The sequence below is a fragment of the Thermobia domestica genome, chromosome 13, assembly GCF_964235325.1.
Source record: "Thermobia domestica chromosome 13, izTheDome1.hap1.1, whole genome shotgun sequence".
Lineage (NCBI taxonomy): Eukaryota > Metazoa > Arthropoda > Insecta > Zygentoma > Lepismatidae > Thermobia > Thermobia domestica.
In genome coordinates, this window is record NC_137466.1 from 4,406,642 (window position 1) to 4,550,820 (window position 144,179).

At 35.3% G+C, this 144,179-nt stretch overlaps 2 protein-coding genes across 2 annotated transcripts; both read right to left on the bottom strand.

The window, feature by feature from the left end:
* Positions 1-4,424: 4,424 nt before the first annotated feature.
* On the bottom strand, positions 4,425-5,603 carry LOC145669093 (uncharacterized). The gene has a single exon (XM_081737442.1). The coding sequence runs from the start codon at positions 5,601-5,603 to the stop codon at positions 4,425-4,427; it is 1,179 nt and encodes a 392-aa protein (XP_081593568.1).
* A 9,844-nt stretch (positions 5,604-15,447) lies between these two features.
* On the bottom strand, positions 15,448-94,836 carry LOC145669094 (uncharacterized). The gene is made up of 3 exons (XM_081737443.1): positions 94,775-94,836; positions 65,647-65,944; positions 15,448-15,572 (listed from the first exon to the last, which is right to left on the bottom strand). The coding sequence occupies exons 2-3, from the start codon at positions 65,936-65,938 to the stop codon at positions 15,448-15,450; spliced, it is 417 nt and encodes a 138-aa protein (XP_081593569.1). The 5' UTR covers positions 65,939-65,944; positions 94,775-94,836.
* Between the last annotated feature and the right edge of the window lie 49,343 nt (positions 94,837-144,179).

Below are 144,179 nucleotides of genomic sequence, written 5' to 3' on the forward strand. Positions count from 1 at the left end.
CCATTGCAGTCTATAAAAAGTTTCAATTCAATAAACTCCAAGATTTTTGCGAAATATGTTCTTATCTTTCTCTACAACAATTTGATAGTTCACATAATTTTATTTCTTCCCAACATGTTAGTCTTCAGATTCAATTGAATTCCTCAAAAGCAATACGGAGCTATGGCTAACCTGGTGGTAGATTTGTCAACAATTTTGATAGTTCTCACTGTAGTTTTCCGTATTAATTTTAGGGTGCATATGCAAAGCATACTCTTTGTTAAAATTGTTTTGAACACTAAATAAGTGATAAGTAAGCACTTCAAAAGTTAGACCTGATATACATTGTACTTTATATATAGCTAAAGCTATTAAATACCAGCAAAATGAATGGTCTCAAGAACTTGAAGTTACAAAGTATGCTTGAACTGAAATCTTTGTTTCTAGTGGGTATGAAGAACTCCTCTTAACACCAGTGGATAAATAAAATGAAGGAAGACTTGAGTGTTGGGGAACGAATCAGAAACCATTACATCAGAGATGTGTATCCAATTATATATAAATCTATTTGAATAAGTACTTGTTCTTTGAGTGTACAACATACATGTTTGAGAAAACAGATAAATAGGATATATACTCCACTTTTTCGGTAAAAATAAATTACAATTTCATGAAACAAATATTCGGACATTGAAAGGACAAGGATAGAGGATGGTGTAGGAAACTTTATAATTTGCACACTTTACTATAAATATTATTAGGAATTAGATTTTTTTCTTTATTTGAACTTATCAGCATTTAAGGACATGTTAACTATGAAGGTCCCAGTATCTATCTATCGATAAAAAGTGTACTGTGCGGTGAACAATTTTAGCATTCGGAGATTTATCAAGTGAATATGAGAATTCGTATGTGTTTGTAGCAAAGGCAAAATAACTGGTTTGGGCAGCAACTGCAACATATATTCGCAACCTACACGATGTAATACCAACAAACACTGTCGTTCTCCTTAAACAAGTTATTATTACCATTTGATCTTGCCTATTGCGTTTGAAGAGTATTATTTTCAGGTATTGTTTGTTGAAGTTATCTGTGTACATACCTTTCTGCAATAGTAGAACAACTATAGCCTGCTGGTGACAACTCTGCTGAGTTTTACGCGGAAAATAGCGTGTGAATATATATTGTTTTGCAAGCAATGCCAAAAGCATACAGAAAAGGGAGTAATCCGCTGAGGCTTAAATGTAAGATGCTCAAAGTAGAAAAATGACTATTAGGATGGGATGACTGTGGACAAAGTAAGAAACTCAACATTGAAGAGACCTACGTATGGTCAAAATTAAGAAAATGATAAATAGGTGCAGCTTAGAATAATCAATGTTGGAAAATGAGAAATGCAAAGACTTCTTAAGTATAGGAGAATCTAGTAGACAGACAATATTAAAACCACTCCTTTAACTTTTAAATGTTTTATATTACACTATATGTGGGACAGTCTTTATTAAAACGAAAACAAATTAAAGTACAATATTACTGGTTCACCATGTAATAAGAATTCGTCCTGTGAGCACAAATACATTGAAACATAATTAAGTGAATACAGTGAACTGTTTTGAAAATCTGTGGAAGCAAAAATGAATGTGAATATTGTGTTGAAAAATATTTCATTGAATTTAGAAAAGCGATTTTAAAGTGAACATAATCATGAAAGAATGTAGGCTATGGACAACACAAAATAAAAACTGGAAGATTCACGGTCATACTTAGGGATGCGCACGAGACGAATCGAGACAGAATTTTCTTGACAAAATTCGAGTCGAGACACAGCTCTTCCAATAGAGAAGAATACATTTTTCGAGTCGAGACATTACTTTCAGAGCACATTTTCGAGACGAGACACCCTCAAGTCTTGTCTCGTGCGCATCCCTAGTCATACTTGTTCAAACCTATTTTAACTAGGTCTTCCAAACAAAAACAATAAAAGCTCCGGTGAAAGTTCTACAACAAAGTCAGTAAACTAAATAAATACGGATAAATCTAAGAAGGATAAATCTATGTTAAGAAAGGATAAATCTATGTGTGACTCTATTTCATGCACTATGGTAAAACGTCGTACTTTTTTACTTAAAAGACTATATTTTCAAAAAGTGTTTGAATAGAGGCATCATCTGTTTCTTCTTTTTTGTCAGTGCTGAAGATTAGAAGTTAAAATGTCTAACGAAACTAATAGCGAAGATGTGTGCCTCTGTTACTACAATATATTTTTTTTTTTTAGAGTGGTGGGTAGTAACAGTACTTTACTTATTGTTTTGGAAGGTGATGGACATCAATTTAAGTACAACATTTGTTAATTGGTAAAGAACTTGGAATCAATGGGTGTAAAGAAACGGCCACTAGAGGGTTTCGCCCTCTCTCTTGGCCAGGGGTGTGGGAGCATCAATTATTCTTTATTAAAATTATAGTTGGGTAAGGAGCTGTGAAACAATCATTGTTATTATACACTAACAAAAAATCAAAAAATAAAGATATTAAACAACAATAACATTAATAATATATCAATAATACCAAACTAGTAATGAAAGGTGCACATAGAAAAAGATAACAAAAGGTGCGGAAAAAAAAAACTGAAACTAATGAATAACGTAGAAAATGCATAAATGGATAAATGATGATGAGTGAGGTGCTCGTAACGCCACAACACAACATATAGATGTTAGTACAAACAAATGCAGATTAATCTTCTGTCCTGGGGCGTCTCAGGACTGATGAGAAACATGGGGTAAGCCCAGATTAGTGTTGTAGAGAGACAAGTGCTATGATGGAAAAAGATGCGGGAGATGTTGACGGATGAGTTGGTGACGGAAAAAGATGGCATGATGCTGATCTGCTGGAAGGGTGCGGATGTATATGGAAAGCAAAACGCTGAGTGGTGTATAGCAGTACTTAGATGGAGATTCTTCTTGTAAATCAGTAAATATGGTGTCAAGAAAGATATCTTTACGATCATGGAGACTGGTAGCTATGAACTTATGACGCAATTGTGCTATGTGTTGAACAAGCGGAGGAAAGGTAATTTTTTCATACAAGTCAGTATTATGATACGGAAGTTTGATCCTAAATGCAAGACGAATGGCATGTCTCTCTAGAATTTCAAGCCTATTGTAAAATTTCGGAGGCGCTGAACACCAGGCTATGTGTCCAAATGTAAGTATACTCCGCATAAATGCTTTGTATGTGTTAAGCAATAATTTGGAATTTAGACCCCAGGTCTGGCCAACCAGACGACGAAGAAGTTGTAAACGGTTCTTTGCTTTGATAGCAAGTTTCTGAAGGTGGGGTGTCCATCGCAACTGATTGTCAAAAATGATTCCTAAGTATGTGACAGTTTTTGCTGGCTGAAGAAAGTGATCTCCCACACGTATTTGTAATAAATTTGGATTTCTTCTAACTTTGCTGCGGCATTTAGGAGGTAAAATAACAAGTGATTGTGTTTTGTCTTCATTAACTGAAAGTCTCCATTTACTACACCAATTCAGAAAGCTAGTAATTGTTGTCTGTAAGTTTGTATTAATCTGCTGTATTGTGTTTCCCAGTGTAAGAAAAGCTGTATCATCAGCATATTGAAAGAGATAAGTGTTTGGTGATGGAGATGGTAAATCGGAAGCATAGAGTATGTACAAAAGAGGAGATAGACTAGAGCCTTGCGGTACTCCTGTGTATGGGAAGACTGGATGTGATAATGAGTTGTTTATGCTGACATAGGCTATTCGGTAGAGTAGAAAAGAAAATATGACTCGGAGGTATGTAACAGGAAGACCCAGTTTAAGAAGTTTATAAAATAATCCACAATGCCAAATTCGATCAAAAGCTTTTTCCAGATCCATTAAAACGAGACATGACGGAAGAGACTTATTATAATGATTGGTAATAATGGTAGTTAGACGAAGTAGTTGATCATTTATGCTATAATGAGGTCGAAATCCAGTTTGATGGAGAGGTAGAAGTTGTAGATCCATAATGTATGGGTGTAAACGAGATACGAGTATTTTTTCAAAGACTTTACCTAACGTGGAAGTTAACTGGATTGGACGATAGGACTGTACGGAATGCGATGGTTTGTTGGGTTTCAGAAACATACAGACTTTAGATACCTTCCACTCAAGAGGATAGAAACCAGTTCTAAGCATAAATGTATATATCGATGCTAGAAATATGAAAAAATTGACCGAACATTCCTTAAGTAATCTGTAAGTTATTTGGTCAAAGCCTGGGGCAGTACTACGTTTCCGCTTGATGATGGACTGTATCTCCGCGGAGGTGATTTCACGAGTCAAAGGATTATCCGCTTCCAAAGTGTGCTGGATGGAAGGTTGAAGTAATTGTGCAATTGCCTCTTCAGAAACTCTAGGGCTGAATTGATGTGTGCAAGGCGAAGGTGTAAATACTTACTGAAGATGGGTGGCTAAAGCGTCTGCTTTATCTTTATCTGTATCTAAAGATTGATTATCCTGTATGAGAGGATAAGATGAACTAACTGTCTGTCCAGTTAGAAGATGAAATTTCTTCCAGTATTTAGTGGGATGTGACTCTGTATTCAATTCATTGCATGCTTTGCTCCAGGTAAGCCGTTTATGAGCAACAATATAGTTATGAACTGTCCTTTGCCATCGTCTTGCTTGAGTCAAATACTCTGGATTCCGTGTTTGTTCGTATTTTCGAAAGTAAGTGCGAGACTTTTTGACGAGAGCCAAGTACTGCGGAGGTAGCATAGGTTGGTATGTTTTGCCTCGATATGTAGGTATGTTTTTGTTGGCGCTGCTGGTGATAGCTGTGCTAATGCTATGGACGGTATTATTAAGGTCGGTCTCTGATGTCGGTGGTACAAAGGAGGCAAGAGCAATATCTATATCAGTACGAAACTGATCCCAGTTCCCCTTGTCGTATAACATGATAGTTCTCATAGTTAATTCAGATAGTTGTTGTCTCTGATGGTTGATAACGACTTTCACCGGAAGATGGTCGCTGCCGATACAATCTAGTACATGTATGTTGCATTTATCGACCATAGAGGCAGTGCTAATAACAACATAGGGTGTAGTCTGACTGCTTGGTCGTGTATGTTTGGGCAATTGATGGACATGCCCATTTAAATTAAGAGTGACATGATCGAAAAACTCATCTTTATCACGGGCAGAGCGACTGTGAATATTAACGTCGGCTAATATAACAAGATGTTTAAAGTGATGAAACAAATAGGTGAAGAAGGCAAGAGGAATGATATGACCTGGTCGAACGTATATTGTAGCTACTGTTAATATAAGCTGCGGAACGTAAACTGTTGTCACTAGGTGTTCCGGTAACTGCATATGCTGCGGAACAGAGTTGCATCTATAAGTGAGTTTATTACGAACTCCAATTGCAACGCCACCTTGGGCTCGTACGTTATTGTCTGCGTAATCGCAGCGAAGAAATTGATATCGAGGAAATCGGACATAAGTAGCAGGTTTGAGTGCAGTCTCATTTAGTACAAATAAATCGATATTTTCCTCCAACAGTAACTGCTCAAATAATATTCGATGTTGCGCTAAAGAACGAATGTTCAGAAAAAGAAGTGTAAGAGCCATATTCATACACAAAATTACGGAGTTAAACTGCTGTGTCTCGTGGAGCAATATGGAAATGAACGTATGGTCCAGAATATGTAGCATATAAGTTAACTTGAAATATAGCGGAGGCTGCTGCTATAACATGGTCTAGTATAAGTTGACGTTGGAATGGGAAAATATTTTGTAATATGAGTGTTATGTAGCGGAGGAAGTTTTCCACAATAAGAGGAGAGGTGATAGACTGTGACAAAGACACGTTAGAATCTATGGTACGTAGCGGTACCGTCATCTCCGGGTGGTCAGGAGTTGGGTTCGGTTTGCCTTTACATTTATAACTATATGTTGGGTGCTTGTCACAAGAACAGGTCGAGCATAGAGGTGGTTTTCCCGTATTCGGACACTCTTTAGTATCATGGTTGCCAGCACAGTAGCCGCATTTTACGACATTTGGACACTTAGCCGTTATATGTTGGTTATACACCTGGCACTTTTCACATCTAATGGGAAGAGGGAGGCTTGTTCGGGATGGTTCCACCCTATGACGTTTCTTAAATATGTATGCGCCATCTTGTAACAAGGCATCGATGGAGGATTGAGAGGTAGTCAGGACTCTCACCATATATGTTGGACCGTTATTATTTCTGATACGAATACATTTGGTCACTTCAATTCCCTCTGCTTTTAGCTCCTCAAGCACCTCATCATCCGTTATTTCAGGTAAAACTCCGCGAATAACTACGGACATCATTGGTGTTCTCGAAGGTGGAGGAGTTTGCTTGATTTTGTCAGGAAGCTTAAACAGTTGTGCAGCTTTGCCAAAAATCTCGTAACTCGCCTTATTACGTAAAGTAATGCCAAAATTTTTGTCCTGAGATTTAATAATAACACCGCCCCTGGTGAAAACTATCTGTTGGATACTGGCCCTTGGAAGATATTTAATAATCTGATTAAAGATATGGCGGGTGTTACTGTACTTTGGGTCGAAGTTAGTAAGAAGAAAAGAATGCAATTTAGGACGAGCAAGAGTGGCTGCATATGACGGTTGTAATCCAGCAGTAGATGTGCTAGGATCCCCAGTGGTCGTCTGCATTGGTTCTGATTCTTCCGGCTTGCGAATGTAGGTAGGAGAACGAGATGTGGAACGCTTATCAGCCGACTCTAAACTGCCCTCCGAGAGCTGACGGGTACGTCGATTGGTTCGCGGATCGCGTTTGGCATCAACCACAGCTTTACTTGTGGGACCTTGAATTAATCCCGGTAGTTTATGCATGGTGCGATAAAAATATGCACCTCATAAAGTGATGTAAACAACACCCCGCTCAGATAGTGCTACAGGTAGCCCTAACAAAGCAAGAAAAGAGTTGGTCAAACTGTGATTACAAGCAATGACCTTCAAAATTTAAGATAAACCCTCCAGAAGATGAAGATCTTCTGTCAATCTCCTATGTAGGGTATCTGCGCTGATCTCACAAGTACGTTTGCAATACTTGATCACTGCGTAGCACAGTAACTAACTACAAGAGGAGCTAGGTTCGTAGTAAGTATAGTAAGTATGTACTACAATAACATTCACATAAGCATTTAATATTTAATAAACACGTTTCAAATGTGGGAATCTAAAAGAAGTTTGCTTTTTGGAGTGGATGTACAAGAGGGCAAAATAAACCATGACTGCATTCTGTTAGATAAAAATATATTGAAGATAAATATGATAAGTATTATTACGGATATAAACATACAAGATGAAATTTTGCATCAGTTTCAGTAGTTTCATGATTGTACTTTATGGAACAGTTCATAAAGATACATTTCTTAAACAATTGATAGAAATATTCTTGCAAAAAGATTTTACGTTAAGAACATTGTTCGTGAAAAGAAAGACTTTGAAATGTGTTCTTGATTTATAGAATCTTGCAATTGACAGAACTGTTTCATTGAATGATCTTGTCGGTGTTCTGTAGGTGTATTACAATAATTACAATGTAGTGCAATAATTTTAAACATTCCTTTGATAATGTTGCGGAGGAACTTGTAAATGCTGCAAAAAAGAACTGATAAACACCAATACAAAATTAAAGACTATGTACTCCCATGCGCAAAAAAAAATTGCGCGTATACTGTAACTCAAGATTTTTCGCATTTATTCAATTTTCCTTACATTTATGGGTAAAGTTCAGTTATTAGTATGTGGAGATAATAGAAAGCAATCCATCTAAGGAGATATTTCCAAAAAATATAATAAAATAATAAAAATATAAGCAAAAAACAAAATTATGCTCGGTTTTGTGTATACTGGCAATGATGATTTCTAGGGATTTTTTCAGTAGCAGATCACAATTGCGGAGGGAATTCAGTAGGGGAATCGAGGAGTTGGATCAACACAACAAATACACATTTCTGCATTTTATATTGCATGCATGTGAAAAAAAACTTTTTGCATTTTGTAAGGTAAGTATATAAAATCACGCTATGATATTAGTTTTTTAAAACTAATTGTTCGATCAAATTGAATTTTTTTGGTTCGTTTTATGTAGAAGCTCATAAGAACAATTACACTGTGAATTTAGAAAAATCGGTACGAGAATGGAAAGTTTTTCAAAAGATGCTGGGATAGTAGAACGAAAAAAAAACATTTATGATAGAGCGTCCATTCCTACCGTTACAGGATCGTGATGCTTGTTGCTGCGTATCATGGCAGTTACTACCGTCATATCGTCGTGATTTGAACAAGCTAACATCTGCAAACAAGATTTCAGACTTTAAGCAAAGATCATTGTCGTTATTTAATGTGACAGCATGCAAATGTCCTAAAATTTGGAACTGTACGTGTGATAAGATAGAAAATTTGTGTGAATGTTTAATTTCTATCAAGTGCAAGTGTGAAAAGTCTAAGAAGATACCTGCCCTTGAGTTACGATTTATCTATTTTCAAAGAAAGCGTGATTTGGGCAAAATTGGATCAATAGATCTTCAAGAAACGAAAAGGCTAACTTCAAGACTGAGAAGAAAGAGCTATAATCATAAACGTGTTTTTAATGATACGCCTTCGAGTTCATCAACCATTTTTGTAAACGACCCTACAGATTGTTTCATTTCAAGATTTCAACAAGACGATTCAGTCTCTTCCGAGTTCTGTGAAAGAGAAAATGATAAGTTCGTCCCAGATATCACTAGCAATACTCCGTCAGGATGGCAACTGAGAATAAAACTGAAGACAACGGCACTAAATAGTGGTAGGTTTTGTGTATCTGACCGTGCTACTACTGCAATTGCTTCCAGCGTTCTACAAGATATTGGAATGGTGAGATACACGGACTATTCTTACGTGGTCGATAAAAATAAAATACGGAGAAAGAAAAGTCATATCAGGAGATCTTTGCAGTGTAAAGCTGATACTTTGCTTCGTGGTCTATACTTTGGTGGGCGCAAAGATGATACCTTGGTACTTGAAGAACGTGATTCTAAGTTATTTCATAAAATTCAAACAGAGGAGCCCTACACTGTCATTCAAGAACCTGGGTCGACATATATTGGTTACGTTTCTCAATCAACGGGATCTTCTACTGATATTGCTTCCAACATTATTTCCTACTTAACTGAAGTTGACATTTCTTTGGACGAATTAGATGTTGTTGGCTGTAATTGTACTGTTACCAATACAAGATTGAGGGACGGTGTAATTCGGCAAATTGAACTTCACATAGGTAGACCGTTGCAGTGGGCTGTATGTCTTCTCCATTTTAATGAGTTGCTTCTTCGCCACTTATTCCAACACGTTGATGGGGAAAAAACAGGTCATAATTCTTTTAGTGGGTCGATCGGTCAACTGCTTAATGGCTGTAAAAGATTATCTGTAGTTGAATTTGAAAGAGTTGATTGCATAATCCATGAAGTAGACCGTCAAATTCTCAGCGAAGACCAGCAGTACCTTTTGGTTATTTGAAGATCAGTAAATGCAGGGGAATGTCCGAAAAATTTGTCCAATCGAGACCCTGACCCTACGTCGCACTCAAGATGGCTGACAACCGCAAACATAATTCTTTGGTTGTACATCAGTACTGAAAATCCCTCAGAAGGTCTTAAAGAATTTGTACTTTTTATATTGTGTTCGTACGTGCCTTTCTGGTTTAAAATCAAAACAAGCCATTATTTTTCAGATGGTTCGAAACATCTCTTTGAAGCAATTGCTACAACAAGATACGTCCCTGAAACTCTTCGTTCACTGGTAGAGCCTGTAATTGAGAAAACGCATTTTTTTGCTCATCCAGAAAACTTGCTCTTGGCTATGATAACGGACGAAGGGAAATATATTAGAGAACTTGCTCTTAGACGAATAATAAAGGCAAGAGAGGAAAAAACTAAAGGAAAGACAATGAGGAACTTTATACCACCCAAACTCCATTTTGATGCTTAAGATTATACTGAAATGATTGATTGGTCGACCTGCAAAGTATCTTCCCCTCCATTGTTGCGTCGAATCAGAGATGATGAAATCAGACTCCTTATACAGAGTAGCATGCTACCCGATTGGGAAATTGTAAGAAAATTCCCTTGTCACACACAAGCTGTCGAGGAACATGTAAAACTGGTAACAGAAACAGCTGGCAAAGTATGTGGTGCTTAGTCAAAAGATGGATATATCAGGGAAATTCTGCAATCCAGAGCTATTATGCCACACTTCAGCCAAAAATCTCATTTCAAAGTGAATCCTCATTGCTAAAACAAGTGAAAAAATTCACAAAAGTCAAGGAATAACTAAAAATATGTAAAACACTCCTGCATTGGGTGTTTGGTTGGGAAGGGTGTGGGTGGAACTCGAACTGCAGCCACCTCCTCGTGGTGGGTTCTGGGTCATTCCTGTTTACGAATGGGCGAAGAGCTGCAGATGAAATTATTTAACTTTAAAGTACAATTTAAAAATAAATAAAAAAAAGTTGCATGAACGGTTTTACAATGTTCATTTTTATTTTAAACCAGCCATTTAACTGAAATAATCCAAACTATGTTATACAAATGAAAAATGTTATTTTTTGGAAAATAATTTTCAGTTTTGTTGTGAATTTAAAAAAAATACAATAACTTTTTTTACAGTTTAATACAATTTATACTACAGAAAACAAATCATGGAATCGATTAACTATTATTTATTTATAAGAGAAAAGAAATTAAAAATCACAAGATTTTCGTCATTTTTGGTAAACTTTAACTGCGATGGGCGAAGGGAAGATGTTAACCGATGTCAATTTTTTTTCTTAATTTTTCTAATCATTACCAATGGCAACTTTTCCGCTCTATATAGACTTAAAAAAAAGGTTTTTACAGCCCACCCTACTATATATATATATATATATATATATCTATGTATGCCGGGTGATTCAAAAGAACTACGAGGCCTATATCGCAGCTAATACTGCAAGTAGAGCATTGAAACAAAAATTTCATTACCACATCGTATGTGTAGAATGCAACAAAAATAGTAGCGATACCAGTGGCGTCTCGTGAAGACTTCCAACGGGGGGGGGGCACTTAAAAATTTGCAATGGGAAATGGTTTAACTGTTGGAATCGTTCGAAAGGACGTTAAATATCATGCAAGTTTTAGAGAACAAACTTTGCCATATCCTTTCCCATTTAGCCGCTAGATGCGTTGTTGCAGACGTACGCGTAGCCGCTAGATGCGTATCTCACTACCCGTAACAGGCCTCTATCTCAGCTAATAATTCACATAGAGCCGTCAAACTAAAAATTCCATTACCAAATCGTACATGTAGAATAGAATAAAAATAGTAGTGACACCAGTGGTGAATCGTGAATATTCCCAACGGGGGTCATCTGCAAAATGTGACATGGAAACAGGGGTTGGTGGTGCCTCCATTGAAACAAGCGCACAATAGGAGAAACGTCGAGAGGATACACCCTGGCATATTTCTTCCTCGTTGGCAGCAACACGGTCGCATTACTAGTTGAAAATCAGATGGTGCGAGGGTGTTTTTGGCCAAGAGAATGAGGCATTCATGCTACAAAATAGGGATTCAGATCCAATTTCAAAATCTGGAGGAAGAATCATGATGTCCTTTGTATGGCGACGAATGCGATTAGATATAAACAATCTAAGATTTAGAACCTTCTGTGTGAATATAACTACATCTCATTCAGCACTTCATCCAAGATCGCTCCCACCAGCATCAAGAAGCTGTCACTACCAGATTTACATGTATATCATCAAGTACAGATTTGGCTGGGGGAGTCCCTTAATCCTCTTGATTGGGGCTGCGATTACAGGATGGAAAGTTAACATTGCTGTTAACTGACACTGAACCCTCTCTTATATATTTACTACGCATGTTACGCTTCACATGTAAGACAGGACGTGGTAAAGCATATGACTGTAGGAAGCAACTACGTCACTGCTCTTACTCACGTAAGAACTGCTACGGCACTGCATGTAAGAACAGTGCACAGATATTGGAAGCGGATGAATAGGATTACGAACAATTATTAATGCATTATTCTTAAAGTTTTATCTTATTTTCATTATTGATATCTGCTGTGGATTTTTTATTTTTTAATTTCTATTTCGTACATTACATGCATATGAAAATTTCTGGAGTAAGTTTATATTTTTGGGCTATTCATCCTATACATCTGAATTATATTACTTTGTAACTTTTATCTTATTTTCTTCTCATAATGCAGTAGTATATTGTATATGCAGCTTTCATTGAGTGTGGTATGTACACAAATAAAGATTTTTTCTCATATCTTCAATCAAAATTTGCCTAAAACTTCATTCTTCTGCCAGTAGTTGCAGCATTACTATTAGCACAAACACAGTTACATTTACACTTGCAAGAATCATAAAAGACCTACTATATGTACATAATGAGTAAAGTATATTAGAGGCCTGTTCAATGTCTCATTCGAAAGGACATACAATGGAGAACAACTTTTATAAGGGGTGCTGAGCCTGTAATTTTGTTACAAAGTCGCAATTACTCTGCTTGTTATTATATTTGTCGTAAATGACGACCAACGGCAGCCATATTCGATTTAACGACCTTCCAAACTAAATATTCTTGAGAACATTTTCAAGTTTGCTAAGAATATGCTCAGCATAACTTTCTTGCATGTTTTATTTCTATTGTAATTTGTTCAAGGTCACCTTTATCTTGAGAGGACTGTTTAGAGGTCACACAAACGGGGCGATCTTGAATGATATTCCTTCTCTCATGAAATACACGAATCGTACCTTCGTACGATAATAGGGATGACAAATCGATCATCAGAAAATACATCACGAAATCCATGAAAACATTATTGAGCAACGCATTCAAATTCCACCTGAATTTTGATCCACCCACGCTGTAAATCTTTCGAAATATAATGTTAAAACAATTCAACTTTTCCTATTGCTCTACTACACAGTTGCTTTCGATTAAATAACACGATGTCGTTGGCACTCGCCACTGTCAATCGTCTCCTATTACTATATCAGCTAACTAACTATTGTAGGAGCACTTCGGCAGGAGAAACTTTTGCATCTGCTTCTCGTTTAAACTATGTTAAATGAATATATTTAATCTCGATAGTCATGTTAAAAATTCCTTTTAAGGTGACTGTAAGATTCGTATCTTAATAAGTAGTAAAACTATTTTAGTTCCAGGCTCAAGAATGATACAGAGTACATTAGTGATATACGATTACTGTAATTTGAGAAAAGCGGAAGAAAACATGAGATTTATGGATGTTTCTCTTATACTCTGTAACTTAGGGTTGGAGTTTCATCTTCCAAGCTCGATTGAAGAGTGAAAATTAATATTTAATTTTTCAGATATAAGCTCGATATAGTTTTAGGCGTTTATTTTGTCAAAAGGAAAGAGCTATTTGCTTGATTACTTTGTTTTTAGATTTAATGGGCAATTGTTACACCACGAATTTCGTCCTTGTTTCAACAGATGAAATTAGTGCAGGAGATGTTAGCTCTGGAAACACATTGTTACATATAAAATCCTATAATTTGTCATATTGATGTAGGCCATTTGAGACAAACACAAGCAACATATAATGGCAACAAAGGCTTAAAGTGCATTTTGGTGAAGGAGTGTCAAGGATGAAAATTAAAAACATGATATATTTAATATGTATGCTTATGAAGCGTCTTTCGGAAGAAGCATCAAGTAAAGAGTGACTATCATATCATGCATTCGGTGCTGGGGACGGGAGTAAAGATTTTCATAAAGCGCCTTAGGCATTTAGTTAAATCATATTATTGCAATATGTATCAATCTCTCAAACACAGATTGTATGGCTCTTATTTATTTTACTATTTCAAGCTTAATATTAAGAAGGTTTTGAGTAATATGTATATCAAAATATGAAGTAACACATTACATGTTACCGTCGTATTTAAGAAGCGAATCCTGTTTTAATTTAACACTTACACTAACACATGGCATCCTTAAACGATACAGTTAATCAGTTATTGATTGCGCTAATTTTCAATGATGCATATGTTAACTATTACACTGTATCATTGTTTATTCTGAAACAAACAGCTCAAAACACAATTCTTATCATGTTTCTCTATTATCCAAAGACCGCCGCCTGTATACTGCTTTTGGTAAAGCAATACTCTCCTCAGCAATGAACTTACCTAAAAACTCAAGACCGTTAATTATGACCGTGCAATCGGAAGTATTTGAGTGATTTTAAACTGTTTTGATTTCATCCCTTTTTCTCTCTGAATCACATAAGTAGCATTATTATAACCGTAATATTTAGTAATTTTAGAACACTGTCGAATTTGTTTTTCATATTCCCATAACTACTTTGAATAACGTTTAGATTCACATACATGATAAATCAAATCAATATTTGTGTCCCATTTCAGAAGGAATATATATGCATTGTTCAGAACAACAATATACTTCTACCTTCCCCAGCAACCTTCAACGTTTGCCTTTCTCGAGATAATGTTTGACGAATTTTGCAAATGATTCCCATTCATCAGCTTACAGGCTGCAAATGTTTCGGAATTATAGCATTAACGGTGGAATGAAATGTTGTAACGTCGTTGATGTTATTGTTTGAGATGATATGATCTTACGTTTCTTGCATTGGAATATAACATCTATTTATGCACCACCTCTGGCACAAGCACATGACTCTGGTAATTATTATATACGATATTATGGGCTTCAACTACAGCATATGGGAATTTTCTCTCCATTTAACACAGCGTTGACTACTTCGTTTGCACTAGGGAAACATGGTTTCTTGTAAACAACTTATAATTATTGTCTTATAAATTTAACCAATATCAATAAATTCAGAAACGTAGTTTTCCCAAAAGGACATATTGATTGGGGCTATATTACCAGTCACACAAATGATAGCCCTTCTGTCTACAGGTTAAGTGAAAACATATCTAAACTATTCAAATTATTTCAAATTTTCGTTGGAGATATTGATAAAATACTGAAATATAATGTATTGCTTTAGTCGTAGAATTACATTTATAGTTAATAGTAAGATATTTTTTCTGCAGGTAAATTTTAACATATGATCTGAGAAACATTATCGTCAAATATTATTCATTGAAAAAGTATTCTTTGGTAATGTTAGGATATAGATAACCATTGTCTTTAATAATGAATGAATCGCATTAAAAGTTCATTATTTATTCCGGAATTAATAGTATGTTAATTCAGGAAGAGAATATTCGGAAGGCAATTATGAGTTTTGGGCTAGGTCAGATTACACATATTTAAAAAATTGATTTTCATTTATTTGCAACTTAACAAGACCAGAACAAATCTAAAGTTTAATAGTAAGGTAAGACAGTGGTACATCTTGGAGTTGCGTCAGAAATATCTGTGTTTCCTTATATTTCGCTCATTCATGTATCTTTTCCAATATAGGCAAACTTGCTTACCTCTCCATTTCATTATACAGGGCAGGGATCTTCTAGAACAAAGTCGCTCTTTCTCTGAAATCAAATATATAGAATAGGTTTAATCCTTTCTGCGCATTAAATATATCAACAATATTTTATCATACAAAAGGAAAAGAGCCAAAAAATTAGCGAAAGAGATAATTTGTTAAATACTCTATTAAAACCCGTTATTATACCTTTTAGCTAACGGTATTATACACAAAACCACAAGAAATCGTATATAGCATAGTGTCACGTAGCCTTTCAAGTAGAAATAATATAAGGTACTTATATGATTGGTCTGATTATTTGCTTTATAGGGTTTGCATAAAATGGAAATAATTTAGTAGTAGATCTATTTAGTTAGGATACGAAATATTTATATACCACGAAATGTTTGAATGAACAAGATATATGAAATTAATCACGTAAAAATAGTCATAAAATATATTGGAATGAAATATGTCAGTTCCACAGAAAAATTTTATAGGCTGTGAAATGAAAAGTTAATGAAAATATGATCAGACTTCAGAAATTACACCAAAATGCATAAAATAATAAAAGCGGTTTAAAGTAGATATTACAACATTAAGATGTTTAAAACTATATACACTTTGTTACTTGTACCTATTAAAAACATTGAAGAAACAGAAGGCGAAAAATGTTTGTCTCATATGAAAACACTGAGTTTGTAATTTATGAGTCATTAGTGTGCTTAGATTGCTACGTATTTATAAAATTAATATAGATAATAGTAACAAATAATATTAGTTCTAATCGTATGATAAATTTTTGAGGTATTAAATATATTTTTAATAATTTTCCCTTATCTAGTATTTTGTTTGAAAACCTAAGCCAATTGTAGTTAAAAAATTCCCAACAATATATGTCCACTTGTATCGGATCATTTTGATACATGGCTTCTACAGTTACATTTATGCTTTAACGTACACATTGAACGCTAAGATCCTGTGTTAACTGCGTATCGAAAATATTAAATAGTTTGTTTACTTAATCTATATTTGATCATTTTATAGATTATTTAGATCAAAATGTGCAATTCGCTATGGAATTTCCAGAATTCGAATGATCAGCCATAGAATTAAAATGTAATCAAATGATACATTTAACAAATGTATATAAGACAATAATTATGAATTGTACCATTGTTATCCTTTGGAATATCAGTGTATAATCTTGTTATTTTAATGGAAGCTAAACTCTAACGAAAAATATATGTAAGGAGGAGAAAACGAAAGTTGTTTATATACAAATGTTAGAAGGTAAAGTTTTAATGTTATACAATTACTGTCAAAAAAATAATTGATGTCTTTAAGACTTCAAAATGGGTATTTCGTTATAAAAGTAAATAATATAAATGCATATTTTATTTTACGTATTTTTATATCATAATTACTGGCTAATCCACAGGTCTTTCTTTTCGATTACAATAGTCAATAGTTTATAAATAATTGCTCTTAAACCTTATACATACGAGTATCATATGCGAGTAAATAGTTGAGATTGTTTCTCAGATCTCCTAAAATCTTATACTGCTGCATTTATAATAATAACTTATGAGGTACTGAAATTGACTATGTGTTTATCTTCTAATCTATACACTAGAGAGCCTTACAGAATTTTATGTCGCTACCACTTATGCATGCAAGAAAGATAATAGGACATAAAAGGGTTGTACACTATAATTTAATATCTGATATTCACCTATATACTAGACACAAATTATCGAGGATACCTACTACATTTTTAAAATTGTTTTATTATTTTTCACTACTTCAATAGTAAATAATAACACGGACCGTTTCCATGCTTTCAACCTACCTCCGCGACTTCTAAATATAACAAATGAAGCTAAGTATAACAAATAAATCTTTGGATACATATTTCCAAGCCAATCGCGAGTGGATAATACCAACAGCACTGGATCAAAAATGTCAATTTTCTCTCGATATTCATAAAACAACTTCTACAGGAGATGACATTAGATATTTTTAACATGGTGTAGGCACTAAAGTTGAACTCATTGGCAAATACGTGAAACATCATGAACATGAAAAACTGTATTATATTTTCTCTAGTGATTTATGTCTTTTTACGGTTAACTGTCTAATGCGCTGCAAGTGTCGATAAGTGAATGAAATAAATTTTTTATAGCTAGCTACTCTTTATCTATGTATGTCCCAAAAGCAAAGCATATCGCTTATTAATTTGTTACAAATTTGCTAAATTCCTAAAACCTACCGCTCTCGGTATAACAAATAACCCCTTTCGCACCCTCCTAGACGGTGATCACAAAACCAGACACTACCCTCACTCCAAAAAGCACAATCGTACAATTTCCATCCTATCTCTACCATCGCGTGTCCATTACGGACGAATAATTTAAATGACATCAGCAAGATTGCCAACCACTTGGTAGGTCTCCTTGTATCGGCTATGTCACAGAGGATACCATTAGGTACTCTCATGAATGGTAAACAAAGAAATGGAAAATTGGAGAAATGATAAAAGTTGAGGGAGAGAAAATAACAAATAGTAAATGCTTTAGTGGAAATGACAATAATAAGAAAAGTTAACAGTTTAAATATAATAGTATATAAGAAAGAAAGAGCAAGGTTCCAGCCTATGCTATTAAAAATGAAATATATAAACGAAGAACAATATAGTAGAAACAGTACTGTCATACCCAAACAAGTGACCAACCAACAAATACATTATATGTTTACGAAAGCCATACACCCGAAACTCATGATTTATTCACTAGGTACATAATACTTAATGGCCGACTTGAGTATACTAATTTACGCGTTGAAGAAAAACTTATTAACGTTGGACTGAACATTATTTTTTTCCAATGATATTATATACTCACTCTCCCTCCCATTAGTCGTTAAGCAAATATATATAGGTCTAATTATATTCAAGATTGTAAATACTACTTATTCACATTTTACAGTTTTAAATATTATTTCATCCATTTGTTCGGACAAGCCTTACGGGAAGTATTTCAGGCTGAAATTGATTTAGAGAGAAACACATGGTCTGTATATCAGAAACACCTCATAGTAATTTTGTTAATAGAAGGTATGAGTGGGGAATAATTAAAATAGTAGGTTATTAATTTGCGTACATCAACACGACTTGGAAGATGTGTCTGCATCTCGTAAAGTATTCATCTCCGCCTAGTGATATTTCTCTTTCAATGTTACTAACGAGAGGATTAACAAGAACGACGCATTCTTTTTTTTCATTGCAAACATTATTAGATTACATGGATTAGAAGTTAGAGTAAAAAATACAGTATATCCTGTGATTCAACATAATTAATTTCTTGCACACCCAGAAAACATTCCGTTGTGCATGTTATGTGAAAATCGTCGTTTTGTTTGATAACTTGCTTTTATACGTATTTTGAATGCTATAACAAAAGATCACGAACATATTGGGCTATTCAAAGTACCAAAACTTAACTTTCACGATGACTAATATATCGATTTGATCAACTACCAAGAAAACGACATTACTTCTTCTCCAATACTACACCGCTCGAACGTTCATAATATTATAAGTGTCGTAATGAACTGTCCACAAAAAATCTTGAATTTGAATCATATCCTTGCCACACTCAAGCAGTAGAGTGTTGTGTGAAATAAGTGACGGAAGTTTTTATATCTGTTTTTGGCTTAAATAGAAGAGATGGCTTCATTAAAGCAAGAGTCGATTCAATAATATCAATGGATTAGTTCGAAAAGAAAAAAAGAAAGACTTCAGGCAATAGGATTGTAAAAGAATTGCTGCTTGAGCACCAATGCATTGTGGTCAGTTTTAAAACATTTATGTAAAATTCTACATATTACGTATTAAAAGAGTAGTTATTAATGAAATGTATCTTATATTTAGTTTTCTTACCGCATCTCCTATCTACTTCCTAAAATTTAAAAAACAGATTTTGCTAAATACATTAATGTGTGTTAAAACATGGATTTAAATTTAAAAAAAATACAAAAGTAAATATTTTCTTTGTCTGAATAAAGCAAAACATTCCAGTCAATTCTATTCAAAATTCAATAATTTAATTTTTATAGGAAATTTGACATTGTTAACTACCGGTAAATTTCTATATATTTACATCTCTAACAACGATGAAAACTCATATTTTTTTTAAACAAAAGATTCCATTCATTAATAAAGCCGTAAGAAAGAAAGAGAAAAATGTTTTGGGTCAAATTGACCCGTCCGTGCTTCTAGTGCTATGTGTTAAAATACGCATTTAAACTAGAAGAAACAAAGAAAATAAATATTTTCTTTATTTCGAGGACGCAAGATCGAATTCTGTGAAAAAATGAAAATATTTTTGGTCATATAGAAATATATATAGAAATAAGAACATAGTATGCAGTAGTTTCACCCTGCAAATTCAAAAGTACGCTAATAATAATAATAATAATAATAATAATAATAATAATAATAATAATAATAATAATAATAATAATAATAATAATAATAATAATAATAATAATAACCTACATTATAAAATTGAAAGTGACTATGACTTATAGTCTCTTGAACTACTCGACCGATTTCGATCAAACATTCAACATTGATAATGTTCGGGCCTGGAAGTAGTTTTATTTATTCGTTTGGATGGTGTTAGTTACGGGAGACGAAAGATGGAAAAATATAAAAACTAAAGAAAACTTAATAAGTCTTGAATCAGACGACCAATCTGGTTGAAATTTTCAACATAGATTACGTTTGTGCATGGAATGCTTTTAATCATTTTACTTTGATGTTGGAATGAACGGAAGGGGAAGACGGGGAGATATACAAAAATCAATGTGAATAAAAATAAAAGTGGCTATGTGAATAAGTTAATAAGTGTTGAACCACCGGACAGATCTGCATCAAATTTTCAACATTGATGAAGTTCGAGCCTGGAGTGGTTTTCATCACATCACTTTGACGGCAAAACTTATTGGAGTGGAGGAGAGGGGAAAGATATATATAAAAAATAAAACTTAATAACTCAAACCACGGGACCTATCTCGATCAAATTTTTAACATAGATGAGGTTCGGGTCTGATATGGTTTTTGATTCACTTTGACGCTAGAACTTAGAGAAGGGGAATGGGAAAGGAAGATATATAAACATAAATAAAATTTAATAAGTCTTGAACCACCGTACCAATCCCGATAAAATTTTCAACCTAGCTGAAGGTCGAACCCGAGATGATTTTTCTCATATCATTTTGATGGTGTAACTAAAGGAAGGGGGAAGGATAGCAATATTTAAAAGAGAACGAAAAATGAACGATATTAGTATCCAATCTATAATTTTTGGTGTCGCTGAAATGAACAGTGACACATCTGATGCCGTTTAAATCCAAATTCAGCCCGCAACATGGGGGAGGGGGAGACATATAAAAATGATCCAAATAACCAATATCATTGTCGAATTTATAGTTTTCCGGGTAGCTGAGATGAACAATGACACTGAAGATGCCGTGCTTCGCAACATGGCAAGGGGAGGGGATATTTAAAACTCATCGAAAATGGTCGATATCAAAGAGCGCTTTAGTAATAGTAAAAAGTCACTGAATAACGGAGCATATTATTATTTTTTCTTAACTTACCCCAGCAAGGCAGCCAATTGATGCTAATAATAATAATAATAATAATAATAATAATAATAATAATAATAATAATAATAATAATAATAATAATAATATATTATTATTATTATTATTATTATTATTATTATTATTATTATTATTATTATTATTATTATTATTATTATTATTATTATTATTCGCGTACTTTTGCACTTGAACGGTGAAACTACTGCATGATATGTTTTTATTTCTGTATTTTTTCCTGGAATGGATGTTGTTTCCTTTATTAGTGGAAACTAATTTCTCTCTAAGTCGTCGAATAAATGAATTTCGTTGTGCACTTAGGTGCAAATAACCTTACAGGAAGAAGATTGATCGATCCAAGTATCAAGGTTAAAGTAAGTAATATGTGGCTTCTAGTTCCAGGAGGCATGATAGTGTTAGCTTACCGTTATACCCACTGTGTCGGCTCACGACCAATTTGGCACGCCATCCAGATCTTGGGACGTATTACCAGCCGACCGCCTCCAAAGTTCCCGGTGCAACATATGTTATTCCTTGATTTTCATTTTATCCCCCCACTAAACATTGCGTAGTGCTGTTTCTTGTTGCAAGCACTCTAGCCTATTTTCAGCGCTACACACCATTGTTGGATGCACGCACGTATCTTGATTTTTTGAAACGCACACGTCGAAACTTATATTCCCCGGAGAGGGACCGGCACTTTTTTGCCGGTTTTTAGAAGCGGTTTTGTAACAACTCACGTTCTTCTCTCACATCTCCGTTTTTTGTTGTTATTATTGTAATTTTTGTCATTATGTAATATAGTAAGCAGGTTTCAGGCTCCTTTTGTACTTAGTTATAAGTTGTTTATGTTTGGCTCACGCAGTTGAATTTCCAGTTTGTAGTTTCTGCAATGAAATAATAAAACTGATAGTGTAGCGGTAAGGTAAAGGAGTTATGATTAATAAAGCTATTCCCCATAGGTTCGAATCTTGTTCAAGCCAATGTTGCATTTCTTACAAAGTGATAGTGAAGAATCGATTTCTCATATTCGACATGCAATGCTTAAGAATGTGGAAGCAAACACCTTTATCAGACCATAGACTGAAAGTATTTGAGAACAAGATCCTGAGACGAATATTCGGACCTAAGAGGAACGGGAATGAGGTATGGCGGAAACTTCATAACAGGAAACTACATAATTTATATGGTTTACCCAACATTGTAAGGGTCGTCAAGTCTAGGAAGACTAGGTGGGAGGGTCATGTAGCTAGAATGGAAGAAAGTAGAAACGCTTTCAAAGTCTTGACTGGAAGACTAATTGAAAAAGATCAATTAGGAAGACCTAGGCGCAGATGGGAGGACAATATTAAGATGGATCTCGCAGAGATTGGAATACAAAGTAGAAACTGGTTGCATAGAAGTCAGTGGAGAGCTTTTGTGAACGCGGCATTGAACCCCCGAGGTCCATAGGCCATATAGTTAATTAGTTATAACAAGAATGAATGTTCAAAGTATCTAGCGCATTTAATTGCAAATAATTTATATGGTTGGACTATGAGTCAAAAATGAACTATAAACACTTTAAATGGATTAAACCTTACATAGATATAATGAACATTCCAGATGATTCTGAGGTAGGTTATATAGTAGAAGTTAATTTAAAATAACTGAAGTATCTACATAATAAACACTAAGATCTACCATTAGCTCCAGAAAACATGTTCCCACAAGGATGAGAACAATCATAATTATTAACCACACTTTATAACAAAGAAAACTACGTTATTCACTATAGAAATTTGAAACTGTATATATCATTTGCGATGACATTAAAGAAAGTTCACAGAGTATTAGAGTTGAATCAATTAGATTGGTTAAATAAATATATAGATTTGAATACTAATACGAAAACGAAAGCTAAGACTGATTTCGAGAAGGCCTTTACAAATTAATAAGTAATTGCTTATTCGGGAAGACAATAGAAAATATTAGAGAGAGACCATGTATTACCTTAGAATGTGATCCTACGAAGGTAGAAAAATTAATAGCAAAACCAAAGTTTGATTAGAGAAGAATATTTACTGAAGGTTTGTGTGCGATACGTATGAAGAAATAGAAACTAAATTCAATAAACCGATAAGACTTATATGTACGCTATTTTTCATTTTAATTGTGTGTGTTCGCTAATGCTGGTATACAGTCTAAAACTTCATTTCTTTTGTTACACAGCCATCTGTAAACTGATTTCTATGAAACAGAACTGTTTATCCAATCAAACGGATCAAAGGGAGCACTAGAATAAGATAACCCTCAAATGCATAACATGGGTCTCAGAGGAAGTGCATTAATTTGTCCATTTTTCAGATTTTCATGTTAAATGTCTCTGACATCTTTCAAGATATATTCAGGACTAGCGTCATACAAACAGTTTACTTAAATTGCCAGTAATAAGACATTTATTGATTGTTTTTCATTTATACCCCGTTATTACATAACATGGGTGTCAGAGGCCCGCTAAAGCTTTTATCCTAGTTTGTCTAGCATCATTCAAGGAAACATCGTGTTTTACTTTCTTAATTACATATTTTTCTGCTTTAGAGGTGAATGATATCTTAGAAGGGGAAGATCCTGTGGTTGTGGTGCACCGGTGTTACTGTCTGGAGAAGAGTACAGTAAGAATTTATCATGTTTTATATGTATTATTTTATGTCACTTTCAGTTCATGTATATTTGTGAGTCGATTTGAAACAATACGAAGGATAATATGGTTTGATAATAAAAGGACCGAGAACGAAAGAGTGAAAACAGATCGACTGGTTCCTTTGAGGTCGTTTCGACTCTTTTTCTTGAATTGGTGTAGAACAAAATACGTTCTGAGTGAATGCATGACTATTGAAGAACAGCTTACTCCTTGTAGAGGACGATGCCAATTCATTTAATACTGCTACATGCATAGTAAATCAGCCAAGTATGGATACCTGATACGATTTTGGTTTGATAAGAAAAATAGCTATGCATTAGACGGAATTATATACACGAGAGAGAAAGGCAAATAACCCCATAGCAAAAGATTTGGCCCAAAGAAACGTAGTTCTTGAGTTAGTAAAACACATCGAGAATTTAGGAAGAAATGTTTGAGAATTATTTTGTTGGAGCTATAAAATACAACAGTTGGAACTATAAAATACAAGAGTGAAGTTCTACCTATCATGAAAACAAACAAGGAAAGTCGTGATCAGTCGTCTTAATTCGACTTTTGTGACAATATGACAAGTGTAAGCTAACAATTGACTGCAAACGGCACAAATGCGTAGTTCCGCTCAGCACAACTCACAGAGACAAAAATAATATCCAGAGATTTAAAACAAACGGGAAATAATCATATATTACAATAACACGAAAGGAGCAGTGGATTGTCTGGACCAGATAACAAGTAACTACACCACAAAACGAAAACAAAAAATGGCCATATATTTTGTTTTTCAACATACTAGATGTAGCATGTGTAAATGCTTTCCTGATGTATGAGTCTCATTTGCATCTCTTTCCCAAGAATTCATCCAATAGAAAAATTTTCCTAAAAAAGCCGACAAAAAAATAATGTTACTCTACATGCAAGAAGGAAATAATAGTGCCCATATTCCGAAACCAGCAAGAACTGCACTGGAACTCTAAGGACTCAATTTCCTTGAGGACAGACTCGAACCACTTCCGGGAAAACGAAAGAGATGCTATAAGTGTCCAACAATTAGACAGAAAAGTAAAATGGTGTGTGTCGACTGCAAACGAACTGTATGTGGTGAACGCAGTTTAATTATGCGCAGTGAATACAAGCACTAATAGCTTAGCTTCAAAACGAACCATTTACTGGAGATATCACAATGAAAATTAAACAAGTTTTGTTGTATAAGTTAAGTGTAAAGGAACAGCAACACTTACCGCCGGTAGACTGTAATAAGTATGTTAACGCAAAAGTACTTTGTGTTATACTTATTAGAAAATTGTCAATTAAAATAGTTATATATAATACAGTTTGCAATATATATATATATATATAAAGAGAGAGAGAGAAATGCACGAAACCAAAAAATAGACATTTGACTTTTAGCTATGTTCAACTTTCTTCTAATTCTGAAATATAATAAAAATTATAGAATAAAAGGATATTTTTCGTTTATTTGAAATGCGGGCTTAAGATACCCATGTTATGCATTTGCGTAGGAAAAATTGGCCATACATTAGAGGGATTAACCTAATTAGGAGTTATAGGCACGATATATTTAGCTTTAATTGTAGAGCACTTTAACGTTGTATTCCTTCTGTGATAGTCAAAGCACTGTGGTGACGCGTATTGTACAAAATATAGGCAGTCATGGGTGGTGGAGATGATCTGGCGTATAACATACATTTACCCTCTACTTCTTGGACAATACGGAAGTTATAGTATAAATATTTAGAAAGCGACAAAATGTGGTGCTGGAATAAGATGGATAAATTGAAATGGATGGAGAGATTGCTCAAAAGAGATTGACGATGATGTTTTAAAACAGATAGGGGAGAAGATTACGCTTTTAGCTAGCAATCTTCATAGGAAAGCCATTACTGCATGCGATTTTATCCTTCATATGTCATTATAATGACAAATGGGAAAGAACCAAGGAGTAGGAAGACACAACTGGTCGACTAACTGAAAAGTAGACAAAAATAGTGGAGTTGAAAGATGAAGGTTAAGCTCGAGAAGCATGCAAGAAACATATCCAGTACACTGCTTTTTTAAAAATATTATTATTATCCAAACATAACTGTAAAATAATGAAATATGCAAAAAATCAGAATGAAATAATAATAATAATAATAATAATAATAATAATAATAATAATAATAATAAAAATAATAATAATAAAGCTTTTCTTTGGCATTCTATTTGCCGTGTGCTGGTTGACTACAAAGAGTACGCGGTGCTCAAATAGAGTGCACTTCAACAGATCGATGTAACCACGACTCAGTGAAACGCGATCTAGTGAAGGGAACCTATTCTTTTCTTATCGGCAATGTTGATTATTTCATTGAAATATGGTGTTTCAAATGCTAAGCCTACCTCCAGAAACAGAGTAAACATTTCGAAAACTAATTGGTGTTCTTTATGTTCCGAGCTTTCGTTATCCCGCAAATAGATATTAAGATACCATCGACACTCTGTATGTGTTTCATTTCTATACAACTGAATATGTTTGTGAAATTTATAAATGTTATCCATTCTTGAGTATTATTTTACATTGATGAGAATACACGTAAAGACATTGTAAATGCAGTTTTTAATATAAACCCTAATAAATATAATTATACAGCTTGAACTTGGTAACGTTCTACCGTTGAACTTCTACCATTAATTGGTTTTCTTATACGATATACCATAAAAGAATGTTTCTTGACATATATTAATGTCTGCAACGTATTAAAAAAAATACGTTTCTAGCTCTTGATACAAATTAACACCAATTTACGACATGAAAGAAATTACTTAAAATAGTAGTGCAAAGTGTGGTAGTAGCCAACCTTATACGGTAATTTGAAAGTAGTATTTTTGAAATCACTGTCACTAATAAAACAAGCTCCAATTTCTGATTTGTATATATATCGGGTGATTCCGTTAGTCCGTACCAGGCCTTTAAATCGAAAACGGTCCGAGATGTGTTCAAACTGAAAAACACGTATTCCATTAGTTGCAAAGGATAACATAGCGAAGTAAAAAGTTTCGTCGCAGGCTCCCTCGCAGGGTCTCAGACGGGGCCCAACTCAAAATTGTCAAATGGAAAGAGGGTTCAACTGGTACATCGCTTGAAAGCTCTTGTAAAAATAAAGAAGCTACAACAAGTCACGATTTTCTACGATCATCCTATGCAAAATGGCGGCAGGTCAAAATGTCATTAAAATTTGCATTGAAAACAATATGGCCAACCCTATAAATCTGAAGCAAGCAGCCAGACGGAAAACTGAAAAACAAGTGTTACACAATGTTCAAAGGACAACAGATCGAAGTAAAAAAATTGCCCCAAGATCCCCCGCAGGTTTCCAAACGGGGTCCAACTCAAATTTTCAAATGGAAAGAGGGGTCAAGTGGTATATCGCTTGAAAGCTCTTGTAAAAAGAAAGAAGCTAAAAGTCCCAATTCTCTACGACCACCCTATGCGAAATGGCGGTGGGTCAAAATGTCAGCAAAAGTTACATTGAAAACAATATGGTCACATATATAAATCTCAAACGGTCAGCCAGACGGAAGAACTGAAAAACAAGTGTCACATGAAGTTAAAAGAACAACAGATTGAAGTAAAAATTTTGCCCCAGGATACGCCGCAGGTTCCCAAACGGGGTCCAACTCCAAATTGTCAAATAGAAAGAGGGGTTTAGTGGAATCTCTTGAAAGCTCTTGTAAAAAGAAAGAAGCTAAAACAACTCCAGATTTTCTACGATCACCCTATGCGAAATGGCGGCGTGTCTAAATGTCATCAAAAGTTACATTGAAAACAATATGGCCACCCCTATAAATCTGAAGCGTCCAGCAAGACGGAAAAAACTGAAAAACAAGTTTGACATGAAGTTAAAAGGACAACAGATTGAAGTAAAAATTTTGCCCCAGGATACCCCGCAGGTTCCCAAACGGGGTCCAACTCTAAATTGTCAAATGGAAAGATGGGTCAAGTTGTATATCGATTGAAAGCTCTTGTAAAAAGAAAGAAGACACAACAAGTCCCGATTCTCTACGGTTACCCTATGCGAAATGGCGGCGGGTGAAAATTTCATCAAAAGTTACATTGAAAGCAATATGGCCACCCCTATAAATCTGAAACGGGCAGCCAGACTGAAAAACTGAAAAACAAGTGTATCAATATTTCAAAAGTACAAAATATCATTGTAACCAGTTCTAGCTATCCAGGCAGGGTCAACCTCCAAATTAGCAGTTGTTTGATTGTGCTGTAGGGAAGACCCTGAACATTTTGATGAGCTATATTTTCTTGGTAACATACGTTTGCCGGACACAATACTACAGAGACTGTCCAGTCCTCTTCCGTGACACTACTGAAAAATGTTGTCTTGTCTCGTCTCATAGTCAACACTGGTAACATACACAGTATGGAAATGGACACGTTAAGGTGGACAGGTAAGCATATTATATTGAAACGTCTAACGCTGTTCTAAGAATTAATTTACCATCGCATAACGTACAAAGGATATATCATACTTAGCTTGGAGACGGCTGCTGTTCGTTATGTAACAGATGTGCACTTCACACAGCACGTTTTACATCACGTTTTACCGAAATTGTCGTCCATGTACAGCAAGACAACTGTCCAGACGGCGATAATAATTATAGCCCACAGCTTGAAGCTCTGCCTCTCCTATGCTTCGAAATACGGTCATTATACGTTGGCTAATATCTTCTGGTGTAGTTGGTCTATTCGTGTAAACAAGCTCCTTGAGTCGACCCCAGAAATAATAGTCCATGCATGTAAGGTCTAGAGAGCGAGGACGGAAAGGAATATTGGACCCTCTTCCTAACCAACGGTGCGGAAATAAAGTATTTAATGCACCTCTGCATATACGAGCGGCATGTGCTGGACAACCATCCAATTGCATCTACATATTACGCCGCACATGAAATGGGATGTTTTCCAGCAGTTGCGGTAGATGTTCTGTCAAGAATTGATGGAACAGAGATGACGTTAGATTTCCATTAATAAACCAGGGCCCAATTACATGTGCTCCAATGTTACCACCCCACACATTAATGCACCAACGTCTTTTTCGGTCGATCTGTAGTGTCCAGTGCGGATTCTCCGCAGCCGAATAATGCACATTGTGTAAATTTACATGACTATCACTCGTAAATATTGCTTTGTCTGTCCATACCACGTACATACTGAGAAACGTTGGGTTTGTCCTCAATTTCTGATGGGCTCAATTACAAAACTGGATGCGCTTATCACGGTCGGCATGTGTTAGCACCTGGCACAAGTAGATATGATACGGGTGGCGTTTATGCTTCCACAGTATACAAAGTACACTTGTTTGACTAATTCCGCAACCCCGGGCAATATATCTTGAGGATGCATTGGGACGTACTTCTACAGCAGCCAAAACATCAATAAAACATCAGCCGACATCGTTGTCATCTACAATTGGAGATGGACAACTGTCATCTACAGTTGTCATCTACAACTGGATAACAACAGCTGAAGTTAAGTGTGGAAACATGAAATTCTGGCTAATAAATGCGTATTTCCAATACAGCTTAGAAACACGTGACTTCATAGACAAAATTCAAGAGATAATATGGCAGAGGAATAATACGGAAATATTAATCCTTGCCGATACAAATGCAAAATCAAACTTATGGGGTGCCCCGGAAACAGATGATAGAGGAGAAATAGTTGAAGATTTTGTAATGCAAAACGGACTTGTAATCTCAAACATAGGAAACAGACCAACTTTTGTAGGGAATAGAGGCAGCTCTCATATTGATGTGACATGCGGAACATTTGAAATAACAAGTAGGATTGAAAATTGGCAGATTGGAGATAAACTCACTCTCAGCGACCACGAAATAATACTATTTGATATGAAAATTGAAAAAACTTGAAAAGAACAAAACAAATTTAATATAGCTAAGACAAATTGGATTACTTTCAAAAACAAATCAAATCTACCCCAAATAAATGAAGATGAAAACTTAACCGAAATAATCAACGAAATTGAACAAGCAACAAAAAAGGTTTAAAAGAGGCTACTCCGGAAAGTGAAGAAAGAAAAGTATAATAATACTTTTGGACACCTAAACTACAAAGATTAAAAACACTTGCAACGTCAGCCCGGTAAAGTTATCGAGCAACTTACATACCCAATACTAAAGGAAAGAAGATTAGAAAAATATAGAAACGCAAAGAATAAATATAAGGAAGCAATATTAGAGGCTAAGAAAAGAAGTTGGGATCTGTACCTAAAGAAAAATATTGAAATAGATCCATGGGCTGTTCCATACAAACTTATAACACAAAAATAAACCCATTAGTATTAAATACAGTCAAGCAATTAGATGGATCATACACCTCAAACAGAGAAGAAACTCTAAAAGTTTTAGCGAACAAATTTTTTCCCAGATATGAAAACAATAACGACACAGAAAGAAACACAGTGCTAAGAAACAAAATGGGTGAACAACATACAGGAACTGTACCAGAATCGGACAAAGTCACTAACGAAGAAATAGAAAAGATCCTTAGAAAACTTAAAAACAAGAAATCTCCGGGTGTAGACGGCATCAAAAACGAAATACACAAGAAGACTAAAGATTTATGGGTCCCCTATCTAACGAAGCTTTTCAACCTACTAATAAAGAAACAAGAAATTCCAGAGCCGTGGAAAGCATCAACATTAATTATTCTCTCAAAGGCACCAGAAAGGGATCCATCCGAAGTAAACTCATATAGACCTATATGCTTATTAAAAAATATATCAAAAATTTTTGAAAGAGTAATAGAGAATTCAAAAATACAGAAACGTAACTGAAGACAAACTACAATTTGGATTCAGAGCAGGAAAATCAACAGAAGACGCCATAAATACTCTTCTAGATGCTATCAAAGAAAATATATACGAAAAGAGATATGTATTAGCGCTCTTCATTGACATCGAAGGAGCATTTGATAATTTATGGTTTCCATCCTTGATTGAAAATGTAAAAAAAACTGGAAATTCCAGAATACTTACTGAATTTGATAAGAAACTATCTAGAAAACAGAAAAATAATAATACCCAATGAAGAGGGCGACATAGTAATTAAAACAGAGAAAGGATGCCCGCAAGGATCAATATTAGGACCCGTACTATGGGACATAGAATTACAACCATGCTTGGAAAAAATAAACAAAAAGCAAGAATTCGATAAAATAGTGGCATTCGCCGATGACGTCGTAATAACAACATCAGGAAACAGCCGAAGGGAATTAGAAGAAAAAGTTAAAAAGATAACAGAAACACTTGAAGAATGGAGTATGGAGAGTAAATTACGGATATCGTCAAAGAAAACCAAATATCTAATTTTCGGCACAAAACTACAAAGAAATCCGACTATAAAATTAAATGGAGTAGGAGTAGAACGAGTGCAAAGCAAAATATACCTTGGCATAATGCTAGACGATAGACTAAAATTTGATGAACATTTGAAATATATAGTAAAAAGGGGAAACAGTGTAGCGAATAAATTGACCACTATTGCAAGAAACAGATACAGGTTACCATTAAAAGTACTAAGACTATACCAAGAAACTATTTTGTCAGCTACCATGGCGTACGCATCCAGCGTTTGGATTGATAGACTATTAAGAAATAAGACCTACAGAAATCAAATCAATAGACCAGAAAGAAACCTATTAATCAGAATGTCTGGAGCTTTTAACACTACTTCGCATAGCGCACTCTGTATAATCCTTGGTATCCAACCAATGAACTATGTGTTATTGCAAAGGGCAACTAATTACTGGTTAAGAAAAGAAGAGAAAAGGAAAATTAGAGAATTTTTTAACAGGGATCTAAAAGACGAGAAAGAAATTAATGACAACATAATACAACTATGGGATAAAGAATGGCAGGAATACAGTGGAGCGCAACGATTGCATAGAATCTTTCCTAGCATCGTCGACAGACTAAAAATAAATCACTTAAATCCAACATATGGATTGGTTCATTATCTATCAGGCCATGGACCATACGAACAACACCTCCACAGAATCAAGTTAAGACCCAGCCCAATGTGTGAATGCGGAGAAGAAGGAACTCCTGAGCACCATGTCATATGGTGTCCATTATTAGAAGAAAGTTTAGAACTAATAACTCAAATAAGAGAAAAACCGCTGAAAGAAATAATACAAGTAGAGGAAGACTGCAAAAAATGGAAAATTTGGCAAATGAATACTCCGAACTAAGACAAAAAACTTACAGAAGAAGAACAGAAGGATGAGTGCAAGTGGAAGAATGTGTGAAAAAGTCCTCGGACCGGAGAAAGGACTCCTGGAACCCAAGCACTGGATTACCGTGCTTTCGCCGAGGACCAGAATGCGTGAAGCACCTCCAGCCTCTCGGTTTGGAAAGGAACTCCGGTGCAAGAGTGAATGTTGCGTGAGTGCATGAGTAGAGGTGAAGCGAGGATAGTGTCTCAGAGATAAAACATAGAAAAACTCTCGCCAATAGGACGGCCCATCCCGGGCGTGCCGTCCGAAGGATAAAACGGACCAGGGCCTGCACTAAGTGCTCTGAGTAGGCCCTGGACCTCAAGCCAGCACAAATGGGTAGAAACTGGCATTGATACGCAACTGACAACACTAAAGCATCAAAGCAAAAGTAACAGGAAACGCTTATATAGAAGCATAAGAAAATTAAAAGTTTTTGAAAATGTGAAAATTTAGATAAAAGTAAGTGTAGTGTGTGTGTGTTTCATAGTGTAAATACTAGTTGGTGAAGGTTAGTGATTTCATCAAAAGCAGTCAGTGTTAATATCCGTAGTGAGTGTAGTGTAGTGTTGATGCAGGATAGTGAAAAGAGGTAAAATTAACAGGGGAAAAGCCGGTGTAAATAGTGCAAATGTGAAATAGAACACACAGGAGAGAAATGCAGGCAGAAACCAGAGAAACCAAACATACAGAGTGAAAACCTGAAGAAAAGAAGAAAGAAGAAGATGACCAATAGATAAACACCAAAACACAAAACATACGACATACAAAACAACACACACGTAACAAACTCAAACTCAATAAAACAAAAAACACACAAAATCTCACAAAACTAGAAATGAGAGTAGAGTTAAGCAAATATTAAGTTTAGTTATTTCTTTTTTTCTTTTTTTGTTTGTTTGATTCATCTTTTATTTTTTGTCCAATCCCTTGTTTTGATTTCACGTCCTTTTTTCCTTCCCTTTCCTTCTTCAAAATTATGAAATAAATAAACCCAAAAGAGAAATCATTCGCAATGATGATACTTCGCCGGTTTTGAATGCTCAAGGCACCGGCTGACAGTAACGCGGCTGAGCGAATGAAAAAAAAATGGAGCATGTTTGTGACCCCCATATTGAATAAGTACGCGCCCTGTTTGTTTAAGATGATTTGGTAACCGTCGAAGTACATTATTGGAAATTGGTTGTCGCTGTTGGAACCTTGTGTTATAAATTCGGGCTGCAGCTCTATAGTTTTGCCTACATTCCCCTAACACCATTAACATGTCAAAAGCATCCCCGTTCGTATGTGGCATTGTTCCAATACAACGCTATCTTTAGCCGACACTGCACTAACACACGATATTAGGGTTGTACGTGCCACCTTCTACAATGAACGGGAAGCCTTCTGACACACACACACACACACACACACACAGAAACACCTTAATTCGTAGCCCGTATTACTTTTGCACAGCACAAGTACTTCACTAAAATTCGTACTAACGACCCTTCAGCAAAGCATGCTCAACTTACTGTAGAATAACTGTGTTCCATCCCAATCCTGTTGCAGTAATCGTTATCAAAGATGTGTATGTTTATTCATTTTGGTATTTCATTTGAAGTTGTACGTTTCATGACATTCATGTTTCATGAATTTCACTTTTACACGACGCATAGGGAAGAAAAGGGCAGGTAAGGACAGGGCTGCAACCTTGCGTCAATCCCATTATTCGCCTGTTGTTACTGAGGAACACTGAGCTTAAGATAGGTATACAGTAGAGACCTACATGGGCCGGGCTTGGGCGGTCCGACTCTGTTATTTATTTGGGCCGGGCTGACACTGATTTCTCTGCAGGTCGGGTCGAGCAGGGGCCGATTAATTGCAATTCTTTAATAATTATTGACTTTCGTTAAATGATAATTAGAAGAAAGGCAAACATTGAAGAAGTGTGCCCTTGAAAAATGTTACAAAATGAAACTTTTAAAATTTATTGGGACCAGGCCGGGCTTGGACCAAGAATTTTAAAAAAAACTTATTGGGCCGGGCCGGGCTCGGGCCAAAAATCTCCAAAACTTTTCGGACCAGGGCTGGGCAGGTCCTAGGTACATTCGGGCTGGATTGGGCTCGGGCCAAAAAATTCGGCCCGTGCAGGTCTCTAGTATACAGACGAACCAGGCTGTGAGATCATTCAAACCTACGTCGGGAATTGGGGGGAAAATGCATTCTCGAACGGAAATAACACAATAACGCGGAAAATTTCGCAACGTGACACTCGGGGATTGGCAAGATTTATACGTCATTGGATAGCACACGGCAAGTCCATAATACATATCTACTTATACCGCCGTTTTGGGTTCTGGGCTGAATGCGGGCAAATTGTGCAAAACATTTCCCAGGGGAATGTTCAGTATAATTGCTGTACCCTGGAGAAGTTATGGTGTGCATCATGGAAACAAATCATCGCGTAGTGCACACAACCCAAATATTTCGTCCGTTGCACTAGCTAGTCGGGAGGATACAGTGTTCAATTTCATTGATCCCATAGTGTCGGAGCTCTGGGAGGGGAGAGGCAACCCTAAGAGTCAACATCACAACTACCGACAAAGGGCTTTCAAACACACATCCTGCGCGGACACCAAGGTCAAGATTTGTGAAGAGCCCCAGACCTCTTACAAAACAGATGCAGGAAACATTGGTAGAGCATGCTTGCCTCGTTCCACATCTCGAAGAATTCTGTGCAAGCAAAGTGAAAATATTTGTTTTCTACCGACCGACTAGTGTCACTGACTTAATATTTCGGCTGTGTGCACAATTCGCTTATGTGCTTTTATGATGAACACCACAACGCACCTGGGCTACCGGGCACTGTCCAGCATTTTACCGCCAATTCCACTGGAATATATGTTTTTTCACATTTATTTCAAGCAACTTTTGATGTCATTTTGACTCGCCGCCATGTTGCATAGGGTGATTGTAGCGAATCGAAACTTGTCACTTCTTTCTTTTTACCAGAGCTTTCAAGCGATATACCACTTGACCCCTCTTTCCATTTGACCATTTTGAGTTGGCCTCGTCTCGGACCCTGCGGGGGACACTGGGACGAAATTTTGTACTTCTATCTGTTGTCTCTTGAACATCATGTGACACTTGACTTTCACTTTTTCCGTCTGGTTGCCCGTTTCAGATATATAGGAGTGTCCATATTGTTGTCAATGCAAATTTTGATCACATTTTGACCCGCCGCCACTTTGCATAGGGTGATTGTAGAGAATCGGGACTTGTTGTAGCTTCTTCCTTTTTACAAGAGCTTTTTAAGCGATATACCACTTGCCCCTCTTTCCATTTGATAATTTTGAGTTGGACCCCGTCTGGGACACTACGGGGGACCCTGGGACGAAACTTTTTACTTCGCTCTGTTGTCCTTTGCAAATAATGGGATACGTGTTTTTCCAGATATATATAGCTTTCTTTTTTCTATAACGGAGATATTTTTTAACTGAACCGATGTATCAGATTATGCTTTCTACGGTCAAAACCGTCGAAATTTCCTGTACCTAGAGGTAAGAAGAGGCTAATAAAACATGTGTAGAAATAAAAAACAAATGATAATTATATTGAATTCAAGTGAATTTATCCACCAAATGTTTGCAGAACCTTCTCTTCTCTGTTCAATGTAATATACCAACATAGCAAATTACCTAAATTATTAGTTCTAGTTATTGTGCAATTTACAGTTTCGATTCTCTTTTGTAACAATAAGAATTGAAGCATGTTGTATAATATTGTAGTTGTAACAGCTTTATTGTATACAAGACTACAAAAGTGCATCCCTTCCAGCAATTTTCCCTTTTTTGCAATAGTAGACAACCAAATAAATTTGGTTGTTGGGGTGGTTGAGAATTAGAAAGGCGTTGGAACAAACCTCAATTTTGTTACAAATATATAAATAGCTTGTGGCAAAAAGCAAACAAGATAAGAAAATAAATAGTTAGAAACGACGATTTTATTATCGCGCCAGAAATGTACCTTCAACTTCCGTTTATGCAGTCTATTGACAAACAGCAGTAATGCTGAACCCTGTCTACCGGTTCTAGCTTCTGTGATCAGCAATGAAGAAGATTTTCTACTGAGGTTTGCTTCTTCCGTGTTTACTTCAGAGTCAGAGATTTTTGTCGTCCGCTGGGACATCGAGTTTTTGCCGGGTTCGATTCCGATGAGGTCAGCATGTTCTGTGGACACCGGAGTGACGTTAAAGTGATGAGCTAGACGTGGATGGCGTCTAGAGGGACACCTTGACAAAATAAGGAGGATCGTGTGATGTAAAGGTGGAACCCGGAAATCATGGTTGGAACAAAACTGGCGGACAGAGAGTTCTCGAGGAGGAAGGAGTGTTATCGTCGACGAAGGAACATCTGCGAAATCCAGCAGGGGAAGCTAGTAATCGAATCATGGACATTGCACATCAGTTAATCTTAAACTACCATTCTAGTAAAGCAGATTTCAAATACCAGGCTGCATAAGTACGCCCCTATAACTCTTCTTTATTTGCTTTAACACCTACCTTTATGTTTGTTGTGCTATATCTAAATATAAATTTGAGCATCATTTCGAAATTATTACAATAGGAGTAGATTATTTAGAATCAAGGCCATATGTTGTTTAACCATCGCGTAGCTAAGAATACTTTAGACTAGAGGTAAATTATTAACTTATTGCTCATTATGACCAATATTTAGTGTACGATTTTTCATGTTCTTTTCGTGACAGGAAATGTCTGAAATCCTGTGGCTTTACGTGGTGGATTGCGCCTAGTGTCTTGATCTCTGTGGTTCTCTCGTCAAACTGCAATGTTTACCTCCCACCTTTGTAAACAGCAGAAATTTTAAATTTCCCCCGACCTACCACCCTCAATTTAGTTATATCATGTTTGGTGTTTGGATCTGAATCGCCTTCTCTTTAAGTGTATTTTTTACTTTATATGTGTATATTTAGAATATTTTATGCTGCGCCAATTTGCCCAAGAGTGTGATATTGTTGATGACGCTTGTAATGATTTAGATCTTACGGAATATTTTGAACCAATTGTTACATCCTCTCCGGGACGAATTCATTACACAAGACAGTGCATTGATTGCATTCGGCAAAACTTACGCTTTCCGCAATCTATTTCTGATATCGAGTCTCCCTCTAGTAGTTCCTCTTTTGCTTTGGTTTCCGATATGGCAGTTGGTGGTCAACAAGACAAACTGAGCGCTCCTTGTCACATTCTAGTACCAGAACCGTTTTACGGTGCGTATCGGCGACGATGCGGCTAATTATATTGATCAACTTGAGGTGTTAGCCCAATTGGTCAGAACTAAAGAAGGATACTTGGCTCATTAATGAAAGGCCCGGCATCATACTGGTTTGACACAATTTCTAAGCAGCCGGATTTCCCGGATATGTCCTATGACCAGTTCAAGAATAAATTCAAGGATGCCTTTAAAAATGCTTTATTGCCGCTGTTAACGGAACACGAGATGAGCTCGAGGGAACAGGCTTCTAATGAATCTGTTTTATTGTATGTGTGTGCGAAGCGGAATTTAATTCTTCGTAACGATAAAGAAGCCCCAGTTCAGAAATAGATTCAGCTAATAATCGATGGATTGATCCCTGAGTACATGAATATCGCTATTAAAAAGACAAATGCTACGGTGGAAGAATTGGTCCAGGATTAACTAGACGAAGAAAAAGCTAGAGTTTTATTAGAAAGGAAAACGATTGAAAAGCTCGTCAAACAAAATCCTTTTCTCGCACAAGCGCCTGTTCAGCTGAATGCACCTGAGAATAGCGAAGGTCGTGGGAATTTTGTTGTTCCGTATCAGCAAGGTGATCATTCACCTCGGAATTTAACCCCTGAAGCTTCCGCTCGGAAGGTGTCTGCGGAGCAGTTCAAAGGCCAACTGGCTAACATACAGAAGCAATTGACCCAGTTGTCAGTGCAAGGACAACAGTCACAAAGGAATTCAGATAAGAAGAATAACTTCGGTCGCAATGGCAATAATAACAATAGAGGCAGGCGTAACTTTTCTTTTTGAGCGCCAGCGTTTTGAGCAACATCCACGGCATGAGGATAATAATAGTAATCAAAATAGTAACAGTCAGAGTAGAAACAAGAAGCTCATTATTTGTTTTAAGTGTGTCAAAGAAAACCATCGACATGTCCACTGCCTCAGCTCTTTAAACTAGTTCAGAGGGTTGATGATGATGTGCCATCAACTCATAAGCTCATAAAGTCCCTCTCCTTGTAGAGAAAGCTCTTCCACATATTATGGTTAGACTGATTGGAAGGAACAGCCCTATTCTCCTGGATAGTTGCTGGCAAATATCTTGTATTTCATCACGGATGGTACCTCATAAAGCTAAGACTTTTCCTACATCTATTATTTTAAGGGGAGTGACAGGTAGAACTTTACCTGTAAGTAAGATAGCTCTCGTTGGATTCTGGGTGGGATCCGAATACTTTTGCCATCCCTTTAGAGTTATACCCAGCTATCCGCACCCCCCTTTGTTAGAACAAGATTTTCTGTTAGCCGATTTGAATCAGAAAGAACATTTACTAGTTATATCTAGATTTGGAAAAAAACCTTCCGCTACCTTGCCACAGTCTTCTCATATGTGTAATATATCTGCAGAATTTTCGACTATTATAAAACCAGTTTTTAAAGTAGTGTCGTCCACTTGGCTACCACCTCGCTCGAAGGTTCGAGTTCCCATTCGGAAATGCTACGATTTGTTGGGGACGAGAGATTGCTTACGGCCCCTAAAGCGTGTTTCTAGGGTGGTCAACCTTTTTATTCAAGAGTCACTCGTGGACAAGGTAAATTCTTTTATTTGCGTGTTCAACCCTACGGACGAGAGATTTTTATTGTGGAAGAATAAGTTCGTGGGACTAGCCGTAGAGAGAGTTGCAGAACATCTGTGCACGAATGTAACTTCAGAAAATGGTCCTCAATCTGCTGAACATCTCGGATTTGACCTTACCCGTGTAGATGTGAATCCCGAACTTAGTGATGGTCAGAAACAGCAATTATATGAGCTTATTACAGAATTTAAGGATGTATTTAGCTGGTCGCCCGATGACTTCTCGCAGGCGCGTGGGTACGAACATGACATTCAACTTAAGGATCATAATCCTGTTTCCGTTAAGCCATATACTGTACCCTTTCATCTTCGTGAAGCCGTCAACGACCAGATCAAATTATTATTGAAACAGGATGCAATCAAACCTTGCCATTCGCCCTGGAACTCTCCGATCACTCTGGTGCGCAAGAAAAATGGTTCTTTCGGGCTGATCGTGGATCTGACGAGTGGTAATTCTTACGTATTCCATCTAGGTTTCCTGTACCCTCCATGCAGCACATTTTAGATCGTTCCTGTGGCCATAAATTTATCAATATTTCCGACCTGACGTCGGGTTTTTATCAGATCAAATGAATGGAAAGGAGCCAATCTATCACCGCTTTTTCAGTCCTAGGGGAAAGACAATAATGTTTTAATGTTCTTCCCATAGGTCTGGTTACGAGCCCTAGTGAACTTAACGATGTGATGAAGCTTACGCTTGAAGGATTGGAGAAGGACTCTGTGTATTACTATCTAGATGATGTTGTTTACAGAGCAGACTCGTTTGAAAAGGTTATATCTACTACGCGGAAATTGTTTCAAAGACTCAGAGACCGTGGGTTGAAGCTTTCCCCGGAAAGACCAAATTAGGCCATTACCCTCTTGACTTTTGGGCCAGGTAGTTTCCAAGCAAGGAATCTCAATTTCAGATCGTATCACAGATTCCGTAAAGAATTATAAACGGCCAAGGACACAGAAGCAGCTGAAGAGCTTCTTGGGGATGTGTTCCATTGTACGGTCGTATGTCAAAGATTTTTCCACAATCGCGGAACCATTATTAAAGTTACTCAAGAAAGATGTTCCGTATAAGTGGTCTGCTGTACATCAACAAGCGTTCGAAAATATGAAAGAATCGATCATTTCGGCTCCAACACTAATAAGATATGATCCCAAGAAGGGTGTGCATTTATACTGTGATGCCAGTTTACATGGTTTGAGTGGAGCAATCCCACAGCGGGAAACGGATGAAGAGGATGCGCCGTTGGTGCCTATCGCTTTCTGTAGTCGAGCACATGGCCTACATGCAAGAAATATAACCCGTATCATCTTGAGCTTGCTCCGTCGTTTTAAGTATTTTTATTAGGAAGGCATTTTTATTTGAAAACGGACTGTTATTCGCTGACTTTTCTCCGTCAGACGAAGGACGTGGTAGCGAAGTTTCGGAGCTAGAACAGTATCATTTCACTATAACGCACGTCCCCGCGAAAATGAATTTTTTGGCCGATGCGTTGTCAAGAAATGTGAATAGTGAAAGTACGTGGAGAACGAACAGAAGAACCTTCAGGATCCCAGAGTATTTACGATTCCACTTGACGATACTCTGAAAGAAAAACAACGGAAGGATTCTTACTGTAAAGATATTATTTCATTCTTAGAGGGGAGTAAAGACCAGGATTACAGTTTGGAATGTCAGGCTCTGTGCTTCGAATTTAAAGATGGCATCTTATTCAGGAAAGATCACCTACCTTCAGGGGCACAGCTGTTGCCCGTCATTCCATCGACGCTAAGGGATCAAGTTTTTCGTTCTGCTCACGAATCCACTTTGGGCGCGTCTTACTGTGGGTATGGTGAGACATAGCAGCTACTTTTACTCTCAGTTTATTTCCCCTTTATGAAGAGATTAGTAGCGGATCGTTGCCGCCGATGTCAGGTATGTCAACGCTTCAAAAAGACGCCTGGGAAGCCGCCCGGAGTTCTTCAAACCATGCCTTCTGTGCCTCCTTTCTATAGATTAGCTTTAGATACAGCGGGTCCTTACAGTGATGCTAACGCCCTTCGGCATATGTATTTGGTAGTCGCGGTTGACTACAACAGCAGATATGTTATAACGGCCACAGTTTCGGATCAAACTGCAGACACATTTGCGAACTTCTTTTACAACCATGTTTTCTTGAGATTTGGTCTTTGTAAGGTGATTTCGGTCGACCGGTCTACAGCCTTCACTGGAATGCTTTTTCAAGAAGTGTGTAACATCCTAAATGTTGAGATTAAAATCATCAATCTTTGGCAACATCAGACCAGCGGTCTTGTCGAGGTCCAAATAAAACATTTAGAAGCTCTTTTGAAGCGTAAGGTAAACCCAGTTTAGGAAAGTTGGGTGGATCATGTTCCTGCGGTCACCTTTTCACATAATGTCACGGTGAATTTGTCGACTTCTTTTTCACCTTTTTCTTTGCTTCATGGATTCGATCCATATCTTGAACATCAGGCTATAGTTAATGGAACTGTGCGTTCACGTTTCCAATGAGGACCGTTCGTCGACGTTGCAGGAAATTAGGGAAAGTGTTCAAGAAAAGTTGTACGATCGTTTCTGTACGACCGCTAAGTCGTACAATCAACGGCACTTAGCTGTCAAGTATAATATTGGGCAGCGCATTTGGATTTATGACCCTACCAGGAAACGAGGACACGCCAATGCCTTATCTGGTCACTATTTTGGACCAGGTATTGTGGTAAAAGAAGACAATGCAAAAGCATACTTCGTCAAGTATGAAACATCCAAAGGAAAAGAGAAGATCGAGTCCATTCTTGTGACCAAGTTGAAGCCGTACTTTCCAGACGACCCTCCCCCAAGGACGCGGAGCAGTCAGAGAACGTTTTATGTGTCCGTCAGGAAGACTCAGATGATAGCTACCGGATAGAAGACGCCGAACATCTTACTCTTGTCACGAATCTAAACGATCCAGTTCAATACGTACACGTTACCGATGCTGTGGAAAATAATAAAACGTTTTATCGCCATGCAATCGCACCAAAATCCTTAGAAAAAAACTAGTTCCAGACATGGATCCAATTCGAGAACCTCGAGATTACTGGTAAGGCGTCTTGACCACTGAACCACGATCACTACTCCCTGAACGATTCGTCTTCACTGTGTTTACATTAGGTATCTTTGCCTCCGCTTCCAAAGTTATACGTTAATTTCTTTCGTATTTCTTTTATAATGCTCTTAGTCAATAATTTTCGGCATAGTTTACTGTATATTAATCAGTTGAGTTGTTCTTAAACATTTCTCTCAGAATGTAGTGTCCTCTCCACACCAAAGTACAGATATGAAAGATTTAATTCTCATACTCTGGATTTGTTTCCTAACCACTCGCCATTACCTGGCCAAGACTCATGTCCGAAACGCTTATTTGCGGATCCGAAACGTTCCATTTATTATCTGATCTCATTGGCTGATACAGTTAGAATATTAAGTCATGACCTAAATATAGCAGAAAATAAACGACAAATACTGTCGGTTCTCGTAGCCGACCGTGTTAGCGCAACATGCAAGTTAATTAGGATTTGGCGTAGGGACAAACTCGTGCTAAGAAAAGTTGTTATTTATTTTTTAAAATTTTCATAACAGTTTTTTCATTAAAACAGCATTGAAAATAATACTAAAAAATTATTTACCGATTATTTTTTAAATTTTTCCAACACTTTTTTCTTTAAAATAAGCTTGCAATTTTATTATAGGTATCCTTAGTTAAAGCAGTAAAAGGAAATATCCTATTTTCCTTCTAAACATTTCTAACTTTTCATTATGATACAGTTTGGAATTTTAATATAGCGTGTTTCCGATAGAAAATTAGCAATAAAATGACACTCATTAATTTTTCTTTCTTTCTTTTCTTTTTTGTTCAGTTTACATTAATAGTCTCTAATTGAAGGTGTGTACGCTACCTACTGATTTTATTAGAATATATTTCGAGTCAGTACGTAAAATAAACACTACCAAATTTGTAACCGAACCACGCGGAAACAAACCGTGTGTTAAACGTTTGATATTATGCAAGATATATCTTGGAGACCTACAGTTCTATTGGAAGTTGAGTATTTTATTTTAGGAATAGGTTTCGCATTCATTTTGAAAGTGACTTAATGAAAATTTCAAGCATCCTCTATATTTTCGTATTATTATTATTATTATTATTATTATTATTATTATTATTATTATTATTATTATTATTACTATTATTGTTATTATTGCATCATTTCTCGAATCTAGGCGTGTGCGGTATTTCGATATATCGATAGCGTTGATATTGATATTGTCATATATTTAGCATTTGATATCGCAAACATATAGACATCCTAAATTTTCGATATCGATATTCGGTGGCGAGGTATAGGGGGACCCTAACGTTTCTTTCACATTGAGGCGGCGATTTACTGTCGCCGCTGGCGGCAGTTTGCCATGTGAGAAGTGTACCCTTTCATATTACGCGGCGTTTTGCGACGAATGAAAAATATACGGGCAGGGTTGCTGTGCAACTGAAGAAACAAAACTTTATGAGTCTTGTCGTGTTGCGGTAGTTGCAATGACTAGACGTAAGAAGTGTTTCCTACTTGTGCTCTTAAGAGAGACATAAAGCAAAAACAGAAAAAAATTAAGAGACACATATCTGTTCAACCTTTTTTTAGAGAAGTGGTATCTTGATGGAGATTTTTTTTACGAGGGACATCCGGAGAGTGATACCCGTTTGCGCCGCATGAAGCGCTGACGACTTGGAGAGCCGCTGGATAAGGTCAGACCGCTTCAGTTGCTTGTCTACCTGCTCTGTGCGAGGTTGCGTGGCGCTACCAGTGCCTGTGTTGTGTTTCTGCTCGTTTATAGTGATCAAACGAATTGAAAACCCCGCCAGTTGTGAAGTGAGGGCCGTGATTAAATTTCTTAATGCACGAAACGTTCGACCTTGTGAATTTCATTAAAGGAGGTGTACGGGGACAATGTGGTGGACGAGTCGTCTGTTCGGCGCTGGTGTCGCAACTTCAACCTGGGGAGGGGGAGTACATACGGCGAGGAGATTTCAGGGAGACCCTGTGCCATTACAGACGAAGTGTTGAGGTCAGTAGACGAATGCGTGAGGAACGATCGGCGCGTCACAATTGATGAACTCTGTGAACATTTTCCTAATGTGTCTCGAACAATTGTTGATGAAATTTTCATAGACCATTTGCATTATTCAAAAATCTGTGCGGTAGTCTGTCGCATGCTCACAGATGAGCACAAAACCAAGCGTATGGCTGCAGCACTAACGTTTCTGGGACGTTATTCCTGAACCGCATCATTACAGGGGACGAAACATGGGTTTGTTATGCATCACCTGAGAGCAAACGACAGTCCATGGAGTGGCATCACGCTCATTCACCAACCAAACCAAAAAAATTCAAGGTAGTTCCGTCCACCAGGAAACTCATGGCAACCATATTCTGGGATCGACGCGGTGTACTGCTCATTGATTTTATGGCCGGTGGAGACACAACTAATGCTAATTGTGAAACATTAAAGAAATTACCGCGGGCAATACAAAATCGACGGCGAGGTCTGTTGTGTACAGGCGTCGTTCTCCTTCATGACAATGCCAGGCCCCATGCAGCTGCGAAAACACAACCACTTCTGCGGAGGACTATGACGCTGGAATTCAAAAACTCATCACACAGTAGGACAAACGCCTCAAATTGCTTGGTGATTATGTGGAGAAGTAGTGTAATGTATGCTCCTTCCAATAAAAATGTTTATATTTGTTAATATGTACTACTGTGTCTTTATTGCACAAACGGGTTCTACTTTCCGGATGGCACTCGTATATTCTTTTCATAACTGATAGACTTGAGGAAAATAGCGGCCACGTTCTGGATATTTAAAATATCATCCTAGTATTCACTTGTTGTGACTGGGAAAACCAGGGTAGCCATTTCAGGATGGTCGGTGGTTGAGATCTATCCCAGAATCACAAATCAACACTCAACCACTGAGGCCAAGGCTGCTTTGTAAATTATTATTATTATTATTATATTTATTGTTGTTATTATTATTATTATAGTATTTTTGGATTAATAGTTTGTTTCAAGCCTTCCAACTATTGACTCAAGTCTCTTTAAAGCACTGCTGCAGTCCCTGAAGTCAAGGGACTATTCAGGGGAATTACATCCATAGAAGTGCTAATATGCGGTACTTTCATAAAATATATAAAATAAGGTATATTTATCAAATATCACATAATGAATTCTCTCTTCCTTTGCTATGGTACATTACAGTATTATTACTAAAATCCGGATTACGAATTTTTATGTAACAAAGTATACATAGCTAAACAGAACATTAATATATAGCAAAAGACTGTAAAATATGTTATATTGTTGAAATATTTGATAGTATACATATGTATTTCCAGTTTTGGATACAATAAATTTATAGACTTACAAGCTTATATGTCCACCGATGCCGGCACTCTTATCCGAATCTTGTACTACATAGAAAAATTAATTTGAATTGATTTGGACTCTTTTTAATCAACGATCTATGGATTCGACACTTCAGTGGTATGAGTCGTTTTCGATTATGTTTACATGCCATCTTCTCCATACATTATATTTAACAAGTTTGCTTAATACAACTGCAGGCGTCCTAGGCTAAAACAACCACATACACAAACATACTCCAACCCGACACACACATTCATATTATCGCAACCACTCTCAACTCTATCCTGCGAACACTTGGTCCATCCCCCAACACCCAAGCGGCATATTGCAGTCTATATGTGAAGAGCTCCATTACTTGCAATGTCTTTCTACCCTGCGCGGCAATTCGCCGTCACTGCTCTCCGCAGTTCGCCGCCAAATGAGAAAGGGCTGCAAGACTTACGATGGATGAAGAAATAAAATTTAATTTTTACAATGATGTCTTCTAATGACAATTTGTTCATGATCACAAATTACAATGTGAATAAATCCATTTGCAAATTTTGAATATTATACACCGTAACTTCTTAGACAGGGACATGGGTTTACAAATAAATGCAGAGAAAACTAAATACATGGAAGTGCGTCGGGACCGGATTACAGGAAATTATGGACGCGTTAAAATATTAAATAATACTTTTCATAAAGTGGATAGTTTCAAATATCTAGAATCAATATTAAGAGACGAAAATCATATTCACGGAAAAATTAAATGCCGACTAAAAGCAGGAAATTCGTGTTACTATTCGGTTCAAAATCTCTTGTCGTCGCGAATTCTGTCGAGGAATTTGAAGCTTAAAATATATAAAACGATAATCATGCCTCTTGTTCTATATGGCTGTGAAACATGGTCACTTACTCTGAGGGAAGAGCATAGACTGAAAGTATTTCAGAACAAGATCTAGAGACGAATATTCGGACCCAAGAGGAACGGGAATGGGGAATAGCGGAAACTTCATAACGAGGAACTACATAATTTATATGGTCTACCCAACATTGTTAGGGTCGTCAAGTCTCGGAGCCTTAGGTGGGCGGGTCATGTAGCTAGAACGGAAGAAAGTAGAAACGCTTTCAAAGTCTTGACTGGAAGACCAATTGGAGAACGACCATTAGGAAGACCTAGGCGCAGATGGGAGCACAATATTAAGATGGATCTCGCAGAGATTGGAATACAAAGTAGAAACTGGATGCAGTTAGCTAAGGATAGAAATCAGTGGAGAGCTTTGGTGAACGCGGCATTGAACCTGCGGGTTCCAAAGGCCATAGAGTTTGTTAGTTAACTTCTTAGATGCCAGATTTTTTCTGTTTCAGAAAAAAAGAAGAAAGGACCTGTCAAAAGCAAGTGCTTCGAATTTTGAATTATAATTTATATTAAGAATATTTTTGTTTCTCTAACTTCCCTTTTGGCCTTTAGGACCGCTCATTAACGAAAAGTGCACATATGACCACTATATGCAGACATGCTCTTAGCCAGAATCACAGATTTTGAAAAGGAAATGAGTTTTAATAATAATAATAATAATAATAATAATAATAATAATAATAATAATAATAATAATTATTATTATTATTATTATTATTATTATTATTATTATTATTATTATTATTATTATTATCACAATTGGGTTTTCAACTAGGGTTCCGTCTGTTTATGTTGCAGGTGAGGGTCGCAAGTCTTCTACGCCACTAGTGTCCCCCATTCTGTGTTTGTCACTTTTTCTGTTTAGTGTGGATGTTTATTTTAGTGCTGTTAGACTTTTATAATATGCCTATACATTAAGTAACCTTTTTCTTTATTACAAGATTTCTCTTTAGAAAAAGTAGAGAAACGGATTTCCTCTGATATCTACTTAGTAACATTCGTCTTGTTTGAACTACTTAAGTAAAAACATTTTGTAACTTTTTATGCCACCCATTGCCCTCACGATAAAAAAGATGTCATTCTTAACAATTTATCTCATTTTCTTATTTGAAGTTTGCCACACTGCTATATTTGTAACGAACTTGAGATTTGGTCCAACAGATTTGTAATTCCCAACCACCCCAATGGCCACCTGTTTTGCGTTGCCTACTATTGCAGGAACGATAGAATTGCAAGGTGTAATTAAAGTTGTCCCTACAATTAAAGTTGTCCCTACAATTCAAATAATGTGAAATATTACATATATGTATAAAATACCGCATACATTGTACACTCCGCATAAAAAAATACGACACCTAACGCCCTGAATTTAGGCCACCCAATATACACATTCTTATCCCATAATCGTGTCAGATAAAGAGACCCCCTCTCTCTCCTCCTTTCTTCTCTCCCATACTAAAATTAGCTAACAACATGAGCGCAATTCTTATTTCAAACTACACATGTATTAGTTTCGATAGAATGAAATAAATAAACCGAGACGAAACAAGATTCATAGGTTGATGTAGGGAGAAACTAAAACACACACAATGAAAAATTGAAACCAATGGATGTCTATTACACAGAGATTCATAAATGAGGCAGACAGAGAGAAGAGGAGAGAAGAAGAAAAAGAAAAGGGAGAACAGATAAAACTGTGGAACTCAAACGTAGTAAGAAAAACACCTAACATTATAAAGTTCCGTTTCCAGAAATCCAACAGTAATATAGAAATAACGTTTATTTTTTACATATTTGTTCAGAACTATTCGAATATATAGAGGATGCATTAAACATTCATTATGTCACTTTCATAATGGATAGCACAATTCAAGTAGAACTGTATATCTCAGAGATACATCTGGGATAATGTCAAAAGCTTAACACACATACTTTGTTTCCGCGTGGTTTGATTGCAAATTCGATAGTATTCATTGGACGTACTGTTCCAAAATACATTCTAATATACCCAGTTGATAGTGCTAGTCATATCCTCCATTTCAGACTACCAATACAAACTGAACAAAACAGAAAAAAACGAAACGAAAAGATTTATCTGTTCCGAACATCCAGCATTGATTTAATCTCTTTCGGATATAACATAATGCGCACAGATAGAATGAACACGCTAGAGCTCAAAGGGATGATCGTGTCAGTCTTATGATGTTGGTTAGGTTATAGACCACCACTGGGTCGACGATTCTACTCCGTAGTGACCCGGAATTCGACTCGGTAACCCAGGGGATAGAAAAGAGATGTTACTTATTCCCTTGAGTGTAAACAGTATTTCTGTCAGATATGACCAGGACTGGAGATGTTATCCCCAGAGCACGAAAAACACGACGCCGAAGTTAACAGGTAATTAAATTCTCCAGAACAGGTATATCGAGCTGTTTCTTCGTTTTAACTTTAGAACATGAAGTGCGTGTGTGCGAGAGAAAGAGAGAGGTGGAGATGTGAAAGATGCAAAGACAGGATAGGGAAACGTCAAGACAGAGAGAGAAGGGGACGAATATAAATATGAAACATACTTATCATTACAGTGAATCATATATAATTCAAACACCGTTTATTTGAATTATCGCCAGTGATGCTTTGTAAGTTCTCTATCAGAAGATAAATCTCTGCAGCCATTATTTTATGCGAAACATCATACTACTTGATGGGGAATCGAACCTAGATTTTCCTTTTGGAAGTCTGGCACGTTACCACTACACCACCTTTTTTTAAACCTTCTTTATTGAGAAGAACAAACAAATACATAAACATATTAAGAATTTAAAAACAAGTAAATTAATACATTTGTAAAAGATATGGTAAAATAAAAACAAAAAGAAAAAACTGACATAATGAACAAAGACAATGCATATATACATAGGTGTCTGCACGGGGCAGCCAGGTTACATTATTATTGGAAGATTTACCACGAGTTATTCCTACATTATCATGAGCTGATGTGACAAAAGTGTATTACAGATTTTTAATTTTTTATATAATATTACATACATCGACAAAGACTCTGTAAGAACAGTTAAATAGTTAGCAAAAAATTCCTTTTTCGTGCAGGTGAGAGAACGCTGGCCTGATATTGCAAATATTTCTTGTATAAATCTATTTGATAAGGCCGATTAGTATGCACAAGAAACATAATTGTCTGTATAGTAATCCAGATAACAGCTTTGTTTTTAAATATCGGAAAATAATTAAAAGCAGGCCACAAAATAAGTTCTGTTACAGTAAAGCTATGAGGTGAAAGACGACAAATTTTACTAATTAAAATACAAAAATACGTTCAGATGGTTGGTACGTTGGAACCGGCATGAAACTTATGTGCTAGTGTATCGAGATTGTTGCAGTATGGGCATATATTACTATTTACAATACCTATATTGTGAAGTTTTTCCAATGTTTCGTATACATTGTTGACTATGAAATACCAGGTTGTACGTTGGTTATGGGTGAGAAAGGAAGCGTTGATGTTTTTCCATATAGCATTCCAATTTTTGTGTGGGTGCTTTAAGACAACATTCAGTATACTAGTAACCCACAAGCGAACATAGCGCCAGTAAAGGGTGTTGACCGAACCAGTTTCAATTGGATCTTTTGCTAGCAAGGCGTATATCATATCAAGTATGACATCACGTAAATGAAGAAATTTGTAGCTCCAAGGAAACACGTGTACTGGCACCTGAAGGTCTAAACAGTGGAAGCAGAAATTGATAACAGCAGCCGTAATCGAAGTCTCGTGTTCACAGACCAGCTTACAACTTCTGTGCATAAGAAGGGCACGTGCCTGTGCTTCTATGTGCAAAAAGCCTATGCCTCTTTCACGTGAGATGAGGTAGAGTTGATTCTTAGCCACACGTAAGATTTTGGAATGCCATAAGAAAAACAAAGCTTGACTGGTTAACTGGTTAGATATTTTAACTGGCATTGGTAAAATCTGTGCAATGTGGCTGAAAATACTAAAAGAGACGTTTTGAGAAATAAATTTCTACTAAAAATGTTCATGTTTCGCTGTCTATGAGTAATAAGAAGACTTCGGATTTTATTTGCTGTAAGAATATGACTGTTCTACGGTTTGGTTGATATTATTGTAAAACCATACACCAAGTATTTTGACACATTGAACCGTATCATAGTAGTTGCTATATGAAGCATTGTATTCTGGATGAATACATAATATTTTTGTTTTTCTGTGATTGAGTTGCGCTTCAGAAGCCTGTTGATACAAGGTTAATAAACGTTGTAGGCCATTCATTGTTGTAGGTGAAGGAGCAGTGGATTCGTGGTAGGAAATGAAATCTCTAAGGTTTGATAAAGCCTTATAGATCGGGTTCTTTTGGCCTATTCCATATTGATTTTGAACTTAGCAGTTTGTCACTAAACACTTTTATTCGTGCAGTAAGACAGCGTGTTAAAATTTTTAAATCCGTACACACAAGGGAAGTAGGTCTTAAATCATTAACACTGGAAGTGCAAGAATGTTTAGGTACTAAAACTGTAACACCTGTGCGGAGAGATTCACCTAGAACTAGAGTATGCCTATATTCATTGAAAAGGTTCGTAAGAAATGCTGCTAAAATATCGATAAAGGTTATATAGAATTCTAGATGTAGGGAATCAATCCCCGTAGATTTTCCTCGACGACCGGAAGCAATGGCTGATTTAACGTCTTCTACTGTAAACGGACTAGATAGATTTTCTTGATCCTGTTTCTGTAAGACTGTAGGAAGATAGTTGAGAAGTTCAGGACTGTCACAGAAGGAAGTAGGCTTAGCATACAGCTGTTTATAATGATTTGTGACACAATGTATTACTTGCTGACCTACATACACATGACCGATGGCATCTTTAAGCTGAGATATAAATTTCTGCTTTCCACGCATGAGTTCTTTGTTGATTTGTACAATTCCAGGAGTTTCTAAGTCGTCATATTGATGTATTTTACTGCGAGTCGTGAAACCTTGGATGCGGCGTTTGTGGATGGCTAATAGGTTGGTTTTAATTTCTTGAATTTGAGGTCGAAAATTGCTACCTTGAAGTTGTTCTTTCATGTAGTCTCTTAAGAGAGTGGTGTAATATTGATACTGAGTACAAGTTGAAGCATTCCGATTCCGACAATATTGTTGAGTAATCACTCGAAACTTCGGGTTGACTCTCTTTTCCCAGAAATGCATAAGGGATCCTTTGTAATATTGATGACGGTGTAAAAGATCTGCACATTCTTCGTGAATAAGATGGTTGTAGTCAGGCTCCTGTAGGATGGAGGTATTAAAATACCACAAGCCACTTCGTTTTAAAAATTTTGAGACGGGTAGATTAATGGTCATTGTAACTGCCAGGTGGTCACTAAAGCAGATGAGTGAACTTTGTACATCTCGAACCCCATGAAGAAGAGATTTACTGATATAGAATCTGTCCAATCGAGAGGAAGACGATCCAGACGTGAAGAATGTATGTCCTCGTTCATTAGGATGAAAATGGCGCCACACATCCACTAAGTCATAAGTTGTTATTAGTTGACGGAGAGCAGACGAATCACTGAAATGAGGATAAGCATCGAGGGGAGAAAGTGTGCAGTTATAATCCCCGGCAAGAATGCATGGGGAGTGACCATTATACAAAGTCGGGGGGAGTTCAGTAGCAAAGAAATTATTTCGTTCTCTTTTATACGAAGAACCAGATTTAGCATACACACTGCAGAAAAGAATATTTTGTAAATCTCCGGTGGTAATACGCTCACTGGGATGTTGTAAAGGTGCCAAAAAATTGAGATCGCTGCGGTAAATAATAGCGGTTCCTGAAGCTGTTTCACTAACACTAGTAACATGAGAATGATTGGGTAGATAATGGGATTCCGTGACTGCGACTTCCTGAGCGAACAAAACATCGATTTCCTCTTGATGTATAAAGTCACTTATGGCATGGTACTTAACTAAAGAAGTGAACTTATTGAGATTAACAGTCGCTAAACTTAACGTAAACATAAAAACGAGGAGAGACAAGAAATATAAGCGAGCGTTACAGCACATGATAAATAGTATGTAATATCACTGCAGAAAGAATAAAAGAATAGTACCAGAATACATATTATGATGCCACTACAATTTTAGGTACCCTGTTTTCGCAATTAACCACAGATTTCAACTTTTTTGTGAAAGCTCGCATTTGGCGTGCATGATTGACAGAAAGATCGTGTATAGGACGCAAGTCCTTACTACATACACTACTGAGTACTTTTTCTTTACTGAGTTTGCGTTTATCATTATAATTCCTGTATCTGAGTCACTTGCGGAGTCACTACTGCGAGAGCGTGATGTTAAGTTGAGAGTGAATTCTGGTTGAACAACTAAAGTACGGTCTGAGAGACGGAACAAGTCTCTTCGACTAAACCAGTATCACTTATCGTAGAAACTGATGTGACGACTGTTGGAACATCTGGTGCGGTGCTGGGTGTTATGGGTGCTGGAATAATTTTAGTATCCTGAGTTTCTTCCTCTTCCATGGTATTAGATGGTACAGGTTCTGCAGGAGCCGATTCGGAGTGAATGTAGGGATCTGCTGGCTGGTTGTCTGATTCGTCCATTGGATTTAACCCTTTGGGGATCTTATCGTACGATACGCATTTTGTGCGATACGCATTTTTCATCGTACTTTGCGTTATTTCTCTCCTATTTGAGCTTTTTCGTCCAGGTTTTTTTTTATTTTTCAAGTCCAGATACATTGTAAAAGACGTTACGTATAGTTTCAGACCGTCCTGCGTCCAGACATAGGAGGTGAAGAAATATAATTTTGAAATAGAAAATTTCCCTCATGAAGCCTATGTTCATTATTTTTTGGCGGGCTCATTTTCTCACGTAGAAGATTGAAATTTTGCACAAGCATTCAGTCCACCGAGTAGTATTTATTAGATTTTTTGTTCCGATGTCAGTGCTAAAACAGGGGGTGACCAGAGGGGCAAAGGGTTAAAAAAAAGGGATATTTTTACCCAAAAAATCCGGTTTTTCAGGATTTTCCCGCCTCACATACATGATGGGGACACGTGAGTCATACCGTCTGAAAGGCAGTTCCATTCTGAAGAGAATGACGGTCGAGTTATTATTCTAGGGTAATTAGGGAGGTCTCAGTGATTTTTTTCAAAATATACTTCTGTATAGGGTAACATGGGAAATTTTCTGAATTTTCTTTTTTTGGCGGGCTTATTTTTGCACCTAGAAGATTGAAATTGTGCACAAACATGCAGCCCACCTAGTAGTATTTACCAGATTTTTTTGTTCCGATGTCAGTGGTAAAACAGAGGGGAACCAGAGGGGTAAATGGTTGAAAAAAGGGATATTTTTACCCGAAAATTCCGTTTTTCAGGATTTTCCCGCCTCACATACATGATGGGGACACGTGAATCATACCGTCTGAAAGGCAGTTCCATTCTGAAGAGAATGACGGTCGAATTATTATTCTAGGGTAATTAGGGAGGTCTCAGTGAATTTTTTTGAAAATATACTTCTGTATAGGGTAACATGGGGAATTTTCTGAATTTTCTTTTTTTGGCGGGCTTATTTTTGCACCTAGAAGATTGAAATTGTGCACAAACATTCAGCCCACCTAGTAGTATTTACCAGATTTTTTGTTCCGATGTCAGTGGTAAAACAGAGGGGAACCAGAAGGGCAAAGGGTTGAAAAAAGGGATATTTTTACCCAAAAAATTCCGTTTTTCAGTATTTTCCCGCCTCATATACATGATGGGGACGCGTGAGTCATACCGTCTGAAAGGCAGTTCCATTCTGAAGAGAATGACGGTCGAATTATTATTCTAGGGTAATTAGGGACGTCTCAGTGAATTTTTTTCAAAATATACTTCTGTATAGGGTAACATGGGGAATTTTCAGAATTTTTTTCGGCGGACTTATTTTTGCACCTACAAGATTGAAATTGTGCACAAGTATTCAGTCCACCGAGTAGCGCTTAACAGATTTTTTTTTCAGATTTCTCATTAAAAGAGGGGGGTCCAGAATGGCTAAAAGTTGAGAAAAAGGGAAATTTACACCCAAAAAATCACTTTTTATGGAATTTCCCGCCTTAGATACATGATGGAGACATGTGAATGGTACTGCCTGAAAGGCAGTTCTATTCAGAAGAGAATATGGGCGACACATGTCCCTAGGGTAATTAGGGATGTCTCAGGAAATTTTTTCTCTGAAATCATAGTGTTTTGTGGTAATTTGGGGCATTGTGGGAATTTTTGATAAAATTTCTCCCGCCCTTACTATTCAAGATAGAAACTTGAAATTTGGCACACACATTCAGTATACCAAGTACTATTTATCAGATTTTTAAGATGGTTACGTTCACACAGGGGGGTCCAGGGGGGGCAAAATTCGAGGAAAAAAATTTTCCCTCCGAAATTTTCACTTTGACATTTTTCCCGCTTCTGGTATATGGTATGAGCATGCAAGTGGTACCACTTGAAAGCCAGCTCTATTCTGAAGAGAATGGGGTATGATCCATGATCCTAGGATAAATAGTGACGATGCAGTAGTTGCTTGACTGGAAGTCTAAAAATAGCCCAAAAAGTCAAGATCCGTTAAGGGTTAAAGAAGTTGATTCCAGAACATTCTTACGAAGCACGGGAAAAACACTGTAACTACCGGTATCAGGAGCTGATGGATCCACTGGTAAATTATGAGGTACTCGCACAATGGGAGAAATGGAACTGGTTGATGAAGATGGAACAGTAAGACGTGAATTCCTCTTCTTGGGACATCCCTGAACAAAATGGTCAGAAGATTTGCAGATGGCGCAAGTTTGAATTTGACCAGGAAAGCTGGTAAACAAACGTAAACCACAGACCGTGATAAACGAAGGAATGTTTCGTTTAATAGTCATTTTAACAAGCTTACGACCCGTTCGGGTAGCATAAAGATGTTCCTTTGAGTGTTGTTCGTCGACAATACTAGTGACATCGCCATATTGGGAGAGCACACGCGTTAATTGCATGTGACTAAGTTCCATGGGGCATAAGGACATCTTGACCATCACCACAGAATTATCCGCCAAATCAATAGGCAACACATGTTCCCCATTATTATCTGAGTAGGTCACGTAGAAAGTCCATTTCAATGAACAACACCTGATCAAGGGTTAACTTAAATACCTTACGTATCCATTCATGAACAGCAATAGACGTGGGCTTTTGACTCACCGTAACAAAGTTGATGCGCAATGTTACTCGTATGCAACCCATGGCAGTATTTCGACGATAAATGTCACCAAACTATGAACAAAATAAATATGCACTGAAAATGCTTATACCATAAAGTTAGAACGTTTAAACTGAAAATAAGTCACACTGAAACTTCAAGTTCTCACAAAAAAAAAAAGAAAAAGCGATGTAAACAAAACACTCGAAACTAGAGCGACGGCAGAGACGATGTTACTCGCCTCGTTGCGAGAGCTGAACTGTGAACCGATTGCTTTAGCCAAAGTTTGTTTAACAAATGGTGTAGTGTTTCTTTCTGAGAACGATAACATGAAAAGTGTATACTGCAGATCAATGATGTCTTTGGAATGTCCTGGTAATTCATTTGCCCTTTCCCAACCAGCATTCGTAAATCGTCTCAATCATAATAGAGGCGTTTGCTTCCACATTCTAATGTATTGCTTGTCCATTATAAGTGGATTCTTCACAATCACTTTGTAAAAATTTTAATTTTGGCGTAAACAGGATTTGAACTTACGTTCGATAGCTCTAATATTCATGAGGCTATTACGTTACTCCTACACTATCACGGCATCTGAATTTATAATACAAATATTACTTACTTTAGCCCTGATCTTTGGAATGAACCGGCTTCTTCCTGTAACGTTATTTGCACCAATGTGCACAACGAAATTGACTTTTTCGACGGCCTAGAGAGAAATTAGTGTCAACTGATAAAGGAAAAACGTACAATCGAGGAAAAAATAAAGAAATAAAAAATATTTTGCAGCAATTTCGCGATGCACGTTTAAAAGTACCCAAATAATAATAATAATAATAATAATAATAATAATAATAATAATAATAATAATAATAATAATAATAATAATAATAATAATAATAATAATAATAATAACATATATGATAAAATTCAAAGTAACTATGTTCGTGACTCCTAATCTCTTGAACCATACAAACCGATCTCGACCAAATTTTCAACATTGATAAGGTTCGTGCCTCTGAAGCACTTTTATCATTTCATTTTAACGGTAAAACTTAGGGTTAGGAGGAGGGAGGAGCGTTGATATATAAAAATGAATAAAACGTAATAACTCTTGAACCACCAGATCGATCTCTATCAACATAGGTAAGGTTCGGATCTGGGACCACTTTTATTCCTTCAGTTTATCGGTGCAACGTAGGTGCCGGAGACAGGGAGATATATATGTAAAAAAATATATAAAAAAATGCTGTCTTTGTGACTTCATCACTCTTGAACAACCCGACCGCTCTGGATTAAATTTTCAATATAGATGAAGTTCGGGACTAAGATGGTATTTATTTACTTACTTTGACGATATAACTTAGGGTTTGATGGGAGGGAGGAGTTAAAAAGAATAAATACAACTTCGTAACTCGTGAAACAAAGGATCACTCACGATCAAATTTTTAACATAGGTGAGGTTCGAGTCTGAGATGATTTTTATCATTTCACTTTCACGGGAGAACTTGGGGAGGGGAATGGGAGAGGGAGATATATTAAACTAAAGAAAACTTACTGGACCCTTGAACCATCAAACCAAACTCGATCAAATTTTCAACCTAGATGAAGTTTGAACCTGAGTTGGTTTCTGTCATATCACTTTGACGGTGTGACTTAAGAGATGGGGAGGGGGAGCGACATTTAAAAAAGAACGAAAAATTACCGGTAGAAGTGGCGAATCTATAATTTTTGGATTCGCTGAGATTAACAGTTTAAATCCTAAATCAGCTCCTCAACTTGGAGGAGGGGGATACATATAAAAATGATCGAAATAATCTATATGAGTGTCGAATTCATAGTTTTCCGGCTCGTTTAGATCAACAATCACATTGCACGTGCCGTGTCCCACAACATACAGAGGGGAGGGAATATACAAAACACATCTAAAATGACCGATATGAAAGAGCGCTTTAGTAATCCTAAACAGTGACTGAGTAACGGAACATATTAATATTTTTTATCAACTTAACCCAACGAAACGAATAATTGATGTTGATAATAATAATAATAGACTAAGCCTAGTATACTGTGAATTTGAACATTTATTATCATTATTATTATTATTATTATTATTATTATTATTATTATTATTATTATTATTATTATTATTATTCACATACTTTTGAACTTGTACGACGAAATTACTGTAATTGTTCATGGATTGTATCCTTTTCCTTTATTACTGGACATTAATTTCTCTCTATGCCGTAGAATAAATCAAATTCGTTGTGTACTTTTCTTCGTTCCAAAGATCAGGGCTAAAGTAAGTAATATTTGGCCTGTAATTTCAGGTTGCATGATCAATTTTGCTCGAGCCTTCGAGCAACGCACCATCGCAGAGTCTCCGGAGTGTGACGTAATAAGTATCTTTTCCTACACCTTTGCGCTGTGTGTTAGGTCGTTTTCTGTGGCCTAAATTGGACTGCTAGTGACTATTTTAGTGATTACAGTGTAATTAGTGTTTGTTCCCGAGATAGTACAATGTCATATAAAAAGGACTTGCAATATAAATGTATGTTTGACAAGCGTTATCGTAGTTCACGCCCCAATTCGAGCCAGGTCTACCAATGGTTAAATGAGACTTTTCCTCGTCTCTTCGAGCAAATTTGTGCTCTTCAACTTCATGAAGAGTCTTATAGCATTTATATTAAGTTCAAGAGTGTCAACGACTATGAACAGTTTGCGTCGATCGTTCCGGAGTCTGTGCTATTTCACCACGCTGATGGAAATTCGAGTATTGTGAGAATCTTGCCGGCCGAGGACCCAATGAAATTGGTGCGTGTTTGTGATTTTCCGCTGGAAGCACCACTCCAAGTATTAGAAGACCATTTCCGTGTATATGGTACAGTACGACGTGTAGAACGGTAATTTTGGGCTGCTCCATTCCCTACTGGGATTGATAGTGGTGTCCGTATCCTCCATATGGAACTCAATAAACATATCCCATCCCCTTTAACAGTGCAGGGTAACAAAGTGAGTGTTTCGTATGACGGGCAACCGATTACGTGTTTTTTTTTGCCAGAGTGAATTTCATACCATCTCCAGGTGTCCTTTAAAGTAAAGACCCAGTTCTGTGGGCGTGCAACCCACCCTGGGCCCTGTGAATATGACTGAATTAAGCAAGGTGCAGCGTAGCCTGCAGTCATCTGGATCCTTTTAACGTGTGGCTGAAGCCCCCTTGGTCTCCGGCCCTCGCCCCGCGGGGATCAATAGTCTCGCCGATACTTCTGAGTTCCCTGAGCTACCCCGACGTTCAGTTGCTCCAGAGTTATCAACGAAATCGACGTCAGAGCAGGAATCTCCACAAATGACGGCGCCTTCGCTGCTCCCTCCCGAGTCGCCACAGGAAGATCCGCGTGCAGTTGTTATTTCTGCGAATCAAGACGCTTCTTCGATTACGAGTGAGTCTTTATCCTCTGGCACTGATACCTTTCTTACCCCCCTTTACTAGCAAGTGTAGTTTCTGTGGAACCAGATCCTGCCTCTCAGCAAAAAAGAAGAAGAGTCTCAAGGTCAGTTAGGAAGAAAAAGGAGCTGACTTCTTCTCTGTCTGCCTCTCAAGGAATGAAACAGCCAATATCACGTGATACCCGCTCGAAAGAGAGGGCAATTTCTGATTCCGAGTTGTAATGAGTGCAAAAGTGTGTTTATTTCAACTTCCGACAACGAAGTTTTGTGTGCTACTCGTGGTCTCCTGTTATGGCTTGTCTTGGATTGTGTTTATTTTCCTAGTTTGTTCTTTATTAACGGGCAAGTTTTTCGTTATATATTTGATTTCTTTCTACAACAGTGTACCTCCGGGTTCAGTACTTTTTTGTATATTTTTTTTGAATGTGAGTATGCCAATGATAAACTCTTTCACCCTTCTTACGTTAAATATTAATCAGATTAGTTCAGCGCAAAATATAGCACTACTCAAGCAATTTATCGAGGGGCGTCGCCCAGATGTATGTTGTTTAACAGAACTGACTTTCCATTCATTTGACTTTCTTACTGATTATCATGCTATTATTAATTGTCAATATTCAACTGGTGTTGCTATTTTAGTGACGAAAGGCTTAACCTACGATATAATAATGTTGTGCCCTGATGGTAAGGCAATTCGCTGTTATATTCACGATATGTGCTTCCTCTGTATCTATGCATTTTCTGGATATCTCAAGATACGAGAAAGGGAAGAGTTTTTTGCCACAACTATTCCGTCTTTAATTCCTCCAGGCGTTCAACACTGTATTGTGGTGGAGGATTTTAATGCGGTGATTGATCCTCGTGACTCTCTCACCCCTTCCCCTCCGTGTCACGCCTTAGTTGAGCTGGTGCGCGCTCTCAAGTTACATGATGCGCTGATCACCTCTAATTCTAAGCACGCCATGACATTTACTGTTCTACCACTCGCAGTCGCTTAGACAGGGCATATGTAACGGACCCTTTATGTAAAGCAGTGTTACATGTTTTAACTATTCCTGTTCGCTGTCTACTCATGCAGCGGTAGAAGTAGCTTTAAGTTACTGTTTTCTCTTCCTGCCGCACGTGGCCCTTCCTATTGGAAGATCAACAATGATGTGATGTCACGAGAGGAAGTGGTAGACTCTTTTACTTCGCGTTTTGAGTACTGGTGTAAAATGCAACGATATTATCCAACGGTAGGAGCATTGTGGAGTCAATATTGCAAACCCAAAATACGTAGTTTTTTCAATGGCGTGGTAACCCTGTACGTCAACAGGATCGTCAGTTATACGATTTTTTCTACCGTGCGCTCTGTGACCTTTGGACGGCACCACCGTCCCTTGTCAATCAGGCCAGCATCAATGATCTTAAACGCCGGATGCGAGAGATAGATTCTCATGCCTCGCTTCAGGCATATTTTTCAGAGGACTTATATCATTGTTTTCCGGAGGAAACATCTTCCTTGTATCATGTCGATCTTTTCCTGCGTCAACGGCGTGCCACTTTCATCGAGTCCATTGTTATGGCGGATGGCAATATCAAAACTGATTCGCTCAACATGTTACAAGAATTTACTCGGTACTACACCGAGTTTGCAAGCGCGAAGACAATGGATTACACTTCCGCCCCTGAATTTTTATCAGCAATCCCTCACACGCTGTCAGCGAGTGACGGTCATGACTTGATTGTTCCTATCACAGAGGAAGAGATCTTTTCTGTTCTCCGGCGTGCCAAAGGCCGCAGTTCCCCAGGGGTCGACGGTTTGAATTTTTCCTTTTATAAGCGTTATTGGCCTTTTCTCCGCGTGACTCTTGTTTCACTCTTTAATTCGTGGCTCTCGGGTCCCCTTTTGCGCACAATACAGCTATAGTGGTGTTTCTCCTGAAATCGCCTACTGCACGTGAGGTTTCCGATTACTGGCCCATTTCCTTATTACCAGTCGACCTGAAATTATTTACGAAGGTTCTAACAGCTCGAGTTCGTCCTATTATTCAACGATTAATTAGTCCGTTCCAGGCGGCTCTACACCAGACTAATAACATTCAATACACTCTTCGTTCTCTCCGCGATCTTTTTGCATATTTTCATTTTCGTCAGGTTCCTTCAGGAGCCCTCGCAGTTGATTTGGCCAAAGCTTACGATAGCGTAGATAATCACTTTCTCCGCCTAACGCTTGGCGCCTGGGGCTTTCCTTCAGCTTTCTGCCAGGTAATAGTGAATCTGTATGCTACGGCGAATTTCCGTCTTCAAATTAATGGCCATTTATCTTCACCCATTTCGTTACAGCGTGGTTTGCGTCAAGGGTGTTGTTTCAGCACTATATTGTTTGCCTTAGTTTTAGACCCGCTTCTTTACCGTTTGGCCACCTTATCCCCCTCGGGTACTTCACTTTTTCACAGCCAAAATATTTCCGGTTACGCTGATGATTTAACCATTACTGGAGTGGATTCTGTGTCCTTGCAGGGAGATTCTACAGCGCTATTCTCGTTGCGCAGGTCTTCACTACAATGACCGGAAAACTCATGTATTACAATTTAATGACTTTCAGTTACCTGCGAACACTCTAGGTTCCCCAAATTTACCGCATGTCTCTTCCTTAACTATATTAGGCATACCTTTCACGTCCCACCCCAATCCCCACTATGATGAGATTTGGGCACCTCTTTTAACACAAGTCCGCTGTTTGTTTTATTCCCAGCGATTTCGTCGACTTCATTTACTCCACCGTATCCACTTTATCAATATTTATGTTGCACCCAAGCTGCGGTATCGAGCGCGCGTTTTTCCCTTACCGGAGATATATGCCAAACGTTTTGAATCTCTGTTCCTTTGGCATATCTGGCGTAGATTTTATTTCCGTCTTCCGCGTACCGCACTTTATCTGCCACGTTCAATGGGTGGGTTAGGCTTGGTCAACATTCGATTAAAATGCCAAACTTTATTCTTACCAGACTCCTACTTCGCGCTCTCTTCAACTGGTTCTTTCACTAATCACTGGTTTAGCTGTTTCTGGCCGGATTATGAACATCCAGTGAATCCACCTCTCATTCATTTCCCAGCCCAGTGTCCGGCGTATGTCTGAACTTTCATCCGTTATTGGACGTATTCCGGGGTGATCCTCAACCCGAGGACACACAATGCAAGCTCGTTATATTGTGCTTTTGCCATGTTAACATATCCTCAAACGAAACTGCGCGTCGTTCAGCTATTTCCATATGTCGGTTGGCAGCAAGTGTGGGCCAATCTCTTGAACCCTGTACTACCTTCGTACATGCAAGTCCTTTGGTTTCAGGTTGTACACCAGCTTACCCCTACACGCGCGCGTTCGTTCGCAATTCAACGCGTTCCTGATGCGTTGTGTGCTACATGCAACCAAGAGGACACTCAGGCTCATCGCTACACCCAATGTGCTGGAACCCATCCTATCTGACATGCTTTTCAATAACTAGTGGGACGTATCACTCGTCGTCCGCCCTCTCAGTTTACGGTGGAGCATATGTTCTTCCCTGATTTTCGTTCCCCCCACGCTAAACATCGGGCTGTGCTCTTTCTTGCAGCCAGTACTCTTGCTTATTTCCAGCGCTATGTACAAGTCGCAAGCTTATTCTCCAGATCGCGATAAGCATTATTTTAGCCGATTTTTTGAAGTTGTTCTGCAATGAACTTTTCGCTGTCGCCTTTTTTAAAATTATTATTATTATTATTATGTATTTTCCTTTAATTATTGATTTTATTTCTTTTTCTTATGCCTTTAAGCTGAGTACTCACTTTCAAGTTGTTTAAATACTTTTCTGTTTATCACGAATAGTTGAGTGAAAGTTCTGTATTAGAAGTTAGTACCAATAAAACTGATAGTGTAGGGGTAACGTAATGGCGTTATGAATATTAGAGCTATTGAACGTAGGTTCAAATCCTGTTCATGCCAAAATTAAAATGTTTACAAAGTGATTGTGAAGAATCGACTTATCATACTGAACAAGCAATACATAAGAATGTGGAAGAAAATACCTGTATCATGATAGAGAAGATTTACGAATGCTGGTTGGGAAAGGGCAAGGGAATTACCAGGACATTCCAAACACATCATTGATCTGTAGTATACACTTTTCTTGTTATCGTTCTCAGAAAGAAACACTACACCATTTGTGAAACAACGTTTGGCTAAAGCAATTTGGTGTGTAGTGGTAATGTGCCAGACTTCCAATTGGAAAATCTAGGTCCGATTCCCCATCAAGTAGTATGATTTTTTCGCATAAAATAGTGGCTGCAGAGATTTATCTTCCGATGGAGAACATTGTGTGCGTTCTATATGATACACTGTAATGACAAGTATGTATCATATTTATATTCATCCACATCTCTCTCTCTCTTGACGTTTCCCTATTCTGTCTTTGCATTTTCACTTCTCCACCTCTTTCCCACTCTCACACATGCACTTCATGTTCCAAAGTTAAAACGAAGAAACAGCTCGATATACCTGTTCTGGAGAATCTAATTACCTGTTATCTTCGGCGTCGTGTTTTTCGTGCTCTGGGGATAACATCTCCAGTCCTGGTCATCTCTGACAGAAATACTGTTTACACTCAAAGGAATAAGTAAAATCTCTTTTCTATCCCCTGGGTTACCGAGTCGAATTCCGGGTCACTACGGATTAGAATCCTCGACCGAGTGGTGGTCTATAATTTAACTAACATCAAAAGACTGATACGATCATCCGTTTGAGCTTTAGTGTTCATTCTATCTGTGCAAATTTCGTTATATCCGGAAGAGATTAAATCAATGCTGGATGTTCGGAATAGATACATCTTCGGAAAATACTAGAAAATGGTAACTCTGGTTTTTTGAAAACAAAATTTTATTTATACTAATTCGACACAAAATTTGTTTCCATCCTATAATTCAATGTGTTTTTTTCACGTTGAAATTTGAAACATGCTACATCTATGAGGAATATAAACTTTTCCTTTCCAACATTTGTAACTTTTTATTACGATACAATTTCGACTTTTAATATGGGGTATTTCTGATAGAAATTTAATAGTAAAATAGAACTGTCTTATATTTTCTCTTTCTTTCTTTTTCTGTTCTTTTCTTTTAGTTTCGTTTCGTTTTTTTTTTTTTTTTTTTGCTGTTTTATTCAGTTTGTACTAGTAGTCTCAAATGGAGGATATGATCAATGCTATATACAGGGTATATTACAATGTACTTTGGAACAGTACGTCCAATGAACACTACCGAATTTGCAATCGAACCACGCGGAAACAAAGTATGCATGTTAAACTTTTGACATTATCCCAGATATGTCTCGGAGACATACAGTTCTACTTGAAATTGAGAATGCTATCCATTATGAAAGTGACATAATGAATGTTTAAAGCCTCCTCTATATATTCGAATAGTTCTGAACAAATATGTAAAAACAAATGTTATTTCTATATTACTGTTGGATTTCTGGAAACGGAACTTTATAATGTTAGGTGTTTTTCTTACTACGTTTGAGTTCCACAGTTTTATCTGTTCTCCCTTTTCTTTTTCTTCTTCTCTCCTCTTCTCTCTGTCTGCCTCATTTATGAATCTCTGTGTAATAGACATCCATTGGTTTCAATTTTTCATTGTGTGTGTTTCAGTTTCTCCCTACATCAACCTATGAATCTTGTTTCTTCTCGGTTTATTTATTTCATTTTATCGAAACTAATACATGTGTAGTTTGAAATAAGAATTGCGCTCATGTTGTTAGCTAATTTTAGTATGGAGAGAAGAAAGGAGGAGAGAGAGGGGGTCTCTTTACCTGACACGATTATGGGATAATAATGTGTATATTGGGTGGCCTAACTGCAGGGCGTTTTGTGTCGCATATTTTTGATGCGGAGTGTACAAAATATGTGTGAAATCAGAATCATACCTATAAAGTTTTAAGTGCTACAGACGTTTGTGTATCTATGATAAAAATAGAAAGAATTCCTGAAACAAAAGTGTGTAAATGATTGTAATATTATTGACCTGCTTTCTCATCATACATATTATTATAGGCCTTCATGGAAACCAGTAGATTACTTTATCAAGAAAAAATGTCTAAATTAAACGGCAGTTATGTTTCTAAACCACAGAGTTAACTCAACATTAAGTTGCTATTCTTCTTCTGTATAAGGTATCTGGGAGTATGCCTGCTAAAAGAAAGACTAAATTTATAAATAAAAAAATATACTTGAATCAAGCTTCCAAAAGTATATATCACGTAACTAACAGAAATATATTTATTAATATGTCAACAGTGGGCTACCGCAACTCGTTTTAAATTACTTTGCTACATCAATAAAAAAGATGTTTAATAAATTATTTCAAGAGGACCTAATACATTGAAAGTCAATGCAAGAATAAACAAGGATATTATATAAAACCTCTGTATATCTAGAAAATACATTCAGAGAATTTTTGCAAAACGCAATAGAGCGAGTCATATTGTTCAAGGCAACAAACGTATTATAAGGAATAGATCCATACTGAAATATTAATTACCTCGTTCATAACCAAATGGAGTCTCCGTGCAGCTGCAAACTCTGATTTTGTCTTCATTCCGGAATTGTTCAACACAAGTTTGTTTACTGTAGTACTTAAATCCTTTCAATCCTTCTGTCTCATAATGAAATCTGCATTTCCTTATTTGTTCTTTAACTTTGATTGCATTTATGTTTGCATCTTCATCATATATAGTGTAGCTTAGAGAAAGTTCGGTAGTACCAGGATCGATGTGTTGATTTGCCTCTCCTTCCTTTGCTAATGAAGGTGGAACTTCGTACTTGGAATACATAAGAAACTTGAAAGGGAAATTGCATTGAATTCATTACAAAAGCAATAACATGTATTTAATTTTACTACTATACGAAGAAAAGTTGACAGAATACTTACATAGTAAAATTAGTATATATATATTGTTATGGGTAGGTGATGTTAGCAGTAAAGTTCACCTTTCATGACTGGCGAAACTCCACCAACTCTTACAGGTACTTCTGGTGGTCACAGGGTGGCGTGGGCCACCGATTGTGAATCAGTAGCCGATCACTAACATTTCGGGGGCTCGTGTTCGTAGCAAAGCGTGAGCACACACTATTCTCCTTAAGACAATTTTCATCAAGAACCTTGCCTTGTACGGGGTTAGGAATCGATTCCTTCTCTCTCTCTCTCTCTCTCTCTCTCTCTTTCTCTCTCTCTCTCTCTCTCTCTTCGCCCAGCCAGATTGGGTTGTAAATAGTTAACATCCCTTACTTATTCTCGGATAAGCCTTCCCTCATAGATTCGCTGCTATGAAGTAAGGCTCAAAGAGAAAATACATTGAAGTCGTAGCTCAGATATTTATTGTGTGTACCTGCATTTTACCCGTTATCTATTCCAGTATAGGAGAAGTCAATGAAGAGGGAAATTTCAGAATAAAGTTTATTACAATAATAGGGTAGTTATACAGAACGAGCACAAGAGAGGAAACATAATGGTGTAAACACTAGTTTCTTACAAGTGTCATGATTACTTAGTGTAACCAAGTTAACGTCCATCATTTACTATTTGACTATTCCAAACGACTAAGTTTCATATTTTGTCCGCGCGTCAATTATTCCTCTAACTTGTTCAAAATCGCGAAAGTAGTAAGTCATAAAGGAGAGAAGAGAAAGAAAATAAGTAGAAAAAGGTCAAAGCCATTCAGACTAGACCGAAGGGACATAGCAGTCTGTCTGACCCAGGCTATGTGAACGGCGAGGCTGTCCGGCGTTTCTAAATCCGAAACCTACAAGTTGCAGAAAAACTCAGCGAAGCGGCTAAGTTAAGTCATACTTGACTAAAGTCGGAGACTTCTCCAGCACGTCTACTCGTCTTGAAGGTTGATGAAAAACTGATGACCGGAACTGATCAAGGCCCTTTCCGACTGCCTGTATAGCACGTGTTCAAAGTCGAAAGCAGTGGGATCAGTTGGACGGGACAGAGTAAGAGGGGAAAAGATGGGAAAATCATTAAGAAGAGGGGTTGGAGGTGGAATGGGAAAAGCTTCTAAGCAAGCAATACTAGCGCCGGGTTTCCACCTGGTGGCTAGACGGCTAATCTAGCCGGTATTACTCGCTACAGAAATGCTTCGCCAAGGATCTTTTTGATATTACACACTATATATATATATATATATATATATATATATATATATATATATATATCTTTGTTTTTCACTTCCTTGTTTGTAACCATTTTGTTACACAACGTACACTTTATTTTTATTATTTGTGCATAATTTCCTCAGCCCTGAAGCCTCTTCTGTCGGCTTCAGCCGGCTGGAGGCCTATGGTAACCAGGCTAACAAGAGTAAATAATTCGTTTCCCGATACACTCATTCCCAACCTCATCCGTTCCATCAAGACCTCCACGTTCCCCGCAAGGAGCGCAGAGTTTTTAATCCAGGAATCGAAAGCCGGCCGTCAGCCTTACGCGCCATACAGATACTTATTTTATTATGTATGTACTACTTATGTAAATTTATACATTACAAATTTTATGTTAGTGAAACCAGATGAAATATATTTACTGTAAGCATATGTAATGTATACTAGTGAAAGAGTTGAATGTATTTCAACTGTAATGATATTATTTACAGCTAGAGTTTGTAAAAATATAATGAAATATATCTTAGCAAGATACACTTTTCTTAAAGATAACGAAATGACATCGTTTCAATAAGTGCTTTGTGTGCAATAAGAGTATAGATCATTTTATTTTGTTCAGTAGCATTTAACATATGCGAAATTATTCTTAAAAGCTAAAGATTTTGTTGCCTTATAAAAAAATACAAGAGTCACAAGAAGAATACATGGTAATAATAAAGCAAGGTGAGTGACAACATTTTGAAAATAATTTAATTTGATACGTGTCTTTATGTGTTTATAAGAATACTCATTCAAATCTAGAGAGGAATATACAAGCCGCAGAAGTATCTAAAGCAGAATAGAAAGTGATAAGTGAATTACATTTTTTTGGTAAAAATATGTGTCTTTAAATTTAAGCAATAACAATTTATTTTATTATTCTACGTTGATTAATGAATACGTTTTCCTGAGGTCGTGTTTAAAATTTTCTTGTTCCTCTTTGTTTCTATGTTGTCAGTTTCCATGTTTCTTCATTTTACACAGCTTTCATTTAGCAAACTTCTTTGTAATGTTTTGCTTAATTCTTTTTCATATATTTATCGACAGACATTAGAATTGCTAGCTTTTCATCCTTTGTCACACATTGTAAGATTTGGCTGATAAAATTAGATCAATTAGAATTACCTTCCCAATATTCGTGTTCATTTAATTTTAGCCACTCTAATACGTTCTGTTTAAATTTCTTGATAATATACATCGTCTTGTATAACCTTTACATGTACAGTTCATTTCTAAAGTTTTGTACGATAGCCAGTAATTAGAATCTATATTAGGTATATACTATCCACTCGTTGGTAACAAACATTAACGATTTCAACATATTTTTATCTAATTTCTGGTCATCCATACTACTAAGCTGCTATGTTTTCTGCTGATTTGAGAAAATGTGGGAAAACGTTGTTGCAACTACGGCATAGCCAAAATAGATTTTCAACTGTTAAGTGAGCCGGAAGTGCATCTGATATCAATCGGAAATACATATGCAGAAGACCCATTTCTCAGAAACAGTGATATATATATATATATATATATATATATATATATATATATATATATATATATATATATATATATATATATATATATATTGCAAGAACAGAAACAAATTTCAAACATTATGACCAAATTCTATCACAAAACACATGCGTGACGACACTCGAAGAGACTCTTTATTCTCACTGATTATTACAATTCCAACAGACTGGGTCTACTTGTTTTGATATTAAAAAAATGGCCGAACTACAAATAATATTCCTGGTATTTAATGCAAGTTTACAAGTCAGTGTTACATTTAAAGTGGCTTTTGGTGTGTTGTTGACGTTAGAAAACGCTTTTAGGTTTTAATTTCTTCCTCTACTTTAATGAGTGTGTTTACAGCATAACTCATTGCATGTATGTTATTCTACTGCATGTTGCTTGTTGAAAAAGAAAAGAAAAATGATAAATTATAAGTTAAATAAAGGGTTAGAATTAAGTGAAAGTGTAGAACAAAGTACAATTGAAGGGAATAATTTTCTAAATGCATCTTTATAATTGTCAATCTCTTAAAATTCAACGTCATTGAAATACCTATTTACTGCTCTACAAGACATGATATTCCATATTATAATGGGTGTGAACTGAAATGAAAATAAAAACATTTTAAAACTCTGAAGCTGCAGGGGTTCGTACGAAATCAGGCTGTTAACAAATCTATTGTGGTAACTAAATACCTACAATAATCAGTTGCATGATGAAAAGTTTTCATAGAAGAATAGACTAGACACTAACGTCTCTATGAGTTCACTATGAGTAGGTGAGTTACACATAATCTATTACTTGCACTCAGACACAAATGAAATTGGTATCAAAACTAGGATGAAACATATCTTACAAACATTACTTTGTAGCTCCTAAAATTGTATCCAGATGAATATGAATATAAATTTGGTTTCGATTTAGAGTATGTTTAAAAACATATGTTTACCAAACTTACGTGCTTTGTAACGAGTGATATAATTTGCCAGTTCTGAATAACTAGACGTGAAGTTGTATCGTACAGAATTACGAAGTGCTAAATTCAGATTAGGTCCAGGAGTATGAAATAATTTTTAATTTTCAAGAAAAAATACTAATTATATATAAATATATTAATTCTGATTCACTGTGTACATTTTAAGCCAGCAACTATAAAGAGTAGTAAAATCGTTCACTTTCTGGTTATAAAAAGTAGAATATAAAATCGTTAGAACCAGGAAACACTCTTCCACTCTTGTCACTTTGTTAACTGCAAACCGCGATTCTGACACAGAGTTTCAGCTACAGTTTGTAGTTGAGGTGTCCTTCAAAACACGTCCATCATTCATGAACTGTTTTTGAGTTAGGAGCTGAAATTTTTGTTGAGGACTTAGAATAAATTAGATCTTATAAATAATAGAATGGGAAACCAGATTGTAGTTGTTTGTTTTAATAGATAAAGTAGCCTTGTACAACAGTTATTTTGTTGAATTTATAAGCCTCTGGGTGAGTATTGCAGTTATCACTTTTCACCAAAAAAAAAAAAAAATCTGGAAATGTTCTTTCGTATATAGGACTATTTTAGAACAACAACGAAGGATTATATCTTGCGAATTGCACTAATTAATCGCAAACGTAAGTGTCCGTTGTTTTAACATAAATAAGAGATTTTCCGCAACATAATTAATGCAATAAACTGAAGCAAACTGACAAAAAGCCGTTATTAATGTAAAGTATAAAAATGAAAGGTGTGTCTTCTATTTAACTGAGTCTGCACTAAGTCCTGTTGAGAAAAGATCAACAACGGTCCATAAAATATTTGCAGGTTCTTTATAGACTTGGAAGAAAATTAAAAGATAATAATTTTGCAATAAAACAAAGTGACATTCTAAAAATTGAAAGAAGACTGGATATATACATTAACTTATATAGATACAACGGAACCACATGGCGAGCATTTTATAACATACTCAAAATAAAAGCAAAGCAATGTAAATTTCTTAAAGTTAAAAGAGGAAAAACTGTATTATTGTTGTAATAAAGATTTACGTAGATTAGTTAGTAGTCAAATGAGAAATTAAGAGCTCGAAAATACGTCATACATATTTGTTAAACTTTTACTCACAAGATGCATTAGATAAACATGACAAAGGTTGTTCTCCTTATGAAATTGTTGAAATAGAATGCAAAAGAACTTACATATTTGAATTTAAGAAACACCAGTACACAATAAACTTGCATTATTGATTTGAGGTTTACTGCATAACGTTATGGGCCGGAAAGATTGTTATGGAGAAAACGAATCATAAACCTAAAAATATCAACAACATAAGCCATATGGATTCTCCTATTGTATTTTAAAAAGTGATGAAAAATATAGATATATTTTATATAAAGATGCAGCTAAGAATTTTATATCAAAGTTAAACAAAAAACGAACCAAATATCAAACCTATACAAATAAAATAAAGAATAATCTTTAACAAATAAACAGTTAAAATAATTCAATAAATATAAATCCTGCTCTTCTTGTAAAGGAGAATAGACTGGAAAAATTGTAAACCTCCAGACAAGATAACTAGAGAATTTGCTGCTGATTAATAATTGTGATCAACTCTGGATTACAAAATATTCCTAACATTTTACGAAACAGCATGTCCAAAATTGCTGAATTCGCAAACTGCAAACGCGCGGCCGCCTTCCTCCCCAATACCTTTCTAGCTCTTAACGTAGAGGCCTATTCTAGTTTGAGAGCCATATCCGTCGGTTGTATCATGAATATTTTGAAGATCTGCTTGTAATTTTTACGAAATATTTGTAACGAAGTAATTTTTAATTAATTTTGGCAAAACTAGTTTTTTGTTTTAGAGATTAATTTTTTCTTGTGTTTTAGACTATAAACAGTGCAAAGAATTGTGTCATTGTATTGTAACTATTCCTTGTCTACGTTAGTAGAGACAGTATTTGTGACAAAAAGAAATAACGTGAAAATAACTAAACAAGAAAGTTGTTGAATGAGATATCCTCTGATAAAGACTCTAGTGATACTGCTGATGTAATATTTGTAGAAAGAAGTGATTAGAAACGATAACAACTGGAAGAAGGTATCGTAGAGGATATAGACAAATGGAACGTGACCCAGACTTTAAAATACAAAGTTGCATGCTGCGTGTCGAAACAAAAATGAAAAAGTTTGGAAAGACAAATTTAAAGTTTGAACTTAAATATTTTTTGATGTTTATGTGCAAAATGCTTAATATTTTAATTGCACTGCTCCTTTTACTTTAGTTCTCTATTATTGTAATATATATAAAACACTTTACCCACATATGCGACTATTTCTTTATGGCCTCATACTTGTAATTCAAGTATTTAGCTGGCAAATTGTATACACAACGTTTTTGCATGCACTTGTTCATTAAGGTATTCCAAAGACATCCAATATTATTGACGATATAATTCTATAGACAAGCCCATTTTCAGATTTAAGAGATAATAATAGAGACAGAAATGATTAACAAACTGAGTCGTAGAATTACGAAGGATTTGTAACCAGATAGGAACAAAATAAGATTTGTAATCCATGGTTTAAAGTTAAAGTAAAAAGTTTGTACCTCTGGTTATACATAACGTAATAGCATATGATTTACTCTTATTTATTAAACATCTAACATGAAATACGAAAAACTAGGGTTCATACCTAATAATGAAGAACGTGGTGTACTACTCTGTAAAACGTTGGATCTATCAAATTTAAATCTAGATTCATTTTGATTTACGGCATGAAGTTTAAACAAATATTCATCAGACCTAACAAGAGGAAAATTATTCGTACACAACACTTCTATTCTGATTAAGAGCAATTAAAATTTTAATAAGAAAAAATGTTTAATTGGAACAAGTTTAGAAATTGACAGTTACATTCATAAGAATATTTCTGCAACAAGCTTACTAACGCTCATATTAGTGGTGAGGACTATGTGTATGCAGAAAAACATGGGAAACGTTTAAAATAATAATCAAGAGCAATATAATGATTTATATCTAAAAACTGATGTGTTGCTATAAGCAGATGTATTTGAGAATTTTAGAGAAACATGTCATAATGGTTTTGGTATTGATTCAGCTTGGAATATGACGCACCAGATTATCTTGTGATGCACTCTTAAAGATGACAAAGAAAACTGGAATTAGTAACAGACTCTGATATGGTTTCGATTATAGAGAAAGACATAAGAGGTGGAATTAGTCAATGCTCGAAAAATAAGAGAAATATTTGGAAGTTTATGATGAAAATAAAGAAGATTTTTACATCATGTACTTAAACTCAAATAATGTCTATAGATTGGCTACCATTAATATCTACCGTATAAAGGAATTAGATAGTTAAGTGGAGAAGAAATAGAAGAAATAGATTTACGAATGTATTTGATAATTCCAACACTGTTTATATATTTGTCTTGAACATCTAAAAGAATTTAATTACTAAATAATCACAAAGTTCCGAATTAATTATCACAAAGACATTGGCTCTTCAAAATAAGTGTCTACTTGTCTCAAAACAACGAAAGCTTTTAATTAACAACCATATATGACAAAGAAAAATATTTATTTATTTATTTATTTATGACTTCTTTTACGTGGCGAAGTTAAAGCTCTGTAGCCTTCTCCGAGCACTTAACCACGTGCATACATTATGTATTTTGCTTTTTTAAAAAAAGCACCAATATATAGAAAATATTAACAATTACAATAACAAAAGTGCTGAACCACATAGAAAAGAATATACTACTTAAAATAAAAAATGTTTAAACACTTCAAAAACAAAAATTGAAAATAATATACAATAGAGGAAACAAAAATAACATGGAGAAAACCTAAATTGCATTTTGCATATAGCGGTAAAAGAAGTATGAATATATAAGCTGTACAAATTAACATAGGTTACCTATTGGTTGCGTGTTCATATGTGGGTTATTAATAGGCTGGTAAAACGAAGATGCCTCATGTGCTACCAGTATCCTTATCTTTACTTAAGAGAAGGGAATTTACAGATTTTTTAAACTTGGCAACTGTGGAAACGTTGTATATTAATTGAGGTAAACTGTTCCAGAGGCGTGTAGTACTTACTGCGAAGGATTTTGAGTATGAATCAGAATTGTGACTGGGTATGGAGAGCAAAAAATTATCTTGTGATCTTGTGCTTCTAGTATGAAAGCCAGATAAATATAAAAATCTACGGGCTAGATACGATGGTTCTGACGTAGCAGTATTTTGTACAATAGGGTAAGATTATGTAAATTTCTTCTTCCGGCTACAGTCAGCCATGACAGTTTTTTATAAAAAGATCTGAGATGTTCCCTGTAAGTTATATTGAAAATAAATCTAACGCAGGCATTTTGGACTCTTTGCAAGCGCTTTGATTGATTTTCTGTTAGATCAGAATAGACTGAGTCGCAATAGTCAAGATTTAGGAACACCAGTACCTTGACAAGTTTGATCTTCAAAGATATTGGTAAGAAATTCCTTAGTCGATTTAACGTATGCAGGGCAGCAAATGCTCTCTTACAAACTCCATTTATTTGGTCTGACCAGGAGAGATGTTGATTTAGTATGACTCCCAAATTTTTGACAGTTGTAGAGAATGGAATAACAGTATTGGACAATTTTATATTTGGGAGCTGATAGATATTAATAGAAGAAAGAATTCTTGGGGAGCCAATTAAGATGCACTGCGATTTTGTTGCATTTAATTTTAACCCATGAGCCGTAGACCAGTCACTGATTTTATTTAACTCGGTATTTATTTTCTCAATCGCATTATTAATATCTTGTTGGGGAAAAGAAGCATATAACTGAAAATCATCAGCGTAAATGTGGTATTTACAATATGTGAGAATTTTAGGGAGATTATTAATGTAAAGGGCAAAGAGAAGGGGACCTAGTACGCTACCCTGCGGCACTCCACTGTTGATACAATGCCATGTCGATATGTGATCCTGATTGATCACTACTCTTTGTTTACGTTCTTGAAGGTAAGAATGAAACCATTTAACCACTGATTCAGAAAAATTAAACAATAATGATACTTTCTGAAGTAATATGTCAAAATTAATCGTTTGAAATGCCTTACTATAGTCAAGTAGAGAAAGGAGCGTCAGTTTTCTGTTATCAATACCCCATCTTATATCCTCCGTTACGTTTACTAGTGCAGTGCATGTGCTATGATTACTTCAAAAACCAGATTGAAATGTATCCAGTAAATTATTTGTTGTTAAGTATTCCCGAATTTATCATTTACAATATATTCAAAAACTTTTGAAAGCACGGGAAGAACACTGACAGGACGATAGTCTGCGATATTGTCAGCGTTGTTCTTTTTTGGAAGTGGGCGGACCTTAGCGAGTTTCCATACTGTGGAAAAAGTACCTGTGGCAAGAGAGTAATTAAAAATGTCAATGATAGGATTAAGTACATGCGGTAGGATTTTCCTAATCATGGTTATTGAAATATCATCTGTACCAGTGGCTTTAGATTTAATTCTTTGGATCGCTTTTAAAACATGTGCAGGCTGTACGTGAGAAAACGAGAACAGAGAGTTAATTTCCTAGGCTACAATATTATTCATTGTTTGCAGTTTCATGGAGGCTGGTATCATATGGCTTTGACAGAAAAAAATGTTCAATTCATCTGGCGTATAGTTAACTGCGTTCTTGGCTATGTTTCTCCCAACACCTAATACTTTTAGTCGTTTCCAAAGAACTGCTCCATTATTTTCGAATTCAAGTATTTCATAGGCAAAGCGCCGTTTTGCCTTCCTTACTTCTTAAGTGCAACGGTTTCTTAATATCCTATAGTTTTCGAATTTTGTATTGGAATTTATTGTGCTATCACTGGAAGGATCACTATTTTTAACATGTTTCCTGTATGCTCTATAAGCTTTATTTCTCCACGCCATTAACGAACGTAATTCATCGGTTAACCATGGTGATGGTGGTCGCGAAACACGTTTCTTAACTATAGGGGCGTGTCTGTCATATAAATTTATTATTAAAGAATTTAGAGTATTTACCTGCTCGTCAACTGTGGGGAGGCAGTTTATTGAGTGCCACGGCAAGCAGGCAGTGTCGATGTTCAGGTCTACTTCATTTATGTACCTAAAGTCTCTGTATGATGTGAATTTAGTTTTATATTGCGGAACTCCAAGTTTGTAGGATATATATAGCATATCATGGTACGAGATGCCCGGTGTATGGATTTGACCGTGGCTAATTACATGTTCTTCCTTGGATACCAGTATCACACATATCCATGATTCTGAGTTCCTTATGTGATGGGTTGGACCAAGAGGACAGATAGCAAGGTTAAGGCCCGAGATCGTATCCCGACATTACAAGACTTCGTCTTTCGTTGTTAAAAGATCCCAATTTGTATCATTCATTATTATGGAATGCTGATAATTGGGTAAATGTTTTGCAATATCGTCAACAAAGTTTACGAAGGATGTACAGGGGGACGATACACAACACTCAAAAGCAATGTCTGGTGACCTACAGTGACTTCGAGTATAATATATTCTGAACTACTGTTATATACACCAGCTGACTGAGACAGAAGTTTGACCTGGAAGTTGTCTCGTAAGTATATTGCCACACTCCCGCCGCGTTTACCCTTTCTATTGTATGTAAAGAGATGGAAACCTGGTAAATGAACGAGGTTGTTTGAGAGGGAATCCTGTAACCAAGACTCAGAAATAAGTACTGCATGCACATGTTTAAAAGAGGATACAATTCTTTCAATTTCCACGAAATTTGAAAGAAGGCTTTGCGCGTTGAAATGAATAGCGTTGAAGTTCCCTTCGGCAAAATCTGGTTTCTGGTCATGGGAGGTAGTTTCCAAAGGGGGAGGGAGGAAGGTCATTGTCACTTTCTATGAGGGTGGAAGTGTCCAGCCCACTGAAACAGTTAGAAATCAAGGTTGCCATATTTAAGTCTGCGAATGTGTCATTCATTGTCCTATCTTGAGAAGATAATCAGATGCAATGTAAAGTAATATACTTGAAATGTTTACAAGAATCCTTTCTCTATACATACGTACAAGATAATCGGTAGTTCTTGTGAATATGTGAATCACTATAGAAACTTAAACAATGTTTATCACATTGTTTAAAATTAAACAAAATTCATCGAGTGATAGAGTTTCAATAATCAGATTGCAACGATAATATGTAGTGTTAAAAAGGACACTGATTTGTTACGTAGAATTTCCTTCTTTATTGATATACAAACCCGTACATTCATGCTTCTAAACGTGGTGGCCATATTTGTACATTTATACTGCTAAAAAAGTAAGAACACATCTTAGAAAGATGTAGTTTAGGAATTATAGCCAATAAATGATAAGGATAAAATAAATTCATCTCCTCATTAGAATGAAAAAGTAATTTAATTTCAGGAGCAAAAATTACTAAAAAGTGTTGGTGTTACATAAAGTAAGTCTATTCGAACTGGGACAACAACCAATATTAAAATGTTTGTTGCAGTTTTTTTGGTGTTTGAGATCAGTTACTAAAACTCAAATACTTTACAAATAATAATAATAACACTCAATGGATTACATTTTGTTACGCAGTAAGAGAGTGTATCAAAGAACAAATGAATACACAATGGTATGAAGGTTTCAGATATTATATTAACACCTGTATCATCAAAAAACATGATTGATCTTATAAGGCAACCAGGATATCAAATTGGTTTAATGTAACACCAGTAAATTGTAATATGGATCAAACTGATGCTAAAAATAGAGCAAATAACGTTCTAATTAAATACCAAGCTAGAAGAAATAATTCACTTTTCTGAAGTGCCATGAAGTTCACTTAAAGCGTTGGAAACTAAAGTATAGAGTCACTCAAATCCAGTTGACTAAATCCAAGAAGTTCAGGTCCTGAATGAAAAATTTGTAGCTACAGATGGCAAAGCTAGCTTTTTTATGAACATGGGAGATAACGAACATCATACAATTGAAACCAGGTTTTGTAATGAATCTCAATATACACAAGAGTACTATCGCGAACTACAAGAACTGGATTCCGCTTCTCAGAGTGGGGCTGAAGTGAGAAGACGGCTACGTAATATTAATGCTTATATACGACAGAATGTTTCGGTGCAAATAAATCCTAGCAGATTAAGAAAAGGATTAGGTTTAGCGAAATAAGGTCCATGACCAAGTTTAACGGAAGTCGGATGATATTCCAGTTTTCACAGTTCTGGAAGAAACTAGAAGCGGAGTGTGACTTGATCGGTGTTGATAAATCTAGTATATTTAAAATGGTACAATATACGTTAAAAGCGTCATGTTCGGTTTGACTTAAGGCTCTTAAAGTAACTTACATACTTACGGTGATTTCAAAAGAGCTTTAATAGAAAAAAATTACAATGATTTCGTCTTAGCTAATCGGGATGCTCAGATAAGAAATATTTGTTCCAATTAGAAAGTCGTTAAAAGCATTATTTGCTTTTTTAGATACGCATAAAATGATCTGAAATTATTGAATCCTTTTCAATTGGAAAGACTTATTTATAGTTGCCTCTATATGTGTGTTCCTGACTTACAAATTACAGTAAATACTTATATCGTCACAATGTATTAACTTTAACTATTTACTAATTATAGTTGAAGAATATGAAAATCAAATAGTGACACAAAATAGTTCAATGTGAAATCAAGCTAACCATTTTCCTGTACGAAATATAAATGCCAAAAAGGTAATAATAAGAATATAAGTTGTAACAGGTATCCTTACAAAACTGAGTTTATTTAATGGAAATGGATGTACGTTATGCATTTAATTACAGATCTGCAGCAACTTCAGAAGCAACAGACAAATTCTACATAATGTACATAGAAACAATGAATTTCGTAGTATGCGAAATGTTTGGCAAGAATGTAACTGTAATAATTTCCGAAGCTGTAAAAATATCCCAGTTGATGAACAGAATAATGTACAGTACATATACAACATTCGAGAGAAATGTGCGCTATGGAATCTGAGAAAATTCAATTTTTATATAATAATATTTAATGGTAGATATGGGTGGCACGGAACGCACCAAAACTGCACTAGTAACCTATTGTTATCGTTATAAGAATAATTGTTTATACTCTTGTAATAATACTGTAGATAGTTTAGTTATGCTCTTTCTTGGAAGTGAAAATATTCATTTACTTTAAAGTAAGCATTTGAAGACTATATTTATGCACTAAACACGTGCATCCAGAAGTTTTTTACTTGTATGATATTTAAAACACAAAACGTGTTGGTTTCAGATATATTGATGAGGAGAAAATTGTATCCTACCCAGAATACGAAATCAAACGGGTTAGGTATTTTTAAAAATATAAATAAGTTTTGTATCTACACCTAATCTAATCAATTGTAATAAAGAAAATTTTCTATTCAATATTTTTCAACAGTAAGGAGCGACTACAACCTTACACATTGTAACGCATATCTGTGCGGCAAATATGAAAACGATCGTTGTTATTGATTGTAATGCTCCAAATAAAATATTTTAATTTGCATTAATTTATATTCATAATTACTGTTTATTTTTGAAGTATAAAAATGATTATAAATGTATTGATAATTGATACGAGGGTAATATATTTAGTAAACGAATTTAATGTAAAATGTTTATTTTACGGTAAAAAAAATTGTTTGTTAATTTATGCAGAGCTAAAAATTAACAGTTCCCAGTAGTTCGAGGGTCGTTTTATACTATGATAATATGTTACGAACGATACTACGTAAGAACTCTTTTTAATGATAGGCAGGCTTGTACATTTATGCCGCTAAATGTTGTAGTTATATTTATACATTTAGTTTGTTGAAATATAATAAGTGCGAACGACATTTCGAAGGATGTGGTTTTAGAAGTACAGCTAATTAAGGGTAAGTATTATGTAAATTCAATGCCTTAAGAGATAAAAGTAATTTAGTTTCAGAGACTACTTTTCATAGAGAGTTTTGGTGTTACATAAAGTAAGTTTAATCGAACTAGGAGAGTAACAAACACCAAAATGTTTGAATCAAGGTTGGTTAAAGAATTATATAGATTTAAACACAAAAAGAGAACTAAACAACACATGAATTTGAGAAGAACTTTCAAAAGCTAACGAATAACTCCGTGTTTGGAAAAACAATCGATAATACTTGAAAAATTTGTTAAACGTATACAAGTTTAATGTGGTTCAGCAAGAGTAGATGAACAAATTGCTCAACCAAATTTTGAATATACAATTATTTATACAGAGAATCCATATGCAATAATATTTAATGAAGCCAAATTAACTTTTAATAAACATATATATTTTGGAATGCGTATATTAGAATTGCCAAAATATGGGAAACATGACACCAATTATAATGTGGTGAAACCGAAACATAAGAAAAAATAGAAATATTTTACACAGATACGATATTCATATTTTTCTTGTTTAAACCAAAGATGTATACAGACACAAAGAATTACATTGGTTACTTCAATACAAGTGAATATGCAGAAAAGTGTAGATACTAAATATCACAAATAAATAAAGAAATACTTTATGGGGAAAAAAGATGAAATTAATCGTAAAATTCTAGAAGAATTGGTTGGTTTAAGTTCAAAAGTGAACACAAATAAAGCTTTACAAATCGATTTCCAGATAAAGCAATTTAAAGTGAATTTGTTAAAGAAAAATGTCGTAAAAAGAAAATAATATTAAGAAAGTATTGTACATAAATATCTCAATTAAAGAAACGGACTCTTTATAGAAGCAAAAGGACTATTATTATAAGAAGAACCGAATTGGAAGTTTTGGGTATGATATATATAGTGAATAAGTAAATAAGTTAGCATTAAGCTATGTAGATGATAAAATATGTATTTTTAAAAAGATGGTATAAATACCTTACCATATGCCAATTATGTTACAAGGGAAGTAGAAATTGAAATATTAAATACAATGTATGTGAGTCATTTACATAAATATACCTAACAAGAGGCATAACCCAATTGTCCGGTTCCGATTTCAATGAATTTTGTTTTGATGATAGAGGACATGTATGTATTATCTGTTATGCAAAATGTTTTGCCATGGTGCATGTTTTCTATATTTCTATAATTTTTAGGAGTTGTGATGTGGTTATTAGAGATTACTACAGAAGTCCCTTACTACCCTTTGTAAACGGAGTGTTAATGAAAGCACAACCATGTAGATACATATAAGGCCTAGGGGGATCGTATTGTAGGTATTAAGTTGACGGCAGACATCTTGAAAACCGCCATTTTGAATTAAGGTCAATTTTTTGAAATGGGAATAGGATAATGCGATACATAATTTCGAGAAAGAATTTAATAAGAACGACAATGGTAAAGCTAGTTTTAAGATACGCCCATTTGGGGAGAAGTTACAGGCATACCAATTGTTTGTACTTACTATGTGCGTAAGTTTCTTACCTCCGCTTCTAACCCGCGTATTAATGGCAATAAGCGGATAAAACTTCGGTGATATATATTATGGCTAGAGGGAAGTGATACGGTAAGGATATCCTTGACGGCAGCCATCTTGAAATCCGTCATTTTGAATTAAAGTGGTTTTGAAAAATGAAAAACAGCATGTGACACCTCTTTCTAATAGTAAATTTTCCCAAAAAGCAAATTGGATGCTTCTTTTTTCTCTTTATTGTTAACCATTATGATATTTACACTCTTTCTAATGTGCACCAAACGTCTATTATTCAATCTTTCAAATTGGCAACACTTTTAATTTTCACCGCATATTTCAAAATTCCATTTGGCACTTTGCAGTTGTTGCCATGGCTCATGTTTTCTAAATTTATTACTTATTTTAAGAGTAGCTACTTGTCAGTTCGTGAATAGTGTTGGGGTGAGCATCCAGGATTTTTTCTGAATTTTGAAGACTTGCCATGTAATTATTTATTTTAAACCATAATACATGATGAATCTATCAACCTATGTGACGTAAAGAAATACAAATGAAATTAAAACAAATTGGTGTTATAAGAACACAAAATTATCAAGAAATGTAGCCTACAGGTTGCACAAACGTCAAACAATAAAATATTTTTAATAAATACAAGTTTAAAGGAAAAGCAGCAGTGTTAGAAAATATCAAAGAGGCATAATGACTTTTACAAACACACTGTTTGTACCATAAACATAGTATGAAAACAGGTAACTTGTTTATAAAGAGGCGTAACTTAATCAAGTTCCCGATCAATACTGATTATAAATCTTACAAACATGAACCATCGACAACAATCACTAGAAAACGAATGACTTCTTGTGTCTGAGTAGTTAAAAAATTGCCATAGAACATAAATATACATTAAAGAAATAAATATAAAACAAAACAAAATACTGTTGATTTACACGACAATCATTATACGTTTTTCTTTTTGAAATGAATTTTCATTTGATTTCTCTTCTCATCTACTATTCATTACAAGTTACGTCTTTGGTATTACCTGAATGCAAATTTCAAGTTCTTTCGTTGTGCGATGATTCATTTTAAGGGCGTAGTAAACGAGTATTTTAAGGGCAGGTATAGGAAATAAATAATTACATGGCAAGTCTTCAAAATTCAGAAAGATTGCTCGATGTTTATCCCAACACTATTCATAAACTGACAATCGCAACTCTTAAAAAATGTAATAAATTTAGAAAACACGAGTCATGGCAACAACTGCAAAGTGCCATTGGAATCTTAAAACATGGGGTGAAAATTAAGAGTGTTGCCAATTTGAAAGATCGAATAATGGACGTTTGGTCCACGTTACAAGCAGTCCTAAATTCATACCGGTTAACTATAGGAAAAAAATAGTATAATATTGACTTTTGGTGAACATTTACTATTAAATTGAGGTGTTACATGCTACGATATTCATTTTTCGAAACTTCAATTTAATTCAAAATGGAGGATTTCAAAATGGTTGCCGTCAAGGATATCCTTATCGTATCACTTCCCTCTAGGCATAATATGTATTACCGAAATTTTATAGACTTATTATCATTAATACGCGGGTTAGAAGCGGACGTAACGGACTTACGCACATAGTAAGTATAAACAATTAATATGCCTGTAACTTTTCCCCAAATGGGTGTATCTTAAAACTAGCTTCACCATTGTCTTCCTGATTAAATTCTAGCCCGAAATTATGTATCGCATTATCCTAGTCCCATTTCAAAAACTTGACCTTAATTCAGAATGGCGGATTTCAAGATGGCTGCCTTCATATTCGTACCTACCATACAACTTTCCACTAGGCCTTATATGTATCTACATGGTTGTTCTTTCATTAACGCTATGTTTACAAATGGTAGTAAGGGACTTCTGCAGTAATATCTAATAACCATATCATAACTTAAAAATCATAGAAAGATAGAAAACATGCACCATGGTAAAAATTTCTGTCATAACAAATAATACATACATGTGCTGTATCAGCAAAAGAAAGAAAACAATTGGGTGATGCTCCTAGTAAGCAAAACATAATAGAAAAATAAGATAACAAATATTATTGCAAAACTTGAAAATCATTTGCGGAACAGAATAAACGAGATTGTACAAACTCTTTCTGTTTTTGCACTTCTAGCTGATGTGAAAATTACCATATATTTGTAAATGTAAATACAGAGAATAACATAAAGTACTTGTAGATGAAAGCTTTAGTTTTATTCAGATATATGCCTACACTTTATGGTGTGAAATATAAAAGTTTGATTAATTAAACATCCTTGCATTATACGTAATGGTGTATAATAATTTGCGTAAAATATTTGAATAGTTTTTGTACATAAAAACCTTAAAATAAGAATTCTGCCTTAGAAATTATTTCTTAAATTAAAGGAATATAAATTGGCCGATAATTCCTACGCAAAGTAAATTATCTCCTTCTGTGTAACACCGTAATTCTCTCTTTTAGCTTACTTCGGAAATGGCATTTTTGCAAACTTATTTGAAATAAAAAATATATATTGTTGAGAAGGGAAGCAGAAATTCCATTCTCTGTAGTGCTTTTTCTGCCAGTAAATATTTGTGTTATTTTTTGCTGCTTCTTCTGCTAAGTTTTTTTAAATTTGTTCTTTGCTTACCGTAAGATTCTTCTGTACTCATATTCTCATTCTGAAGTTTACTTTTGAACTGGTAATAAAATTTGCAAGTAAGTTATTTTGTTCTTTAACATCTCATTCCTTTGTGATCTCCCTGTTACTTCTAGATGTCTTCTATAGTCAAAATTTTCTCTACGAGAGAACTTTAGTCCTTTGTGATAATATAGTTCTACCATTCTCAATGCTGTGTTTGATTCCGTTTGTACATGCCATCCAGAAAACTTCTTTTTAGTAGTACCTTAGACAATCCTGGAAATTTATCTATGGAATTTTCTTAGTTGTTTTCCTTTTAGAGTTTTCTGCGGAGTTTGCTAAAATTATATAGTTGTAAAAATTCTTTTTGTTAGCAATAATTTCGGATTTTTTGTAATGTATTTTGGGATACATTCTGGATATTAACTTTTGTTGCTTTGGATATTTTAAAACGCATTGTAAGCTACTTTTCAGTTCGTAATTTTGTCAACACTTTATAAAATTCGGTCTCAAATTACTTTAGAATGAAATTCAAGTTGTTCAATTTTTCAGTTATAAACCGGTTGCGAAGTCATAGTACTAGTTACAAGCAGCACTTAGAAGAAAATAGAACTGGAAAGAAGGAATACCCAAACACTGTTAAGTTTCTCATAAACTCGGCCTTCATACACACAAAAAAGGTTTTACTTTACTATTTCTAGAAGATATTGGACTCATCCTAAAAATTCGTTAACTTGTTTTCGTAGATTTGTTAATATAAACATATAACTCAATAAATATTTTGTCTTTTGATCATATTTGGTTTATTCTTAAAATGTTCAAATAGAAATATTTTGTAGTTTGCTTTCTAAATGGCCTGTTATTCTTGCCTTTTATCTACCGTGTTCTGTTCCGAAAGCTTCGAAACTTATAAGCTGTGGTCTGTGTTGTTTCTTGAACAGGTGCTCTCTGGTGTTTGTCAGTGGTTAAGAGGACGAGTCGATGTTTTGTTCCGCATTTTAAAAGCAAAAAATTGCAGAATACTCAGAAACATAAAGCATTGAAATTGTACCCAAAACAAATTGGAAGTAGAAAATTTTTCCTTGTAAAGTAACACGCATGGAAGTTGATAGAAGATTGGACCATAATAACTAAATAAATGGGAGATAATCTATACTGGCTTTGTTAAATTGTGTTACCTTTTCGTTCCTTCCCTTCAGATTTTTACATATGAGGTCAAATCGGATTTTGACCTTAACTTTACAAGAGACAAGAAACTACAACAAATTTTGAAATTTTACCAGCTTATCGGAAGCATAACAGAAATTCCATGAGAAGAAAATTGCCTTTAATCTACAACATTATACTAAAAGTCAAAGATATTGGATAATTGATAATTGCTAAACGCTACAAAACTCTGCACTTTACTATAGAACGAACGGATAGAAAGGTACTCTCTATTTTCTCTCGATGTTTTTGTTTGCGAGTTGAATAGAAAGGAATACAAGGAAATAATAAACTTTTGAAGTATCCAACTCCACTTTTCCAAACGTTGATAATACTACGACTCCTCTGTTACGTAATATTTTTCCACGTGGAATGTCTCCCAATGAAATTCAATTGTAAACATGCTCGGAACACGTTTTAAGTTCAGATATTAAATATATCATTATGTTAAACATTTTAAAATTAATTAATACTTTCTTACGTTCTTTAGTCATTTTATTACACGTAACTACAAAAAACTTAAATTAGGGTGACTGCGGGTATATACGCCAGTGCAGCTAAATACGCCAAGTGCCTTATTTCGTGTTTGACTAGGAACACTTTCTTTGTAAGCGTAACTTTAGTATTTGTGATTCCATGGCTACTAAATCAGTACCAGGAAGAGTGCAGCGAAATACACCAGGGGTTGTGCAGGACTGACTGCAAGAGACAGAGATGTTTTCTTTTGTCCCACATCATCCATGTAATATCGGTTTAGATTCTTTAAGTCACAGTACAGCGATACGGTTTGTTTATCTTCTTATGGACTGAAACTTTTCAGTTTGAAACTTAATTTCAACTTTGTAGATTATCGTTTTTACGTTCGTCTTTTTTATATTCATCTTGCACTTTGGTTATTCTATTATTCTGCTCCAGCCATGTTGTGTGGTAATATTTGAGTTCGTACAATAAAGACGATGTAAGCAATGGCAAAATTTATTACAGGTTTCTAATATTGCCCTACACTTGGCATAATTATCTTCACGTGTTGGTAAATACGCCACTTTGTAACTACCTTTTATTTTACCTTGGGTACAGAACAGAAGTGAGGGGCATCATTGCGTGATTTTTTCTACACACGCGAAAGTGTACTCTGCAACGCACATGTGTTATGCTTTGTGTTCCATAAAATTTAAGGTCATAAAAAATCAAACACCCTTAACATGGGTTATTTACCTGCACTTACCTTACAAATATAGAAAACAATAAGAGAAATAAATTTAAGAAACGGTCAATATTTTCTCCTTCTGTTTAGAACGGAAATTCTTAAAATCGTATAGTTTTATTGTGAAACTGATATGAAAATTAATGGACTTACCAGAAAATCCATTGTTCATCCACAAAAGATACAAATACAATTCTTGGAGTTCCACTTATTTAATGATATATATTTTAACATAGCAGAAAATACGTGAGACTAGGAACACATAGCAGAATTAATAAAAAGATTATGGCATATGTTTTAACCCCAATTTTAACATAGCAAGTTTACATAAGACTACGAACACATAGCAGAACTAATAAAAAGTATGGCATATTTTCAACCCTTTTTTTAACAAGCAGAAATTACTTAAGATTACGAACACATAGGAGAGCTAATAAAAGTGTATGCCATATTTCTCAACCCCTATTTTCACATAGCGGAAATTACATAAGACTAAGGACACATAGCAGATATAATAAAAGATTTCGAGTTATTTTTCCATCCCTATTTTAACATAGCAAAAATTACATAAGACATGTAACAATAGGTCATCAACTACTACACGTTCCAAAAGTACTGACCATCAAGGTCTTAGGTCAAATATTTAAGCCTTAATTAAATCTAAACGGAGCAACGTATTGATGTGCTGTTTCCACAATTATTAATAGGTCATCAACTAATACATGTCCCAAAAGTAGTGACCATCGAAGTCAAATACTAAATATTTAACCCTTAATAACTTGCAAACAGACCGACGGATACACTTCTGTAACCTATTCAGTTTTGTACCAAGCAGAAGAAAAATGAAGAAGGAATAATTTTCAGTGGCTTATTTACTTTTGTATTAACGAGAGAGAAAATCAAATAAACGCCTTTTTAACTAACTGAGAATCTTCTAACTTGTACTACGCAAACAAAGAAAGGAATAATGAAATGGAATAATTGAGTTTTACGTTCTACGGTTATGCCGGTTAGGCTAAAGGAGACGATGATGATGAGTAATGAATGAAATGGTGGAATGAAGAAAGTGGGATTAAACGGGAGAACCTCGAGCATACCCACACACACGGTGTTTGTCCATTACAAAGTTCACTTGGCGGAGGTTGGGATCGAACCCGTGACCCATAGCACCAGAGGTGAACGATTTACCGCTAAACCACAGTGGCCCAAAGGAAGGAATAATTTTGTAACAACCATAAAAAGTGAAGAAGGGTCATCTTAACTAGCTCAGTGTATATCATTTCTTACTACTTAAATAAGCGAAGGAATATATTTGTACTAACTTGAAAAAGTGAAAAAGGACAATTTTAAGTGGCTCAGAACTTCTCGACCATTTTGTTCTATTTAAACGAAGGTATAACGTTTGAGTGAGCCTTTCAATTTTTACCAAGAAGAGAAAAGCGAACAAGTATCCTTTTAACTAACTCAGAATTTTATGTCATTTTGTAATACTCAAATAAATGAAGAAATAAATTTGGATGGAGTATTTAGTTTTGTAACAAGCAGAAAAAGGAAAGAATTAACATTTTGTACTAATCAAGTAAACGAAAGAATAAGTTTGTACTGACCAGAGAAGGCGGAGAAGAATCATTTTAACTAACTCAGCATTTTATATCTTTTTGTGCTACTTACAAAATGAATAAATATATTGAGGTGTCCTATTTTCTTTTGTACCAACAAGAAAAAAGCGAAGAAGGATCAATTTTAACTGGCTTAGAATTTTATATCTATTTGTAATATTTAAACAAACGAAGGGATAATTTTTTACCAAACAGAAAAAGCAAAGAAATACCATTCAACTCACTAATAATTTTTGTGCTACAAAATAAACAAAAGAATAATTTTTACTAACCACAAAAAGCGAAGAAAGACCATTTTGACTAGCTCAGCATGTTATATATTTGTGTGCTACTCAAACAAAACGAAGCAATAAATTTGAGTGGTCTATTCAATTTTGTACCAACGAGAAATGCCATTTTTAACTACCTCAAAATTTCTAGACCATGTTGTACTATTTAAACAAACGAAGGGATAAATTTGAGTGACCTATTCAGGTTGTACCAACGAGAAATGTCATTTTAACTAGCTGAGTATTTTAAATCATCTTGTACTATTTAAATAAACAAAGGGATAAATTGAGTGACCTATTCAATTTTGCACCAATAGCAAATGCCATTTTAAGTAGCTCAGAATGTTTATACCTTTCTGTACTATTTAAACAAACAAAGAAAAAATTGTACTAACCGGAAAAAGCAAAAATTTCATTTTAACTAACCCGGAATTTTATGTCATTTGTAATACTCAAATAAACGAAAGATAAATTTGTGTGACCTATTCAATTTTTGTAGCGAGCAGAAAAAAGGAAATATTTAACATTTTGTACTAATCAAATTAACCAAGGAATAAATTTGGGTGGCCAATTTAGTTTTCTACCAACCTCGAAAAAAAGCGAAGAAGGTACACTTTAACTAGCTAAATATTTCTTTACCATTTTGTAGTACTCAAATAAAGGAAGGAATAAATTTGGGTAATCTATTTTATTTTTGTACCAATCAGAAGAAAAGCAAAGAAGGTCCATTTTAAATAGCTCAGCATTTTAACCTTTCTGGGGGATTCAAATAAACGAAGGAATAAATTTGAGTGTTCTACTTTTTGTGCTACTATATTTTGTAATATATTGTATATTGTTGTGTCCCTAGAGAAAGGGCCACATTAAAGTAGGAATGCGCAATAAATTTTAATTGCTCTCCCCTTCTCTGTTATGTTAGTAGTCTTTGCTATGTTACATAGGAAAGCGTTCGTAGTCTATGTGCTCATAGTCTTATGTAATTTTTGCTATGTTAAAATAGGGGTTGAAAAATATGCCATACTCTTTGTTTTTAGCTCTGCTACGTGTTCCTAGTTTTCCTTGTAATTTCTGCAATGTTAAAATAGGGGTTGAAAAATATGCCATACTCTTTTATTAGCTATGCTTTGTGTTCGTAGTCTTATGCACTTGTGCTATGTTAAAATAGAAGTTAAAAAATATGCCATACTCTTTTATTGGCTCTGCTGTGTGTTCGTAGTCTTGTGTAATTTCAGCTATGTTAAAATCGGGGTTCACAAATATGCCATACTCTTTTATTAGCTCTGCTATGTGTTCATAGTCTCATGTAATTTCTGCTATGGTAAAATAGGGGTTGAAAAAAGTGTTCATAAAAGAGAACGAATACACTCTCATAAAATAGAACGAGTTTTCAGAGTATTCGATTTTCCATGGTTGGACAGTACGTGGGTGATATCGTATCGTGCGAAAGTGGACTATCGAGTACTTCGGATCAGGTGGGGCCTGGATTGTTCTACAATGGCCTTTTTACAGATCGGTAATTTTTACACTTTTGTCCATTTTCACTATATTGTCTATGTAATTTTTTTCGCCTGATCTAGTCTCTGTTGTAAAATCGCAGCGGACAATTAAACTAACATATTTTAAGAAATAACAAACAAAAATCAGTCAGAAGCAAATACTTAATGTTTTTTTAAGTTCACTTTGCACTTAATAAAAATAGCCTCCGCTATATGCTTCTCCAATTTCATCAGTCGTATTTTCGATGCTTCTTCCATTAAAATTATCTTAATAAATTTATAGCTAGAATACTTTACCACTCGTTGTTCGGTTTCATCCTACAACTTTTTGTTATAAAATATCTGTTATATAGAAATACTGGACGCGGCAGCGTTCATAGCGTAATTTGACTTGCGTAGTACAATAACATACTGCATGAATGCGCGCCAGCTCGTGCCGCATTCGTGTACTAATGAGCTGCCATTTCGAGTGTGACAGTGATTTTGAGCAGTAGAGTTCACAGCATCGTGTCTGTTCTGTTGAAAGTTATTTCAGGAATAACGACTCTGTTATTGCTACCCAGCGTCTATTTCGCCAACATTTCAACTTGAGACGTCGTGGGAAAGTTCCAAATGGACGGACCATTGTGAGGTGCTTACGTGCATTTCTAACAACAGGTTATGTTTGCAATGACAAACCGGGAATAAGTCAAACAACTATGCGGGCACCAGAAGCCGTGGAAAATGTTCGTGCTGCAAAAAAATCTGCTGCAATTTTATACCAGAGACTAGATCAAACTATTGCTTAGCCCAAAAAGAACTGCTCGTCGTCATTCGCAAACTGTGCATATGTCTGATCGCTTATTCAGGAGAATATTGCACGAAGATCTCGTTTTCACCCACATAAACTGCAGATTGTTCACGAAATTAGGCCTCGCGATTGGGTTTCACGAGAAACATTCTGTTTAATCATGTATGATCTCCTTCACCAAATTCCACAAATGTTGCACACTATCCTGATGTCAGATGAAGCTCATTTCGAGTTATGTGGTTCAGTGAATAAACAGAATAAGCGTTATTGGAGTGATGTAAACCCACATGAACTGCACATCAAGCCCTTGCACAGTTCTCGTCTCACAGTGTGGTGTGGAGTTGCTTCGTTTTGGGATTGTTGGTCCTTACTTCTTTAAGGATGACAGCGGTGTGGCTGTAACTGTCACTAGTGAACGCTACTAAAGATGCTGCAAGACATCGTTCTTCCCCAATTAGGTATGGTCGATGTGGATGTAGAACAATTATGGTTTCAACAAGACGGAGCGACCTCGCATACAGCCAGAATTTGCATGGATTTCTTGCGACAGACATTTCCAGGTAGAGTAATTTCCCGTTTGCTGACTTTTCCTGGCCGCCTTGCTCACCTGATCTTTCATGTGCAGACTTTTTTTTTTATTTGGGGCTACCTGAAGCAAGAGGTGTTCCGAACATGTTGTGCCACCATTCCTGAGTTGAAGGATTGCATCAGAACTGCCATCGGCAATGTCCCAGGGAATACGCTACGCCGAGTTATGGAAAGCTACCAACGCTGCCTAGATGAATGTGTTGTGTAGAGGGGGCATCATTTGACAGGAGTCATATTCAGAAAGTAATCTACACAATGGACAATGAATAACACATTTGTAAATGGCATATCTTTATCTATTAATTGACATAAGAGGTAATAAATACATTACAGTTACTGCCTGGTGGTGTTTTAATATTGTACTATGATCGCTGGCGGACCCTGTGTAACTCACTAAGAAATTGTAAGTATACAAAGAAGACCAACAGAAGATTACCTAAAAAGTTTGGTAGGAACAGGTTACTCAAGTTCTAGGAAACCTAAGGAAAGGAAAGGAGAGAAATGCGTCAAGGCAGAAATACTTCTGGTAGAAAGCGTATGCCACGCTGACTATTTATGAGAGAGTCAACCACAGGACCTGTTGTTGTTCGTCTGTGTCGCTGCTGCGGGTTGGCACCGTTGGATACATCCGTCATTCTGATCTTGTTAGCAAGTGTCAAGTATGTGATGTTAGTCTTTGAAACTTAGTTTGGAAATACACTGAACATGAAGGAGCTTCATCCGAGAGGGAGATAGACGCAAGACTACTGCAAAGAGTCTCCTCGCCTACATTCTGAGATAGTCATTCATTTTATCTTTCGGTTATAACTTTCCGAACTTAGAGTTTGAAAAAAAGGTACTTTTTTGAACATCTTAGGCATTTTTGATATGATTTCCATTTCACGTTCTAGCAGGATTAGTATCTGATCAACCAAAGTGTGATTATGAATTTAAGTATTACAATTGTAAGTCGTGTTATGCGAAGCTTTGAAATTCATTTTGTACACTTCCCTTTTGATATATCCTTTTTCTTAAATTGTAATATATGTAAGCAATAAAGTTCGCTTCTTTTTTACAATGTATTACTCTGTACTCCAACTTGTATCTTAGGGTAATACAAGAACGTAGGCTCAAGTAAGACCTTAGTAATATTTTTGGTGAACGTTCTCGTCTGAGACTCACCGTCTCCTAATGAGACTACTCGCAATCTTCTCATTATCTCGGAGTCAGTAGGGCTGATGTCCTACTAACTACCCAGGCTTGAATGCAAGTTGGTTCTTGAGTTTCTTGACGGAGGAGAAAAGCAACAGTCGCTGAAAAGTCAACACACGTGTAGATGAACGTTACTTATACAATCTTGTCGTAAGCGATAAAGTATGAAGTCCCTACCTCGACTTCACGCTTGGTGATACTTATAACCCGTGGTTCACATACACACTCATAGAGAGCCACACAAACCCAAACGTGCACATAAGACAAAAACAAAAAATAAATTATAACTATATACAGTATATACATGTAAAGGCAGGATACGACACGCAAAACCAATACGCAATATATATATATATATATATATATATATATATATATATGGAGAGAAAGGAGTAATTGCCAGATAATTAGATATATAGCTAGAATATCAAATTACAAGTTTCGTAAATCTTAAAAATTGAATCGTTTTGTTCTTCTTGTTTCTTTGATACATGATTGCTAACATTTCTTAAGTATCGTTTAATGACGTTTATTAGTACTATTGTATTGCTCCTTTCTAAACAATATGTGTAATTAAGATGTTTTAGCCTATTAACTGAGATTGTATTTGGCACTTTTCCATATTTCATAAAACATGACATATTAGGGATGACGAGTTTATCGTCTGTGTAATGTCCTCTTATAAAAAACTGAAAACTGAAAACACATTTCTAAATATGTTAACCAAATGCATATATTTATTTACTATAAAAGAAATGAAGAATTCATTAATAGAAAATGGACACACGTTTGAAATATATTCTTCTGCTAAACGATTCTTTAAACAAGACAGCGACACAGAAGGCTCCGATGATTTAAAACACAAATTCTTTGTTTCAGCATGGATAGACACTATTAAGCTAATACAAAATATTAACAAACTCCGTGAAAAAATGTTCTCCAAGTGTTGAGAGATGAATGGGGCAAAACATGAAGTTGAAACGCAAAATTCATAAATGTATAACTTTTTAATGTTAGAGGAAAAAGTAGGCACAAAATGAGTTTAGAAAGAAGAAGGCGAATTAAATCATGCTAAAGTCAGTCGTTGAGGCAAGTATCACATTCTGAAGTCTATTCAAATTTTTGAAAATAATATAATAAAATATAAAGACGCTGTTACACTTCAATAACTCACTAACTACATAATGATATCAATAAATTCGTTCTGAACTGTATACACTACCTTAGCTTTGTACGCTTTCAATGAACAGTCTTACAAAAAGTTTTTTCAACCAGTCACAAGTGACATTCTTTGTTTATTTTAAACGTTAAGTGATTCTACTTAATAAGTCTAGTGGCATAAGTTTTGTTATGAATCATACGTAATTATTTTTGTTCACCATTCATTCTAATAGTCTATGTACACTACATACGGAACACACACATACACACACACACACACACACACACACATATATATATATATATATATATATATATATATATATATATATATATATATATATATATATATATATATATATATTAACATTTCCATTTGATTCATGTAAGAACGGGAATGCATGGAAAATGGAAGGGGTGGATTCCAAAACAGCCTCAGTCAAGTTTTGTCAATTTTTAGATATTGCTTCTATTAAGTTCCATTTCAGCATCTTCGTATATTAAACAGGCTTTCATGCCAAAACTGCATAAATCAAATTAGCTGTAGGTAAAAGAAAACTGCGTTCTTGTCCAAAATGTCCTACGTGAACAACATTCTCTGAAGTTATTTTCTGACTCATCCCTACAAACACTTTGAAAATTCATGTTATAGATGACAATTTCACCGTTATCTTACGAGACGTAAGCAATTATAATTTTCTTTTACGTATATTACTTTTCTTTCACGGAAATAGAATGATGGAAAAGCAAACAAAACATCGTCTCCTAAAAATTTTACTTTTTTGGCAGGCTCTTTTGCAATTGAGCTCTTCAATTGTTATTATCGTCTATAGAGAGAATAGTAAGTGCATAGTTTGCGCTTGGGTAGTGGCAATTAATTGTTTAGTAGTTTGACTGAAAAACATACGTCTTAAACATTTAAATGAAAATAACATTTCTATTACTTGACCATGTGCTATTATAAACCACTAAGAGGATTTCAAATGTCTTCCCGGTGAAAATTAGTTGCTTTAGTTTGTTTTCTAAATTAATGGTATATACTCTTTCAAGTATTTATTAATCTTGGCTTTTATTATATGTAATTAGGTATGACCAAAGTTGCCCATATGTAAACAAGCTAACAACACATATATTAATTGCCTGCTCGTTTCCTATTTGCAAAACCAAATGCATCGCTAACACCAAAACCCGAACACAGCAGAAACAGAATGACTGGCTGCAACCAAAATAACTTCAATGTGTTGAGTAATTCTTATCATCTTTGCGTGTCACGTTCTGCGCTAAAGATACTTACAGATATTTCTATGCTTAGATTTCTTATCACAAAACGAAATTCACTTTCGCCGTCAGCCGACATAATCCATTCTTCCCTCGACGGAGTACCCCTGCAGAAAATATATATCACTTTGATTACTATTTTCTTATTACTTCAGCCGAAAGACAATGAATTCGAAATTTAATAATACTAAAAGAAAGATATTTATTTAAGAAGTATGTCTTATGTTTTACTAGTTGGAAGTTCTTATATTTAGTACGTATCATCACTTTTTCTACTACATTAATTTGTATTTATATTTATATTTTATAATGATTCATGTAACTGTATAAATGAGACTATTTTCGATGTAGCACTACTTCTTTATAAAAGATAATAAACTAGTTGAGACGTGATGTCTTAGGACATTGATATTAAAGAAAGTAAAATGCCATGAATTCCAAACGTCAGCTTTTTACTCTTAATCAACTTTTTTAATGGTTTCATCATTGTTGTTCTTTATGCATTCGTTTGCAACCAAAGGATTATGCGAAACAAATAACAAAGAGTAACGCTGCTCCTATAAGATTATTAGTCCAGGTGACAAGCAGAATAAGAATTGTTACAAGGAGACCCATTACTTTTAGGGATGGCCAGGTTTTCGCCTCTGAATTGATCCGGTTGTAGAAGATCCGGTTCCGGAACCGGATTCTCGGATCCAGGTCTGGAACCGGTTCCTAAATCCGGTTCTGGAATCGGATTTTCAGATACAGGTCCGGAACCTGTTCTGAAAATGAGATCTCCCAGAACTCCGCAGGAACTGAAACTCTGTGGCCATCTCTGATTACGATGCGCGCTTATGAAATTACTAGGATAATCCCTTTGTGATAGTAAAAATTTGATTCTATAGAGAGCATGCTGGTTGAAATGTACGCCACAGCCACTGGTATTAAAGTTACAGAAGAGTTCAAATTCACCAAATAACATGCACGTGTCAATACAGAGGTGTGCGGTGTACAACTAAACACTGAAGATTGCGAAATGTAACTTTGTGTAGTAGATCATATTAGTAATTATTAAAGCACTGAACTTTGACCATTGTTAGCACACTAGGCATTAACAACGAGAAATTCCAACTTACCATATTTGGTTACAAAATAATGTTTCTTCGAAATAAGATAATATTATGTATGTAGTACGTAATGTAGGCATGCATAACAATCACAGGCGGGAAGAATAAATTTAGAAGTCCGGAATTGGTTGTGTACAATGATTGTAAGAAAAGTGTATTTCCAATGAAGTACTATTTTTAGTGATGCGTACTCGATGTTACCCTAAAGTATTTATTTCATCTGAAGTATGTTGTCATCCATCTGACACACTTGTGCTTCCATATAGTTAAGTTATAATGAAATAGGCTTTCATTCGCCACCACATATATTCTGGAATACAATTAATACTGTAATATACATATTCATAATATTTGATATTACTAAACTTAAAAGTTTAGTAGATAATTTTATTTTCTTGCAGGAATTTATGTATCACCTGCATTTACATCCCATGATAAATTGTACTTAAACCATACATAACAATTTATAACCTTAGAAGAATTCGAATCTCCGTGCCCCTTAAGTCACCTTGCTGGTGTGCAACGTTATTGTTCCTTATTTCTTATTATTTAATCGATTATTGTTACAACGTGGTTTTTCTTTAAATGTCGCAACCAATTCTATTCTTAGAGTCGAAAAGAGTAACTCGCGGGAAAAGCGGCGGGTAACGGAGGCTGTTGACCAACTGATTCTCGGGGTAAGGAATCAACGTTTTCTAGGTGCTAAAGGCCAATGACCGGGTAGCGGTGAAGACGCCTCCTTGTCCTTCGGAGGAGAAACTATGTTTAAAGGTGTTGAACCCTAAGATAGTCAACAGATTATAAATCTGGAAGAGAAATGGGAACACTACTGGAAATACTACATCATTATTTTATCCAAGAGAGGGATGGAGATGATTGTTCTTCCTGAGGTAAAAAATGGTTCCTGTTCGGATGTCTAGTTAGCACTACTCTTGCACTACTACTACTACTAACAAGAATAATAATAATAATAATAATAATAATAATAATAATAATAATAATAATAATAATAATAATAATAATAATAATAACTTTCATTTCAGAGTAGGGACCTTCAACGTACGAACTCTATGATGTGTGATTAAACTTACAAATGTAACAGTGGAAATGAATAAATATAAAATAATCATAGTCCGGTTGAGTCAAGTGAGATGGTCAAGAAAATGAGATATACTATGTGGAAATAACGCAATATTCTATGCCTGTGACTTTAATGCTAAGAAAGTTGTCGCTTTAGCAATGATAATAGAAGCAGCAACAAACGCAATCGAAGTGGAATTCTACATTACCAGCTTGATGTTTGTAAAAATAAATGCAAATCCAGTTGGTATTGTAATAAGACAAGTGTATATTCCAACAACGGATTTAAATGGCAATGAAGTAGAAGAAATATGATTTGGTTAGTGAGAACTTGCATATGGAGAGAAGATGTATGTTCAATTCCATAGTAATAGAAGACTTCAAGAGCGTAGTAGGACAATGAGCTCTGGACAAGGAGGAGGGAACATTTAGCCCCTTTGAAAGACACGTAAGGTGACAAATGCTTAACAAGTTTTGTTACCAACATGATATGGTAGTGACAAATACGTGGTTAAGGTAATGGAGAAAAACAAGCTGTACAGCATTGTAAACGGGACAGAATACGCTACAAAATCTATTACATTCTTGTAAAGAGATGTTTCAGGAATAGTATGCAAGCCATGTAAACATTACCAGATGACTACATTGTTTCCGAACACAATCTCCTAGTGACGGAAGTGCAAACCTGGTTAACGACAATCAAGAAAAGTGGAGAAAAAGGGAAATTTGTATTTAGAACTATTAAGAAGTGTGAACAGTGAAGTGAAAGAAAAGCTTGAAAGAACATTCTGTGAAATAGTGATATGCTAGGGAATACAGAAAATAACTGAGGGAATGTTAATCAAATTATAGTTGAGACATTCCATAATAACCACAGACCAAAAACATTAAATAATACGGAACTCTTAGTAATATATTGAGAAGGGAGACGAACCCAATTTAAGGAATGTACATAGAGCATATTTGTGAAGAAACAATGGAAATTCATCAGCACGGCATATACGAACTTATGTACCAGAAAGTAGAACAACTAGAAAGGAAGCGTAGAAATGTATACGATCCTCTGGAATTGAAGATCAAAAATGTTATTCAGTTACTGAGCTTCATACAATTCTTGTAATTTGAGAGGAAAACGTAAGAAACCTCTATCATCAGAAACACTGCTGGAATGATATTTCAATCAAATAACAGGAAGATATGGATGTTGAAATGGAAGTGCCCAGTATACTGAAAAGTGATGCACTGCTAAAAAGCAGGCGTGTGAATAAGGAAGGCCACTGAAGACGACATACCAACAGATTTGCTAAAGGGATTAGTAAACAATGCAGTGAAAATACTAACTTCACTTCTTAACAAGATCTAACAGATAGGAGAACAGCAGAAGGATATTACAATAATTGTATTGCACAGGTAAACACAAGGAAGATTTGCAATGATCACACAAATAATAGACTTATTTCCCAAACTGAAAAAAATATTTCACGCATACCGTATAGGCGGCTGCAAAAAGATAGAAGTGATCTTGTAGGAAGATCAGTTTGTATTCGGGAACAGAAAAGCCACCAGGGATAGTATTGGGCTCATGATAATTATATCAGAACGAGTTCCTGACGTAAAGGAAGAGTTGTGTTCGTGCTCATCGACTAACAAAATGCTATCGAACTGGACCAAACTTCTGAAAATTCGATTGGGACACAGTTGATTGGGACTTCGACGATTCATTCGCAACTTTTGCATAGAACGAGTCAAGTTGCGCTTGAGTCAAGGAGATTATAAGAGAAGTCAGACAGGTTTATAGTGTGTCGCCTCAATTATTCCACATTTACAGCAAATGTTTAATGTAGTAAGCATTAATGTGAAGTGTAGATTTCAAAATTGGAGGACAAATCGTTAACAATATCAGGTATGGAGATGAGTGATTATTTTAGCTAGATCTGAAGAAAGAAGACAATAGATGATTGAGAAATTTGTTACACTGGGAAACTGTATGGAATAAAAATCAATATTGACATATCGTAAACCATGAAACTTGCTTGAAGAGTGAAGGCGGAACATACAGAACTTGAGGACGTAGATAATAGAAAGTAACTTGGAAGTATTTTGATCAGATATGTTTAGTGCGCCAAAGAGCAAAGGTCACTAATTACCATTGACAAAGAAGTACTCAACAAGAAAAGATAAGTGTTAATTTGCAGGTTTAACATTGTACTACGAAAGCAGCTTTTGAATTGCTGTATATGGAGTATGACTGTATTGTTGAGAGACTAGTGCACTACGGAAATTAGAGAAGAACACTTAGAGAGCTTCAAAAGGTGGTTTTGGAGGAAGATGGGAAGATAAAATGGACAGAGAGCGTAACAAACGAAGATGTTATAAACGGATAGGGTAGGAAGGGAAGATTTTAGCTAGTATCTCTCCTAGGAAGGTCAATTCGATTGGGTACATCTGGAAAAAGATCTCCTCTTTAGGAAACTATAGAAGGAACGATAGAAGGGTAGCAGTGAATAGGAAGACAAGAAGACAACTGTTCGAACATTTGAAAATAATAGAAGAAAATATTGAGACTTAAATGCGTAAGCTGAAACTTTAGAAACGTAGAAGAAACAATTCTAGACCGAAAACTAAAATTAAACAAAACCTCATTATTGTCCGGCCTTCAGATAAGCAGAATACTAAATAACAATACACATGAAAACAACTTTCAAATGCTCAGAATGGATTCTCGGTATTGTAATGTTTTGCGGTTTCCGTGTTAAGGTTGCCAACATATTACGCATGTTTGGTTAAGTTGATTTATGTTTAACGGATGTAAAATGAAATGAAACTTACAGTATGAATTGCATTCCTATAAACTCTTTTGAAGCAAATAATAATGTTTAATGGCGTGTAATAAATTGATCTACCAGTAATTAATTTAGAGAATGACATACGTTTTGGTTTTATTTGCAGAACGGGATTGAAACTTTAGTTGAACCTAAATATTCTCTAATTAACGTAAACTATTGCATTTTAAATACCACACAGCTTATTAACTGAAATTATATTGTATTTCCGGGGACCTGTTATCAGACAAAGAAACAAACGTTAAATTTTAACAGTAGGATAACGTACACATTTTAAGACCAATAAATCGTTCCATTAAATTAAGTAAATTATGTGTGAAATAATTCAATAATCAACATACGAACAATATTGCAATAGAATCGAAAAGAAGCTGTAAGCCTACACAAACTGTTTATTTACAAGACATATCATGGAAACGATAATTTCGAAAACAAAATGTTAACATGCTAGCACTGAACGTCAAGCCATTTAAATAGCAAAACCTAAGTCTTTTCCTTAATGAATTGAGTAATACGACATAAACAACTGAATATTATATTACAATGTAAGAGATATATCTTACTTTGTGACTCTTGAGCTGACTGCGAAACTGAATTTTGGATATAACGGCATGGAACGAATCTTGGAGCAGCAATCAAACTCTTGTGAATTGTAATAGCACTTCTCGAATCTCTTGCAGAATCTACATTAATACGTAAGAATTTGCATAATTAAAACACTATAACGGCACATTCTGTATTGTATGTTTTCTTAGAAATGTACTTCTTCGACAGTCATAATAAATAATACAAATTGCATTCATAGTTTCAATGAATACCAGAAAAAATTTAAACTTTCGTGTATTTTTTTACTTCGTTTCTTTGTTCCTTAATGAAAAATAAAATAGTGCAATAATATCGAAATTTTTATATTATGCAATGCCAAAATTATTATTCTCAGGGGCCACGGTGGCTCAGTGGTAGAGCGTTCACTTCCGGTGTTTGGGGTCCCTGGTTCGATCCCAGCTCGCGCCGTGTGGACTTTGTGGTAAACAAACACCGTGCTCGTGGGTTTTATCGAGGTTCTACCGTTTCCTCACACTTTCTTCATTCCACCATTTTACTCATCTCTCATCATCACCGTCTCCTTTAGCCTAACCGGCATTAATCGTGGGACGTAAAACTTAAAGATTCCATTTCATTTTTCATATTATTGTCATAATAAATTATTTCGGATTTCTGTTTTGCATATAATAAGTGCTTTACAAAAGAATCTCAAGAATGGCTATTTTCAAAGTAGATATGCTAAATACAGCTAAATTTGCCGTATAATTACCAAAAGTCGAACTACAAGCATCATATTTACTACACTCAGATAACGGAATATCAGAGTGTAGTTTGGTTTTCTACTTTTGTAAAGATTATATGCGATTTCACAGAATTTCAAAAAAAACACAAAGACATCATGGATTAATTTCTATTCAATAACTTTATATCTTATGAAGATTATTTAAGCGTTGAGTTCAAAGGGTAATTGGTTTTTATTGTAGACCTCGCCTTCCAAGCTCATGCCTTATAATAGCCAAGCGACCTCAGCTTGAACAGAAGGAAGCATGTTGTCTAATTATAGGAAATACTTTTGTAATTTTATCTAAATTTTATTTTACTACGATATTGAAACTCTAGTTTCCAAACGTATTACGGGTTACCTGTTTGTCAATTTCATTGCTTTCCTCTCTGATATTATATTCATTTTGTAGTTTTCGGTCTGTTTATTGTTTGCGACGCATTCCGTTAAATACGGAGTAAATATAATGCTTTTAAAATTGTTATAGTTTGATTCAGATATTAGGGGATGATTTTAATGCATTACACTAACTATCGTCTGCTTAAATTGCCACAACTTCGGTAAAATAATGAAGTTTAGTACTAAGGAGACATTGCCACTTGGTAGCGCGTACTGTTATCATTTAAAGTAGCTTAAGAGTGTTTGACGAGTTCATCCCAAATGCAAGTAACTAACAGAAACTTGTTGTTCTCCGGTCAACTGTGTTTAACATCTTAATTTTAAACCTTAGTCAACGAATGTCCAATTTTAGAATGATTCAAACCATTTGTATACAACTTTGCAGTATTATTTCAAGTTCACTTCTTTCGGTTAACAACAGGATAAGTGTAAAACGCTTATCACTCTTGTTCTGCATTTATTGAAAAATATTTCAACGATATTTCTTATGTATAGTGGTACATATCAACATGCTAAATTTTACGAAATATCTGATTTTAGGTTTAGATCAAAATGGGGGGAAAATGTTTCATTTCCATCCAAAAACCACATAATTTATGTTTTCTTCAAAAAAAATTAGCTACTGCTCAATTATTACACTTTACTATCGTTATATCTTGCAAAGCCTATAAAACAACAACAACAATAATAATAATAATAATAATAATAATAATAATAATAATAATAATAATAATAATAATAATAATAATAATAATAATAATAATAATAATCATTTGATTATACTATATGCTTATTTACACTAACATGTAAGATTAACATGAATTGTGTGTTTTAAATAATTTTTTATTTTTTTGAATTTTAAGATTTATATTTTAAATTTTCATTTTTAGTGTACTTTTATATTGATTATATTTTATTATTTCTTTACCCAGTGTCCGGAATCTCTTGATCACTTCCTTCCCTTCTCTTCCTTCTTAGGCTCTAGTAAACCAATTTCCATTTTGCAGTACAGGTGTATTGTTTTCAGCCAGTCCTAATAACAATGTAGTAGTATCTTGTATAGATGGTATATACTTTTCTTTAAATACCTTCTTACTGGTTGTTAACTCTTACAATAACTGACTGTTTTAAGCAAATTCTATACAAACAATTAATTTTCGCCCCAAATCTAAAAATATACACCAATCATAGAAATTTTAGCAATGAATATCAGATTTTCAAAACAGATAAATAATAACGAAGTGACTTAACTGGAGTTTGGAATTAATATTATTAATGACTTAGGAGCATTTTGAAAAAAATGATTTTTTACATTTAATTTCAAGAAGACTTATGAGAGTTTTGAGAGGTTGTATAGTCAGGTATGTGTATCTACTACTAATGCAGAAATAAAACCCAAAAACCGAAATTGAAAAAAAGTGACTTAGATGGTTTTTGGATACAAGCTCTTCAATTCTTTCTTTCAGTTGATAATTGTGTAAGTTGTTTTATAAAGAATAATATAACACACATTTATAGCGAATCCATTTCTTAAAATCAGAAGGAAGAAACGAGCATTTTATAAATCACTTTCTTTAGTGCATTTACCTTTCTCAAAATGTATCGGTCAGACGACGGATGTTGTACGCTTTATGTCTGTAATAAACTCACGTCGTGACATTTGAAAAAAATTCAATGTTCTGTTGACAATATTGGTAACGCTGTGGTGCCACAAGGCACGTCAAACTATGACCTCTGCTCTTGTTTGAGTGGCAAAAAATACGATTTTTATGCTAGATAACACGTTCCATTCAACATCATTATAAATGGTCTACCATGCAGATGATATGACCTTTTCTTCGTGATTGAGCTTCATATATGGTATTTCAATATAGGCTTATCAAGTCCTCAGTACAAAGGTGAGAGTACATTCCAATGATAGTTTTAGTTTATTTCACATATTTAGGAACATAGAAATTCGTTTTTAATAACAGTATCCCAAAATTATTACAAGTACCTTTTAAAATGTTCAAATGTAATGTCGGTTTTGTTCGGACCCTACATTCCCCGTTGGGTTTGCGACGTTAAGGTGCGAAGTGTGTCAAATGCATACAAAGACACCCAAGTTGGTTCCCGTACTTCTAATCTGCACCGTATATCCGAATGGCACTACATATTCTTCGCCCTTCCTTGAAATAAAAAATGTTTTGCAAGGGTGGGTCGGAGCTAGATTATGTTCCTTCTAGTTAAATGCACGATGGTATTTAATTATTTAATTTTTCGCGTATCATACATGAAGAAGTTTATATATTATGTTTTGTACGAAATGACCATTTGAATCACGCTTTAAATAAGTACAATTCACAGCTAAAATCATCATCCCTTTGTGTATTAATTAAAACTGGAACAACTTAGTTTCAATTATAATAAGTAAGATTTTATACAGAAGTCGGTTCTGTAGAACATTCGTTTTATTTAGAGGCTCCTTAAAAGAGATTTTGAACTCAGGAGACTTAGTAGGTGAATAATGAGATATATTTTTTCCTACACCTGTTCAATTTGGATCAATAATCGCTGTATGATTGAGAAACATTAATGGAGTACTAGCACGTACTCGTTTGCATTTAAACACCTATATAAGCTCAATCAGGTGAACACAACCCAGTGCTATATTTTGACTATGTGCATTGATAACAATAATTTCAAATATGCACAACCTTTGGCAAAATGAACTAATGGAATCATCAAGTGACTGTTCAAGTGTTCCATCGGTTGAATCAGCCGAATCAGGTGAATCTAATATACCTAAGATTGATTCAGTTGTCAACTATAGCAGGCCTAGTAATGGCCATTTATCTACTAACTCTAAGAATGTGTTACCATGTCCTCTCTGTGGAAAACATTATGTGAATTCCAGAGAATTAGCTATGCGCATAGGTAAAAAGCATCATGTAATAAATGAGGACGAAGATTGTTGTCATATCTATAATAATAGCTATCCTGATTGTAAAACTAAAAGAACGAAAATCTCTAACCACAATAAAGGCACACAGGATTTGACGTTGTGTAATTTGGGCAATATATTAATATCGTTAAGATCCTCAACACATATTTTAAGACGTGTCCTTCGAGGTGCTCGAGCTGCAGTTGCTGATGCAGTTGCCGATGTGTTACTAGATATAACTATTTCAAATGACGAAAGAGATTGGATCAACAAGTTTCTATTTCCATTAGTTGCTCTAACTGCTCCCAAAAGATCTGAAAATGTAAAAAAACCTTACCTCGTGGGTAAAACAAAGATAAGGTATGATGTAGGTATTGACGCCTTAACCTTGCATCCAACAAAGATAAGGAAATATCTTTAAAAACAGAATGTTTCCAATCATAAGATTGTAGAAAACAAACTTGCAGACGGTGACATCCGTGGAGCAGTCCGTCTACTAATTTCAGATGATACTGTTGCAACCCCCGACATTTCTGTGCTTGAGACGCTATTGGAGACGCCAACCCACCCTGGTAAATTTACTTTACCGAATCTTCCACATGACCCAAAAAAAACTGAAGGAGTTTCGATTAATGATTTCTATTAATTCCTTTCTATCTGGTGGCGCGGGAGGTCTCCATGGTCTTCGCCCTTCGATTCTCAAAGACTTCTTATCCTGTCAAGTACTTGAATCGAAGGAAAAGCTCGTAAAATCATTATGCGACCTGTTGAATTTAATTATTTTAGGAAAAGTTCCCTTGGACGTTTGGCTATTGACTTTCGGAACCAAACGTACTTCTCTAAAAAAGAAATCTGGAGGAATTAGACCTATTGCCAATTGGTAATATTTGGCGCAGAATGTCAGCAAAAATTATATGCTTCAGAACACGGGAGCATTTAAGAACTTTTTGTCTCCCCATCAACTTGGTGTTTGTACTCCCAACGGAACCGAAGCAGCTGTACATGCAACCTGGGTTTATTTTTCCTCCATTCACAATGCTCCTAAGGCTATCTTAAAGCTGGATTTTCGCAACGCATTTAAGGAGCTTCTCCCAGACTCCATGCTCACTACGGTGTTGAATGAATTTCCTTCAATCTGTCCATATGTTTACCAATGTTACGCTCAACCCAGTGATCTATTCTTAGGTCAAAACGCTATTTCATCCCAGACAGGAGTACAACAAGGCGATCCCCTGGGCCCAGAACATTTTGCTATAACCATTCATTCCTTAGTGAAATCAATCAACACTGAATTAAACATTTGGTACTTGGATGATGGAACTATCGCTGATGAACATTTGGATCTGCACTTGGCCTATATTTGAACTTTTCAAAGTTTGAAGTTGGTTTTCTAGGGTCAGACGAAGGCAAGTTCGACCTATTATTTAAAGAATTTGAGGAAACTGCCCCAGGAATAAGTCTCCTAACTAACCAGTATGCTTGTCGTATAGACACCGCTCTCACAAAGGAAGCTTTTACCAATGTCCGGTTAAGCAAAATATCGAAGTTAGATAATTTTTTCTCTCGACTCGCCTCGATTTCTGTCCATGCAGCTTTCTTTCTTCTACATGCCTCTTTGACGATCCCTCGTTTAAACTACTTCTTACGATGCTTTCCATCTTGGAATGAGACTCCACTACTGGAGAAATATGATCATATCCTTCAAATGGGTCTGGAGTCAATTTTAAACTGCTCCTTAAGCGACGAATATTGGATTCAAGCATCCTTACCTGTGAGATTAGGTGGTCTTTGTATTCGGTGATGCATTGATATGGCGATTCCTTCCTTTTTAGCTTCCTACCACGGATCTTTTCGTTTAGTGGAGGCTCCTATTCCGCAAGGTAACACCTAGACCCAGATGGAACAGTTCAAGAAGGCTCTACCAAATAGAAAAATTTAACAGATACAGATCTTCCAGAAATTAACAAAAGAGGTTCTCAGGCATCTTGGTACACACCAATTGCAGCGCATTTTCATGAACTTATCTTACAGTCAGTTATTTCTCCAGAGGATAAAGCCAGGATTCGTGCTGCCTCATCCCGACATGCTGGGGCATGGTTGAATGCAATACCCTCCACACCATTAGGTCATCATATGACTAATGAGGCATTTCGAATCTCTGTCGCCTTAAGATTAGGTTTAGGTATTTGTGAGCCACTTCGCTGTCCAGCTTGCGGGGGTCAAGCTAACCAACTTGGCCTGCATGACCTTTCATGCATGAAGAGTATGGGTAAACACGGTAGACATTTCTCTGTGAATGATATCCTTTTACGAGCACTTACCACAGCTGGAATTCCTTCCTTACGTGAACCTTCAGGATGTTGACGTTCAGATGGTAAGTGACCTGATGGCATGACATTAGTTCCTTGGTTGAAAGGCAAATCACTAGTATGGTACTTTACGTGTTCAGATATATTTGCCCATTCAAGTCTCCCTTTAGCTGTGATGAATGCTGCAGCTGTTGCTAGTCGTAGAGAAGTAGAAAAGCTAAGGATATATAACAACCTCCGTGATAAATTTATTTTTGCGCCCAATTGCCATCGAGACTAGTGGTGCTTGGGGATGTGCAAGCCTTGATTTTATTAGAAAAGTAGGCAGACGCATTTCTATCGTTACTGGAGATATTCGTTCAACATCTTTCCTAATTCAACGCATATCTATTGCTATCCAACGTAGCAACGTGTCGTCGGTTCTTGGCAGCTTGCCACATGGGAAAGAACTAGACGAGGTGTTTCTTCTCTAACACAAAGGACAACACTGAACATTTATACAACTGGACAACATAATATACACACAAGGTGTAATATCATTGGATGGCGTAGAAAAGCAGACAGTAACACTAGATATAATGCCGTTGATAGGTGGTTTTCTACCCCTTTCTTTGGTTCGACTATCGAAATATATTTCCTGCTGACTAAGTTATTTTTTCGCAATTGTTTCATAAATTTATTTAATGTAATTGTTACAATTTTATTCAAATTATTATATTTTTCTTAAATATAAACTAATTATTTGATGAGCAAAACTATATATTTTCATTAAAATGGTTAAGATCGTCATTTTGTGTAATTAACAACAATAGAATGCATCTATATAGACATTTTCAAATAAGTATAATCGAATGGGATTTGCTGCTGCCAGTAGCCAATCAGAAGAAAGATATCTTAGCTGTTGCATGTATATACGATTGTACAGTTATACTGTACCACATCTTGTCTGATGAAGCCAAAGAGTTAGTTGGCAAAATTGTAACACGTGTTGAGTTTTAATGAAAACATATAGTTTTGCTCAGCAAATAATTAGTTTATATTTAATTATAAGAAAGCAAAGCTTCTACTTATGGCATATATTTTTCTGTTATTTTGTTAGCAATTATTGTTCCATTCCTCATTTATGCCTGTTGTTATTTTATTTGAATGTTGAATAATTTTGAATTCTAATAAATATTTAAGAGAAAGCATTAAATGAAAGTACAGATAAATAAAATAAAATGCACATCCTAAAATTGTAGTTGATGATGTAAAATATGCAAGTGACTTACACGGATTGTTTTTCGGCTTCGTACAAGATCATTACTACAGCTGCTGGTAGAGTTACGTTTGTAGAAGTGTGTGATGCATCTTTGATTCCATACGCTATGGAACTATACAAGTAGGCGTTATACAGTGTAATAGAAATGGAAGCAGCATATACTGTGAGAGAGATCCAAATGACTGAATACAAAACCCTGGTAAACAAAATATTTATTTTCAGAATATAATAACACCTTCGGAAGAGGTAACCTACTATATAAGAATCACACTTTTTAATCCAACTTTATTTTCTATAAATTCCTAAATTAAAAGAATAATTCTAATTGCGTTGACACCATTATAAATCTCGAATATGTTAGTTTATAGCACGATTTTCTAAAAGGATAAAAATATTGTAAAATTAAACTCGTTTCTAGACATCAAAACCTAATGTAATTAATGAAGTTTTCAATACTTTTGATTCTCTTAAAGTTAATACAAAGACAAATCGAGATATGAGAGGACAAACCGAGTAAAAAAATGCATTATGAATGCAAGAAATATTCAAAAACTTATTTCATGATAGCTAAAACTATTAATTATAACTAACACACACACACACAGATATATATATATATATATATATATATATATATATATATATATATATATATATATATATATATATATATAGTGTGTGTGTGTGTGTGTGTGTGTGTGCTTATTTTAGTTGCCAAAGATTTTATCCTAGTACTGAGCTGGGTATCTGAACTTCAAAAGTATTATACAGGAGATGGCCTATACCTGGCGAAAAAACGTAGAATGATCGAACAAAAGGACAAGAGAATGAATTTTGATAATATGAACATGTGTCTGTAGATGGAGCGTTTCCGAGGTGAAAGCCACTGAAAACGTAGCTAAACGAGATGCAAACGTCCGTATGTCGAGTAAGAACTGCTGGATTACGTTTCGGTCAGATCGGTAGATGTTATTTGTTCCTGATATTTCAAACTAATTATCTATAGGGCCGATAAAGTATTGTATCAAAGAAAGATAGGAGGTTCCGTGCATCTGGAAGAAAAGAAATATGGCGACGAATCATCAATTGTACACAATAAAGTTGTTCCACGTAGAAAAATGCACTGTAGTTGAATCAAATTATAAGAACATGAGTGTGGAAAAGTATAAGCTAAGGGTTGGATGGAAATTGTGAATGTGTGAAACATTGATGAGGATGGTGTGGAATTACGAAAGTATGGTTCTGGAGTGAGGAACAACTACTTTCATATAAGAAAATAAAACAGTTATAAGATATGAAAGTTTACAAGAGCAGTAGTAGGCAATTTCACCTGCAAAAGAAACACTAATGGTTCTTCAAAGCTTGTTCCGTACACGAAAATATAAATGAGAAGCAAAAGATAACTGGTAGAGAAAGAGTACCGTGCGAAAGCAATGTCAGAATTCCTTTGAAAGGAAACACAAAAAGGTGCTACGCAGTCATGAAACACCCGGAGGAGACCTATTTTAAACGCCTATAATTGAAAAGAATCTCATATACTGGTGTAATTATTTGAGGAAGAGGAATTCTTGGGGCTTATAATTGATCCCTTACGATTTATGTTATAATGTTACTGCACAGTCGATAATGAGATATATATCTTTATTCGTGTTACAACTTGTATCGTAAATCTATAAATCCTCCTAAACGTAACTATTCAGGGTATTAAATACATCTTCCCTAGTGAAATATGATTTATTGGACGAAAGTGCAAATGCTTGAGAACAGAGATGCCTACAGCGTTGCACTTGCCATTCACAACATATGACAGATTATTCCAAATCTGGTGGACACAGCATTTGTACTCTTGATGTATAGTGCAGATACACTTACTTTTCATGTACTACATTCCACACAGTACTCCGTGTCAAAACCATTTCACGTTACATGGGACTCGATTCGATCGAAGGCTTTTCCACGACACGAATTAAATGCTGCTTCTTCAAACACAGGTGTCCTCAAAGTTTGGTTGCACTCATCGCTCGTCAAAATGTTGAACCAAATGTTCAGTTTCTCATAAACCTTTGAACATACTCGGAAGCGTGTAATACTTTGAATGCCTCATTTGTGAACACACCCTTTCAAATAGCATAGAAGCTGGATTACGATCTACATTAGCCAAAGCCTAAAACACCATACTTGAAAGTTCGTCATCACAAGAAAATTTACTTCTACTACACATATAAACTCACACACTGAACCGGCACACAGAAAGACCACATTACAGCATTATGTGAGCACTGTAAAGACTATTAGCAACAAATGTTAGCAACTGCATGAAACACCTCGCAGATAAATGGTTGTTGTTATATATCGCAAGGGAACTACAAGCTGCACGATTATTATGGACAGAGTTTAGTTTCATAGCTTCAATTACTACTTTCAACTCGTGCTCTGGACTTTTCATTGAAGACCGTATTTTATCTTCTTTGAAACAGGAAAAGTTTTAAGTGCTACGAAATGAGGCATACACATCTTTGTCTATTGCGAAGAAAAATATTTTTTTAAAGAAATGTAATGTTTATATATAAAGGTTATACGATATTAAAACATTTGTAATTCGATTTCAAATGTATATGACTTAAAATTCTGAAATAGACAGTCAATCACATTACAGGAAATGAATTTTAATACCCTAGATGATTAGCAACACACGGGGCAAGAAACATATCGACAAGTTATTATTCATTCAATTAACTTGGTATTCTTTCACAATGAAACTAAAAGATGTATGTTTCCACTTCCACATTGCTATGATGCTGTAAATTTTAAACTCCCTAGTACAGAAATTTCACACTTCTAGATATTGGTCTTTTGGATGGATTAAAGACGGAAAAGTGAGGGATTTTGTGAGGGAGCATAGCATATCGTTTCGAGGAGAACGTTGGATGCACTGTCTGAAGAAATAACTCTCTAAATATTCCTAAAAAAACGAACATACTTTGTGAAATATACATACATATATGAAGGACGGTAAATTGAATATCTTCTTCTGAATAAATAGAGACGGCTTCAATGTAATATATAATGAACTACGAAATTTTTTGGGTTTTGTTCCGTCATGTTAGAAGTGGAAATATTTTGCGAGTCTTGGATGTATCTGGACAATACGGTGGAGAGTTTTGCACTTTTGTTGGCAATTCGATGACAGCTAGTGCGGGAAAGGTGCCATTAGTGCCACCGAACTTACAGAATCTTTTTGATTCTTTTCGACAAACCCTTACCCTGCCCAAAGGGATTTAAAGTTTTAAAGTCCCTTTGGTTAGGCAAAACGCACAACACCAATAACAGGAAAGCTACTTGTTGTCGCTTTTCGAGTTACCTGATGGCTATAATACAATTATTTTTTAAAGAAGAAACTTGTGGCAATGCCAGTAAATAATTTTAAAATTATTATGAGTCAAAGTACAGCTATATTACCTCAGTTGTTGGAATTAATGTCCAGATTCATTTGGAATGCCAAGTTAGCGATGATTATAGACATAGCTCTTGATATAAAAAGATTTGTTTTGGCAACTCTTCAATTCTTATGTACAACGACAGCAAATGCCATCTAGCGGCGTGCTACACAACTCCGTGGTTGCTAAGTTGGTCGAAGCTCTTCGAGCATCGTCGCAAGTCTGGCTACGTCCAGAAGATTCACACACTGCCGCACCCCCTTCGCTCCAGAACCTACTTCGACGTTTCTAGAATATTGACGCTCGAATTTCGGCGGTCGTATAAATATTGCGTACTGCGAACAATCAATCCAAAAGGCCAGCTTAAGCTTTAACGGTTTCAGTTCGGTACTGTTTCTGTTAAGTTTGTTCATTGTACCTAAAGTTACAGTCCTCCTAGTGCGATATGATTCAGACACATTTTGTATACTTTGGTTTACATACTTTGTATACTTTGGTTTTTGTATACTTTGTATGTACATAGGCCACGAGGAGAATGTGAAACAAGGCTTACTTGGCATTCCGAAGTGAAATGAGTGAAGTGCAGTTCCCCACGTACGCTGACGTTACGCGACATTATCATTGGTTTGGAAGTGGTTTAACTGGTCACCAAAGTGTAACTAAATTATCAGTGACTGATATTTGTAAAATAGTTGGACATAGAGTTGTACATCTTTGGCGTAAAGCAATCATTTCTGTGGTTTCAGAAAAGAGTTTTTCACATGATGAAAACATTTTATAAAAAGTTTCGAAACCAAGGAAAAACATCTCAATCGACAAGGACAAGAAGCAAGACTTCTTGCAGGTTTTGTTGTACACACGGAAAAGCCTTTTTAAATATTGCGTCTAACAAATCTAAAACCGCCGAAGATTGGAACTGTGAGAGGACACGCAAAATTCTACAACGAGAATTCAAGTTCGTTTGGACTAGAGAGCATCACGGAAAATGAGTATTGGTAATATTGACGTCCGAAGAAGCAAATCTCTGTCAGAGATTTTTTGCCATAAAGTGAGCAGATTTAAGGGGAATACAAAAAAAAAAAAAAACACTGGAAGTCTTGAGGCAAGACCATCAACGAGTGGGATTAGGCTTAAGCATAGGTTAAAGATATTGGCATCGTCAGGGGAATCCAGCAAAGATGTTGAATCGGGAAGCACGTCGGAATCTGCCTTCGAAGCGCGAACAAAATGGAAACATAGCCTAAAGCGTATCTATCTTCAAAATACAGCGGAGGCAGCGTTTGGAACTGGAGCTTCAGACAGACAGCTTGCTTTGATCGCTTCTGTCGTACTTCACGACGCCAGACACATAACGGCAGAGGACAAAATTTTTGTTGTTGACCTATCTAAGGTACGAAGAAGAAAACATGAACTGGGTGAGAAGATCCAGCAAGAAAAGGCTCACGTAGGCCGGGCGATTACAAGTATATACTTCGACGGAAAAATATTTAACTCTTGTGCAAGAAAATATTAACGGCAAACTACGAAGACGCGAGGTTACAGAAAAACTTATCACAGTTCTATCGTAGCCCTGATGAGAAAACTTTGGTCATGCAACACCTAAGTCAGGCACTGGCAAGGATATTGCCGACTCTATAGTGGAGAATTTAGAGAAGAACCAATACGACGTGTCAAGTCTTGAAGCAGTCGGAAGCGATTGTGAAGCCATGAACACAGAATGGTATAACGGCGTGATAAGTCAGATACAAAAATCTCTGGGAAATGAACTGCAGCATCTCTTTTGCCTTTTTCATACCAGCGAGTTGCCATTTCGACACCTGGTTACCGAATTAAATGGTAGGACGACCGTCCCAAGGCATTTTCCGGCCCCATCGGAAAGAAATTAAAAGATTGTGAACGTTCACCGGTCGTCTCATTTAATCCCATTCAAGTTGAATGAGTGTCTCAAATGGAAAAACCAGACGTATTAAGCAGCGACTAGAATCATCTCTGAAATTTGTACGGTTGTTGCTACAGGAATGTGTACTACCGATCTAGCAAAAAGAAAACAAGGACAATTATCACATTCACGATAACATATTGGCCTGTAGGATGCTTCGCCACTACATCGGTAGTGATAAACCTAGTTCAAGTTTGTGTCTACTTTGCCAGTACATTGTCAAAGTATATGCTCCCGTCTGCTTTTCAATAGGGCTAAGTCCTTCGTACGAAGTGGGCGCCATGCACCTATTTAGCATAGTTAAGCTATCACGTTTTCGGCCAGAAAATATACAACACTTAGTTCATTCTTTTCTACAAACAAACGGGTACTAAATTCATCCTGAAAACATACTGATAGCTATGACAGCAGATGAAAATCCGCATATCCGTTAGTCTGGAGAAGGATAAAAATGTGCCGCAATCAGGAAACGCCAAGATCAAGACGCCCACGTGACTTCATTGTTCCAAAACTAAACCTTACAGCTGAAAATTACTACGACATCATTATTTGTCCTAAATGTCTAACAGAGCTGCCAATCACACGAATCATAACGGATCAGCAGCTTGAAGAAAACATTCTAAGTTCAGCTACTCAAGCAACAACATTGTCTTGCCGTAGTCATGTTGTGGACCGAACAGTGAAGTTGTTGTAAGAGGCAGCGTCGAAAAAGTACGGCCAGAACGGAAGAGATATCTACGCTAGAGCCAAACTGAAGTCTAGAACAAGAATTCCCCGCTTCGAGACCAAGAAGAACTACGTGACCTAAGGTCAAATGTCAACGTATGCCTATGTCTCCGGAACTCGCTGTGCAACCACCTCACCGTTGCAATTTCTGTGTTATTTTGTGTGCAGAGCAAAATAAGCGAAGTGTTGCACAAAGAAAATCGTATCATATCAAGGGTTATGTCTATAACCATCGTTAACGTGGCGTTCCAACCAAAATCTGGACATTAATTCAACAACTGAGCTAATTTGGCTGTACTTTGACTCTAACACTTTTTAAAATTATTTACTGGCATTGCTTTAAGTTTTGTGTAACAAACTAGTTGTATTATAACCATCAGGTAACTCTATAGACTACAACAAGTAACTTTTCTGTCATTGGTGTTGTGATTGTTGCTTAACCAAACATTTCAAAACTTTAAGTCAGTTGCGTCTTAGTTTCACATGTAACTTAATAATACAAATATTTAATACCACGTCGTCATGTACTATGTGATTTATTTAACCCTTATCCGGGCAACCGGGGCCTCCCAGGCCCAGTAGCTTCATTTTTTTAAAATTTCTCAATAACCATACATATATCGAAGAAATAAAATACTGAATTCTTCTATGTTTCGTCGAAGTTAAAATCATGAACATATCGGGTTGGTAAAGCATTTTTTTAAAAAAATTTGAAAATCTTTTCCTGACGTAACCGGGCAACCCGGGCCTAGGAGGCCCCGTATAACTTTAGTGAAATTCCTGTCAAATATTAGATCAAATTGTCACATAATTATATATTGAACACGTGGCTATTGTAACCTTTCGTCAGAACAGTATGCGGCAACAGACATTGAATTTTGAGTGTTCTGCACTTAAAATATATAGTGGGCCTGACAGGCCCCGGTTGCCCGTTTACGTTACAAAAATGTCTGGACCGGATTTGCTATTCTGCTTGGTCGGCTTACAAAAGCGTGCCACGAAGTTTCGCTACTTGACAAAAATATATACCGGTACATTCTATACTAGCCTGAACAGTAAGTGACAATAGGCATTGAATTTTGCGTATTCTGCACTTAAAATATATACTGGGCTTCACAGGCCCCGGGTGTCCGTTTACGTTACAAAAATGTCTTGCCCGGATAAGGGTTAATTAATAGTAGTGATATACATACAATTGTTTCGCATTTCACAATAACTAGATAACATTTAATTTTGTAAATTATTTTACATATAAGGACTATAAAACCTTTATAGAATATATTATTACTTTACTAAAATTATATAATTAGTTAACCTTTATCCGTTCGAGCCTGCGGGAAATTGAATGCTGTTTTTAGTTTTTGTATGTCATGTTTCCTAGAGCGCTAAGATTATGCCTCGAGGAGTGGTAGTCTCTATTTACACTCTAGTCCTCTAGATTCTCTGCGGCTGCAGTATACCCAGCCCCTTCTTCCGGGTCCAAAGTACAATCCCAAACTTGATGGTGGAGGTTGTACGGCCTATGTGCCGTGAATGCGAAAGAAAAAAAATCTTCTTTTGTTGTTGCCTTCCCTTCTTCCTTTGTTATTCTCTCTGTCCATTTTAGCATGTCCAACGTTCTCACACACCACATTTGGAATATCTATAAATATTACTTCTCTAGATTTCGTAATGTACAAGTCTCTGAACCATAGATTCCAATTATCCATTTTAATCACTTGACCAACTTCTTCCTAAGACAAATATTGAGCCTCCTAATTAAGAGTGATATTTTGTGTTGAGTGCTTCTTTGGCTATGACTAGTCTTCACTTTATCTCTTTGGTGCAGTAAACGTCTCTCATCAAAATACTTCCGAGATATGATTTTTGTGTTATTATCGGAATAAAAGAAAAATTCTATTATATGCACCAAATTAATTTCTTGCTAGATATGAAGTGAATCACAATGTACACTTCTACAAAACGTAAATATGTGACAGAACTTTTCTAAGCCCCTTTGTGACTTTCGGAACAACGCATTTGAAGTAATAGGAGCGGACAATATTGAAGCAAACAATATTGAAGAATTCCCAACAACACCTGTTTTCTGCCGTTTGAAATATTCAAGTCACATTCCACTAATTAATTGAATGTTAGTTTCAAAGCAAGGTTGTACTATGTCAAAGTCAAAGGACTTTCTTTAGTTAAAGATAAAAACAAAGACGTTTTGCCAAAAATCCTTAAAGGAGCAAAGAGTATTTTAAGGAGTGCCCGCACTATGAATTCACTGAAAGATAACTGCATAGAGTGTCTGATAGCTGTGTGTATTTAATTTGTTCCTCCCGTTGGAAAATCAACTTTTGAACCTGGTTCTATTCCTTCTTGATGCTTTTATTTACTTTGTTCGTTCAAAATATTTCCGTCGTTCTTAGTTGAAAAGTTCTGTTTTTCTTTTACTTATTTTCTTCTTTCTTTCTTCAGAAATCCTCGTTTACAGAAAGGTTATTTGGTTTCCGTTTATATCATACGATTTCGCAAATATCAAGGAAATGATCTACCTGAACATTATTTTTGTGTTTCTTTATCTAATCATACAAACATTATATTACATTATTACTAAAATGTGTTAGAGGGTTTATTTTAGCAAGTGTCTGTATTAAAGATGGGATGATAGGGATTCTTCCTGATAAAAATATAATCTCTCTTGAAAATATCCCATTAATAAATTAATACCCCTCTACAGTTTTTGGAGAGTACATGAGGACACAAATCGGGGCCAACTTTTATATTTTTTAACTGAAACACTATACTTAGGAACACACATTCTTAAGGAAATTGTTTCTTTTTCAGACCGTCATTTTATATCTACTCTGTTCCTGTGTGCGTCTGTCCGCAAGACGAAAACATATCATGGATTGTTTCAAGGATAACCACCACATCTGTTCAGCACGCACAAAATCAAAGATTAAGAATCGATTTCGATAACCAGGGAAATATAGAAATACAAATAAACAATCGAATTTTCCCCTGATCATTTAAGCATCCCAAAAGTACTATCCATCTATATCCTTTACCTTATATGAAAAATAGAAGCAGTTGGTGATTTTTCGGTATCCGCACTGATCTAAACCGACCAAGAATTGATGACATTGTGACAAGCATTTCTTTAAGAATTGTTTCGAGGATCAAAATCACATGTATCTAGCTTGCTCATAGGCAAAGATTAGGAATCGACTTCGGTTAGGGGGAAATATTATAATACAAATAAACAATCGAATTTTTCGCTGATCACTTAAGCATCCCGAAAGTCCATACCATTTATATCCTTTACTTTGTATTAAAATAAGAAGCAGAGGGTGATTTTCGGTATGCGCATTGATCTAAAAGGACCCAAAATGATGAGATTGTTTCAAGCGTTTTTTTTAGCCTCTTCCTGCATTTCGCATCAGTTGATGCCACATCTTTCGGCGGGAAAAATGTATTTTATTGCATTAAAGTAGTATCTATCACTGCTCGTTGACAATGCTTGTTCCCCGGATGATATTTTGACGCGCCACTAGATGGCTGGAGCAGCCACAACCTGTAGAAAAGTTTGGCGTGCTTAAGAGAACTGCTTGTTTTGCCAATTTATGTGTCGCTCCGTTTTGTATTGTTTTATTCATTAGGAAGAGTCGCAACTGGAGGTAAGTAAAAATCATATTCTGAGACCTTGGTATCACTTTTTTCATATTATTGTGTGAGTATTGTAATATGTCGTTCCTTTCGTAAATTATGAGCCAATTAAGTGATGGCATCAAATGATCCCTCTGTGCAGATACGGTTCTGGTCAGTCGCATATACTTGATAACCGCTTTGAAATATAAAATAGTATCTAAATATTATTTCTTGTCTACATTGTGTAACAATAGATATTGGAAACAATCGCAAAACCACATAAAAAGTGTTTTCAGTATCGTAGTCTGAACTTGTAACACGGGGGTCGCCAATAAATCACAATAAAATGCTACCTTCTTATGTGCTGACGGCATTTCTCTACAAAAAAGACCCAGGAACGTGAGATTGAGAAGAATACGGAAACGAGGAAGTTTTTGGGGCTACGCACGAGCAAAACCTAAACTTTATTAGTAAATTGTGCCTAGTTTAGATTTAATTGTACATAGAATTTTGTCTGATATTGAAATTGCACGAATCCTTGCCGTAGCACTTGGTTCACGATTGTTCATTGCAAAATTAGATAATAGCACATATTTCAAGCAATAAAAGGCAAGATTGTAGATTATTGGCCCCCATGTAGTGCACCTATAGTAGATTTAATATTTTCCAAGTACAAAGGTCAATATATTATCAACTAATATTTCTAATAATATAAATAATTATGTTCGATTATTTCTAAAGCAAATCAACCTAAATTTCGTAACTTAAAGCCAATTACGGGTATGGGAGGGGCAGGGTCAGATATATACTTCCTTCCCAAACAGAATATTTATTTTTGGCAGGTTCATTCTGTAATCGCCCACTTCGGGTCGCTGTTCGGGCGGACATTTATTTGTAATCTGGTCGCAGTTCGTGGTTTATGGTCCTACCAATAAGTATTCTCCTGAGACTGGAACTTACCTGGACAGGACGAAGAAGGACCTCTTCAAGAAGAGTTACAAACTGTTCCCAAATCGCTCGTTGGTCTCAATAATGAGATGAGCATTAGGCGCCGCGACGTTCGGGTGTCTCGTCTCGAAAACCTCACGGACGATCTCGACGGTCATCCAGAACATAACGCACACAAACATCACCCATACAAGCAACGAAAACACACTGGATTAAATGACACTGTACTTATTTATTAGAACATTACTATATATAAAAAAATAGCGAAGAGGAATGAACACAACACTGAACACTGAATATTATAATAATTTTCGTCGCTGAAATCACACTTTGCCTTTTTCGGGCAATATAGCCCTTTATATATATATGATTATAATTAAGATATTAACTACAAATGCTTCTCTCACACCATTGACACACTTGGGGAATTGGCACTGGGAAAAAGTTGTCTGGATCGTCCCACGATGAATCCAGTTGTTACGCTAAACCATCCCAAACGTAGAGGTGAATCTTCAGCAAATTAAAAAAAAGTAGAATGTTGAGGTTGGAGAGAGCGTGTATAACATTTTAAACGCACAAGGTCTGCGGACCTGGGACTTTACTAGTTGGGGCTAGCCATAAGGAAACGTCCTTCACCGGCTAAATAGCTTGTGCCCCTTAACAAAAAGTCAGACTTGAAGCTCGACGCGAGATGCGTGGTTACGGCTTCCAGACCTGGAGTCAAACTCCCTGAGCATCCAAGCTCAAGCTACGGGTCGAAATGGTCAACGGAAAAGTGTTGGCAGTTAATTTCAAAAATCACTCAGTTAACTCACCTGTAGGCACATACAAATAGAATACGGAAAACAATTTATGTTAATTTTAGTCAACTGCCCATAATGCACTAGATACGGCTACAACACTGGCGTGAGAAAGTACAGATAACGGGCTGGAATACAACGCAGTTGGTGCCACTTTGGTCACTTGAATACCTGTTCTGGTCTGGTCTGCTCTAATCTATTGCAATGTTTTATAAGCCATTAAAGAAAACACTTAATTCAGTTCCAAATAACTATAGAATATATACTGTGCATATAATAAGTCAGGGACTAACACTGAAATGGTTAGTCATTCGCTGAAATGTTCTCACCAAAAGCAACGTTTTAAATATATATATGAAAAAACGATGAAAGACTTCTTTGTCCAATTGTGTGGGAAAGAAGCAATTCCCACCAAATAAAGAACTTATGTGCGTTGCAGAATAGAGTATAAATCGAAAATAATAATCACTGTCTTCACGAAATATACAGGGCGTCCACAGAAAATACTTCTATAACCTGGTGGCGGTTATAGATTTGCGGTCCGAGCGACCTGTTAAGTGCACACGTAGACAGGTTGAGAACCTTTGGCCGTATAACGAAATATAAATAAAATTAGGTTTTTCACCAAAGATTTAAAATCAGTTAGTTGGCAACACTGTCATATGGTGTGAGACTGACGTGCGTAGACGATGAATGGTTTTTCACCTGAAAAAGGGCTATTTAAAATAGTTAAAGAACTTGTTCACTCACTACAACATGATAAGGTTCCTGCATGAGCAATGTCCAATCCAAGTGTTCCATGAAGTAATCCTGTTGAACAATTGGTGCACTTGAGTTTCTTTATCTTCCGTTTCTTCACATGTTGAAATCATGCTGTCTTCCTGTGTTGAGTATCCTCCATGGTTCTCCAACGACGAGTTGATGAGGGGAGAAGGGGAGATTTTTTTTAAACACTGGTGTGAGAAACGAGGTATAGTTGAAACACCTGTATGATAACTTTTTTTTTAAAGTTCGCAGAAAGCGTTTATAGGTCTATTTAATTCTTACATTTTTTTTGAAAAAAAAAACACAAATACTTTTCGTAAAATGTTTAAGTGTTCCGTTTCGATCACTTTATTTCACATAATATGAAGTAAATATACACAATCAATAACTATTCATGAAAATATCGGCTTAAAAATTATCAAACATTACAATGAAAATTAGTAAATATATTCTTTTTAAAATATACTGATATCGGTATTTAAAATATAATAATATGAATAAATATGTAAATAGCAAACATGTTAAACGTACTAAAAATATTAAAAGTATTGTCAAAGTTTCAATATTAGTGTGATATATTCGAAGATATATGAAAATAGTTGAAAAAGTAAAATGAATGGAAATGTAAACATATAATAAACTGACAAAATGTAAACAAAATAAGACTTTCACCTATATGTCCTCGTTTTGTTTGGCAAAAAGGAACGAAAAATCGTTTTTCAAAAATAAGAAAAATAAAATTAAGTGTCAAAATTGACGTTCATAGTAATTCCAAGAAATAAGCATGATTCTGCATATCAAAGAAAAGATCGTGATTTCGTTGGCATATATGAAGAAAATTTGGCACGCCATAAGATCAAATGCCATCTGCTCGTCGAGACTTTAATTCAATAATGCTCAATGCAACTAATGGTTTCATTCTGAAACAAAGTTATTAATAGCTTAGGCCTAGAATAATGGTTGTTGTTCACTTCCATACACGTAAATATTATAGAGGTACCAGAAAATGGGGCTACTATCTGCAAAAAAATATTAATAAAGCGTTGAAAACTATACAGTGTTGATCTAAGTTCTTCGAGGTCTGAATCAAGGAAGTTGACTCACTAGTCCAAACATTCCTGAAAATAAATAGTCATTACGTCATGAATTGACCAAAACCATAGGTGGGAAAAATGTGTAGTATTACACGTACTTACACACGAAATATGCCATCGACACCTGCGAGGGGAAACTAGAAACGAGAAAAGGCCTCCAACCATAGGCACTCTCAAAATGTTTCTATACATAAAGTTACGGCCTGATCGGACATTTAAGGTTAGGACCGACGCTTGTGGTTTATGTTACTTAAGGAACAATAAAATGCTTAACTCCAGACTAATGCGTTGGGCTATTCGTTTACAACGCTACCAATTCACCATTGAACATGTCAAGAGGAGGAATAACGTGACAGCTGATTTCCTCTCAAGGTGTCCATTGAAGGAGGAATTGCCCTCAAAATATGAACAGGAGGAGGATTGTGTGGATATTTGCACTCTTAGCTTGAGCCCAAAATTGGATATGAAACGTTTGCAACTCGAGGACTTAGAGATTGCCGAACTAATTAGCGAACTGCACACTGACCCAAGAAGTAAGGCTGTGAAACCTTACAGATTGGAGGGAGATCTCTTATACAGAGTTATGAATGGAAAAAATAAATAGGGGAAAATAGTGATACCCAAGAAAGCCATTCCAGACATTCTAGAAGAAATTCATTGTTCGCCTTTGTGCGGAGGCCATTCCGGGTTTGCCCGCACTTACTCCAAGGCAAACGAACGATATTATTTCCCTCACATGGGGAAGATAATTAAACAATATATACGCACTTGTGAAGAATGAGCAAAGGGTAAACATCCCTCGTGAGAAGAAGCAAGGGTTTCTTCACCCTCTGCCTGTTAAGGACGAACTTTTTCATAGATGGAGTTTGGATATTTACGGGCCTCTCCAGCAGTCTCCGATATATCTACATATTGGTAATGGTAGAATACTTGAGCCATTTTGTAATTCTGGTGCCGTTACGTAACATAAGAGCTCCTGCCGTGACTAAAGCCATATTGGACGAGCTTATCACCCGGTATGGCCCACCAAAGATCATCCTAACAGATCAAGCTTCAACTTTTTGTGGATTGCTAATGGCAGAATTTAATGATCTGTTCCAAATAAACCACGTTCGCACAGCATCATTTAAGCCCTCTACTAACGGCTTATGTGAACAATTTAATACAGTTATTTCGCAGTTTTTAGCTAAATATACTGCTAGACAACCTACAAAATGGGCAGAATATGTGCGGTTGTGTGCCTATGTTTACAATATTTCCACCTCCCCTATTAGGAAGTTTTCTCCCTTTGAAATTCTTTTTGGTCAAAAGGCTAGGTTCCCCAATCAAACGGCGGTCCAATATAAGTTTTCCAAGATTATGGAACACCAGAAAAAACTTCGTTTGATACGTAGATTGGCCCAGAGGGCCATGGAGAAAACACAGGCAAAAAAGGTACGAGTGGATAAAAATAGGCAGCCTATTAAGCTAAAGGTTGGATATTTTGTCTTACTAAGAGATTATATACCGAAAAAGAACGTTAGCCCTAAGTTAGCCGAGAAATTTATAGGACCTTATGAGTTACAGCCTATCCATGCTAGTAATGCATGTATAATAGCACTGGCATCAGATCCCAATAAGACTCAGATAGTAACGATAGAAAGACTTAAGAAGTACTATCCCCGCTCAACACCGATCTCTAGTGACGAGAGCGATGACAGCGACATAGAGTAAGGTAGAGCTACTAGAAGGGAAAGTATTTTTTTTCTTTCATCAAAAGTCGCCTCAAGTATGGTGAACAGGCGCCTATGTCTCACCATATGCGAAGCCGACTGCACAATCTAATACCTCTTACAGTAGGATGTCCGTATTCCAAATTAATCCATTCCAGAAAAATCCTCGAAAGTTGGATACTCCTACTCCTAGGGAAAAACGGAGGAAAGAAATTTATCGCACAAAGGTGAGCACCGTTTCTGTTACAGAACAACGAGCCTGGTTGGACAAGACTGGTAGGCATCTTCAAATGTAAACACCTAGTGTGTTATTTTCCGATGAATAATATTGGTAATATTCATAATGATAAAAATACAAATCACCTGAAGTGGGGCCCATCTGTTAAAATGATAGTGGTATTTCAGTTTTTGCTTTTTAAAATTTCATTTCATTTAGGTGGGAGAGCTGAATTGTGTAACGTTTCCAATTTTCTCTCTTTTAGTCGAGATCTGAAGAAACTCAAACAAGAGCGCAGTTTAAACTTTTTAAAGTTACCCCTGCAGGGCGGAAAACAGGAATTACATCTATACAGTGGACAATGAATGAACTAGGAAGCATACATTTCCTTTCCTGCGGTTGCTCGATAAGTAGAAAAATTAATTTTACTTCAACAGAGTCACTATGATGTACCTTACGATTTAAATATGAATGATACGTTATCAACGGATGTTTTTGTTCTCTTTAAACTTAGCAACAAAACTATCTGTGGTCAGAACCACTATCTCCGGAAGTACTCTCATTGAGTGCATTCCATAGGAAATAACTCGCGCGAAAACGTCACCGTAAGTTAAACTACCTATTTTACAACATTAAAATACACTTTCAATGTAACCACTTATAGTGTTCTCTAATTGTGAAATTTTACTGTGTCTATTAGTGTTTCTCAAGTGGTACTGTACAGCCGAGTAAAAAAAAAATTAACACCAGTACGAGTCCGCTATCGGACGCTTGAATATATTTCAAAATATGTCGTCTATAAGTTTGACGTGAGTGGGAGGTTTTTAAAATATAAATAAATAAATAAATTGTTTGCCATACAAATCCAGTATGAATAGGTATGATTAGTTGGGTGCATATGAAATGCCTCGGATGAGGTCCAGTTTTGCATTATACTCTTACTCTGATCATTGTTATCCTACGTATTGGTTGTCAGTAACTTCCTATACTAGTCATATAGTTCCTGCAAGGTGGCCAACTTGCTAGGAATTGAAGTGACTAGATTCACGTTAATCACAAACCAGACAATACCGGTTATAATCTCAAACGTGTATAGAGTCTAGAGATCCTATCGAGTGAATGCGCGCGCACCTGAATGTATTTCTCCTCATCCTATCTCTCTCTTACTCTATACATCCTCTCAACACATCACAGAAGAAACTGGTCCGGACCTAAGCTTTTATAATCCACTTAATATTTATTGCACGGTACAGAATAACCAGTGATCTCCGCCATATTACACTTTTACGTTATTCCGCATTCCTGTAAATTTATGTCGGAGTGCGTCTCTCATTAGTAGTGCGTCTCTCTCCCCCCTCCCATTACGAAATAAAATCCAGAAAATGGAACCTACTATAAGAAAGTAGGAAAACTAGGATCTTTTGAACACAAGCAATTTATATGTCTATCCCGAGTGCTTCTCCTACATGTTCATTTTACAAACATTCGACAAATATTAGAGTCCCACAAGTTGTTGTGTGTTATATCAGATTTTGAGAATAAAACCGCATAAGCAAAATGCTTCTACCTATTCCTACATATTCTACTTTACAATCAATCCTCCGATGTGTGGTCAGCACACATGACTTTATAGAGGGGAAAACCAAATCCACTCATGCGAAATTATATAAAACATGAATGAATAGAATCCCTCATAGTATTTCTTTAATATCTCAAGAAGTTATCAACCTGATCTCTCCCATGTAAGCACGAATGTTTTAAACCTAAAATTTCTGCTATACAGCCTTTTCTATATTTTAGGACCATTGAGTACTTCTGCCTATCCACTCACTAGTCAAGGCTTAGAAGTAAGCCACGCCAACTCCCGACTTCACCTGATAGTGTCCAGTCCAGAGATACTACCGCCGGATGATGTCAAAAGAGACGACTCCAGTGAGATCTGAACCCTCATGAAACCAGACCGACGTCCGAATGCTAGTACTTACACACGAAATATGCCATCGACACCTGCGAGGCGAAACTAGAAACGAGAAAAGTCCTTCAACCATAGGCACTCTCAAAATGTTTCTATACAAAACTGAAATATCAACACTAATATTCAGTAAAATACACGTATGTTCCCTGGAACATAACGTACATCATCTACCTGGAAAAAGATGTGTAAACACACAAGATACAAATGCTCTCGTAGCATCGTAAAATATGTCTCTATAAGGCAAAATACATGAGACCTATTAAACGAAAAACATGAAATACAAACAAGAATATAGTCAACGACATTACAACTTTCTGGTTGGTCTGAAACATCCAATTAAATTCCCTACAAGACATTTATGTCACTCCACGACAATTAAACTTTCTTAGGCATCTTCGCTACAAAATATTTAAACTGGTCTTATTAACACATTAAAATTCAGTCATCGAGCATATGAAATAATTAACAAAGTAATTTTCAAAAATCGTTATGGCTTCATGCTGTTGGAAAGAAAATAAGTTTATTATTCGGGATCTATATCAATATGTCAGAGACGGCTGAAACCTCATAAATAATGGGCCATGTCGATTTTTGAAGAAAATCATCCGTCATTGGTAGTATGGCTGAAACCTAAAGATTTATATTCCAAAACCTTTGGCCATGTTGATTTCTAAAATCCCCCATACTAATTGTTATGGCTGAAATCTAAAGGTTTATATTCCAAAACCTTTGGCCATGTTGATTTAAAGAATCCTCCATAACAAAAACAATTTTACTAAAAAAATTGGGACATACTGTGACTAAAATATAACTTTCTGAAAATTATATTAAAAAATTACAAAACCTTAACATACAAGTACATCTAGTTACGATTCATAAACATTAAAATATTCACTAGAATATTACTAGACAATAAAATATACTCAAAATATTTAACCTAAAATTACATATGCTTAGTTACGGGTTACTATAAAAAACGACATTAAAATTTTCATATTCTACGCATGAGATTACGTACTAAGTTTCAATGCCAAATATACAAGTGTACATATAATGAACAACTAAAAATTGCTCTTCCTGAGCATCTCGATGCATTATTTTTTTTCTAAAAAGAAATCAAACATTAATTGAGAGTCATGCGTATAATAACATGTTTAAGAATTTGGAAAGTGGAAAGGGATTCTAGAAAGAAATTTAAAAAATTCTAAAATACAATAAAATATATTATAACGCAAAAATATCTTCCCACTGGCTGAGGGTACGGAAATCTCGCCAAGCTTTCAAATTGCTTTTAAGATGCAATTCCCCTACGTATGTGATTACATACTAAACTTTAATTATAAACGTATAACTATATATATAAGTAACAACTAAAATTTTCTGATCCTGCGCACCTGGACATTTTTTTTAAAAAGTTCTAAAAGGAAAATCAAACATTAATCGTAAATAACATGTAATAACATATTTAATAATTTCGGAAGTGGGAAGGATCCTAAAAAGGAAATTAAATTTTAAAACATTTAATAACAATATATTATAAGGCCGAAACATCTTCCCACTAGCTGAGGGTACGGAAATCTCGCCAAGATTTCAAATTGCTTTTAAAATGCAATCCACCTACGTATATAACGTAATTATTTACTAAAATCCTAAATTCAATCATCAAAAATGAAAACAAGAAAAATTAATAACATTAAACTAATAGTAAGTCATTAGTAAGGTTTGCAACATTGGTATTCAATTTTGAGGTGCGACACGGAGTAAAGACTAAAAGAGGAAAAGAATCAATCAGCTGTGTGCCGCTCGTCATTCGTAACCATAAACACAAGTGTTTCTAGGGTCTGGCGACTGCCTTATCAAATTAAAGAAAGAAAAACGTGTTATCTGCTCTTTGCTGAACAGTTACAAGCTAGAAGCAAAAGAAGTTTAAAAACAATGCGTAGTTCTCTTTTCGTATCCAGGCGTTCTGAGCAAAAACTAAAAGAAAAAGGAAGAAAAATGAATGTTTATCACCTAACATTAAAAGGAAATTAAAAGAAATACGATTTTTCCCTGTAAGAAAAACTTGTATCAACATACAGTCTTGGTTTCCTTTTTTCTTCTTCTTTTCCTACAATTACTATTTCTAATTTGATAATTACGGTTTGTTCGTCTATTCCTACAGCGGTTACCTCTATCTACAAGCCTATTCTTGATGTTGTGACAGAAGTTGCGGTTTCTGTCTCGTTTGTGATAACTCTGATTACGTGACCAAGATTTACGACTCCTTTTATTTCTGTTATTTTTTCGTGTGCGATCTTGGTTCTGATTCCCTTTAAATTTTATATTCTTTACGATCTGATCTTCGTATCTTTGCTTATTACAATAACTATAAACTCGTTTGTGCTTTTTCAATCTGTGGTTTGTGACAGCTGTTTTTATGCGCTTAAGGTCTCTGTCGTCTACAATCATATGTTCGTAATTTTCACTAGATTATGAATGAATAAAATCATTGTTTGATTTGTTGCGAGGTTGGTTTAGAATACCTGTCTCTGGTTCAGGTTCCGATTCCGATGTTTTGTTTACACTAGGAATATCAGTCCCTAACTGAGGCTCAAATTCCGGTGTTTCGTATCCAGTAGGAACATCTAACTGTTACTGGGGTTCACATGCCGGTATTTTGTTTTCGGCATTTACTATTTCCTGGTCGTTTTCGCAACATTCTTTCGGTACAGTGTCTAAACTCAGACCTGATTCATTATTTGGCTCGACAAAATTCTCTTTATTTTCATTCCTAACTTCTATCAACTGATTATGGTTCTTTCTCCCTTCTTCTACGTATTTGTTAATATCCTTATTAGTTAAACCCATTTTTTGTAAGAGTAAATCTAGTTTCTCATTAAATAAAGCTAGTTCTTCTTGTGTGTATGGCATCTTGAACAAGAATAAACTTAAAACGTTCCGTAAAATATACTATCACTAAAGAATATGATTAAAATCACCTAAAAGATTTTTTTTCCGATTACTGCTTCTAAGCTGAAAAAGAAGTGATATATTAAAATATTTATCTTATAAGTATTCGAGCACCAACGGTCTCGATTCGGGTCGGTACTTCGGGCGTCATTTATTTGTAATCGCCCAGTTCCGGTCATTGTTCGGGCGGACATTTATTTGTAATCTGGTCGCTGTTCGTGGTTTATGGTCCTACCAATAAGTATTCTCCTGAGACTGGAACTTACCTAGACAGGACGATGAAGGACATCTCCAAGAAGAGTTACAAACTGTTCCCAAATCGCTCGTCGGTCTCAATAATGAGATGAGCATTAGGCGCCACGACGTTCGGGTGTCTCGTCTCGAAAACCTCACGGATGATCAGATGGTCATCCAGAACATAACGCACACAAACATCACCCATACAAGCAACGAAAACACACTGGATTAAATGACACTATACTTATTTATTAGAACATTACTATATATAAAAAATAGCGAAGAGGAATGAACACAACACTGAACACTGAATATTATAATAATTTTCGTTGCTGAAATCACACTTTGCCTTTTTCGGGCAATATAGTCCTTTATATATATATGATTATAATTCAGATATCACTACAAATGCTTCTCTCACACCATTGACACACTTGGGGGATTAGCACTGGGGAAAAGTTGTCTGGATCGTCCCACGATGAATCCAGTTGTTACGCTGAATCATCCCAAAACGTAGAGGTGATTCTTCAGCAAATTAAAAAAAGTAGAATGCTGAGGTTGGAGGGCGCGTGTTTAACATTTTAAACGCACAAGGTCTGCGGACGGGAGCATATACTTTAACAATGTACTGGCAAAGTAGGCACAACCTTGAAATAGGTTTATCACTACCGAAGTAGGTGCGAAGCATCCTACAGGCCAATATAAGCCATCGAGAATGTGATAATTGTCCTGATTTTCTGTTTGCTTGATCGGTAGTACATATTCCTGTACCAACAGCCTTACAAATTTCAAAGAGATAATTCTAGTCGCTGCTTACACCATTTGGTGTTTCCATTTCAGACACACATTCAACTTGAATGGGATTAAAGGAGACGATCAGTGAACGTTCACAATCTTTTAATTTATTTCCGATGGGGCCGGAAAACGCCTTGGGCCGATCGTCCTAGCCTACCATCCAATTCGGTAACCAGGTGTCGAAATAGCAACTCGTTGGTATGAAGAAGGCAAATGAGATGCTGTAGTTCTTTCTATATTATTATTAATTATAACTTTTATATTTAGCAATTATTAATAACTTTTGTATTTTTTTCGATACATGCCACTGATTATTCGGAGTGAAATTTGACACAAGTCACTCTTCAATTGTTTTCTCGAATGTATAAGAAGCACCATGGCATCAAAAAATCTATCTTGCGAAGACGTAGAAAAAAAATTGCAAAAAGAAGTCACTGATTCTGACTTTTCGCCAGAAGATCCTGCAAGTGATGATGTTTCGTCTAATGACGATTGTGAAATAGATGAAATTTTGGACTATAATGTTATAGATGAATATGATTCAGATTCATATCTAGATTCTGATGATAAGTGTATGCTTGAAAGAAGCAAAAGTGATACCGCAACATCTCCACTTACAAGTAAGTATATTGTAATGGACTTCTACTTTTGTTGCATTTGTATTTTTGTCAATCATTGTTGTCAATTGATTTTATTATTTTATGGAAATGGTAAAATACAATCCGATATACTATCATGTAGTATAAAAATCTAAAATAATGATATGCTTTGTTTTGAGTTTGACGTCACTCTATTATGCTGTGTAAAGTAAAGGAGACGTAGGCGTACTGAGTGTAGGGGAATCTGAACAAATTTCTTCCTTCCACTGTACTGCTACCAGGAATAGAACCCGGCCCTGGGTCGAAGGTAAGTGTGCTAGCCTCTAGATCCAGCGGGTTGCTGAAAATTATGAGAAATAGCTCTTAGTTGAAATCGTAGCCTTGCAATATCTGCTGTATTTCTTGTCCTCATCTATTAGTTTTCTGAACTTTCATGAAAGACACATTTCAAAATTGTTCTTTCATTTGATAATATGATTCCCCTTTTCGTTATTTCCCTTTTCCCATCCCTATTCAATATTGTAGAAAAAGGAATTGGAAAAGGGTCCACGGTTATTCCACCTAGGCTAAAGGTGACGACGATAATGAGAATAAATGAAATGGCTGATAGAAGAAAGTTGGAGAAAACGGGTGAACCCCAAGAAAACCCATGCACACTGTGTTCATTCACCACAAAATACACTTGGCGCAACCTGAAATTGAACCAGGAATCTTAGGCACCAGAGATGAAGGTGCTACCAATGAGCCACCGCGGCACATTATTCAATGTTGTGTTTCTGAATAATCCACTAAAATTGTCCCTAATGAGCATGATCAACTACGATGATAAACATATTTCTATCCTTGTTCTGATTTTGATTCGATTTCTGTTAGTCATGTTATTGCAATGTTGATTTTGCCTTTCTTTTATCTTATGAATTCGCATTTTCAAGTCGAAGAATGGACAATAAATCTACAATAGTAATCCACTAAGGACTTCTCAGGACTCAGTTTCCGTCTCTAAGACTACGTTTCGCAATATTATCAAGACTGGAAACAGGGCTTACCCATCAGGAATGTGGATACGGTTCAATCTCCTTTCGAGCACTTTATGAGACCCAATATTCTTGAAACTATTTTGAAATTTACAAACAAGGAATGCTCTATTACATATGGATATAAATGGGCGTATGTTGATAAGGGTGAACTTCAGTGTTTCATATTGCTTCTTATATCGGCAGAAGTATTAAAAGAACACAATGAATGTATTACACATTTGTGGAATAAAGAAGATGACAGGCTTATTTCCAACAAATCAATGTGGAGAAATAGATTTACATAGATATCTCGATGCTTCCGGTTCAATGACACTCAACAACGAGAAAAAAATCATAGTTGTGGCAAATTATTTCCAATTAGAGACACTTTTGATGCATGTTGAAGTATGTTACAGGACGCATATATAGCGAGTAACATTACTATTGATGAACAATTAGTGTCATTTTGAGGACCCTGACCCCTCCGTCATTAGCTTCAGTGCTCTCAACGTTTTCATCATTTTGTTTTCACTCAATCCCGAATGGAACAGCAGAAGTAATCACAAATGGACAATATTTCTTCTTGAGCTAGCTAAGTCCCTAACTACACAAAACCAACTTCGGCGTTCAGAGTTCCCGTGTATATCTTCAGAAGCCAATAAATATCGAAAACGTGGTCGTTGTCATTTCTATGAGCGGTATGTTATGCAAGACATATGCAAAGATGCGAAAGATACGTGTATAAGCAACACTCAGCTATTCTTTGTGTAAAATGTGACAACGACTAAAACGACAGTATAATTTTGTACAAGTTCTTTTGTGAGTAGTTTGTTTCTTGGAGATCAAAATTTCCTGAACCAAAAAAAAAAAAAACTACTTCCCAGGTAAACAAAAATTTAGAGGACTGTTTTAGAATCGAATTGTATGTCTAAAATAGGCAATTAGACTGGAAAATTCAGCTATACTACTAATCATCATCCACATTATTAAGTTTTCCTATGTGCATACATGTACTTAATTTATATAATTGCATTATGCTATCAATTTATCAACACATTAAGCATATTACGTGACCAGAAAAGCTAAGTTAATAACAATGTATAAACAAACACGATAAAATATAAAAGTGAACACCATTAAATGTTTTTTAAACAAAGAAGGCCGTGTTTCTTCAATAAATGAAATGGGGTCACCAGTGACCCCGACGGTATTCAGTGTAATGAAAAAATTCCGGTTGTAGCAGGGTTAAATTGTCTGTCAAAACATATTATTCCAGTTTATAGTAACTTGTTAAAGTCTACCTTATCTCATAACATTAGCATAGTTTAGTGCACCAAAATTTATCCGAACATAAGTTATCAGCCCAGGAGAGCTGTATGCTTTAGGACAAAGATGCATTGACTGTTTTGTTAACTGAGTAATTTTGGAATTATTTCATGCTGTTTGATGTTTTGATATTTAAGAATGGCAAGTAGTAGTAAGACAACCATTGCTACGAGAACATCTACAATTTCCACATCACACAATGATACAAAGTTACCATCTAAGGAAGAAGTTCTTATAATTTCCTTTCATTACAAAAAAGGAATTAAACTTAAATATAAGGGATTCAGCTGACTGTGCTGCTAGTGAAGCCATTGAGATTGTGGAAAAGGCTAATATTCGTACAAAATTAGGAAACATGTGGTTGATAAAATTGAAAATCTATTCAAGGACTGTCAAAAGCTAAAATTGAACAAAGAAAACTAAACCAAGCGATCAGAATGTTTGATCAAAAAAGATGATTGGAAGATGGTTCTGAAAGATAGTTTTGATATTGCTCATGCTAATGACCTCTATATGATGAAAGAAGACGATAAACCTTTTCTGATCACTCTGAGACGAAAAGGACGACTCGGTAAAATGCTAAATGTTGATATGAAATTTTTAAAGCGAGAAGCAAATTCAAGAGAGAGAAAAGCACCTTTGGAAAAAACGAAAGAGTGTGAAAGAAGAAAATAAAAGATGATTTTTTGAACGAACATAAACTTTTCCAGATGCATGTGAACAAAACAGTTCAACTGAAAGCGAAACTAGTTCGATACGCGAAGAAGTGATTTCATCTTGTGATCGGCCTCCAAGAAAAGAGGTAAAAATAATATTTTAGACAGTGACATAGCTGCAAGCCTTGATGCAATGTAGTTAATGAAAGAAAAAAAGATCCTGTTTTGACTAGTACATTTCCTAGTGTAGAGTGAAAAACATCTTCTATTCGCCGTATAAGAATCAAAACCAGAGAAAAGAGAGCTCTATACTTAAAGACCGAATTTTCTGCTAGTGTGCCTTTGACCATTTACTCAGACGGAAAACTCTTAGAAGATATTTCAGGTAGTGAAACGGTTGAATGATTAGCAATTATTGTTTCAGGAGACGGCATTGATCACAGTCATCAGTAGTAGTTAAGGTAGCTCACTACGGGCACACTTTCTAACCACCCGTCACTAGCCAATATTATTTACCGTAGTACTTTAGTTAGGTTATAGACTACTGATATTGCCCAATATGGTACTGGTAACGTTAATGCTCCATACCTTCCATTAAATATTCGCAGTACTTTATAGTTATATCCATAAAGTAAACTACAACTAACCTATATCTAACGTACATCTATAACTCTTCTATCTTACAATGTCCCCATGATAGGGTATTTATCCCATTTCTTAAAACACATCTCTTGTTATCTACAAAACTTAAAACTAACTTATTTACTTCAAGACTATATACATCATGCTTATAACTCCTTATCAAATTAATCTTCTTATAGTAGTCCATTTGATTGGACAGTTTTTGTATTCGTTTAATGTAAGTTCATTATATACAACGTTTTTCTATAACCTTTCGCTTTCTTACAACACGTTTCTTTATCGAACATGTCTGTTAGATCCATTTGATTTTTTTTATTGAGTATATCATACTTCTTAAACCTACAAGCTTCTCTATAATTGCGCCTTTAAACTCGTCCTTCATCTTACCAAGTATTTTCTTAATTATCTGTGGTATCTTCTATCTGTTATCTTGGCGGTGATCAATTGTGTCGAGGTAATCTATATATATGTTCATATCCTGGTAAACATTTCTGTTTGAATAGGTAAACATTATTATTCATGTGTGAATAACATACTTCTATTTTGTCTTGATATTTTGGCTTCACATTATAACGAAAGTCGTTCATTAAATACCATGATAGGTCTAAGATACTCATTAAAACATATATCGGTTTATTGAAAATCTACTTGGTATTATTCAGTATTATTGCGCATAGATTCTGCGAATAAATAATTCTATCTTTAAAATTCAGCTGAGCAATTAGTTTCTCTACTCTTGCTCTGTCACTTTGTTTTTTATATATTTTTTTTTCATCCCTAATATTTTCAAATATCCTACCAATACCCACTTATTCATGAAATTATAGAAGTCTTTTTCAAACTCAGTTGTTGCTCTAGTTGTCATATGTAATTCTTTAACCAAACCGATTGTTAAAATTCTACTACCATATGTATTTTCTTAAGTTTTAATTCAAATGATAGACATTGCTTTAAGTTTCGATAGTGAGTCAATGTTTTCCTTTATCATATAGGTTTGCTAATTGCATTGATTATTTTGAGTCAGGTGTACACATATTTTGAGCAGCTAATGTATAGCTTTTGTGATAATCATGTGATTCTTTGGATGCTGAAGATCTACTTCTAATATATAACCAGTATCGGAATTGCCAGATATATTTGTGAAATCTGTTTCTCTTATCTCGTCTACGCTTAGCCATCTAAATCACTTATACGATAAACATTGATGCATAGTCCATCCGTAAAGGTCATTGGCATCTAAATACATAATGTAAGCCTCATCTTTATTCTCATCGTAATCTTGCATATACTTATTGTTTGCTTTTACGCATCTTTTGGAACATTGATGCGTAACACGGAACATTACACCTATCTCTATCATCAAAGCCATATCATAACCTGTTAGTAACTCTAGTTTTATATTTGTCATCTTTAACATTTCATCCCAAGCTAAACCTTGTGCTGTCATATACCAAGCTGGATCAAGACCATAAACTTTAAGATATGTTTCTTTATAGTTCTCAAATAATCTTCTAGTAACAGCACATCAGTTTTTAGATATAGATCATGGTATTGTCCGAGATGATTAACTTTAAATGTTTCCCATGTTTTCTTTGCATGCTCATAATCATCACTTATTTGTATGTTCTAAGCCTGTTGAAGAATGCTTCCTTTGGTGATAATTGTCTTTGTCTAAACTTATCCCAGTCACAAATTAATCATACAGGTAAACACCTTTTCTTATTACAAGTTTGAATTGTTCTCCATCAGGATAGAAGTGTTGTAAGTGAATCATTTTTTTTTGTAGTTAGGTTTGATGATAATTCGTCTAAACCACATGTCGTCAATGTAAATGAATCTATAAATTTTTATTTGATACTTCCAACCTTTTTACTGAATGATATATATCGTTCGTTATTAGGTATTAAATCTATTTGTTCTTTATTACATCCTAGCTCTTCTATAAACAAGTGGGAGTCGATTCCTAAAAACTTATCTATAATCACTGGCACAAACTTAGGTACTCTAACTTTTAGATTATTATTATTATATAATCGAACTACAAACTCTCCAGTTATAGGATCGTAATGTTTAACTTTATGGTTCTCTGGAGTGTATTATACTTTACAGTAAGAGCAGTATTCAGATTCGTTGAATTCTTCTATATGTTCACGTATAAAAGATAATTCGTTATTTTGACTATATATGTTTGATATTTATTTGCCTATTTCCTTTAACAATCTTATGAACTTCCTAGTTACTTTACCTCTATAAACAACAGGATCTTTTTAATTGCATTACTTTTTTGCAATATAGTAACAGAAACCAGATGGCTTATGTTGTTGATATTTTTTGGTATATGATTCGTTGTTTGGATAGCACTCTTCACATCCCATAACCTTATGCAGTAAACCTTCGAAATCAGCATAAATCACAAAGGGCATGTTCATCGTATATTGGCAGTTCTGAAATTCAACATATGTATCTTCTGTTGGCATTTCTATTTTAACAGATTCGTGAGTAGAACAATCTCTCTCATGTTACCTAATGCATCTTGGGAGTAAAAGTATAACAAACATTTATCACATAAGTATCTTCGAGCTCTCCATTTAATTATTTGACTACTAACTAATCTACTTAATTTTTAATCCAACAACAATGTGTTTTAGTTTATTCTTTTACTATAATAGATTTACAGGGTTCCTTTTTGTTTCTAGTATGATATGAAAACATACACCATATGTTTTCCGTTGTATGTATAAACGTTAAACGATATATCGAGTCTTCATTCAATTTTGGGGATGACACTTAGTATTACAGGGCGATCGACATTTTTAAAGTTTGCTCCCAAGTCTTTATAAACATGCTTGTACTTTGATGGTCATTGTGGATTCTGTTCAACAGGTTGTAATGCAGAGGCAATTGAATACAAGAAATATTTTTCATCTTTCTTCTTTACATTAATAAAAGACTGTTTCCGTTTAATTTCATTTGGTATTTCTAGATATGATGGTCCTCTATACGATACATATTTATTAAGAGCTACTCTATGTATTTTATATTCATGTGAGCCCTTCCAGAACATGTAGCTTGGAACTCTTCCATTTTTGTCCGTAATATTTCTTTAGCATCAGTTATGAATTCTTTTAGATTGTTTGACTTGAATATATCTTTGTTGTTAGTGTTAAAATAAAAGTTTTGAATTTTTTCCTTTCTTATGTTGACAGTTTATCAAGAGATTAGCTTTTAACGAACCATGTTTCTGTACGCTGATGTTCAGTCTATTTATTAAAGCGTTCGATAAATGCAGTAATATATTGTTCTAGAGTACCATGTTCTTTATAATCTGTTTTGAATGTCCATGTTTCTAATATTGATTTAAATGCCGAGTCTTGGAGTTTCACATCAGTTGGAAGTGATTCAGCTTTCATTCTTTGTTCTTCAATTACTTCTTGTTCAAACGGAAACAGCATTAAACCTGTCTTCCTATCTAGTCTTTTAGGTTCCGGTTCTCCAAAAATGTCTCCTTGGAATTGGAATATGTTTTGTCTTCTTATTCTTTCCTTGAACGTTTCAAGATCATCTTTTCGTAATAAGTAAATGAGTTTGGCTTTCTGCAGTCTAGAGTAAACTTTAATACTCCTTTCTCTGCAGAGCTGCTTCAACTGATTAACAGTACGTCTATTATAAATGATTCTACTTCTTACAAGAAGGGAATATTTTTCAAATTCCATTTTTATGATGGCATATGTACCCTCTATTCTTAGTTACGCGATCCATCTGTATCTAGGTCTTCTATCCTTATCGTATGTCTGCGACAAATTATTCAGTATATTCGCAGCTAAGCCATATATCTAGAGGCCTTCTCCTCTATCTGCAACCTGAGGACGCGGCATGTTGTTGTGACAGAAACCTATATTAAACGTATGATATTATCATAAAAGTGTTACATACTGTTAAGCAGTTGAACGCTCCCTAATAATGTTTGGTGTCTTCCAACATACTTTATCTATTTTCTAGGTTTTGATTCAAAAATGAGTGTATATTTTGTAAATCCATTATTAAACATTTTTAAACCTTCATATTGCATAAATATTCTCATCTTTTTCAAATTACTCCGTACTCGCTTAGTGTCTTCCTTGTAATATAGTTTAATATATCTGATAATATAGTTTTAGGTGTATCACCTAAATTTACTAATACCTTTGAAATATTCCTCGTTGGGATAAACTGTAATTTTATAGAATTTAGACTTATCTCGATCTCCAAATTTAACAGGTTGCAGCTCTTGTGTTTAGATTTCTCAGTCAAGTTATAGGTTAACATATTTTAAATGGATACTACAACTCCTATAAGATCTTTTTTTAATTTTCATTTTTTCATATTCGTCAATGTCGTCGTCTCTTCTTCGTCTATTTGTATGTTGATTCACTACTGACTCATTTTCACTTTCAGTCTAATTTCTTTGTTACACATTGCCATGAAAGTTTTAATTGCATCAAAAAACTCAATATAATCATAGAATATATCATTATGTTCAATGATTTCGTGAATAATTCTAAGATCTCTTCTACATAATGGACAATTAACATTTAAACACGAACACTATCTCAATCATCCCTTATAAAAATATGATTGCGTATGGTTTTAACTTTGTGAATATTATTCCGAAGACAATTGATATCATCATCTAGATCTATTTCATCCTAAAATCCGAAGAAAGTTTTTGATATCTAACAATCTCACCCAATATACTTGATCACGTGTTATGATAAACCAAGAAAAGTGTTCTTTAAAGTCTCTAATGAGTTCTTCACTCAACTTACATTTAACTAATAAGATGTTCCAAAAATCATTGTCTTTAAATTTATCACAAAATTTTCTAATAAAACCTTGTGTAGTTTCTGAAAATAACATCAACTGTGCCCAAAGATCATCATTGAACTTATATTCAAATTTTTTCATAGTCTTCTGATAATTTGTGTTCACTTGCAATGTAACGATAATGTACGTCCTCCTTAAATTCTCTTATATAGTTTTTCTGATAATTTTTGTCTAGATAGAACTTCCATTCAATCAAATCTGTTTTCAAATTCTCTCATGAAGTCTTCTGATAATTTTTGATTACATGAGATTTCCTTCCAATTCACCTTATCTCTAAATTCTCTTATAAAGTCTTCTGATAATATTTGCTTACGATAATATTCAACTTCTTAATGTGCATAAGTCGAGTTATATCTTGTCTCAAATCTTCTCCATACATTTTAATTATCTCATGCAATGGAACTTTGTGAAACAGCGTATTTATCATAGATTCCTAGCGTATGTTTACTTCACTGAATTGTGATTTATATTCTCAGCATATTTGTTTTTCTATCAATTCATAAGACAGGTTGCAGATAGAGTTAACTGGCTGACTGGTTGATTGGGCGATTATATCAAACAAAAAATTATCAGAAGATTTTATTAGAGAGTTTGCTGATAAAGTTAATTGGGAAGATATATGACTTTATCTGACTCTATCTGACATTATCTTTTCTAACTTTATCTGATAACGTTATAAGTGACATGCTGATATAGTATGTTGGATATGAATTTCAATGAGAAAACTTTTATCAAAATAATTTGTTTTGGAATTTAAAGATAAGACTCCTAACGAGCTTCTATTTTAGCCGCTATTTCCATTAGACAGCACCTGATGATCAGTAACCTGCAGAACCTATTTTGCTTTCGTTATCAAATTCTGTAACTACTTCATTTGGTAGAGCAATTTTCAGAAATGTTTAAAAAGCTTTCTCGATAAGGAGAAAGTTAAGAATCTAAGCATTGCGTTACCACTAAATAGTTCGCAAATAGACCATATTATCGAGTTCTTTTCTTAACACCTTCTCCGTGATATCCACTATCTAACATTCCTGCACATAAATCTATATCTTCTCTTAAACTCAAACTTGTTCTAGAAAAGATCTTCTACTCTTAAGTAAATGAGTGTTCCCAGATTCTTTTCTTATAGCTTCAGAAGAATATAGATCATATTCAGTAGAATCTTTTACCTCAACTCTAGGAACAACACTATATCCATTTAAACAACTTTGAAAGTTATAATGTGATACTCACTTTTACGAAATAATTCATAAAAGATTTCATTTTTATTTTTTCAACTAGCACATTGACAAAACGTTCAAACACATAATCACCAACCATACAAATAATCAACTTCTTTAACTAGGCCTTTTTCTGATAGTGGTGTCCAAAACTAATTACCTTTACCCTTACGGTAATTTTATTGTAACTGTCCAATATCCTCTTACATTGCTTAAATTCTTGAGTGAGATAGTCTTCAATAATATCACAACAATTATCATGGAAATCTTGTGATATCAGTAAATCAATAGAGATAAATACTTTTTTCTATACGTATGTCCCGAAAACTAATAGTTCTTTCTCCTTTGTACCTTTTGGATTTATATAATGTAACGAATATCGGCTAGTTCACTTTTCATTTTAATACTCTTATAACTCATCTGATTCTTTATTTCTAACCAATGTTTAAATCTCTTACCGTCGTCGTGATACAACTTAGCGTTCAAGTATCATGTCTCCTTATCTATAATCATCTTGAAATCACCAAACAAACCGTACCAATAGTTATCTTTAATATGTTCGTAGAAAATATCATTTCAACAGTGAATGTTATCCCTAGACTAATATTTTTCATGAAGAAAAGTAGTTTTACTTCATTTTTGTGCTTAACATATATAAACGAAATACAAATAATTCCGTTCTTACATTTGTTCCTGATATTTTAGTGTTTGCTCCTCCTTTTATTGTGTATATAGAGCAGTGGCAGGAATTCTAGGATCCCTTTCTCTATTATAATATTCTAATAACTCCTTTTATTATTTGTACGGAGCGGTCCCTATCATTAGAGGAATCGCTTTTTCTATTGTAATCTCTTACCACCATCTTCACATAAGTTAGTATCGTTAAAGTATCCTGTGTTTACTTTAAAGTCATCACCACGAATTTGGTGCGATGACCTTAGATCACTATTAAGATCTCGTATATTGACCTTTGCAAGTAGCTAAGTCATTAAGCTTTTTATAGTATCTCCATGATCCATAAAGTAATAGCGATAAGCATTTTCTTATATACATATGTTCCAGAGATTAAATTGTTGAAGCCCCTGGTATTCCAGGAATTACATTTTTTACCATAATATTCTAATATGTGGCCAGTCATTAGAACTTTGGCCGAAATTCCCGCCACCGTTTTTTTTTCATTATAACCTCTTTAGCTTGCCAATCCTTTTATGAGTAACAACCATAAAAAAACAATACAAACTAAACTTAACTACAACATTATCACTATCTATCCAACTATTATGGGAATAATCTAGCCCTATGTATTTGACATATACCTTATTGCCTTTCTTAAGCAATAATTTTTCAACGAAGTACTCATCTTTATATTTAGTTTTTAATAATTCTTCTTTATAGAATCTTCCTTGTACATCCTAATATCCAAATATTTTATTCTGTATGTTGGTGGATTAGACGGAATAACCTCTTTAATAACAAATACTACAGCGGTTTATACGGAACAGTTAGGTGTATACCATATCTCAAAGAAACATTTAAATTTACTTATACGGACGTAATCATTAATTTTACATTTAGGTTTACACGTTTATATTCTTTCTTATATGCTTTCTCTAATATTATTTGCTCATTAATCTTGTTGACTTCTACCAGCTTTACACCAATTGTTCTGTGTTTTATTATTGTACTAGCTAACTAATGATGGTAATATCTCTGACCAAGAGTTCCGTTTAAGCGTTCTACGATGAAAGCCTTTTTACCACTTTAAGTTGGGTAATTATTGATATTATGTTCCTTCATTAACACTCTAATCTCTTTCTTATAAAATACTTTACCTTGATCAGGGTGTAAGTTACTAGGTTTTCTAGTTTTTAATACTGATTCGAATGCTTCTATAACATTCTTACCTATCTTATCATTAACAGGAACAGCAAACGTATATTTCGAGAACACACCAAATGTCACTAGTAAATACTTATAACGTTTGAGTAATTTGGAAACACCTTTTAATATTCCATTATCCATTATTACAAGATCAGCTGGGCCAAATATCATCTATACCTTTTATAACAACACTTAGCCTAGGATAGTTTTTTTCTTGCAAGTCTGTGAATTTCTTCCATAATGTTTTCTCTAGCACCTTCATCTTCCTCTAATTAATCTTTCTCTTTAACGAATTGACATTTAGAAACACCACATTCACAACAAACACTTTTCTTTATATTTTTTCCATTCTTTGTTCGCTCTATTCTAATGGTATTCTTCTTTGTATCTCTGTATTTCTTTCACTTAACACAATACATCCAATTTAGTATATAAAAAATAAGGAAGTTCTCTAAGCACATATTAAAAAATAACAATTATCCTTCTTCAAAATCTCAATTTTTGTCTGCTTGTAACGTAATTACATCATTCTTTCTAACGTCAAAAAAGTTTCATTTTGAGTATCTATTTAAATATATTCAGAAAGTACTCATCCAGACGTAATTCCATATGCATTATTTTTTCATTATACAAAAATGTATAACCATTCGAAAAATTAAATGTTCTAAAGATTGAATGTTTAACATTTTTAACTCTCAATCGACATAATAGATTTATAGTTTCCTTCTTCATAATGAACATATATACTTCTGTGTTTGATGCTTGAAAATCTTGTTTCGTAACAAATTTATCTAACTCTGATTTTCACGTAATGCTACAGCTAGAAAATCTGCAATTGCATCAAGTAAATAATTTAGATGTCTATTTACTATGGTTGTAGATATATCTCTTATTGAAATTCTAAATTTATTTGATAATTGTGTTGCTAAATCTAATTCATCTTTCTTTAAGTATGTATCAGGTAATTTTTAATACTCCTTCAAAATTGTTTCTATCACTTTCTAATTTACTATTTATTGGCACAAGTTGTTCCAAAGTTACTATTTCTTGTTGATCAATCCCACTAGCTACATTAACCCGTAGATACAGTTCTGAAAAAATCACCATTTTTACACTTCCAGGGTCATTTTGACCCACATATATTTAACAAGGAAACAGACTGGAAGCATTTATTTTTTACGTTTTTTTGTATAGTGGTATAGTGTTGTGAAGTGTAGTAGATTTGCGATTGATTAGTGTTTATGCATGCCACTAATCAGTCGCAATGGTTAGGTTGGTTTAAGATACCTCGCACACAACCAGGGGTTTAAAGTTTGAGTTTCAGTCGTACAAAGTGGTTCGAATTGCACGTGAAGCTAGATGTCTTATAAATTATTACATGAAAGTGTACAAAGTTAATCGAGTAAATATTGCATGAAATATAATGCAAACAACATTTAGTTTACCTTTCTGAGAAAAATAACAATGTTTTTATGTACTATATTAGTCAGAATTTTATTGCTTTGAATTTAAACATAATTTTTTATGACAATTGTTCTAGCTAATGCTGTCCAAATCTCAACTAGAAATATGTACTATTTTTTTCCTTCTTTCAATACTCTTGTACTATGTTCCTTGTACCTACTTCAAAATGTTCCTTGTACTTTCTTTGATACAACGTTACACATAGTCTTCGCATAAGGAAATGGTATGTGATGAGTAAATATACTTGTGACAACGATAGCAACATGTTGAAGTTTTTCTGTCCTTAGAATATGGGCAAACGGAACATATTTTTCTCTTCGGCTCTCCAACAGTCGTTCGTTGTTGTTTTTGACATATGTTGATTCTACACCTTATCAAAGCATCTTCTACAGTTCTTCTCAAATTCGGAATACAAGCTTGCCTTTCCATAAGAGGTTTTATCATTTCCTCTGTAAGTTCCTTCAGAAACAGTCTGCGACGATCCGTGAGATTCGGTTTCAAATCTGGACATGTAGATGTGTACTGTAACGTGAATAGAGACTAGAATGAAATTTTTTTATTGTTTATCAAAACAATTGATTGAAAATATACCTAGAAAGAATTCACGGAAACAATCCTCTTAATTTGAACAAGCAACGTGTAGTGAAAGGGAAAGCAAAAACTATTTCTGACAATAGAAAGGTGGACCTGTGACGAGATAAACAAGGACTTCCTGATTGACGTCACAGAGAATAACAATTTTGTGGTTAAGAAAGTCCAAGAATAGAGAACAGGAAGATAGAAGAGAAAAACAAACTGTATATAAAAACACTAGTAAAAATTTACTAGGGGTTCAGTTCGTTCAGTTGGTCAGTAAATCATTATTGGACGAAACTATACGAGTCGCGTTATCCGTACGCTGTACACGCGTAGACTTTGTCCGTCTATCCTTTCAACTGTTGGATGTACTTGGAAACATGTAAGTTGGGATTGTTCTTTATTTGTTTCTCATCAGGCATAAGATTAATACCAGAGGTAACATATATCCAGAACTAATTCCTCAAGCACCTTAGGCCTATGTGCCAGGACTTTTAAATTAACATTGTTCTCTAACTAATTTGCATATGAAATTAATCTAGGTTTTGAATACTCATGTCCAAAATATTTGACTTAATGGTTGAAACTAATGTTATTTATTTAGATAATGGACTGGAGTAATAGATATAATTTCATTTTAAATGATTGTCAATGTTTAATGAGCTTGTTGGTCCAAGGTATTGTGCCGACATTCGCG

Excerpts from the sequence above, each read along its gene's own strand:
- LOC145669093 (XM_081737442.1), bottom strand. The coding sequence starts at position 5,603 with ATGGCTCTTACACTTCTTTTTCTGAACATTCGTTCTTTAGCGCAACAT.
- LOC145669094 (XM_081737443.1), bottom strand. The coding sequence starts at position 65,938 with ATGTATTCCAAGTACGAAGTTCCACCTTCATTAGCAAAGGAAGGAGAG. Across the intron at positions 15,573-65,646 it reads TCCATTTGGTTATGAACGAG|AGAAAGAGCGACTTTGTTCT; the intron begins GTAATTAATATT and ends ATTTGATTTCAG.